Below are 137,739 nucleotides of genomic sequence, written 5' to 3'. Positions count from 1 at the left end.
TTCTTCCGTAGGTGAGAAAAACACCAACCCCTTCAAAATTATGTTTCCGAATTGTATACTGGGAAAGTACCATGGTTTCAAGAAAATTGCGAATTCTGGCACCTTAAATATATGAAGTTTTGTATAAAAAGCAATGAGTGCTTCAGTGTGCAGACAGCTAGCGTATCGCTCACAATGCACATGCTAATGGAGCGATCGCGTTCCTTTTGGGGGAACTGGTATGGCGGACAATAGAACTCGCGGGCTTCAAACAAAGGACCCTCCCCGCATATCCAGTTAGGGGAGAGATCAGTGGTTGGGGCCACATCAGTGGTTGGGGCGTGCGCCTGTGATCCAAGCTGTGGGGAAGTTACAAATTGATGCAGAGGTTCGAGGTTCGAGCCCTGGTCACGTCTTTCGGACGGTGACGTTAAAGGTCGGTCCCAGACGTAAATAATCATATCTGATTGATACACGTCTGACAAAACTCAAATACACACACACACACCAAATGAATGAAGAAGTTCACCCTAATAATAAACAAAATATTGGTGAAGATCCATTGAAGATTAAGAAATTTATTAGAAATAGAATGTCAATTTTCTGTTCTGTGACGTCATTTATGAGCAGCTGCTCCATAACTTATGTAATATGGAATTCATCATAAATTTCAGTTTGAATGGTTCATGATGACTGAAATATTTCTTCTTTCAGGAGCGAGTTTAGAAAATGAAATTTACTTCATATCGATTTTTTTTTAATTCACGACTACAAACGAAGTTGACCCACGTGACGTCACAAATAAAAAAATTAAATCTTAAATGGTTTTTCTTCGAACCTTCGCCAATATTTCTTCATCATTTTTGTTTTACTTTAAAAAAAAAATTGTCAGCGTGAAATTCCCCTTGGCGGGATGCTCTGGGCTTAAAATAATATGATTTATACAAATAAAGAAAAATCTGACAAACAAAACACTGAAAACAAAAATAAAAAATAGAACATAACATTTTAATAAACGGAACATGTTTCGCATCCGGCCTCAGCCGGTATTTATACAGTTAACATGGTTAAGATGTCAAGTAAAAATTTCAAGAATGTAGTTAGACAAGATTACAAGATGTGAATTCAATTTTTAGATGGAATGAAGTAAAAAAAAAAAATACAAGTGACTATGGATTTATCAGATAGGGGTGGGTTATATTAAGTGGATAACATTATTTGGTAATTGTACACCTGTTGGTTTAGTTGAGGTTGTTTCCATTTGATGAAAAGCCATTCCTTTATTTTTAGTTGAAAATCTGTTTGAGCAGTATCGAGAATTTTGAAACAGTGGCTATTAAAAGCATTGGGGTGATGATTGCAGGTGTTCCAGATATGGGAGTTTTTGTCCTTCCCGAGGTGCTCCTGTACTCGTGTCTTATAATGACGTTTGGTTTGACCAATATAGCGAGCTTTACATCTCGCACATGTAAATTGATATATGACACGAGCATGAAGCTCCTATGGAATGGAATCTTTTACAGAAAGTAAAGAAATGAGCTTGAACGATGAGGAAAAAAGGAGTAATATGAAGATCTTGGCAATATTGTTAACCATAATGTTGATTCTCATTTCAAGTTCCTTTGATGCTTTACCAATATATAAGGTAGCTTGAAAAATCTTGTAATCTTTTTTTCTTGACCATTGTTTGGGTTTGGGATGTTTTGAAGGCATTGGTTCAATGACCTTTCGATCAACCAACCTGGGTACATATTTTTGTTCAACACCTTTTTCAAATTCTCGATACAAGTATCAAAGAGATGAGAGTGACTGCAAATTTTGTATGCCCTATCTGTTCCGTTTATTAAAATGCCATGTTCAATTCTTTTTTTGTCTTCAATTTAATATCGTGTCGTTCTTTTGAAAAAAAAACACTGAAAATTTGATCAAAATCGGGGCTAGGATTAACAAAGTTATAGGCCTATAGTATTATTCGGGTAAAACAGTTCTAGGCGTGTCTTCATGAATATTCAATGGGCAACTTCATATCCCCACTTGTTCTTTTGCATTTTATTACATTAAATTGGGTTTATTCATTTGTTTTCTACCAAGAACTGAAAATATGGTTTTACAGCTAGTTTAGTGCATGAGGTATTCATTGCTGCAATTCATTTCATTATAAAAGGAGACACCTTATTATTCACACATGAAAGAATGAAACAATTATGATTTCATTATAACATAAAAAAGGGAAAGTGAGGATATGACATCTTCTGTCCACCCAATGAATATTCATGATGACGTGCAAATAACCATTTAAGTTCACAAAATATTGCTTAACTCCAAAATTTGATAACCTTAAAGGGGAAATTCACCATGACAAAAAATTTATTGTAAAAATCGCAGAAAAAATAATAAAAGATATTGCCGAAGGTTTGAGAAAAATTGATCAAATACTTAAAAAGTTATTAGAATTTCAATTATTTGATTTGTGACGTCATATGCGAGCAGTATTCCTACATAGCGGATGGTAAAAAAATCAATGAAATGTAATTTTCTCAGAAAATTATAAATGGTTTTCACTGGAACTTTTGTATATCAATAGCGGATGGTAAAAAATCAATGAAATGTAATTTTCTCAGAAAATTATAAATGGTTTTCACTGGAACTTTTGTATATCAATAGACAAATCATTTCACACCCGATCATGAAAAGAAAACAAAATTAAGTCATCAGGAACCATACAAAATTTGAAATTCATACATATTATATTACATAACACATGGGGCAGCTGCTCGTTTATGACGTCACAAATACAAAATTTTGAACTCTAATAACTTTCTTACTCTCTTTAACAGATTTTCCTCAAACTTTCACCAATATTTCTGACTATTTTTTCTGCTATTTTTACAACAAAGTTTTCTTCAGGGTGAACTTCCCCTTTAATTGCCATTTGTTAGCCGATTTTGATGAAATTTTCAGCATGTTGCGGCTTTGTGAATTTTACTCTATGTATTAAAAAATAGATATTTTCTGGCCGGAGTATCCCTTTAAAAAGCATGGCTATATTAAACTGTTCAACATAAAATAGACAAACGTGTCTCTGTCGGATTATATGGCATTTTAGCAAAAAAAATACTGTCACACAAAATGTACAAATATGAATATATTCCGGGATTATCTTATCTATTATTCATCAGACGCTTCAAACACATTCGCACACGTTGATGCATAATTCATTTCAGTACAGAAATGGAGAGAGACCCCATGCCGCCAGTCAAGGGCCCGTTTCATAAAAGACTTACAACTGTTGTAACTTTGCCATTATGGCAACCAACATGGTAATAGGGCTTATCAGCCAATCAGAATCAAGGTTACCATGGTCATGATGGTACTTGCCGTAATGAAAAATTTACAACAGTCGCAAATCATTTATGAAACGGGCCCCTGGTGGTCAGGGGAGAAACTGAAAGGAAAAATAATAATGGTAAAAATCATTGTAACCTGGGGCCCGTTTCATAAAGCTGTTCGTAAGTTACGAATGACTTTACGCACGACTGCTGACCCTTTCTTGTGCTAAATGATTTCCCTTTGTAACTGATTTAGCATCAAAGAACAGGTTTCAGTTGTGCGTAAAGTTGTGCGTAACTTTACGAACAGCTTTATGAAACACCACCCTGAAGGCCTTCCATCCGTAGTATACAGGCACAAACTCATATTTGACACTGTACAGGTCTAGAGTAGAGACTAGACGCCAAAATTCTCTGTCTGTGTCAAATAGAGCCATGCAGCCAAAGCACATGGCGAATCTAGTCTCACTACTTCAGGCTCCGCATTGTGTACTAGGAGTATTGCGAAAACAAAAAAGGGTCTATGTCTGCAGACTATAGTCCCTCCGCGCAACCAACGGATGCACTATGAAGACTGGTAAAAAATGAAGCATAATGGTATAAAAAAATAAATAGGAAAAATGACAAAAAGGGATCATCCTTTCATTTCTTTATTTCCATTACCAAAATATTATGATCGTTTCGTACATTTTAATTGATGTGCAAATATAACAAAGAATACATATAACAAATCTATACAAAATTACTTATGAATGGTGGAATGCTGCTAAAAAGTTGAGTCTCTAGAGAATTGTTGGAGACCGCCATCGTAAGCGATTAAGATTGATAATGATGGCGGCCTCGTAATGGCGGCCTTGTGATAGGGTACATGTCATTTCTTCATCGATCAAGTGCATGGTGCAATCTAGGTGCAGCTATAAAACAGTTGATGTTTAAACCCGAAGAGTGTATACATGTTGCACATGACTGGAATGTGTTTTTTTTTCAAGGTTAGATTTCAAGGAGTACATATTGTTGAGCATGATTTGGTATTGTTTGGAAAAATCATATATTTGGACCATACAATGTCGAACAGATTTATTGAGTAAAAGCAAGTTTAACCATACAGAGGAAAGTGAAACGAAAAATTCAATGAACTAATAAGCTATTCAGGAATTATGATTGATTCGATTGTCTAGTCCATTAAAGTTGAATAACATCGAAAGAAAACAGAGCTTCCACCAATCTTCCTGCTGGGGCTCGAATAAAAGACTGGTTCAATCATGATCATTCGTATAGCCCGAGAAATCTTTAGGAAATATTACTGGTTATAGTCTGTCTGTTTCCTTCCCGCCTTTTCTGTTTCCTCATTTCTCTCTCTTTCTCACACCTCTTGCGGTCCTCTTCACCCATCCTCGCCATCTTCTTCTTTCCGCATCCATACCCCCGCCTAGACTTTTTGGTTACAGCGCCACCAGCGGCAGTGGATGGTACAGTTGTGACGTCATTGAAGGGAGTGGATACGGTGGGATTTTTGGGGACGCATTTGCCGAAGCGGTACTCATGCATATAATAATCAGGCTCTGCAGACGGCTCGACGTAGCATGCTAGACCATCTCCGCATCGACCGGCCTCATCGAACACACCGCCACAATCCTCGCCTTCCAACTAATGAGAGAGGGAGAGAAAGGGGAGGGGTCAGATAGGGAGAGAGAGGAGAGGGAGTATGAGGGAGAGAAAGAGTGAGCGAAAGGGGACACTGGCAATTATATGAAGGAGATTTGATAAGATAATGGTTTCAGTGATTGATGAGACTAAGAATATCGACTGAAATAGGATCACAATGTTTCCTGACTACTATTCTCTCTTTCCTTCTTTCTTCTTTTCTTTCTTTATTTTTTTCGTTCTTTCTTACTTTCTTTCTTTCTTTCTTATTACTTCCTTTATTTTTTTCTTCCTTCCTTTCTCTTACCTTGGAACAATCGCTCTTACAACAGGAGCAGATATCCCATAGGACTTTCGACCCGGCCGGACACTGGACATCTACCGGACAGTTCTCATCACGCCAATCTTTGAGGGCTGGGGTATTAACGCCAAACTCGTGACAGACGCAGCTCAGGCAATTTCCCCTCGAAATTAAAGATAGAGAAAAAAGGGAAGAAATTAACTTCCTCTTATTTTCTGGTGATTATTTCATGTTTTGATCATGTTGATGGAGATGTGAATAAAACGATTTGCATTAAAGATTCGACAGCGTAAAGCAAAACGTGGCGTATCTTCCTTCAGCAAGAAACTAATCCACAATGTGCTGCACTCAACCCAGGTGAGGTAAATGGGTACCGGTAGGAAGTAATTCCTTAAAAAGCTGTGTGCGCTGTGAACGCATATAGCTTAGCCGGGTAATATAGGAGCGCCTTGAGCACCTAACAACAGATCAAGGTGGAAATGTGCGCAATAAAAATACCCTATATCATTAATAAGTGTAGACCTTAAGAAATGAACCCTCGTCAGTATTTCTTAATTATTTTTTTTGACATTTTTACAACTGTTCTTCAGGGCGGAATTAGGGGAGGACATTTTGAAAACAATTATTTGGATATATTGTCTGTCTCTATAGTATAAGACTGCAGATTAGTTTTTCGGACCATATTAGTTCTTACCTGTCAATTAAAGCGACGGTTGCTATGGCAATAAAAACCAATTTAGAAGACATCATAGTTCTTAGTGTCCAGGTATTAATCGATAACAGGCACAAGCCTATCTCCTGACAAGAAAACGATATAAGAAATAGACGCCATCATGAGATGTTTACTTCAATTTATTACAGTTTTTTTTATATCTATTGCTCCCGTTTGGTTTAACTCGTGAGTGCTGTGTTTAATTTTCAAACTAATACTCAATGATATAAACATCTATGAGACAATGAATGACTAGGCCAACACGAAGAATAATTGATGGATGAATAGATGGATGAATGAATATATTGATAGATAAAAAGAAGGTAAGAAAGCAATAATAATTTGGTGATTAATTAACTGACTATATAAGCTCACAAATAATCAAATTAATTAAAGAATTGAATTGATTATTTTTTGTTAAAAAATACACAAAATGAGTTAAGAATGTAAAGGCCATCGCAGTACCCTGCGACTGGTCTACGATCCGATTTTGAAAATAAATCAAATTTTCCTTCGTTTCTGAAAATGTAAATGCCTAGAACACTTTTATTTGAGGTCCGAATTAATTTTTACACAGCAAAAACTGTGGTGTTAGCCGGTGTACATAGAGGACCACATCAGTTATTTTACACCGATGTTAAATTGGTGCTGTTATAGTTTTACACCTATAGGTGTTATTACAACACCTATGGTCGTTACATTTACACTCTTTGGTGTTATGTCCAATCTCTAGAGTGTTTTTTAACACCTCAGGGTGTGGTCCTCTATTAACACCAATTGGTGTCAGTTTTAACACCGCAGTTTTTATAGTGAATGTTTACGTTGCTTAATTAACAACTACATAATAGAACGAAATATGGTTGAGTCTATTTCCATATTGTCTTCCATAACATTACAAGCATAAGTATTATCGACACTTTCGACATTAAGTATAATATTTAGAAAAATCAATAACAATGTTATGAAATATAGATGAAATATTTTCAAAAGAGTGATTTGGAAACAGTGGAGAGAAAAAAAAAGTTGCAATCGTGTATTTAACATGTTTGTAAATAGAATTTGTCGTAATATCTAATCTGATAAAGGTTTAATGCGTATATGATCAATGAACAGTGTTGATGATTATATACAAATTAAAGGAATTAAGATATCTTTTCATTCAATAAAAGTAACAAATATACATACATTCAATAAATTCAACAGTTTATAGAGCAAATTAACACAGTGTGAAAAATGGAAATCTTTTGTTGCACAGGTCCACATTTTAATAAAGGTCAAATTACTTGTTTTATACGGTAAAGTCACATGAATAGATACAGTCGGACCTATTTTTTTTATCTTATACAAAAGATACAAAATATGATAATACATTTTCAAGAATAAAATGGAAGTACTATAAAAATCAATATATATGATTTTCTTCTTTTCAAGAAAAGTTTGGAGCGGATATTTCAAAGATCCTTACCTTTTTAATGAATCCAAGGTTAACACGTTTGATTTCTTCGGTAGAGTTGAATGTTATGAAGCCAATCAACCTTTTACGGTACACTTGTATACCCTAGAACGTTACACGTGTTTATCGAAGGTTTTAGGCCTGTATCCAGCCTAAGTTACCACTAAATAAATATGGGTAGACAAAGGAGTAGGTGGGGGTATCCTGCGTATAATTCCCTTTTCATCTACAGGTATAACCAGGGGGGTGTTTCACAAAGATTTAAGTATGACTTATGTCGCACTTAAATGCCGACGCGTACATGATATGCAACGCGCGATCTTATTGATAGATACGCATTAGTGCGCGTCCTCATGACACGATCTGACCAATGCGGTCAAGCCTTTCATACCGTATGCAACTCGGTATTTAAGTGCGACTCTAAGTCATACTTAAATCTTTGTGAAACACTCCCTGGATTTTAAGTTGTTTCTTCGTAACCGCAACGCAGAACGCTTTCGAGATCTTAGAAAACGTATTGTCCTGAAGGGTATTTAATAAATACCCTTCATGACAAATGAAGGTTTTGTCGACTGTCGAGGATTGGTGAATTGAAAGAGTATATAGTTTCGTCCTGCACAGCAAAAACTGTGGTGATAACCGGTGTACATAGAGGACCACGCCAGTTATTTTACACCGGTGTTAAATTGGTGGTGTTAGTTTTACACCTATAGGTGTTATTACAACACCTATGGTTGTTACACTTTGGTGTTATGTTCAATCTCTAGGGTGTTATTTTAAAACCTCATGGTGTGGTCCTCTATTAACACCAATTGGTGTCAGTTTTAACACCACAGTTTTTACAGTGTGGACTCTGAATAAACGACTTATTTGCATTTTTTTGTCAGCTCCGAAGCTTAGAACGAAACTGCTGATCTGGTTCACCCCCTCCCCCCTACATTCTTATTTTTACGGGCATTTGTATATATTTTACTGTATTATTGAAGTCGCTCTGCGTCCTGGTGCGAACACCCTTTAAAGGACAAGTCCATCCCAACAAATAATTGATTTAAAGGAAAATATCATCGACTGACTCATTTTGCATGACCATGAGTTGATGAGCATATCACTGTGTTGTCTTAAAAAAAATAGGCGAAACTTTAATATGGCATAAGTTTCTTATTTTACATCCGATTTTCCCTGAAATTTTCAGCGTTATGCTAGTTAGTTCAGTAATTCTCCGTAGGCAAATAGCAACCATTGCGTCTCTCTCTCTCCCTCTCTCCTCTTTTTCTTTTCCTTGAGGGGAGTTCACATTATACAAGCTATGCTTTTGAGTGAATCTCCCATTTCCACAGATAACTTTCTTCTATCTAAACTATATATCATAATTTGTCTACAAAATGTTTTTATATGTTAATTATCATGATTATCATTAATGTATTGTAAAAAGTTGCTATAATGTATGAAGAATAATTTGTATCAATATTTATGTCATTTCTGTTGGAAATAAATCTGATCGAATCTGAATCTAGATTTTTCTCTCTTTATTGATTTCATTTATCATGAAAAAAAATTCTGGGGTGGTCTTGACCTTTAATAACAAGCTCGAACCCCGATCAGGAACACTAGCGTGCAAACAAAGAGAGGACCGGGGAAGAGATCTATCTTTGGGGTCTAAAAGAGATCAACGTCCTATTTCATAGAGGGTCAGAGCTGGTAACATTACCGTTATAGCAACTACCATGGCAACAGGGCTCAACAGCTAATCAAAAGCAATATTTTAAATCGTACACAGCAAAACTGCGGTGTCAACCGGTGTACATATAGAACCGCACCAGTCACTTTAATCCGGTGTTAAATTGACAGTATTAGTCTAACACCTGTAGATGTTATTACAACACCTATGGTTGGTACATTTACTCTCTTTGGTGTTCAATCTCTAGGGTGTAATTTTAACACCTCAGTGTGTGTGGTCCTCTATTAACGCCAACTGATGTCAGTTTTAACACCACAGTTTTTATAGTGTAGCTACACAATGACAAATTTATAACAGAGATGGGGAGGGAAAGGAGAGAACCGACATACCCAAAATATTACCTTGCTAACTCATGTAGATGATCCATATAAGACCGGAAGTGCGGGAAGAGAAAGAGGTAGAGCTATATAGGCCTTATTCAAAGACCAAGTTAAGGGGGAGACTATATTGTCTATTACTTCTAAAAATGGGCGGTAAGAATGGGGAGGAGACAGCCCCAAGATATTTTGCTCATATGGTCGCATGTCATAAGGTGGTCCAATTTCGCGAACAGGGTAAAAATGGTCAAAAATTTTGTTTTTTGATATGTTATAGCTATTACCATTCTCTAAATAATGGAAAAGTTTAAAGTCTCGAATACCTTTATTTTTTCCTTAAAATGACTAATTAACAGCTAATTATTACATAGACGTCAATGTAAATGTGAATTTTGAAATGTGTTTTTCTCAAATTGGACCTGCTGCACATAAAATGGTGTCAAAACTTAATGCAACATTGGATCACCCTAGTAAATTGCAGTAGTAATCTTGAAACATCAATAATCAAATCTGTACCAAAAATCGAATAATTATCTATTATTGTATGCATATTAATTATACTAATTAATTAAGGGTATTTAATTTCATATTTTTGCCCCCAAAATACCTGTCACTGTATTTATATGCTTGGCAAAATGACAACATCATGGGTAGAAATGTTTGTTGCAATGATACACAACATTTGTAATAAAAATTAAGATTACAAATTAGATAATTAACCAAATCTCTCCGGTTTACTAATTGATTAGGTTGCAGATCAGAGCTGACATACACATGTATTCCATTGCTGCATATTTTCAAAATTGTCAAATTTTTATGACATTTAGTTGTTCCCTGCTTTAAAACGCCCAGAAATATGAGGATAACAGTCATATTACATATTATACTAAGTTGTTAATTAGGTTTAATTAATATTTTATCATTTACCGCATCCACCGGCTCCGCCACCCCTGTTACTTCAAACTTAATGTGCTGTAGTTTTTGTTCCTGATATTGTATTGATCTAATTCAAAGTAATATATTTAGCCTATAGTTCTGGCTTCAAAATGAGATATTACTCAATAAATTTGGTCCAGATGCTGTGATGTAGCAACAATTTATCCATGGCACCGTGTGGAAAATTGTTCATACGCCACCCTTTTTTCATACCCAATTACTTATGAAATGCGACCATATTCCGATATGACCTCAAGTTTACCCACTTATGAAATTCAGTCGAGTACCAAGTTAGCGTTCCTAAGACGAGTCACAACCCCTGCTACCCTGACGAGTCACAACTGTTCCCTGGCGAGCCACAAGTGGCCCCGTCTTTTATAAACTTGAAGACCTTTTTTTACTTGTCAGTTTTTTGCTGGTACACAGCAAAAACTGTGGTGTTAACCGGTGTACATAGAGGACCACACCAGTTATCTTACACCGGTGTTAAATTGGTGGTGTTAGTTTTACACCTTTAGGTGCTATTACAACACCTATGGTTGTTACATTTACACTCTTTGGTGTTATTTTCAATCTCTAGGGTGTTATTTTAACACCTCAGGGTGTGGTCCTCTATTAACACCAAATGGTGTAAGTTTTAACACCACAGTTTTTACATTGTGTACACGAAATCCTTTATTTGTGGTTGAAGACCTTTTATTATTATTTTTTTTTGCTTGTAAATTATTTTGGCGGACAAATTGCCCCCCCCCCTTGGAAAATCCTGGGTATGCCACTTGCCGAGTAGCAAACTTGCATTCATGAATAATCCTGAGTTTTGATTGTTCTGTGTAAGGGACGAGTTGGTTGATTATTCTGTAATCCTGATAAGAAAAACATGTACTTTTCAATGGAAGTTCCTTATCTTGCAACAGTATGTTTACCAAAATCTCGTTAATTACACAATGATACGAACTTTTGTATATACAGGACGGTAAAGCTAGAAGGTCGTGTGCACATCAATAGTTTGTTCAAAGATAAGGTTTGTAAGTATTATTACGAGAATACGAAGAATCTCAAGTTAAAACTATCATACATAATTATCCTGATACGAAATGATCTGGAAACAGAGAATTGTTGATGGAATTACAAGCTCAGCCCCAAACAATGCTGATAACATATCTGTGTATAAACGATATCCTCGGACAAGTACGCACATCCCCGTAACCTCCCGTAATCCTCACGCACCCTAACACCCACACACTCACACAATACTTCCTTAAGGCCTGGTCACACCGCCCGAGCGTTGTTGAAGCGATCGTGGAGCGGTAATTCAATTCAATTTATTTTCATTCTTCAAAATAATACAAATAAGTACAAGATAGGTTGATTCAATTTAAATAAATAATAGCATGAACAAAATTCAATATTGAAAAAAAATGAAACACATATTTGAAAGTGATTTAAATATAAATTAATATACATGTCAAGTTTAAATCAATATAATCAATATCATTAAATATAATTAAATCAATGCAATTATATATTATAAGAAGAATGGAGGGGTACACTGAAAAGCAAAGCTTGTAGAATGTGGACCCTCAAAAATAGATACAAGGAATATAGAAATATACGTAAAGTAATACATGAAGATAACGAAAAGGTAGTAATAACACGAAACAACACAACACAGGAACATGAGGTGGACAATAGTACGATGACAACTGCCAAGAAAAATAGAGATAGGGAGAGGGATGCAAAGCTAATTTGCTGCATATATATTATGTCTACACATACATACACATCAATACACGCAATAACACACATTTATACATATATATATATATATATATATATATATATATATGTATATATATATATATATATATATATATACATACATATATACATACCAATATACATATACACATAACACATATACATACATATATACACACACACACATGCACATACATACATTCATACACAGACACATATATATATATATATATACATATAGGGTAGATAGATCTGGGGAACCTTGATTTAAGCTACGTCTACGATTGTTCTCTTCATCAATTTCTTTACAATATTTAAATAAAAGAGTTGCCAAAGCTGTTGTACATGTATAGCTTCACACATTTATATATATATGTACATATTTATACACATACACACCCATACACACATATACAATTACACCCTTACACATGCACACATACACACACACTCGGACATACACACATACAATATAAAAGGTACAATATAATGTATAGACAAGCTATAACTTTTATATTTCAAATTTTATGTCTAACTGGAAAAAATAAAATAAATAATAAGGCTTTATGTTCTGTATAAACATAAATAGATTAGCAAAAAATGATACAAAAATTTAGTTTAAATAGTGAATATTATTCATTAGGAATTTAGGAGCATAAATTTTAATTTGTTTTTAAAGGACAGTAAAGAACGGGCATCTTTAATCTCATCGTCAAGGGAATTCCGAATTCTTGGACCTGTGAATAAGTATTTTGTGCTAGATGCGTTCTGAGGAGGGGCAAGTGATATTCATTTGACTGCCTGGTGGGATAGTTATGGAGGAATTGGTTTTGGTGAAACATAGAATCAAATATGCGTGGCAGCGAATTATTTTTGTATTTATACATGAATTGACCTAATTGAAATAAATATAACTTTTTTATTTTCATGATTCTATGTTCCAGAAACAATTGATCTGTATAAGAACGAACTGGTGCATTACATATAATTCGGAGTGTTTTCTTTTGTAAAATTAATATTTTGTCCAATAAAGAATTATGGGTATTTCCCAATGCTAATATTCCATAATTAAGGTAGGGTAAAATCAAGGAGTAAAACATGAGTAATGTGACCGGAGGAAAATAGTGTTTTAACTTATTAATTACACCAATATTACGAGATAATATTTTGCTCACATTAAGAACGTGGGGTTTCCAAGAAAGCTTATTATCAACTATAATTCTTAAAAATTTAATTTGGGAAACACATTGTAAAGGTGTATCATCAAAGACAATGTCAGAAGGTAAAGATTCAATAGAATTACGAAATATCATATATTTGGTTTTGTTTAAATTAAGAGATAGTTTATTGGCGCGTATCCCTTGAGTCAAATTTAGCAGTTCCAAATTCATGATCTGAACTAGAGTTTGAGGGTTTTTGTGAGCAAAAAATACATTGGAATCATCTGCAAAAAGAATGAACGAAAGAATGTCAGATGATCTGTGAAAATCGTAAATGTAAATAATGAATAAAAGAGGCCCTAAAATACTACCTTGTTGGACACCACAATTAATGTCCTGTTGATCAGAGATGTGATTATTTAAATAAAGGTAGGGAGAGGGGGTCGAATTTAGCTCACAAAATTGGGGAAAAAATCAAAAACAAAAATCGAAAACAAAATAAAAACAATCGAAATCGAAAATGGTGGACGGAGCGAGCGGTGATGATTTTTTTCTCTCCACCACCGCTCCAACAACGCTCAGACGGTGTGACCAGGCCTTAAGATCACGCAGTAATCATGTTGTATAGGCCTAAATATATTTATTTAAAAAAAAACTTTGCTTGTCCAGTTAATGTCCCTGTTTTCCCGGTAGAAAAATTGTCAATCCAGATACAATTCATGTATGCATGATGCTATAATTGTTTTGGTTTTCATCTCGTTCTTCTTTCTTCCACCTCTCCCGGCCTCTCCTCCCTCCTCCTCCTCCTTCTTCTTCCTTTTCTTCTCCTTCTTCTTCTTCTTCTTCTTCTTTATATACTTCCTCTCCTTCTTCACCTCCCCTTCTTTCCTCCTCTTCTTTTCTTAGATAAAGAAGACATACTGTATATCTTCTTTAAAAGAACAGAGCTTCTCGTGTTACCGAGTTATCAGCAGTCCTGTTGCGAGATGATTATTGAAGAGGCCCCGAAGTGACGAGACGACCATACCAATTTGCGAAATACAGTGGTACTCAAAAGTTAGTAAAGCCCACAGAACATGGACATATTTAGAGTGTTAAAGTTCTGCCATGTTGTAGATGTGAAGTCAGGTGATACAATATATTTCATTAAAAAAGTTTGTTAACTCTTGGCTTGCCGAACATTGTGAGGTTGTCTACAGGCAACACTCAAAAACATCTGGGTTTTATCATGCTTATTGAAACCCTTTGAAATCAGTTTAGTTTACATTTCAAAAGGGTATCGAAAATTGACTATTACACTGTTTGTCTGGTTTTCCTTCCCCTTTCATTTTGAGGCCTCCCGGGTGAGGCCTTTATCAATTTCAAGCTGAAGGTCTCACACATTTCAAAATGTATTATGTCGATATATGTATATATATATATAATTTTTTTCTGCTATTTGTTTTAATAGTACTAAAAAAGAAATTCATCAGGTATAAATATATTTCAATTGAATTATCAGAATGTACATATGCATATGTTGTTCATTATGTCATTTGCTTATTGCTATGTTATGCTAAGAAAAAAATGATTACTAGTATAAACTTTTGTTATTGGAATGTGGAAATAAATATATCAAATCAAATGAAATCAAAAGAACATACATGACGTGCTCACTACTTTTAATACTTGTAAGGTTATTAACTTAAACATATATGTCCATGTAGGTAGGCTTGCTATGGAGTTATGAACTACATGCTTATCATGCGTCTCAGACGAAAGAAAACCGGAATGCCCATGTCTTTATTCTTCAAAAGCAAATGAATTATGATATTTTATTTACATATGATTCAAGTATTCTTCTTTATTTTATACCTAATAAGAGACAAACACCTTATGCATTACGACGACCGTGCTTATTCGACGATCGACTCATTAGCATTGCTTATGTATTCTTTAAGATTCAACCCCTGATCACTGAAATGAGAGTGGGTTCAGATTCCCAAGTGAGTTTCTGGGCAAATCGTTTCTGATTTGCCTTAATATTTATTATTTGTCATGCGTGAACGATTTGCTAAGCTGTTGGTTTCAAATTAGAGATGAGATTCCAATCTTCCCATGAGTATCAGTAAAATCATATTTAATCGTGAAATCCATCTCTGAAAACGGGTTTCCCTTTTTATGGGACGCAATGTATGTAGCGGGGGGGGGGGCTTGGGGCTTCAGCCCCCGCTTCTTTTTTTCCAAAAGCGTGTACAAAAACGTAAAAATTAACATATGATTGTAATTTATTACATGGTCAGCCCCCCACTTCGAAAACCGTTTCGCGGACCCTGGTATTTATGATATACCAAAAAAAAATGCACAGTTAAAAAGGAACAAAGTGAGGATTCCGAAGCTTTTTGAAGAAGAAATGATAATGATAATATGTGAAACATGTAGTAAAAAAAAAGCAAACTTACGAAATTTTAATAAACAACAACAGAAACGAGAGAAAGAAATCAGAATACATGCATGCTGATGAGGTCAATGACAACCTGACACGTAAGGTCAAGAACATGTGACGTCACACTGCTGTGAAATTAGAACTCGATCACCGTGAGAAAGATATCATTTCCAATCACATGAGACCCCCCAACATTTTAACAATCTTTAGGTTTTATTTTGGGGAAAGGGGTTTCTTTCGACATGTCGGAACTTCATTGTGAGATTCGTTTCAATAAGGAGACTCTTTAAAGAAGTGCGTACCTATACTAGGATTTTTCACAGGAGGGGCGATTCGTCCTCCCAACAATTTGACAAGCAAAAAAAGAAAAAGAAAAAAAAATTCTCCAACAACCAAATGACCAATATAGGATTTCGTACCAGAACAAGGTATTCAGGTTCGTCAGGGGGGGGGCAGGGATACGTCCCTCTCATGGGTTCTGACTCGTCAGGGGGGCAGACTACCCCCCCCCCGTAGGTACGCTAGTGCTTTAAAGTCTTTGGTATACAGTTTGTTGATCTTCCACTATAGCGCTGGACTGCAGCTGCAGCGCTGCTCTGTCAATTTTCGTAGCACACGTTCTGCACTTCACGGCGATGCGCGAGAAAAAGTTGCATTGTCACGTGACGCTATTCTACCAATCGCTATGCTTGAAATCATTTACCTGTTTTATAAAATGTGATATTCGCCTTTCGTGCGATATTACGAGATGTCAGACGATGTACTAAGAAGCAATGTCAAAATAGAAGTTCTGAAATAAGAGAGAGAGAGAGATGAGATTGGGGAAAAGAAAGTCTTTAGGGAACAGAACGGTCCCCCGTTGATTTAAAAAGATCGATGTCACGTGACATGAACGTCACAATTATGACAGCCAGTCAAACAGTAAAATAACATTTCGACTTGTTATTGGTGGAAAGGAAGAAGCAATGTATCTCTTTCGATTTGGGCCCCGTTTCATAGAGACTTTTTATCATATCAAATGAACGGTATTTATGACAATTTTTGTATCAGCCAATCAAATCGAATAATTTCATCAGCTTTAGGCTTGAATTCCAAATTTGTTATCATAACAGGATTTATGAAACGGACTCTTGGTCATTATCAAAGTCAGTCTGCATTTCTTCCTCTTCCCAATCCAAGCTTTACTACCTTTTATAAAAGAGCATAGGGAGTTATGCATTAGAATGCATTAGTGATATCAGAAAATATTCTCATAATACATTATTTTGCTTAGCGAACAGAAACGTGACTCACTCTAATAAGCATAAGTTGCCATTCTTTCACTAAATAATTTCGTGATATGAATAAAACGGAATTATATTAAATGTTCAATAAAGATTCACATCGATAATTCATTGCAAAAGTTATTGAAGTATTTTATGTATGTAAAGTCTGTATATAAGAATCTCACTGATATTCTGAACATTTTAAAAGCATGGACTTACTTCTCTCATTACGCCAGACAACAAGTTACGGGGTTGATAATGGTAAAATTGTGTCAGCTAATATCACCGGTGGATCCAATATTTCCTGAGGGGACAAAGAATGTTTATAGATTTTTAAAGAATTCTATGCCAGGTTGCCGGGGGGGGGGGTGGACACCCTGTATCCAAGGGTATCCAAGCCTAATTGGCTCCGATATTTCCCCCTTTTTTCGGCTATATCAACTTAGTGCCAGGAAATACCGCGACGAAACGGATACGGCTAGGAAACGCTAGACCTTCAAAAGTGATAACATTATGACGTCGTACTACGTCACAATAGTCATGATAGTTCACGATATCAGAGAGGGTGAATGGTCTGATGTCAGCCAGATGCCGGAAGGCTAACATTTGTAAACTTCCAGACGAATCGAAAGTGGCTAAAATAAAGCTTCAGGGTGTCCAAGAAAAATTGCACACAAACACTCTTAAATCATGCACATGAATCTATGGTTATTCAAAAGTTTTTGTCATATGCATTGTTATTCGTTATTATCAGTGTTATTAGAAATATCATTATTATATTTAGTAGTAGTACAGTAGAAGTAGTAGTAGAAGTAGAAGTAGAAGTAGTAGTAGTAGTAGTAATGGTAGTAGTAGTAGTAGTAGTAGTAGTAGTAGAAGTAGAAGTAGAAGTAGTAGTAGTAGTTGTTGTAAAAGTAGTAGTAGTAGTAGTAGTAGTAGTGGTAGTAGTAGTAGTAGTAGTAGTAGTAGTAGAAGTAGTAGTAGTAGTAGTAGTAGTAGTAGTAGTAGTAGTAGTAGTAGTAGTAGAAGTAGTAGTAGTAGTAGTAGTAAAAGTAGTAGTAGTAGTAATGGTAGTAGTAGTGGTAGTAGTAGTAGTAGTAGTAGTAGTAGTAGTAGTAGTAGTAGTAGTAGTAGTAGTAGTGGTAGTAGTAGTAGTAGTAGTAGTAGTAGTAGTAGTAGTAGTAGTAGTAGTAGTAGTAGTAGTAGTAGTAGTAGTAGTAGTAGTAGTAGCCTAGTAGTAGTAGTAATGGTAGTAGTAGTGGTAGTAGTAGTAGTAGTAGTAGTAGTAGTAGTAGTAGTAGTAGTAGTAGTAGTAGTAGTAGTAGTAGTAGTAGTAGTAGTAGTAGTAGTAGTAGTAGTAGTAGTAGTAGTAGTAGTAGTAGTAGTAGTAGTAGCAGTAACAGTTATGGTGGTTTTTATCATCATCATCATCATATTTGTCATCACCACCACCACCAACAGCATCATCATCCTTTATCAATTTCGTACCATTTTATTTGTCTTTATCAATAGTATCACTAGTATTATATAATTATTGTCACTGTTTATACTTTATTCATTGTTACGATCTATCGTTCTTTTATAGTACGTTATATTTCCAAACTAGAATTGGGCTTATTCTTGCTTTAATATGTTTTTATTTGGCTACTCTCTAAATGCAAAGAAGATAATTTGGTCCTTAATCATATTCCTCTCAGAGTGAGATAAGGGACCACTCCTGATGGAATGATATTTCAATCTTAATAGTGAATTTTTAACCTATTTGGAGTGAAAGTGCATTTTTTACACTTTCACTCGAAGAGGGAAAAGTTCACTCTTAACAGATTTAAATTTCATTCCATCAGGACTGGTCCCTCATCTCCTTAGGGACCAGGGGCCCGTTTCATAAAGAGTTGCAATTGTTATAACTGTGCAATAATGGCAAGTACCATGGTAACCTTGATTTTGATTGGCTGCTGAGCACTGTTGCCATTGTACTTGCCCAAATGGCAAAGTTACAACAGTTGTAACTCTTTATGAAACGCGCCCCTGATTGGCTCTTTGCATTTAAAGAGTAGACAATTTTTGCAACACCCTATATAACCATTTCAGAGAAATTTGGAAAGGTCAACAACATTGCCAAGTCTAGTTGTAAAAGAAAACTAGAAGATATTCAGACTGATGATTGGATCGGATTGAGAGAGTTTCCTCGTCTGATCCGAAGGCGGGACATCTAGTCTTTATTTGCAGACATTATTCAATCAGGTGACAATGTAAAATACTGTGTTATAGTTAAATGTGTACTGTTTGCCGTTTGATGGATAGTTTTTCTTCCTGTTTTCTAATATCAATAATCTTATAAAGGGGCGGTAGTTGCCCCCCCCCCCAAAAAAAAAAATAATAATAATAAAAATACCCAATAAAAATTGGAAGCCTTGTTTTTTCCTGATTCTTATCAAGATTCACCAAGATTAATTGTGCGTGAAATTAATAAGAAAATGCAAAATCTTAAATAGAAAATGCGAAACTGCTCCATGAGAATCTCGGACACTTTGCTCTCCTACTTTCGGGTTTCCTTTTTAAGCCCACCCTCCCCCCCCAGAAAAAAATCTGGGTACTGCCATATTCTGGATATCCATATCGTAATTGCAATTATAGTCCTACATTCTAGAGATAAATATAATAGAATTTGAATAAAGATCTAATTGTCATAGAGCACTTAAAGGTATTGTTTAACTTTGTGATCAGCCGATTTAAAAAATTCTCAAACCAAGATGAAACATGTGTACAAGTGCATGTATTAGAACTAATAAACCCTGAAAACAACCATTATTGAGAATGAAAAGCTAATACTACAAGGCAAACCCCGATTTTGTAAATAGGCGTCTTACAGACGCCTAAATAGTACACATGAGTGTATGGGATGAAATTAAGATGGTGTTTCCGGTCACTTTATATTTCAATTTTTGAAGCACTAAATAATCATTTTTGAACGCAACTTTTTCTGGGCTTCATTTTTGTAACATATCACAGACACAAGTGACAAGTGTGACCTTCTAGCTCATATTTTTTAAAAGTCAAACCAATGTTAACCAATCACTTTAAAGGATAAATATCTACCATTAAATTTTAATGAATAGTTTGTGTTTTAAGACATACAAGAATCCCGTTGTATCTTTAAGGTCAAGTCCACCCCAGGAAATGTTGATTTTAATCAATTAAGGAAAATTAAACAGGCAAAACACTGAAAATTTCTTCAAAATTTGATGTAAAATAAGAAAGTTTCGCTTATTTTTCACAAAATAATTATTCAGTGATATGCAAATGGAAAGGTTGATGATGTCCCTCACTCACTACTTGTTTTTTTTTAATTATATGATATTCCATTTCTTACACTTTTGACAATAAGGAGCAACTTTACTGAACCATTAGTGTTTAAAATATTTGGTAATTCAACATGTACAGGGAGGAATCAAACATTGTTTCGTAGGACGTTGAGGAGAAAATGGAATATTTCATATTTCAGATGATAAAATACAAATAAATATTGAGTGACGTTATGAGTCCCGTTATTTGCATACATACCAGGATTTGCATACAACTGTTTGTGAAATTCAGTTAAATTTTTAAATGCCACAATTTCCTTATTTTACATCAGATTTTGATAAGATTTTTAATGTTATGCTTGCTGTATTTTTCTCACTTTATTCAAAATCACCTTTTTGTTGGGATGACCTTGTCATTTAATATAAATTCTTGGCCTTTCCATTTAAAAATGTATCTACTCATTTCAGATTTGAGTGGCCCATTTCACAGTTATCTTCAATTGTCTTGCGGAAGTGACGAGTCACCAATAAGATAAATAAATTATGAGCCTCAAAACAGCCCGCAGGTTCGAAGTAACGGGTCTGCAAACCAAAGCCTATGTAATGTGACGTACAAAAAGTGGGCCGAACTTCCCATTCAGTGCGCATGTCACAACTTGGAGCCACCAACTTGTTTAGTAAACAACATTTCGACTATTTTTCTTTGCTATCTCTGTGTGGGCGATATTTGCTTTCCGAAGCATTATAAAAGAAGACTGAAGTAAGAACCTTTCATCACTTGACGTCCTTTCACCTATTTTCGCTGGATTATCCGACATTAATTTTACGAAAGACTTCTATCGGTTTTTTAGGAACACAATTTGAGACGTTGTTGAATTAAGAAGGTAAGATTTGATTTTCTTTTATCTTTTGATGACTATTTTTATTCTTATGTGATAAAGTTTATTTGTACACTAAAGACCGTGCTTGAGAATTTGGACTTTGCATTTAGAAAAGGTATAGCCTTGTTATACCGTAGAATAGTGATCTAATACAATGAAAATTGAATTTATCCTTTTTTCGACTTTATTCATGTACATGTACATATCTCACACATATAATGTGTATTGTGCGTTATGTTATTCTTATTCGTCTTACTACTTTTAATATTTTTCTTAAATGACATTGTCTACATTTCAAAACAAGATGATTTACTCTGCATTTGTGCTTTCAATGTAGATCGATATATACATCATTCATAGATAGGCCTTTTTTAAAGAAACCTAGTCAATGTACACGTCAATTTTACCATAATGAAATTTTGATACATGTATGTGAAATATTCTTAACAATTATTTTTAAAGTCCTTTTTGTTATCGTGCATGCCTATTCTCTTTGCTCAGTGTTCGATGCCTTTTGATTGAATAATTTTCTAAATCACAATGTTTTTAATTGTAATCTTACTACAAACAATTTTTGTTTCTCTTTCAGAAATATGACATTCCTTGAAGTGGTCCTTCTTCTTGTACTTTCCTGTATGATAGAGAGGTGAGCATTGATTCATAAATATAAAAACTAACTTAAAAAAAAGTTTTAGAAATTCCGAATATGGTACTACACAATTTGTTAAGAGTGAGCATAATTATGCTCTTAGTGAGTCCCGTGAATGTGAATCACTGTTAAAATATTTAACAGTTTTAACATACACTCTACAAAAACAAGAAATGTTAACTTAACATTTGAAAGGTTGGAGGAGTGACAACACTTTCTAAATGTTGCATTTACCACTTTAAATGGTTCTACACAACACTTAAAATGTTGGATTCAGCTTTATACAAGGTTGGATGTAACATTTGGAAAAGGTTGTCACTCCTCCAACCTTTCAAATGTTGATTTAACATCTAACTGTGGACATCTTGACAGTCCGGACTTTTCGCATTTACCTCGGGGAAACTATTTACAACGCACCAATTCCTTTGCAAAGGAAAAAAAAATGTCAAATCAAATGATGATTCGACATTGTGTTCCATACAAGGAACACACTATGATACATCCTGCGTGAGAACAGACTGCGCTCCACACTGTTGAATCCCGGTGTGGAGTATAGGACACATGACTTCTTTCGATCAGGACCGTTGTACACTTTCATAAGTCGCTACGTCGTAGCCCGGAAAGGTAGTCGAAATAGTCAATCCAATCTTTCAGAGTTATTGAAAAGGACAATCTTATGATATTAGTTTACATCCACCGAGATAATCCGCATACCTGTACCATATGGACATTGGTGTTGTGCGACCTGTAAATACCAGAATTGACAATCAATTATAGTCAAGCAGCAGGCAATATCAACTTTCAGAAATCTTGATCAAAGTTTATACCAACTCCCGATTTAGTCTGACTTTCCAGCTTCCATTTAGGTCAACCTATTAGGTGAGGTTAATGCCGGCTTTCGATAGCGTACTAATGGTTATGTAGTTTCAATTCCGGTAGACCTCAAGTTTCTTGTTTGTTCATGTTAAAACACAGATTGTCTTTTATTTGTTTGTTTGTCGGTTGGGGTAATTTCTTTTCAACGCAGACAGTAGTCTTTCTTCAAAATTATTTTTTCCATAATCATTTTATCTTACAGAATGGAAGAATTAGCAGGAGAAGGAGAAAAAGAAGAAGAAAAAGAAAAGGAAACTTCTAACAATAATAATAAAAAAAAATTGTACAATTTCGATCATTTTTTTTCTATATTGCATTTCTGATATGTCGTAGTAGAAATGTTTTTACTTTCTTGGTCTTAATTCGTATGAAATTTTTGAAATATCTTTTACCCTTCTTTTTTTATACTTTTCTTAACAACGCTTCGAAAAGCTTCATAAAGCTTGTGTATTATCATTACTGTCATTATTACTAACCAATACATAAGATAAATAAAAACGCATAGTAAACTATATTCGTTTGCCCTTTTCATGATAAACGTGATCTTATACTCATGCGTGACTCTTTTCGATCCGTTTTGTGAAAAGCCTCCGATTCATGCTGGTCTAACGATAGGGATCCAATAAATTTGTCACATTTTTCTCTCACTTTCCCAGTGTCAAGTGACAGATTTTTTTCTCCTACCTCGGTTTAATAAAAGCACCTGACCAGGAAAGAAATAGAAGGAATCGCCTTCCTTTTCCTTCTTGTTTTTCTTCTTCACCTCCTCCTCCTCATTCTTTTTCCTCCTCCTCCTCCTCTTCTACTTCTCCTCCTCCTTCTTCTTTTTCCTCCTCCTCCTCCTCTTCTTCTTCTTCTCCTTCTTTTTTCCCTCTTTTTCTTCTTCCTTGTATTCTTCTTTTTATTTTTATTTTTCTTCTTCTACTTCTTCTCCCTCTCCTTCTTCTTCCTCCTTCTCCCTCTCCTCCTTCTCTTTAATATTCCTATTGTGAAATAATGTCGTGCTTGATCTTGTTAGTATAATTCTCAGAAGAATAACACATGTTTCTATATGATAATACCAAAATAATGTAAAATAACAGTAACCATACGTCATACACATCTTATCATTATCATACGCAAATAAATGTAGGGGATGGTTAAAAACATACACTTTTAATACACTTTTTTTTTGGGGGGGGGATAAAATTTTACAGAAATCCGTCAGAATTAGTGTACACTATAATTATGTCATTCATTTTCTATTTAGAAATTACCCAAACTCCCCTGGTCTTCTCGCTCACTTCACTCGACTTACTTCAGTCTGTAATTTGTGATAAAACTCATTCCTGCTTCCATGCAAATTATTAAATTCATAATAATATCCATCTACTTGGATATAAGAATCAGAATATTACAGTGAATTATTCCACGAAGTATTTTCCTTAATTAATTCGAAAATATTCTGCGCAGAACTACAGAAAGTTGTGAATGACCTTATTGCAATGTACTTTAACTCTGATCGACACTAATGATAATGATCCTTAAATAAAAAGTAGGCCTATACTATTTCATGCGAAGAAATTTAGTCAAGAAGGAAGATGAAACACGCTTTCGCATCATATTTTTTTCATCTTCATTTTTTTCTCTTCACGCCCACCTTATTATACCCACAGGTCGATCTCGCTGTCATGCCCCTGTTGGGCCCACGACGCTGACCCATCAAATCCGCTGTCATACAGAGAGACGTACTGCAACGACCTCAACCTTCAGTGTCCTTCCGGGTCAGAGGTCATCAACGACCACTGCGGATGCTGTAAAGTATGCTCACATGTGAGTATCGTGTGCCATAAGAAACCAAAACTAATTAGCTGGAGGCCCGGGGAGCCTCCAAATGAGTCCAAGAGCAGGGGTCCGCATATCGTCTTTGATGACATTTTGTCCACGTAAAATCTGGAGAATTGGGTTGTGAGACTCAGGGTAGGCCTATTTGGCAGAATGAAGGGAGGGAGGGGCGTGAATTTTGACTATATTTATCTTTTTATCATACAGACTAATCCAGACAGGTTTAGCTTGTTCCCTTTATAGACAGGACATACTAAAAGAACACTTATGGGTATCGAATTTAATAAAGGGTTCGTGAATATTTTCATATCGCAAAGTGAATGGAGTTCTCATTGAGAATAACGAAGTGCCCCAGCCCTAATGAATCCATGGGGCTTACGTGTTTAGACATTAAAAAAAAACGAGATCCTCAGTGTATATTTTACCAATGCCGAAATTGCCGATATTACGATATTTTTCGGGCGACGCCGCTTTTTATAAGCACATGGAGATTTTGGAAAACAGGCAATATTATAATATCTAATGCCAAGGTCTAGGATTGCTCAAGATGATCATTTTTTTCGATGGCCTTTCGTCAAATCTATTGCTCAAGCACTCAGTGCTATTGCTCAAGCACTTTCTTGCTTATATAATGTGCCACTGCATTTGTTTTTTTATATTGCTTTGTCTTATCCTTATTGTATTCATGTCTAAATTTTGTTATGATACTACTATAAATCTGTCACATTACAATGTACTTTCATGTCATATTACGATTATGTTTTATGTATTGTAAAGTTTATGTTGACTTTACAATAAATGCAGAAACTCCTGAAAACAAAAATCTGGTTGTGCTTAAAACTAAAAATGCGTGCCTCCTTTAGAATCTAAACAAAGTTTTTTCAATGTTTTATTTACTGTTCAGGTTGAAGATGAGGAATGCGGGGGACCTTGGAACGTACTAGGAACCTGCGCCAAAGACTTCGAATGCGTCGACCCGAAGACGAATACTCCAATCCACATGGAGAAATATTTCGTCAATATCCCTATGGGAGTCTGTAGAAGATTCAAACGATCTGGCGCAGGTCAGGCGCCCTCTACGCCGGAGCCACGTCCATTCAAACCTGAGTTCCCTGCCGGCTTCTCATTAATGGACTTCTTCGGACCTTTCGGTCCACAGCGGCCATTGGACAACGAAATGCCAATGGGTATCAATAAGAAGACGAAGAAGGCAAAGAAGGACAAGAAACTGAAGAAGGATTTGAAGAAGAAGGGTAGAAAGGAAAAGAAGGAAAGGAAAGATAGGAAGATGAAGGAGATTAGGAAGCAGAGTAGGAGAAAAGTGAGCAACGAAGTGAGCAATGAGATTCCCAAGTTCTTTTAAAGACTGGTCAATTGAACTGATTGTTTGTTTTCCAAACAGGGTATAGTACTAGCCTGTGAAAGTATTCATCTAACATCATGTTTCCAGGCATCTGGCATTGTTTTAGTAAAGGCCCATATTAATCAAGATAAGACAGTTCCCACGTTGATGTTATTCAAGGTAATTGATCATTTTCCATCCTCAATTTAAATGTTGATAATGGCCCCTTTATCTCACGAGGGCGTTCACCATTTCCATGATAAGTGACCTTCAAATTATGTTCGTTGAAGTTCGCATCAATACCCTTCAAAGTCTGGCAAGATGCTCATTCGAATCAATTCACGAAGAAGCGAGCCTGTATAGTGGAGGGTCATAAAAAGGTATCACCTTTTCTCAAGAAACGGTTATTTTATGATATTCTTTTTTTTCTACCGTAATATGAACCTTCTTCCTGGATGAATCAAGACATACATCAAGATATGTACATTTTTGTACATTTTTGTTCTCTAAAGATTCCCTTGTTCTCTCTTATGTCACTCACTCTATCATTCTGTTTTTTTCTTCCGTTTTCATCAATATATTGTGTCTTAAAGGTGCAACTTTGCACCTAGCATAACCATGTTAAATGGTACAACTCCGCATTCTTTGTCCATCCCAAGGGTAACGGCCGTTATTTACGTGTGCTACACTGTATTAAGATATATTAAGGTGTCAACATTTTAGTTCATTTGTAACTGTACTCTAAATGGTGCCGTTTAAGGTATCAGCGAACTAGCTCGAATCATCATGATTATTATTCACATTGTGTGTGAGGTGTCAGTATTGCTTACAAAATTATATATTATCTATAACCGATTACTAGCCTCGTTACGTAATGTGTACAAACTTCATAAATTTTACGGATGCTATGTGCATTTCGGGGCATTGACTCTCTTAATCATGTTATAATAAACAAAAATAATAACGTTTTATTTACCCAGGGTAGCCACTTCTGTTAGGAAACTGCTCTACCAGCGGGCCCTGCATAACATAATATGTTATTATTACCCTTCTCCAATAAAAACGTTGAGCCTCTATAGCAAGAAGGCAGGAGGTCCCATTTGTATGTAAGTCTTTGGTATGACTCGGCCGAGGATCAAACCCACGACCTCCCGTTCATGAGGCGAACGCTCTACCTCTGAGCCTCTATGTCCGGTTAATGTTAACACAGACAAAGGAAATAAAAGGGAAAATAGGAGGAGAGAGAGAAAGAAATAGAGGGCCGAGGCCCAGGAGTTGTTTTTTATTGTCTCTTTTCCTCATCCAAACGTAGGAAGCAAAGTGTATGAGTCGTTTGATAGTACGCAAACCGGTGTGTTCGCTCAGTTGGTATAGAGCGTCCGTCTCACAACCGGAAGCTCGGGAGTTCAAAACCTGGCCGTGTCAGACGTAAAAAGATGGGAGTTAATGCTACCTTGTACAACGTAAGGGATAGAGCCTCGTCGATCAGGCGCTGCGCAGTGGCAGCCGGGACCACGATCAATTGGGCAAAATTAATTTTCGGAATATTTCTATTTCAAATAATAAATATAGAATATCTATTTCCATTATTTCGCCTAACTGATTGAAAAAAAATATCAAACCTTTTGTCTCTTGAATTATTCCAAAATGCTTTTTTGAACAGAATTGACAATTATGTACAGTCTATAAGTCGATTTTCCGCTTACAGCCCCCCCCCCCCCTCCCCTCACCATGATCATATATTGTATATATTTGTGTATCATGTTGTCTGTATCTATTATCTAGTTAATAAAATCTATCAATGTATAATGCCTTGACTTTCGCCTTATTTCTTAAACGCTGTCATTTTTTAAAAATATAAACGTTGCTTAAGCAAGTCACTCTAATAACTAATGATTAAAGTTTTCAACAGATGTTTAACAAGTTAAACTATTGTTTGAAAATTCAAAAAAAATGTATGGCTAGAGTCAGTGAGAGTCAAGAGCTTAAACAACGTGATTAATAATATTCATAGCTTTACGAGGATAGACAGAGAGATAGCTAGATAGTTGGATGAATGGATGGATGGATAGATAGATAGATAGGTAGGTAGGTAGACAGATAGATAGATAGATATATAGATAGAAAGGAGGGATAGGTTACTTTCTCATGAAAGAACCCTATAAAATGAAAAAAAAATAGAAAAGAAGAGAAAGAATTAAGAAAGAAAGAAAGATGAAATAGAAGGACAAAAGGTATTATTCTAGTTAGCTTCATCAATGCTACATAGAGTTAACGCTGTGTTTAAAATCTTTATTCCAATTGTTTAACATATGAACCTTACAGTTTTAGTTGTTTAAACAGCTTAAACAAGTGTTAAAATCCAGCAACAAAGTTCAATGCTTATCTAATTGTCATTAAATTAAGTATCATTTTTTTTAACTGTTTAAACAACTACAGTAGTTAAGATAATTTAGCTAACAACGTTGTACACAAAAATAGCATCGTTTTTACTTTTAATCCCAAAAATGAAATCGACTGCAAGCCGATTCGGTCGAGATAACATATATTTGATCAATCTCAAGTCGGTTTGTTTGCAGTGCCTACAGTATTCATATCACATATGTTATTATTATCATAATACTCGTGAATCATATCGAATCATACCGAGTTTCATTGTCTGTGTCTCCGAAGCGAATTAGGGAGTCCCTCGCTGTGACTCAGTGTCGAATATACTTCCGGCAATCTTGAAGACATCAAGACAAGAGAATCTATATGATGAGATCACTAAACATTTCCAGGTCAGTGATATTCGGGGTGAATTACTGGTGAATTTGCCATTTGGTCTCCACTCAGTTTGTATAATGATAATAGTATAGCATTTATGAGGCGCCGATCTATCTAGTTGCCTATTCAGTGGCGCACTATATATTACCCCGGCTGTAGCTCCAGCTGCTAAAGGCGCTTGGTGCCTTCAAGGAATTAATCCTGCCGGGTACCCATTTACCTCACCTGGGTCGAGTGCAGCACAGTGTCGATAAATTTCTTGCTGAAGGAAAACACGCCATGACTAGGATTCGAACCCACGACCCTCTGTTTGAAAGGCGAGAGTCAGAACCACTAGACCAGGACGCGCCCACACCGTTTGGTTCCATTTAACATGGTCTAATCATATTTTATTATTTATTTTTTTTAAGTAGACCAATTGGCGTATGGTTGGACGAATGGTACGACAACCGATTACACAAGTGTGTCCTAGAAAAAAGGAAACCGGGGTTCCCATGCCTTTTTTTATTCAAAGTCAAATAAATGATACTTCATTCACATAATCGTATAATTCATTTATTCCTCTTTATATTGATACCTAATATAAGACGAAAACTTCACACATTACTCAGCAAGACGAGTTTGAAAATTTATTTTCAAAACCAGATTGCGCAAAAAATTGGACAAGATTGGCTGATTGGTCGTGATACGACGACCGTACATATTCGACGTTTGGCTCATTTGCATTACTGTTGACGTATTCTTTGTTAAAGGTCAGGTACGCACCAGAAGAATGTTGCTTTAAATCGATAAAGAAAATTCAGACAAGCATAATGCTGAACATTTCATCAAATTTGGATGTAAAATAAGAAAGATATGACATTTTGAAGTTTCTCTTATTTTTCAAAAAATTGTTATCAGTTATGTGCACAATTTGGTCACATGCAAATGAGAGAATCAATGATGTCCGTCATTCACTATTTTTTTGTTGTTTTTTGTTGTTTGAATTATACAATATTTCAATTTTTACAGTTTTAACAATAAGGACCAACTTGACTGAACCATAAAATGTTTAACAATTGTAGTTGTACATGTTCAGGGAGAAATAAAACTTTGTTTCACAGGACAATGAGGAGAATATTAGAATACTACATATTTCATCTGATAAAATACAAAGAAATAGTGAGTGTGTGATGTCATCAGTTCCCTCATTTGCATACCGACCCAAATGTGCGTATATAACTATTTTTCGAAAATTTAAAATTTCATAACTTTATTTTTTACATCCGATTTTGATGAAATTTTCAATGTTATGCTTGTTTCATTTTTCTCTTTCTATTCAAATCAACTTTTTATTGGGGTCTCTGACTGATCCCTGAAATGAGAGTGGATTCAGATTCACAAGTAAGCCTTTGCGCAAATCGTTTCTGATATACCTCACTACAATTTATTATTTGTAATCTGACATGCGTGAACGATTTGCTAATCTCTTGGTTTAAAATGAGAGATGAGACGCTACTCTTGCAATAAGTATTAAACTTCTTTTTTTCTGTGTTTATTAGAGCAAATTAAAATAAATTACAAAATTTACAAATGATCATTAGGTGATCGCAAATCACATAAACACAAGCTAGTTACACAAAAAATACAAAATAACAACCATAATAATAATAAAAACTTTTAGTGAAACATCTTTAATCATGCTAAAAAATTGGAAAATAGCTTACATGAATTCAATTGATAATGACTCGATAATTAACTAAAGAAATGAATTAATAGATAAATGAATGAATGAATAAATTAAGTTTAACAAATAGATAACTAAATTTAACGAATACACGTGGCTTTTTCAGATTTTGAAAGAAAAACAGTTGTGGTTAGAATATTTTGAAGGAAAATGGAACAAATAGGCGTATGCACAATCAATGTTTCTTATGATCGTGGTTATTAGTTAAGCCTGTTCGCTTGCTTGTCATGGTCGAATTCCAGAATGTGTGATTTAACATCTTGATTTTTGATTAGTCAAAGATTGATATAAGAATTAAAAAGAAATATAGATTTCGTGGTTTTGCCCCAGAAAATACTTGATTTTATCGAAAGGTTGCAACACAACAATGCAATGAGATGTCATGATTGTGCTACACTTGTCGTTAAACGACAATCAGCATGACATCAATGTTAATGGGGAAGGGCAACCGGCGCCCATGAGGAAAAGACGTGGATGATTCTGAATCTTTTAATAATAATAAGACTAATAATAGGCATTTATATAGCGCCATCTATCTAGAAATATTCTATTCCGAGGCGCATTGTTATTATTATTATTCCCCCGGCTTTAGCTCGAGCTGCCATTTAGGGCTCATGCATTCAAGATATTAATCCTGCCGGGTACCCATTCACCTCACCTGGGTCGAGTGCAGCACAATGTGGATAAATTTCTTGCTGAAGGAAATTACGCCGTGGCTGGGATTCGAACCCACGACCCTCTGTTTCAAAGTCAGAAGACTTATCCACTGGGCCACAACGCTCCTTTTCTCGTCCACCCCTCTCGTTCTTTGGTCTTTGAGAAACTGCAATCATCCCCCTTCTCTCTCTCACCCATTATTTCTTTTTCGAATTCGTATTTCGCCCTATTGTTTACTGTTAATGACATCTGTTGTTTCCTATTTGTATCAAGCATGTTAAGCGCGATAATACATACTTTCATTGTCCTTGGCAGGAGTCACGTAACTCCTTGCACGTAGTTTCTGCAGACATATAGCTCTGCTGATTAGTTTGCAGTTCGATATTGAAATTATAACTTCCTTTAATCCCCCTCTCTCTACTTCGCTTGATAGTAATCTCCATCTCTCTCTCTTCTTTCTCCTCCAACACACACTCCCAACTCTGTTGTTCACCGCCCCCCCCCCCTCTTTTCCCTAATTTTCGACCATCATTTTATCTTTTCCATCTATCTCTCTCTCCCTCCCCACTTATCTTTGCCCTCTCTCTCTCTCACTCACAATTATGTATTCTTCCTACCATTCCCTCTCTCTCTTACATACACACACGCACACTTCCTCCTCTCTCTCTCACCTCCTCCCACAGACAACACACTATTCCTATCCCTCACTATCTCGCGCACACACACACTTCCTCCCCTCTCTCACACACAAACACACACATCGTTACACACAACACACTCTTCCTACGCCTCCATTTCCACTCTCTCACACACTGCACGCACACACACTTTCTCCTCTCCTTTATCACATTCACACATACAAGTCTTCTCTCCCCTCCCTCACTCACACACACTACCCACTCTCCATCACTCTTACACACAATGCTATGCCTCTCTCCTAACACACACACTCAAAACATAACACACACATTTTCTCCCCCTTCCGTCTTTCCCTCACTCGCACACACACACACACACTGACACACACTTACACCCTGTTTCTTCCTCACTCCCGCCATATATCCCCATTCCTCTCTATCTCATTTCTTTTAGTCACTTTCATCAAATATACCTAGAAAAATGGACAGTATTCTCATAAATATAATTTATTTTATAATAAAGCGATATTTACATATTGAGATAAATAGATCAAGATAATACAAACTACAGCTGACTTAATAAATAGATTGGTCTTTATATCAGATATTCCACAGCCCCTTTTACAATTTCAAGAAAGATATTATATATCTTTTTTTAACACATTATCGCACCCTGTTAACTATAATCATGAATGTCCATGTGCAGTCCAAAAGTCAAAGTACATAAATAAAAATGACCTTATTAACGGATCACTGCGTTAACCTGTCATCGTAGTCGCTCGCTGTTAGGCTCCCCGTCAGCATATCACATTGCCACCGGTCACCGCCAAAACGGCAAAAAAAAATAATTATAATGACTTCCCCCTTGTCTCTCAAGGAATCGGGGAAAAATACTTGTCAGTCCATAATTAGACATGCAAAGTGCGCGTCAGCACGAATTTCCACAAGCAGAAAAAAAAAATTCAGTAGCATTAATGAGTTGTCCATACGCCATAGAGAGTGGGTCCTTATGATATGGAAAATATTCATGTCGTATTCTTTCCAGGACGAAAGAAAACATTTTTTTTAAAGCTGCTTTAACGTGTTGTTAATTCACATGTTTTCCTTTAACTTCAAAAGGAAGCTCTTAAACAGCATCGATGCGTTCTCCAAGCGCCACATACAAAAGACGTCCTATTGACGAGGCGTGTATCAATTGACCATGTTGACAACGAAAAGCATTCAAGCAGCATTGGTGAGTTACACATGACCCGTTGAGGGGGCGCCCTTCGGAGTGCAGTATCCCTTTGAGAAAGGACTCTCGATGACCTTACCCGTCTCGTCCACGCAAGCTAGACCCTTTGAACATACTCCGAAGACCTTCCATGGTCCTCCGCACTCCTCTCCTTTCCCCTGTAGATCAAAAGAACAGGGAAAAGACAGTACGTCAATTCCAAATATGGAAGCAATTCAGTCTCAAAGAACAGTATCTGGGATCAATGACCAGTGAGCCTGTTGCTTCAGAAGATGAATTGTTGTCTTATCTTATGCAAATGAAGAGTCTCAAAGGACAGTATCTGGGATCAACAACCGGCCAGTCTGTTGCTTTAGAATGTTCAGATGATACGTAGTTGGTCTATCTGCATGCAATTGGAGAGTCCCAGAGGACAGTATCTGGGATCCACAACCATACAAGCCATGCTGTTGCAAAGGTCAAGGTCGCTGATCTGGTTTAGGCTAGGCCTATGAGTTCCTTACCATTTCAATTTTAAAACCATGGTGATGTTCAATGACTCCGGATGATAAATGCAAAAAGGAGGAAAATGAACAGTTCATTATTTTACTTGTCCGCGGTGTCTTCGTGCTTGATGGATAGACTTTCAACGGAATCTACCAAAAAGGTCGATGTGGAACGGATAAAATCCCATCTTCAAAACGCTGAAAAGAGCAAAGCCACTGCAGACAGCCTTCTTGGAGCATAATGTTGGCAAGAAAGTCTGAGTATATACTAAATTGTGTGTAAAATATTTGTAAGCAGCAGAGACCCCGTTGAGTCATGTGGCAGTTTAGTCAGTAAGTTTTGTCGCGATTGTCAACGTCCAATGGAACATTCTCAAAGTGTATGTATGTAGCTTAGGGGTCCCGAGTTAAAATTTGAAAGAACCATCTGGTCACTGGTCAGGTTCGTGGAAGCCATACAGCTGGGATGTTTAACCAAGTCAATAGAAGGTCGGTATACGTAGTCGCATTCGTTTGCAGGAGTCCGCAAGTAAGTCGTAATGCAATCTGAACCATCATAGAACAGGATGTAGAGTCATTGTATCTAAAGTCCGTCCATGCAAGTTTACCACCAGTTCCTGTGAGGTCAAGGGTCAAACAGTCAATATTAGTTGGTCCTATAATATTTTGTCGATGTTCATATAGATGTCAGCAAGTTCCTGGACCCGGTCTGGGATCCGTTCACACTAAAAAATAGCATTCATATGCATGTAGTTATTCATTCACTTTAAGATATATAATAATAGCCGGAGTTATAAGGCGCTTTTTGCCTGAGGATTCAAAGCGCTTGCTATTGTTACCCCGGCTTTAGCTCGAGCTACCATCATTTGCCAGTACCCATTTACATCACCTCGGTCATGATTCCACAAAAGCAGGTTAATCTAACTGCAAAAAAATCTACGACGATACAGTAACAATTAGGCTTGGTTTGACAGACTTTCTCATGAAATTAGCAGGCCTATTAAGTACAACTATTTCTTATTTATATAGAATTTACTTACATATTTATTCCTATTACAGTAGTGAAAAAATATAATGTAAACCGTGATATTAAACACATTATGCATTATGCTTTCTGTCGTAAGGTTATCAATTCCCTCATTATAAACTTGTCACATTTAATACACAAAAAAAGCGTAACAAACATGATAAAGCGACAAAACAGAATCAAAAGTAAGACGTCAAAGGCCATTTTAAAGTCATATTATTTAAGATATTACCTCGGGAAGAAAGAACATAAAGAATGAGGTAGTTTGTTATTAGGTTATTGCGATTGTTCTCAAAAAGCCATCGATAACACCGTTACTTCACGATTGATGATTCCTAGATACTATCTCCCATGACGATCGACCTACGAAAATGAACCCACAACAATAACTCCACCTTAATTACTTCCACAGCATTAAAGGATTGCTGAACGGACAAAAATTGTCGTCACACATTTTGCAGTTATCAGGGATAAAAGCCAATTAATGTTGAATTTATGGGTTTTAATTACAGATCAACAAACATTGAATGCAAATTAATCATATTCAGTGGCAATTGTTAGATATTTTCTATGTCAACAGGCCAATGTTGAAAACAGTGTATATATTATCTGAACATGTTTATCCTGTATAAAATATTTGAATAAATGAATAAATAATGAAAAAAATACCTCTGATGGCTTTCAGTTTATCTTATTAAGATCTTCATATCTGACAGAGAAATTTTCGATCATACACTCAGTAATTCATCATGTTTAGCCTATCCTATCACTGTTAAAAATAATTTAAACAACGCTGTTTACTATGTGAATCGCACAGTAGTTGCTCAAACAGTTTAAACAAGTTTTTAAAGTCTTAAACAACCATGCTTAAATTATTGATAATTATCCATTTGAATTTAAACTTTGTTGTTTAAGATTTAAACACTTGTTTAAATGTTTAAACAACTGCTGTGCGATTCACATAGCATTGTTCAAATTATTTTAAAAGTGTATTTACAGGAGCCCATTGGAAGCTATAAGCCTTGATGCTACAAAAAGATACGCTTAGCAATAAGAAGAGCACATTAAATCATGTTCAATAAGGAATAAAAATTCTTTTGATTTATCTTTCAGAGTATATTCTTAATTGTCCGTTGACTAACTGGATTGTGGTCTATGCTCAAGCTAGGAATCTGGTTTAAAATCTGGTCTACTATGTCCTTAGTGTAAGATAGACCTGTCAGTAAAAGGTCCAGGGTGGGTCCAATGATTCGAAGTGTAGTTTGGAAAATGGTCCTATTGTCTAGGACCCTTGTCTAAGACCTGATCTAGCAATTACCTTGAGTATAAGACCTACCAGTAATAGGCACAGGGTGGGTCTAATGATTCGAAGTGTAGGTTGGAGAGTGGTCTTATTGTCTAGGACCCTTGTCTAAGACCTGATCTAGCAATGTCCTTGGTATAAGACCTACCAGTAATAGGCCCAGGGTGGGTAGTAAGGATTCGGATGATAGTTTGGGGTCTCAGGATAGGTCGGTGTATCAGGGTAGGTTGGTTGTTCGGGATACGTTGGTCTGTGTGGATAGTTCGGAGTCTCGACGGTCCTCTTCGGACTTTTACAAGCCCCGATTTTCATTCCGAACGGGTTCATGCTGTTCGTCGAGAGCACTGTTCCGGTCTGTTTGTCCTGGCATTCGAGTCCCTCGGAGCACGTCCCCGCTGTCTTCCATGGTCCGCCGCATCTTTCATCTATTCCCTAAAGGTCAAAGGTTTAATGTTGTAGGTTAAGGATATATAGGGATAGAGGAATACCTATGATGATAAATAATAATAATAATAATAATAATACATGAGATTTGTATAGCACACTTTCCATATTGACTAGATGCTCAAGGCGCTTCAGAGCAGAACAAAAAAAATAATAAAATACATGTCTGAACAATAAATCAATGTCTATCAAAAAGCACTCTTATGCAGGTATGTTTTCAGCTTGTTGCCCTTGAAGATGGACACTGAAGTCTGCATGGGTTTTCAAACTCTGTGGGAGAGAATTCCACAGGCTATAGGCCCTGCATGAGCAAAGGCCCGTTCCCCGCATGATTTATTAGCAACTGGAATTTGTAAGAGATTAGATGATGTTCATCTACGTAGACAGAGAGAATATTGATCTCACACTGCCGAATTATAACATGTTTGCAAGTCGACGAGGAGAGATATTTTTACTTCGCCAAGTCGATTTAATATCCTTTTTATGTTGAAATGATAAGATACGTTGTCTTTCCAAGTTGACTTTAAAAAGGTTGTTTGTCGTCATGGCGAAATAGCCAACTTGATTATTTATATATTGTAATATACAATTCCCTTATTCCTCGTTAACATCGAGGTCACGTTGCTATTATTTGAAATGATCTTAACCCTTTGATATCTTATAGTTTTACACATACATTTATAACTGATTGTCGTTGTTTCACTCGATTTTCTATAATGCCATAATTATTTTCATTGATATCATTTCAGTGGTTTTTTTATCAGTGAATAAAGTATACAATTAGTAATTTTATAATTAGTAACTGTTCCCTTTTGCTAACTTAAATATTTCAGTTTGATTCATATTATCATTTAAGTAAAAATATTTGTTTATTTATGTTACCAAGCATTGTTATCTTTGACTCAGATTTTGACTTTATTTTCATGTATGATATGATGATTTATGTTATGTTTTCATCAGGTCATTGATAAAAAAGAGTTTTAAGCTGGTCTTTTGTACCTGAATAAATAAATAAATATATAAATAAATAAATAAAATGTACTTCATCATGGTGACATTATCTGTTCATAATCCTCTTTGCGGGATAACGTGTCTCACAATGTCGACATACACCTTCACATAAATCGACTTGACAAAATATCCTATCTCACCATCAGTTGTCTACATGCAACTTTCCACGATTCGACTACATAAGTGTCGACAAGAGATGCTTTATTAGCTTACTTGGACTTGGCAAGGGAAACGTATCCTACAATCATACAATGTCGACATAATAATCGCCATCATTAAGCAAAATGACACTCTAAAGCTTCCGTCAAGAAGGCCTCGGAAAGTGCTCCTTCTTTGTTATACACTGACATAATACGGTACAGGAGAACTCGCTCTGGTATGATTTACGAACACAGTAAATGTATTGTCAAAATAATGTCCATCATGACAAAGAACATCAGATAAATCTTTGTTGAAAATTGATAATTGAATAAAAACAGCAAGTTGTTTCTTGACAAACGGCATAGTTCCCTTATTTTTCCGTCAGCTCTGAAACTTGAGACGAAACTGCTCATTCGGTTCACCAATCTTATTTCCGACAAAGGTCTCCATGGCCAGGGGTTCTGGGGTGCACCCGAAAAAAATATTTAAGGGTGCAGCGTGTATTCTCCATAGTCAGCATCCCCAGGTATCCTCAAAGATGTGTACAATTTTAAAAAATGTAACCATAAAGACCTTCATTTTGTAGTGTAAACTTTTTTTTGCTTTTCCAATTTCTCCTTTCCAAATTATATTTTGTAGTGACAACATTATTTTTCAGCTTTTCAAATTTACATTAGCACTCCCACATAAAAAATCGTTCCCAGGGTCCTGAAGAACGCAAAGATCTTGACTAAAAAAAACAACTTGCATTCTCAGTATTCGCTTTTACCTACCCCAGCACAGGTTCAAATACGAACCTACCAACTATTGGATTTAAAATCAAATGAATCTCAAGTGACTATGAATGAAATTTTGGTTTGAACCATCAATTGATATATTAATAATTTAACTAATAGGTTGGCTGAAAAATATGGGACTATTGGCAACTCCATGATAGATGGCGGTATTCAATATGTTAAATACATTGAAGCAAAATAACTTGTTGAAATGCACAAGCCCTTTAGAATTATATACTATTTCTTAGCATTTTATTCTTTAATTCACCTTAATTCTCTTCCCTAAATACATAGGGTTGGTCATCCGTTACCACCCCCCCCCCCCCCCCCCGTAGTGCTCCCCATTGGAAATATTGAGAGATTTGAGGTACATTTTGCTAATCACTTATTGTTTTATGAATTGGTGAAACGCTTGTAATACATGCGGTTTTGTTTTGAAAAATTAAGATTATGATTATCAATCACTTTAATCTTACTCGCTAGAATTAGCGGATTAAGTCAGATTTGCTTTCAAAGTACATTGTTATGATCTGTTGTTCGAATAATTACAGGTTAATGAACTTGGATAGATGTTTCAACCGGTATTACTCTGATAGAGGTTTTAGCAAATTAGTGGCAGAATGAAACAAAATTTAATTGGTGGAACGACCATTTCCCCGAAAATAAGCATTTTAAAATACAACGTAAACTACAAATTTCATCCAATCGAAATGAGTCGAATATTTGTAACATCTTTTTTTTAGCCATAGAGATACACCTCTATGGTTGTCATGTGTTTTGTTAAAGTAAATTCGAATTGCCCTCTTTTAACTAGTTATCCAAATGCTGAGAGGGGGCGTTTTTGTTTTTAGAATAAAATTCCAATTTTGATGGAAAATCGACGAACGATTCAAGGGAGATTTAGTAGTAACTTTTTTGACAAATTGGAATGTTTTATATATAAACAATATAATAATTGTAATATAATTAACTCTTTTCAAAGTGTACAGTCATACTCATGACCTAATAAACCTGAACAATTGAGGGGGCTCAACATGGAGTGTATGACGAATCTCGTACAAGTCCCCAGCGAGCAAAGAGCAACATTTTTTACTTTGTTGAAATAAAAATCTGCTTTTATTTGTTTTTGTCATAGAATTAGGCATATACTAAAAAAAAACCCGTCATATTTTACCCTTTTCTCATGTTTCCCTTTGTTATGATTCTCTCTCTTTTTTGTCGTGGACTCTTTATTTTATTTTATTTTTTTTTTGGGGGGGGCATGGCACCAAAGCCCCAATCCCGTTCCCATCTGTACATCAGCTGTGGGAGATCCAGGTTGGAGGATATCTGGCCCGTGCCCCCCCCCCCCCCCACATACACACACACACAAGTCTTGAGAGCCATGAAACAAAATTATGTAGGTGGAAAATGTCGTGCATTCGCAAGTGAATACCTGTTTTTCCTTTATAAAAAATATTAACAAACTAGTCCCTCCCTGGATTCGCCCCTTGACGAAGACACAAGAGAAAGAGAGAGAGAGAGATCGGGAGGGGGGTTATTATCATTTAGTTAGAACATACTTGACCGCATGCGCAACCGCATGCATCTAGGACAGGTCGTATGTTGGGGGGTTGGGGCTTTCCTAGGGAGGGATAAGAGAGAGAAAGAAGGGGGTATTTACGTACCTGAGAACATACTTGACAGCAACCGCATGCATCTTGGACAGGTTGTTTACCCGGTGGACATGATGGGGGTTGGGGCTTCCCCGGGCATCTGGCCGGGTCACCTGCGGGTTTACTCCAACACGGACAGCTCAGTCCCTGGCAGCTGGGTTAATAAATAAATATTTTTTAAGGACAAGTTCAACCTGGCAATCGTGATTATTAGTTGGTTTTGATAAAATGAATAGAGGAAAGATTTTTATTAAGGTCGGGCCGTCATAGAATGACGTAGTTATGAATTTCTAATGGTTTTATTTTATTATATTATTTTGTGACTTCGCTGACGAGCAAGCAGCTTCTCTCTTGTGTGATATAAAGTCCCCAAATTGCAATTAAAATAATGACATGCGATGAATATAGGCCTGCATGTATATATTATCAGATACATCATCAAATAATTTAAAAGGGGAATTTATCGCACAATTGGAAAACTCCTTGCAAATGAGGTTAAAAAGTTATTTGAGATTATCAAAACTTTTAAAATTCTTTGATGAATTTTCACCAAACCTTCTCGAATATATTCCTTTAATTTTCTGCTTTTATCAAAACCACCTAATCATCACGATGAGCAGCCTCTTCAATTCATTATTGGTTGACTGATGTATTCATTAAAAAAAAATGATTAAAAAAAGTAAAAGCAAATTAAACTGAAAGATGCTATTGTGAACTTGGAGAGCACCTTGTTTACGAAGTTCCACTCTCTTTTCTTTATGACTGAATAAAAAATAATATTTATACTTCCAGGAATTATGAAATAATAATATAACAATAACAATATCTATATATAGCGCAGTTACTGTCAACTGCGCTTTGATACTTGGTACCGGTGTGTTGGCTCAGTTGGTAGAGCGTCCGTCTCACAACCGGGAGGTCGGGGTTCAAACCCCGACAGCGTCAGACCAAACGACGTTAAAAAATGGGAGTTGCTGCTACCCTGTTTGGCGTTCAACGATTAAAAGGATAGAGCCTCGTCGATCTGGCGCTGCACAGCGACTGCCGGGCCCACGATCAACTGGGCAAAGCAAATTTTCGGAGTATTTCATGTCTATTTCGAACAATAAATTATGGATTTTCATTTCATATTTGGCCCTGCTGTAGCTGCTGAGCCGCCATATTAATAGGCTCCAGGCGCGCCGGAACACTTTCAGTTTTGGGGGGGCAAAATCCCGAAGGGGGCACAGTATATTTGACAGCGTGCGATACCGAAGCGATCGAGCGGGAGAGCTAGGGGGTTGGACCCCCCCCCCCCCGTAAGGACTTTGTGTAAAAATGGAGTATAAAAGTTGCATTTCTAAGAGAATTTAAAAATAAATTTCTTGAGAATTAAACATAAAATTCACTACAAAAAACTATACTCAGACTATATGAGAACCTATGAAATCTACGCGCAAAATGTGTTTTTTGTGTCTGATCAAATAAATTACGTAATACGCTTATATTGACTCAAAATACGTACCAGAAATTACATTTTTCATGCAATATCCTTTCAGATATATTTATTTATGTACATTTACATACAAGGACGAAGCGAGAGAGCACAATTATCATAAGTTTCTGTATTAAGCAGAAGAAGCGTAACAACAGAAACAAATTCAAATTCAAAATGTCATACTGTTCTGACGTGGCAGACGTCGATAAGCACTTAAATCCCCATTTTATGCAAATCATTTCTGACTAGGTTCTGACCTCAGCATTGGAGTCCCTGATTATCCATGCATAGGCAAAACGTTTCATATTTTGTAACTGGAGGACAAAGAAATATGACCTGCTTAATTATTGTCTTACAATTTTAAACGTTTCTGAAAATTTAAACCATTACTCGATTTATGTGTTTCCTTTGGCATGTTTTTGTATGGATGGGAAGCACTTTTGGATGACCCCTTCAAAATCTTATTTTTTCTTTACATATTTTCTGGGGAAAATGTGACCATAACTAGGAAATAATGAATATCAAATTTCAGGAAATATTCATTTGTAAATAATCATGAATTAACAAACCACGGCAGTTCATAATGTACATTATGTAACATTATTTAGAAGAAAACAATTACATTCCAATAGCGGATGTGGTTGATGGTACACCATGATGAGTTTTCGAAAAAGTGGATAGAGGAAGAAGTAAAATTGATAGGAGGAAGTGGACAGTTGATAGTCGAGTAATTTTTTTGTTCAAACGAGCGTAGTCCTGATAAAGACAGTAAACCAGAAAAGGTTGAAGACTTGAAGAGGCTTGATTAGTTGATAGATGAGTACTCCTGCTCTGCACTCCATTCGCCAACTCAAGCTAGCATCTTCTCATTTATCCAATAAGCAACTACTCAAGCCTCTGTAACTCTTTAAACTTTTCGATTTTACAGCTATTTTCAGATTCCATATAGTAACTAGCGTTCACGCGCGTTGGTGATATCGGGTCCGGGGAGCGTTTCATGAAAGGACTTGTCAGACGTTTTATCCGACAAGTCCTGTTTTACCCGACAGTTACTATGGTAACAATGCTTCTCAACCAATCAGAATACAGGAAAGTTGACAGATCTGACAACTTGTCGGACGAAAATATTGATGAACCACCACCCCGGTCTGAGCGTTTCTGGGCGACCGCGCGTTTGTTAGCCGACAAAGCATTGGTGAACCACTTTTAATTTGCCATTCGGTTTTAGTCTGAAATGTATTCATTAAAAGGTTAAACGTTATCACGCTGTAATAAGATGGAAAAGGGGCTTATATGTTTCACAGAGGGACATGTTCGTCAAAAGACGAAAGGCTTACTATGATGTGTAATTGCCCCCGAATTGCCCCGTCAGGGGCGAAATTTTTTCATTTTTACAATGGAAATGACAATTCTTAGGCAGAAAAGTGCCTTCATCGTTTACTTTTGTCCTTAAATAATATCATTTTTCTACTTTTAGGGGGGCACATTGGGGGGGGCAAAATCTCGTTTTGCCCCCCCCCAAAAAAATTTTCTTTGGGGGGCAAGTGCCCCCCCTGCCCCCCCGCTTCCGGCGCCCTTGATAGGCGCTCATACTAATACTTATACTTACTTCTCAATGACCGCTATTACAACCGTCAGGGCTAGTAGTGTTAGTTTTGCAGCCATCTTTGAACTCTGTTTTGGATGATTAAAAAAATATATTAACAACAAACGTCATACCAATTATTGGTATTCACATAGATGGAGTGATGCACCGACCCTAGACATTAAACAGAAATAGGACTAGGGTGACGAAGCGTCGCTTGGGCAAAAAGATAAAAAATTAATGAAAAAAGTACATTGGAAAAGGAAAATAAAGAAAGGAGTATAAAACGGAGTTATATTGATCATGTAACATTATAATATCACCATGCATGATCATGATAATATTAGTCAAAAGGTTTTTTGTTTTAATATGTCGTCATATTTCGCCTTGCCTCTCATATATCCCATGTGGCGCCAATGATGAGTCTGCAGGAACAGACCCTGATTGAAACTTTGATCAACAAGTGGGTCTCCAAGCAAAGACTAACACACACAAAACTTGCTGTTGAGAGAGGGCCTTAGGGCCCGTTAAAGAAAGAGTTGCAATCAAACGTAACTCTAAAATCAAGCGCAACTTGATTTTCAACCAATCAACAGCGCGCATTTGGGACTTACGATTGATTTTTTTGACTTGCGTTTAAACGCAACTCTTTCTGCCAACGGACCCCAGTACACAAGGCTTTAGTACACTCTAAAAAATGGAATGTTAAATCAACATTTTGAAAGGTTGGAGGAGTGACAACATTTTCTAAATGTTGCATTTACCACTTTAAATGGTTCTACCCAACACTTAAAATGTTGGATTTAGCTTTATACAAAGTTGGATGTAACATTTGGAAAAGGTTGTCACTCCTCCAACCTTTTAAATGTTGATTTAACATTTCATTTTTTAGAGTGTAGGCTGCACATTCGGACCCTTAACTTGAGTCAAGGGTTTGCATGGCAGACTAGCCAATGAATTAAATAGTGTAGTTGAGATATTGGAAACTCACCTTCTTATTCCGATAGTCTACAGACAATACAATATAAATTGCGAGAGGTATCCCAATCTTTCAGCTGCATTCGACGAACTCAGTGCAGATACTCGTCCGATCCCACTCGCATACTGAAAGGCAGGAAAGTGCATTATGTGTTTATGTACCAGTGTCAAATCAAACGTTAATGCTGCACGTGATTAGAATTAAATCCATATGGATTAATAAATCTCCCACTTGTATTAATCGTGGTTAGACGTCTGTCAACACTTTTAGTCTCGAAGATTATCTCTGCCTTTTTTCGTGGAAATTTCAGGATTGTGTAATCAGAGGAAGGCGAATGACCTGTACTTTTCATTTTTGTGCATAATTATATAGACTATTTTTAAAGAAAGGTTAATTCCATCCCAGTAAATGTTGATTCAAATCAAAAGAGATAAAATCAAACAAGCATCAACCTGACAATTTCAAATTAGATGTAGAATATGCCATTTTAAAGTTTCGCTTATTTTTTCACAAAACAAAAATATGCAAATGTAAGAGTGGATGCTGATGCCTCTCACTCACTCACTCACTCACTCACTCACTCTTTCTTTCTTTTTTTTAGCTTGAAGTTAGGATTTTTTTTTTTTTTAACAATGATGACCAACTGGAATGAACCACAAAATAATTAAACAATGACAATTCCATGGCATAATGTTCAGGAATACCTTGTTTGAATTTATTTTGTATTATCCATTTTTTTTTCAACATACGAATAACAAAAACATTAATACAAAATTCAGTCCACTGGTGGATCGGGGGGGGGGGGCACATCCGGCCCGTGCCATACCCCTTGAGAGGCGTAACAAAAATTTTCAATGTAAATTTACCGTTCTCAAACAAGTGTGCCCCCCACTTGAAAACGAGGACCTTTTTTTTTTTGCTTGTCAAATATTTTTCGTGGACGAAAATAGCATTTGGTTGAAAACCTGTTTTTTAATTCATATTTCATACAATATGATAAAAAATAAATGGTGAGTAGGTGATGCCATCAGTCCCCCATATACCGAACACGATGTGAATATAACTGTTTGTGAATTTAAACGAAAGTAAAGCATAAAGTATATCTTTCTTATTTCACATCCGATTTTGATGAAATTTTCAGATTTATGCTTGTGTGATTTTTCACTTTTTAAAAGGTGGCATGAAAACAAAACGTACCGCGCCAGAAAAAACACAATTGATTTGAATAAATGGAGAACAATCAAACTAGCATAACGCTGTCGGAAAGTTTCATCAAAATCGGATATAAAATAAGGAAAAAAAGTTATGGCAGTTTAAAGTTTTGCTTATTTTATACAAAACAGTGATATGCACAACTCAGTGTCATGCAAATGAGTTAGTCGATGATGTCCATTACTCACTATTTTTTTATTGTTTGAATTATACAATATTTCGTGTGTTTTTTCTACAGATTTGACAATATGGAACGAACTTGACTCAACCATACACAGTAAAAAAAAGTACAACGCTGTTTACTTTATGAACCTTACAGTAATTGTTCAAACAGTTTAAACAAGTGTTTAAATCTTAAGCAACAAAGTTTAATTTTCAATATATAATCTTCAATAGATTAAACATGATTGTTTAAACAGTTAAACAAATACTGTAAGGTTCATAAATAAACAGCGTTGTATGAAATCTTAAACAGCGTTTATTAAACAATGCTAATTCCTTGTGTTCAGGGAGGGATTAATTGATGTTTCACTTGACAATGAGGAGAAATGGGAATATTTTATGAGATAAAATACAAAAGATATAGTGAGTTGGTGACGTAATCAGTCTCCTCATTTGTATACCGACCAGGATGTGCATATGGATTGAGTGTTTTGTGAAATTAAGCGAAGCTTTAAATGTCATAACTTTCTTATTTTACATCCCGGCGATTTTGATGAAATTTTCAGTGTTATGCTTGTTGGATTTTTCTCTTCTTATTGAAACTAACTTTTTGTTGGGATCGACTTGTCCTTTAATTAATACAAGCCTGCAATCATCAAGTGGAAATGCATGTGCGGTGGTTAGTAAATTTTGATTGGAAAGGATACGGATCTTGCCATTTTTCCAATCGAAGAAATTAACAAAATAAATGAAAACAAAAAATAGGGAAAGGAGGAAAAATTGGGATGAAAAAAAATGAAATGAAAATGGAATCTGTTTGGCGTGGTCGTGTAAATATCTCTATATTAAATGATACCCTTTGATAAAAGGGAAGTTTTGATAATTTTCAGGGGCAAGCCCCTCCCCCCATCCCCGATCTGGTTATAAATGGCTCGACGCCAAGCTACTAACTATCACGTGATTACGATGACCATGATAGTTACAAAGACAGAGGAAATTATCTAATTAAAATTATAATTAGCAATTAAATTTGCGGTAGAAAACTTGAGCCATTTTGATTTTAAAGTAAATCACAATTAAGAGAGCTGGCCGGTTCAAAAAAACCTCTATCTTGCACTTTTTAAGTCTCTTTGTTAAGCCCCCCCCCCCTCCCCCAACCGATCCGACATTGGGTCTGCAATATATTCGTTTCAAATAAAATGTTTTTTAAAGAAACACTTATTTCAATGTATTATATATGTCATATATTAAGGAAAAATTGTGGACGCCCCCACCTCTAAAGAAGGCGAATGAAGTAATTAAGCGGGTGTTCATGGGCGATTTACCCCCCCCCCCCGTCCCAGAAAAAAACCCACAATGATTACAACTGTATCGAATTATATCAGTATAGAATTATAAATGCATAATTTTTAAGTGTGGAATTTTCTTTCATCGCAGAATTCAGGGGCCGATTGCACGAAAGGGTCTTTCAAAGGACCGTCTTTCGTGTCGCCCATCTTTTATGATGCGCTGTATGTGGGATATTTCTGAAATGTATGATAAACAATTAAAATTTGTTAGCTAGCATTTAAATCAATTTGTAGACATTTTCATGATATATCATATCATTTTATAAACAAATATTTTGTTTACATTAACGGATGAATGAAATATGTTTGCAGGTAATTTATTTAAAATGCGTTTCACATGGCGCATCATAATAAATGGGCGACACGAAAGACGGTTCTTGCAAAGACCCTTTCGTGCAATCGGCCCCAGGTCACTTTATTAATATATATAAAATTTAATTAAGATGGTGAGGGGAAAAATAGCTTAGCATGCTCCTGATTCTCAGGGGAGCTTCTGATGAAATGAACTTTCAGACGTTTAATCCGACAGTTACCATGGTAACAGTGCTTCACAGCCAATCAAAATCAAGTAAAGTTGTCAGATGTGACAACGCGTTAAAACTGTTAAAGCAAAATATTGATGACATGATCCCCAGTCATGATAAATTTCCCAACACGATTGATTAAGTGGAATAGTTGATTAAAATAGTGGTGAAAGAATAATGGGAAATAATGATAATCGTAGGATTTCCGTTATACATTGAACGTATCTAGACAGCATGCCTATTGTTAATACCAGGGGCGGATCGAGGAATTTCCAGGGGGGGGGGCAATATACAGTGCGTATCAAAAGAAAGTTTACACTTTGAAAAAGCCCTGGGAATTAAAAAATATACAACATGTGGGTAATTTTTTCACATATAATCTTGGGTTTGGGTCTCATCTATCTAATGAAAGTAAAAGTTTTGACAGAATGTTACACTTGGGTGAGCACTGTCCATTTTTGTAAAGCTCGCAGAAATCTGTTTGCGCAGAAATGCTCGTTTTCACGCTGTGTCAAGGGGAAAGGGCGAAATCAAACTTACCCTGCGAAACATTTCTCATACATTTCCCATGCACTTTTAGTCGATTGAAATAAAACGGATACATTCCAGCATTTTGTAACAATTTTGCCACCCAAATTGAAATTTCAACACTTAGTAAGCACAACCTTTACTCGTTTGTGTGCCAGCTGGATCTGAGGACATAACTGAATCTGAACAAAAGTTTATACCAGACATCTCCAGCATTTTTCACTAAGTTTGTATCTTTAAAGTGGGTTTACATTTCATTTTTAATTTGATACTTGTTTCCTCCACACTTTTCCCAAGCTTGACAATGATTAATGAAATGAAAATGAAGCCTTAGGCATTTCATGTAAATCACAGCTTAGTGTAAAGCAAATATCGTCAAAATGGCCTCTGTGTGTGGGGGAGTGGGGTGGGGCGCAATGCACTCTTCGAAGTGTTTTGGGCAAGGAAACAAGTTAAAAAGGGTAAAAATATCATCAAATCAATTTACTAGCTAAATTCCACGTGTTCTTCATGATTAAGGTCTACTTTTATTCGCATAACTATTTTCAAGTTCTGCGCAAATCATTTTTCACTAACTTTTCAAAAGTAAGTGGTGCTCACTCAAGCGGAAATATTTTTCGACAGTTATATCGTCATTTGCTGAAATGGATCTGTACCAATGTTAAAATGTGGAAAAATCTTTAGGATATTACAAATATATAATTTTACAGGATTTTTTCTAAGTGTAAACTTTTTTTCGATACGCACTGTATACAGAAAAAAATAAGCCCCAAAGAAGGGCTTCACTCCAAATTATTGGTGATGATGAATGACAATTTTGACAAGCAACTAATTAAAAAAAAGGAGGGGGGGACTCCACTTGCGTATACACGACATATCCCCCTACAAAGATTTTCTATGGCTCTCAAGGGGGAGGGAGGTCCCGTTGTGCCCCTTCTGGATCCGCCATGGACTCGTCACCAACGACACTAACTAGAAACCGATCGATAGTAGGACATTGGGAATAGCGTTATACATGTATATTTGGTTAACTATTTTGGTTAACTACTCTGCCTCTGTGTGACTGTGAAAAAAGGGTGACGCACTTTTTATTTTTTGATTAAGGCCCGCGGGCTGTATACCTCTGGTTGTGCAATTATCCTTAAATTGATCTCATCAAGTAGATTTATTGTGCGAACTGGGGCCCGTTGCAGAAAGAGTTGCGTTTAAACGCAAGCCCAAAAATCAATCTTAAGTCCCAAATGCGCGCTGTTGATTGGTTAAAATGAAGTTGCGCATGATTTTTAGAGTTGCAATCGATTGCAACTCTTTCTGCAACGGGCACAGGTAGGTTTACAGCAAGGTTTTACCGTGGAAATACTTTATACATGTAAAATGTGGATTATACATGTATGGGGCGTCAAGGGGGATGGGGGGGGGGGGGGGGAGTGGAGTCAGTCATGGGTACCCCCTGAGAGAAGTGATAGTGCACGAAGTTGAAATAATGAATTAAGAACAAAATAAAGAAAAATAGAATAAGTCTGGGTCATGGAACTATCACCCCTCAATAATCTGAGAGAAAAAATTAGGAAATAGGCTGCGGATCGCTTAGACGGACGAGGGGGGGGGGGGCGGCGAACCTTTTTTTATCATGTTTATAAACACAAGAAGGTGATGACCATCATATTTTGTTTTGTATGCAGTTTCAGAACCCATCCCCTGTTTTGACAAAGCCGCGCAGTGGCCACTCCAATTTCACTAAGTTCGATTCGAAGTCTTAAAATATCAAAATCATCCAATTCTATGTGTCGACTAATCCTATTTGGACTAGACGTAGAGGGCGTTGTACTAAACGAGACAAACTGGTATTAATTGCACGCAGAACGATATTTTTTGGAAACTGGGTGATTTACGGAAGACTCCCAACTTGTTTTTCACTTGTCTAGACCTTCCGTGAGTATTCATAGCTTGATTATATTATAAGAAAACATTTGTGAACGTTCGTCTAATTAATTTTTTTATTAATTCAATGTGTGAGAGATGCTTGTACCCTTTGCTTTTAATGTCCCTCCTGCGCAGTGTTCCTTTCGACCGGCTTCGGTCCGACGTGTTGAAATTTATGTCATATGAAATTAACTATCTACTAGGCCTATTAGGCACTCATGGTTTCAAATCGTCTCGTGTGTGAAGGATTCATATGCACCTGGTGCACGCGAATCTTTCACACCCTTTTTACTAAAATAACTATGACTTTACATCGTAGCTAAGCATTATATTTATTCTATGACCATGATGACACTTACCGAACCATATGGATCGTTTGTTGAATTCTGTTTGGTGTTGTTTTTAATAAAATAAGAGCATTTTTTGTGATCTTCACGTAGATGCCTATTGATCAGCGTTGATATCAACTTTTGCCTAAAGAGGGCGCGCGATATTATTTCAAAGTCGGTAGGCACTTAAGAACCAAGTTTGAAAGGATACTCGTAAAATTATGTCACTCTCGCCGATGAATATTCATTAGATCGTGGTCGTGCGTGTTCAATACACACTGAGTGCATGCATGCAGAGAGTTTTTATTGAACACGCACGACCACGATCTAATTAGGCACGGCCGTAGTCACTAGATGGCGCTATCGCGGAAGTGCTCAAAATTTGTACGTAAGTTTCGTCCGCTTGTCAATGAGTGAAATCGCATAGCGATGCGATATCGTCAAAATTAAGCCCCTGTCAGCGCGGATGAATATGATATTTTCTCTTTGTGATTGTCCTCCCGTGCGATGAAAAATATGTCATCGTAATGCATAGGACTTTCGCGAGCTACCGAAGTCATTTTCGTGCCCCAAATTCCATGAAATCTTCCAAAAATAACCATGAAAGTGTCGGTAAGTCAAAAGTGTCGTGAGTTGCTCTCAATTCTTACCTTATTTAGTTGTATTTCTTGCAAAATGGGTCTCGAAGTGTTCTGGATTTTCCGTTGATTGTGAAACTTGAATTGATTTCCTTTCTGTGTCTTGCAGTTAAATTGCAGCGCGGGGAATCGCAAAGGCTGTGGAAGCCCTTCTCAGTGAGGTTTACAAGCTGAGCTGCCCTTGAATTTGGTCGAATTTCGAGCCATTTTAATCGCGCGCACGGGATGATTAATTAACATAACAATTAGCAGATTAGAGATCAAGATTACGTCACGTACGTGCGTACGTGTGATACACAGAAATGAAATAGAACTTGAATCACACGGAATCACAGTCAAGAAATGCTTTGTTTTCTTTGTTTGCTAAAGGATTTCCTGAATTTAAAATCATGAATAAACACCAGAGTAATGACATGAAGGAGATAATCATGGTCATATGAGGAATAACTAAATATTTTCTGAAAACGAGTGAATATGATGGGGCAATAATGTGCATGCACTGGAAAATGAACATTCACCTCACTGTCAGTGCCGTGGTGTCAGTCACTCAGACACAGTGCTTTACTGCCTTTTACTGGCATTTTCTTTGCACTGCCGCCGCCACTGGTTTTTCTTTTGCCAACTAGATTAAAACTCATTTATATATTAATATGTTTATTGCAATTTTTGAATAAATGGTAATACAAGTGGAAAAAAAATGAAGATAAAAATAATTTGGACTAAAATATGCCATCACCCCCCCCCCTCTAAAAATACACACTATCTTGAATGACTCGTTTATTTAATTTGCATTGAAAAAATAAATAATTGTATTTATGCACTTTTTTATTTCTCATTCTTTCTGCCAGAATATCAGATGCCATCATGAATAACCTCACCTCCAGATTGAACTCCTAAACATCTTGACAATGACTATCTACTGAGATATCTTGCCTTCTTGAGATTGGAAGTTTTAAGTTCAAGTCAGAGTGACCTAAGGCCCTACTAACAAGAAGAATCCAGATTTACATAAAAACAAATCCCACGAAAGATACAAACTGATTTTACTCTTAATGTGTAGTGTGTATGTGAGACTCTGTGTTTGTGTTTATTTTGAGGAGGACCTCCTGTCTCTGTTTTTATTATTTTATTGACTGAATGAATGATCAATACCTAAAAGTGAGAACTGATTTTTGAGGAGAGTACATTAGTGTATGGTTTTGAGTGAATTTGATTTGAGTAACTGTTTTTCTTTATTATTTTTCTCATAATTATTATTTTGCCTTTTATTTTCTATTTTCAGTTATATATTGTCAGTTACATTAAGTTGAACTTCCAAATTTGATCAAAGTGTTCAATTCTTGGGATAGAATTTTATCAGGTAATAAAACTGAGTTTGATAAATCTAAAAAAGGACACTGAAAAAAATATGAACACTTGGAGATGCTCACTAAGAAGAGGAAAAAACATGAAAGGAAATGGAACTTAAGTGGATGTTATAGCATGCCTTTCGCAGATCTCCAAGCACCAGGAATCATAGGCGGCGGAAGTGGGGGGGGGGAGTATCCCCCTAAATTTGAGGTGGGGAGGGGACGATTCCATCCCCCTCAATTTTTTGTTGATAACCTTATTTTTTAATTTTTTTTGGCTTGTCAATTTTCAATTTTGTTTCCTGTGTCCCCCCCCCAAGATATTATTTGGTCACTATCTTTTTTTTTTCGGGGGGGGGGGGGTCAAAAGATTTTGGCAGTTCCCCCCTAAAATTTTTGGCTTCCCCCACCAATGCCAGGAATGTTGATGTTCAACTGAGAGTTGCTGAAGTGGAATCTCCGTTTGTCTGTGAACTTGTTATAGAGAATGATTATTCCAGGACAAGTTAGATGATATTACCCAGCCCATAGCATACATCCCAACAATGGAATGGAGGCAATATACCCCTGTAATACATGAAGTATCATATCTTTAGGTTGGTTTGGAAAGTAAGTCCTCTAGTCAATATTAATGTCTGCCCAACAAAATGGTACTATCTGGCAATTTGGTGGTTCAATCACAAGCAGAAAAAGTTTAGTAAATTGACACTAGTAAGACAATTAAACAAATATAATACAGCCAAACTGTCTGACCCCTTACTTGACTACTGACTTAACTAATTATTGAAAAATGACAAGGGATGCTTAGGCCCTTTGTAACCATTTCATTGGGCAGACTGAAGCAGATGACTAGAATTCATACTTTCATGAAGATGAAGGAACATCAAAATGATTATTACAATTTAGCAAATATGAATTTATAACACTGTCATGGTTATAAAAAATAATGAATTTCTATCAAGTAAAATGACAATACAATGTAAGACATAACTGCAATAAAGTAATTTCATTTCCAAAAGATATCTTCCATAATTTAATAACCAAATTTCTCAAGATAATATTTCTTCTGCACAAAGTGTATGAAATGCTCAGTGTAAATCATGCTGTTTATAAATCTCTAGGAATTTTTTTTTTCAAAATGAAAATACATGTAAACTTAATCAAAACCAGGGGTGGTGGATCCAGGATTTATCCTGGGGGGGGGGGCACATTTTCAGGATGAAAATTTGTCAAGCAAAAAAGGGCCTTACGGGGGGGGGATTCTTTGATGAAAATTGCGTATTTTCATTACATCTTGACTGTAGCTCTCAAAGGGGGGGGGGGGGGTTGAGCTAGATGTGCCCTCCCCCAGATCCACCAGTGATAAAAATCAACATTTATGAAAGATTGCATACCTTATATTCTGAATTGGTAAATTCAATGCATATGTCTACAAAATGAAACTGACATGTTTGGATAAATTGCTTATTTTTGTTTCAAGAAAGAATTCATCAATAACAGCTTAGAGTTATTGAGAAAACATCAAGAAAAAATAATATTCTGATATGCAATAACTATATCTATTTATATATGCTTTTTTTTCCAAAAATTTAATCCTTGACATGGGGGGCTGGTTTAGTAGTCAAATTCACCCCCCCCCCCGTTAAGTAAAATGCTTTATCAAAATAAGATTATGCTATCATTTATAAATTACTGCATTTTGGAGCCCATTAAAATTCAAAATGAATCATAGAGGGCAGTGCCACACCTTATTCACTGAAATTAAGGAGGGGCATGCACAGCTGAAAAACTATCAGCAGGGGCAATAATTTTCACTGCAATGTTAGATATCCTAAAAAAAATCCTGAAAACACATAATTAAAATGAAATTAAACTCCCAGGAAGTGCCCCTGTATACTATTACAGCCCTTGACCTGTATATTCTCAAGGGGTTCAATAATTCCTTCTCTTCCCTTGTAGAGTCGGTTCGGGTGCGAATGTGTCTGAAAAAAAATAAGTAAAAAAGGATCATTAGTAAAAATTGTAGATAGAACAGAACATATAATTTTTAAAAAATTTAGCAAGCAAAAACAAAGATTGATCTGGCATTGGAAAATAAAAGGAAATTAATTAACACCGCCCCCCCCCCCCCCCCCCCGCTTCAACATTTTTTTGTTGTTTGCTTCTGCTTGCAACTTTATAAATTTACCCGATACACCTTTCAAAACTTTTGGCTCCATTATCATGATTATGCCACTGTTCAAGTATTATTTATTTGGAAACCAATGCTAAAACTATAAGGTGAAATGAAATTATATAAAGAAAAAAATATATATTTCACAAAGTATAAAATCATAATGATGTAGGTCATGTTGGAATTAGACCCTGGACTGGACTCAAAATTAGATCAAGTGTAGTGTAGACCAAATGTAAATTAGACAAAGTGTAGACCAAATGGCAATTAGAATTTTTTTTTAAACCAAATGGGTCAAGCCCATTTGGTATATGTATAAAGACTAAAATATATGTATATAAGTTAAAAAATATAATTAAGTAGCCTAGGTTGTGCTGAAATTAGACCAACTGGACATTTCACAAAATGAGAATTAGACCAAGTGTAGACCAAATGGGTTTAGCCCATTCGGCATTAGACTAAATGAGAAGTGGGCAAATTGCATGTGAACCAAATGAATATACATATTTACAATGTGGAACTGCATGATATAAAGCCAATTTTATGTACCAGTATTTGACAAAGTAAAAAAATATATAATTATGTAGGTTATACTTATGCTGAAATTAGACCAACTGGACATTTCACTAAATGAGAATTAGACCAAGTGTAGACCAAATGGCAATTTAGTTGACCAAATGGGTTTAGCCCATTTGGCATTAGACCAAATAACAAGTGGGCAAACTGCATGTAGACCAAATGAAAATACACCAGAAAACACATTTCACAAGTTGGGACTGATATACAGTGCGTATCAAAAAAAAGGTAATCCAAATTTAGAGAGTTGATATTCAAAGCTTACTTAATTTGATAATTTTAATTTACATGAACCTGAAAGAGGAACTTCTCAGCTTTTGATTGATACCTTACTTTCACCACTGATGCCACGAATGACCAAATAAATTGATCTGAAAGACAACAGGTACATATTCCATTTTTTGCAAGTTTTGGTAAAATGGGTGACATAAATAACTGATGGTTTGCAGACTCAAGTTCATTAAAAGTGATTTTTTTTACAATGACAAATCAAGTCATTTCTTGAAATGATGATTAGAAGGTTAAATTCTCACTCTTACCTATCATGCACCCACACCTTCAACATGTCCTCCTCCCCTTTGCACACAAAGCCTGCAGCGACGGACCATGTCCTGGAAAGCTCGTCTCACCATAGCCGGGTCATTTCGCAAAGCATCCACTTCATGTCGAATTCGGCCCTGCAAATCGTCAAGATCTTGGGGAGGAGTTGCAAACACCTTGTTTTTTAAATGTCCCCAAAGGAAATAATCACAGGGCGTGAGATCGGGCGATCTTGGAGGCCATTCTACCTCATGGTTTAGGGCAACGACTCGATCTCCAAAGAGTTCTCTGAGTCGATCTCGGACAGCGATGAGACGATGTGCAGGGGCACCGTCTTGGATCCACCAGAGCTGTCTGAAAACTCCTCGAACTTGTCTCTCAAAATGTTCCTCTAACCGTGGCAAGACGTCCTCATTGATCATCTGCAAGTACATATGACCAGTAACATTTCTTCGAAAGAAAAAAGGTCCAATCACTTGCCCACTGCCACACAGTCCAACCCAGACTGTCCATTTTTGACGACTCATGTTAACCTCATAATTGATTTCTGGAGGATGTCGTGCCAGTGCATATTCCAAAACATTGTGTGTATTGACCTTGCCATCCATGGAAAACGCAGCTTCGTCACCTACAATGATATTCCGAATAAAATTGACATCTCTGTCATAGTGGCCTATTAACCATCTAGCAAATGCCAGCCTCCTGGGAAGATCACCCTGCAAAAGCTGATGGCGCATGTGTATATGATATGGATGCATGTGAAGGTCCAGTCTTGTTATTCTGTTAAATGTTGCCGAAGGCAATCCAATTCCATTTCGTCTTGCGCTAGTGTCCCTGGGATGTTCCAAAAGCTGTTGCCTTACTGCTTCAATGTTCTCCTGTGACCGCCCTGTACGCCTCCTTCCAGAATTGCCCTTATTGCGATTAAGGCTGGTCCCGTGCTCCTGGTATTTCCTAACGTTCGCCCAGATTGTTTTGTTTGCTGGAGGCACTCTTTCTGGGAAACGTTCCCTGAAAGCTTCTCGAGTCCTCTGCAAACTATGTGTTTGGTGAAATGTGGTCACCAGGAAGATTCGCTCTTCAACTGTAAGTTGAACCATTTTTCCAAGGATAGTTGTGTAGTACAAGACCAGAAGTAACCCACATAAGCTACTACAGACTATCAGTCTGAAACATGAGGAAAGCAACCCTTTCATTTGTGTATTCATTACTATCAAATCCTACAAAATGCTATTCAAAGTAGCCATGTTCAAAGACAAAGAATTCAGCCAGTCCAGGCCTCCGTAAAAGTATTTAACTCAGCCCTTGCCCTTTCATCTAGCTTACAAAAACTTGCAAAAAGTGGAATGTGTACCTATTGTCTTCAGCATTGATTCATTCGGTCAAGCATAATATCAGTGGTACAAATAGGGTATCAATGAAAAGCTGGGAAGTCCCTCTTTCATATTTAGGTGAATTAAAATAGTGAAATTACATAAGCTTTGAATTTAAACCCTCTAAAGTTGGATTACCTTTTTTTTGATACGCACTGTAGAGAGCCGTAGCAGACGACGGAGATGGGTACATGATCTGCGTCCGCAAAAAACGCGCACGCATCTATGTACTAACATGAAAAACAGCATATGGGACGATCTGACTAAAAATCGCACATGCGGGGCTATTTGAGAGTCACAGCAGAGGACGGCTAGCAGACGCCGACGGGCGCGCGCATTTAGCGAGCACATCGTGATCGTTTAAACTATCGATAGTAAGGACAGTGCATTAACAGGGACCCGCGATGTCTATGACTTTTTCGACCCATGTTGGTGCTATGAAATTGCTCTTTTTTGCAGTTTAAATGAATTTTACGTAAGTTTTAAGTGGTTTCACATGACAAATTAGATATTAAGAAATTTTTTGATATCATTCTTGGGGACAACAAACACATTTTGAAATTCTTGTTGTCCTGCCTAATCTAATGATTATTCATCGCGAGAGTGACGTAATTTTACGAGTGTCCTTTCAAACTTGGTTCTTAAGTGCCTACCGTACCTTTGTTTACGGTGTTGCAAGCTAGCTGCATTCTAGGCGATCAGCATTATTTTCTTGCTCGTTCAATCCACTTTTATCATCATCTTGTCAAAAGATGGCGTACTTTACCAATAAGTATATACATGAGATGCAACCTGTTGATTTTTGGTACAATTTCCTATTATGCGCTGACGACTTGAATTGAGAATGTTCGATACGAAAAATTGCTTTTCGATTGTTGTTTGCGTACTTTCCACCGCAGTATTAAGGATGGATCGAACGGAGTATCCTGGTTGAGACTTGGAGGTAAGCGATAAAAACACTTTTATAAATAATTTCCAATTCATTAAAAAAAAAAGTTAAATCATAAAAACAAATTTCCATTAGTGGAGAAATACTCAAATGTTTGGCGTTTTTTATTCCCTCACATTCGTGTGATGAATGAAAACGTCAAAGTCCACTATGAAACCACATGCGTTGTGTGAGGTTAGTATTACTAACCTCGCATGTTGTGTGAGTGCCTACTTGGTAGTTATACCATTGTAGTTGTAATCTAGGACAGGCGTCAGACTCAAGTCAAGCTAATCAGTTTTATTGTTAGATGTCATTATTGATTTAAGCTTGTTGCCTTGCCCTTCGTTGTGATGCAGGCAAAGCACTCAGTCTCTGTCACACAACATGCGAGGTTAGTATAATAATACTTACTAATACTCACTCTAGGCGACACCGCAATACTTACCCGTGTTAAGAAACTGGGACTCCACTCACGCGCATTTGGGCCGCCCTAGCTTAGAACTAAGCTTTCTTTCCGTAAAAAAAAATTATTCTTATGATTAAATAAATATTACTTAATACATGAATACTGTTAAATCGGTACTCACCGGTTCTCTTCTTGAATTTTCTGCCAATTTCCCACGCTGCTGGCTACAATTCCGCGTTAAATTTTGTCGCCATAGACAGCTGTTCATGCAACTTTATTTATAAATGGAGCGCCCTTTACGAGAGTTGTTAATGCCGCGGAGAAATCGTTAGGCATTTTGGCCTGTGTTCAAGGCGTAGCTGTTCTATTTTTTTATAAAATTATGTGTGAGATCGAAATCTCAGCGAGTAAACACTCTTCCATATGGAAGAGTGTATACTCGCTGTGATATGATCCCGATAGGGAGGCGCAACACCCCCACCCACATGGGCGCAAACCCCAGGGCCGGGGGACATGTCCCCTCACCCAAAATAGTAGGGGGCACATTATGAAATGTCCCCCTACTATTTTTGGTCATTTCGTTCAAAATCGAAATGTATTTTGGAAGAGACGATCTTACTTTTGGCATGCCCCCTTTTTTTTGCTTGTTTGCTTGTCAAATTTCTTTTGGTCAAGATGACCTTCTTTAGAGGGTGATAAACCTTCTTTTTTTGTTTGTTTTTTGCTTGTCAAATTTTCCAGCCCCTGGTCCCCCTACCTTTGGGGAGAGATTTCCGCCCTTGCAAGTAGACATACTCTTGATATTGTTTGCGAATCTGCACGGGCGTCGATCGAGGGCTGGGGATGAGGAAAAGCGGTAGAACTTAAAAGGGAAAAGGCGACAGAAAAAAAGTGAACGAAAGAAAAATTAATGGAAAATAAAAGGGAAGAGAAAATAGGGAGAAATGTGATGGGTAAAATAAATTATGGGAAAAGAGGACAGAAAAAAAGTGAACGAAAGAAAAATTAATGGAAAATAAAAGGGAGGAGAAAATAGGAGAAATGTGATGGGTAAACAAAATTATGGGGAAAAATTCTGGACGCACTATTCATGTTTTATCATGAAAAGGATAAGTTATTTATCCGCGAGCAGACACTTTTTGATATTGTGATCTGAAACTGGATAATGATTTAAATAGAGAACAATCTGCGTATCTGAATTAACGTGTGTTTTAGATTTCGACCTAGAATTTGGGTATTCTAAGTAACTTTCTTATCATGAAAATCAATAAAGAGAGCGCAAAGCGCGAGCTAAAAATATATGATATAACAAAGGGTGAATTTAAGCTCTGTAATGCAAACACTTTGTGGGAAAATTGTGAATTGTGATGGATCACAGTTAAAAAAGAGCTGATGTATTTTATTTTTATTACTTTGAGTTTTTACATAGGACCGGAACATGCTATGAGGGCATTATGTCATCATATGAAAATGATGACCATCTTCCTATTTCTCTCGCATGGGAGCGCGAAATGTGTTAATATTATGGCCTGAAAACTGGACATTTAAAGCACTTTGTAATTATGCATAAGAGGCATTATATATCTATCAATGCGAGCAGAAATCGCGAGTCGAATTTTTTGATAAACTGTCATCAAATTAGTTTGATTTAGAATTAATATTGGGATATACATAACCGACTAATCAAAATGCTAGCGTGCGGCGCTAGCTGATACGTTTTAACAATCTGACCTGAATAGGGAACTTTTTGAGAACTTTATGGAATACAGGAAAATAATACGTACCTGAAAATTCAAATTTTGCGAGCGCGCAGCGCAAGCAGAAAATGATAATGTTCAGACGATAACACAGACATTTTTACAGAGCACTTTTTAAAAATCAATTTGTAAATGAAACAAAATAATGAAAGTTCAATTTCCCAGCTGAAATATGTTTTGTATAATGACTTCAAAGTTTGATTTTTCAAGCTCCATATTGAGCAAGATATGCAAATACCCTAAAAGACAATAAGGCGCGAAGCGCGAGCGAAAATTTTGTATCCTAACAAATAGATTTTTAAAAAAATTATTTTCAGAGTCTTCCCCTAATGTTATTTCATTTAATCATGTTCCTCCTCTTATGTTTGCCTTTCTTCTTTTTTCCTCTCTTTTTCCTTCCTTTTCTTTTTTCCTTTCTTTTTTTTTCTTTTTTTGCTCCGCCAATAGGGGGGCCCGGGCCCCTCGGCCCCCCTGGATCCGCCTATGTTAGCGGTTGTAGGTATAAATCGCGCTCTAACGCTCTAAAACTGTGTTCTTTATCAAAAAGCTGTCTTTCATATTCATTTTGTTCGCAAAAGAATATAAAGTTAATTTCAATCATTGTATATAGTTATCCTGTTTATGATAAAAATACTTAGAAATTGGGTTAGGTTAGGGTTATCAAATTATCAGGGCAGAAAATATATATTTTTTTCTCATTTTGCGCGTCGAGCTGGCACTATTTGATCTGTGAGATTATGTTTTTGATGACATTCATTGTATTCACAGCAATAATTATTAAACATTGCGCACGCGCCGTGCGCCGCATGAATTATGTAGATCAGGTGAATAACTTACCGCTACACACGAGCAGTTGCTCTATATATTCTATGTAATATAATATATAGAGCAACTGCCCATTTTTAATTTTTAATGGTCCATAATATACCCACTTTCTTCTTTTTTGGAACGAGTATGAATTTATCTACTGATATACTGAATGTACAATAAAAGTCATTATCATGTATTTCTTGGCATTTCATTTACTTTTTTTACCATATCACACAGCTGCTCGCATAGGCCTACGCCGTCACAAATAACAAAACAAAATCTCACTTTTTTTCTTTTTTGGTGGGGGATGGATTTACCATACGCATACGTACAATTTTTCAAATTATTTTTTTCTGCTATTTTCATAATAAACTTTAAATGATTTCGTTCTGCACTATTATTTTTTTAAAGACAAAATTACATCATCATCATATCATCGTCACCAACTTCATTCTCATCTTTATCACCACTACCACCATCATTATTATCATCATCATCATCATCATCACCGCCACCATCACCACCACTATCATCTTCACCAAGATAATTTTCATCATCATTATCATCATTGCCATCATCGACTTTTTTTCTTATTTTTTCTCCTTCCTGCTTTTTTTCCTTCCTATTTTCCTCTTTTTAGAGGGCACACCACCACGCCCCCTTACTGGATATCCGCCTCTAACGTTTGTTGTTGTATATAAGTTGGCGGATGCCTCATGAAATGAAATAATATAAAATAAGGAAAGGGAAACTAATTAGAAAAAGGACTGAGGAGAAGAAAAAAGAAAGCCAAACAAACAAGAAAAAACAATATCAAAATTTTGTTGTAAAGTCTTCTACGTCAGTTTAATAATTATGTTTTCAATGAAATGAGAACATAAAAAAATGAAACAAGTAAGATGGGCTATACATCGTAGCAAAGAAATAGAGGGAAGCTCCGAGACAATAAAAAGGGTGAGAAAAAGAAAAGACTTTGAAATACAACACGAGCATAATAAAAAAATATGGAATAAGCAAGGACAAGTAGCTGAGGGACACCCCCCCCCCCTCTCTCTCTCTCTAGTTATTTATGTATCAAACTCGCATACACAAGAATTTCTTACTAATCAAAATATTGCGAGCAAAAAGCACGAGCTGACATTTTTTTAAATATTCAAAACTGATAGAGAGACACATTTTAAACAATTCATGAATCATAATAATTATACAACTAGCTTACCAATCGAATCATTCGATTGCGACAAATGATCTGAGAATTAATGCTTTTAGGAATTCATTAAATTAAAGCAAAGTATCTCAACATTAAAATAATTAAGGCGGGCGCAAGGTATCAGCTAATACACCGATAATATTTTGTTGGACATTTGAAGTATTTTCGGTAATCATGAAAAAGATTGATATTTCATGAAAGCTCAAATCCCGAAGAGCGGAATATTTTTATTAATTGACTTTTAAAAAAAATGTTCTAAGCCCAATTTAATATTTGATTATAAGTCGATGCATTAAAAGCTGAAAAAATAAAGTATTTTGTGTTCCTCTATCATAATTGTCTTTCTCTTTAACCCTGGTTCTTTTTTTTCTGGGGGGAAGCATTTTGGTTAAAAAAAGAGAGAAAAAAGATAATTGCTGGCTTGTGGACGCCCGGTGTGGACGGTGGTAGGGACACCCCCGCCCCCTCCCCCCCGTAGTTACGCCAATATGGGACCAAATGATCCTAAATGTCCGAGGCGAAACTTGTGCAATCAAACGTTATTTCTGAATAAATTAAAGCTTGCGCTGTTCAACTTCAATCTCTTTCAGCTAAATTTGCGATGAACGCTGCGTTATGAAATATATAATTATCAACATCTGGCGAAAAGAATAACCGACCGATCACCTGACGAGAACGCGTATTACGTGATCTGCATATCAGGTCCGATCGCGAGTCAGAAGTGAAGGACAACTGCCAAGAAAATCAGGAAAAAGTCGTCAAAATGTAAGTTCCCCTTCATTTCTTTCAATTTTTTGTTACTTATTCAAGAATAAATGTCTCATTAAAGCAAAATTTCAACAAAAGCCTCAAATTTAGCTAGTACTTTTGTTGAAATTACAATAAATTTAGATCCACATAAATCTCTAACCCAATTTTAGCACTGATGTCGCCTATGAGGTCCATACATGTAATGTTTGGACCTCATTGGTACTAGGAGTGACTAATACTAACCTCGCACAACGCATGTGGTTTTATAGTGGACTTTGACGTTTTCATTCATCACACGAATGTGAGGGAATGAAAAACGCCAAACGTTTCAGTATTTCTCCACTAATGTATGATTTTTTTAATGATTTAAGTTTTAATAATGAATTGGAAATTATTTATAAAAGTGTTTTTATCGCTTACCTCCAAGTCTCAACCAGGATACTCCGTTCGATCCGTCCTTAATACTGCGGTGGAAAGTACGCAAACAACAATCGAAAAGCAATTTTTCGTATCGAACATTCTCAATTCAAGTCGTCAGCACATAATAGGAAATTGTACCAAAAATCAACAGGTTGCATCTCATGTATATACTTATTGGTAAAGTACGCCATCTTTTGACAAGATGATGATGAAAGTGGATTGAACGAGCAAGAAAATAATGCTGAGCACCTAGAATGCAACTAGCTTGCAACACCGTAAACAAAGGTACGGTAGGCACTTAAGAACCAAGTTTGAAAGGACACTCGTAAAATTACGTCACTCTCGCGATGAATATTCATTAGATCGTGGTCGTGCGTGTTCAATACAAACTCTCTGCATGCATGCACTCAGTGTGTATTGAACACGCACGACCACGATCTAATGAATATTCATCGGCGAGAGTGACAATTTTACGAGTATCCTTTCAAACTTGGTTCTTAAGTGCCTACCGGCTTGGTGAATAATATCGCGCGCCCTCTTTAGGCAAAAGTTGATATCAACGCTGATCAAGAGGCATCTACGTGAAGATCACGAAAAATGCTCTTATTTTATTAAAAAAAACAGCAAAGAGAATTCAACAAACGATCCATATGGTTCGGTAAGTGTTATAGAAAAAGTAGAATTCTTAGCTATGATGTAAAGTCATAGTTATTTTAGTAAAAAGGGTGTGAAAGATTCGCGTGCACCAGGTGCATATGAATCCTTCACACACGAGACAATTTGAAACCTTGAGTGAGTCTCTGTCAGTGTCTGAAGTGAAGGTGAAGCCACTCTGAAAAATTTCTGCCATTAAAATGAGCTGATCATTTTAGGCCTACGTTTATTCAGAAAAAGATGGCACTCTTTTTTTTTCTGGGAAATATTTCATTTTAATTTCAGCCCGAGTCGAGGTTAGCATAGCCTGGAGGCTTCTGAATATTTTGTCAAGTTGTTTTATATTTATCACTTTATTTGCATATCTGCACATTAAAGGAATACACCCAGGACACTACCCTTTTAGTTCAATGAGAAAATGTAGGGCAACTCCAAAATGCATATTGGCTGGGATTTTGAGCGCTATTTTTAACAGGTAGGACAACAAAAAAACGAAACACCATATCTACTAAAAAACTTAAACTGAATATATTCTTTATTAGCATTATTTTCAAAGACTATAGTGAAAAACAAGGCTTAAAAATACTCCATTAAAAGTGCCTGGAATTCTGGAAATGCATGTAGCATTTTGGCCCATCTTCATAGCAGCATAGGCAATACTATGTGAGCTAGTGGTTGAAAATAAGCATTTTAAAGTCTTTATGCTGACTAAGACTGTTTGAGCCTCTGTGGGGAGCCGCGGAAACGTGTAACATTGATAGAAAATCAATCAATCCATCTTTTCATAACAGAATCGTGTGAAATAAGTTTATTTTATTAATTTCTACACCTTCCTACGCCTAATTATCCTGCATATACTGTAGAGCGCTTAGAGACGTCTGACAAAGTAAGCATTAAGTGCTATATAAGCAAGTATAATTATTAATACGTAGGAAGGTTTAAAAAAATCTTCAGTAAAAACGATACAAAATGAAGGTTTCTTACCAGATTGATGTCTCGTAGACCCCTCGATCCTCATGTAATTTGTAAAAACGCAAATACAGTGGTGTCGACCCTTGAACCACTTACATGTATGTATTAAGTACTTCCGATAAGCAATGCCGTTTTGAAGAACAATTTATAGATAAAAAATATTATTTCACAAATATCAAAATTTTTACGTGATTATAAATAATTAGTATAATATTGCTAATTATTTATAATCACGTAATAAATTTTAGTATTTGTAAAATAATATTTTTTATTTTGTTACCAAGTACCATATTGTTACCTTGCTTTGACAGATTGAGACATAGTAGATTGTTGATTAAGGGCCACGCAAATCGTTCACCTAGCTTTGTTCGTCGTGGGAGGTGTTTCACAAAGATTTCAGAATGACTTAGAGCCACACTTTGACCGCATTGGTCAGATCATGTCATGAGGACTCGCACTACTGTGTTTTGATCAATTAGATTGCGCGTTGCATTTCAGATACGCGTCTGCATTTAAGTGTGATTTTTTAAGTCATTCTTAAATCTTTGTGAAACACCCCAAGGTGCCTGTTGCAAAAAGAGTTGCATTTAAACACAAGTCAAAAAATCAATCGCAAGTCCCAAAATCTGCGCTTGATTTTTAGAGTTGCAATCGATTGCAACTCTTTCTGCAATGAGCCCCTGATCTTGTTTTCCTCAAGCAAATTCTCATCACCAATTCTACCATCATTCATACCATTATTATTTTGTGAGTGATTATCATTGTATTTTTTTTTCAGAGAGACACGCACGAGCACAAGAATTCGGTCTTTTCAATAATCATCGTTTGGAGGAATTCTGGGTGTTGTGACCTAAGGTCAACGGTCAACGATGCCTGAGTTGATTCCCAATGTGGTGACGACCTCTGAGGCCGATGAGCCGGCCGAGAAGACGGACACGCCGGCCTCCAAGCCGATGGTCGGGATCATCTACCCTCCACCTGAAGTTAGAAGTATCCTTGAAAATAGATTCTCTTTGTTTTAAAATAGAAAGAATGGATTCTAACAGACCCCAACAAAAGCTTAGGAAATGATACCCACATTTTCTCAAGCTATACTGTTATAAACTTCTGTACATGTAGCCATGATGACAGATTCAAACTGCTGACACACGTACTAATTATTTTCCATTTTAACTTTTGTGAAAAGTACCTGTACCGGTACTATATTGCACAGGAAATTAAGAATGTTCTTATTTCTTGATATTTTCTAGTTATTTGTTCCCGTTTCTGAGCTTTGAGTTGACAGGTACATGTGCTGGGTTTATGTTTGTTGATCTGTATAAAAAGTGCTTTGCAGTGACACAACAAGATGGGGGGGGGGGGGGGGGGAGGGCATGGGCAATACACTTGCAAAACTGCCTCAAGCTTTGTGGTAGATACATATTTTGAAATTTGTATCCTGTGTAACCAGGGGCCTGATTCGTAAAGAGTCACAACTGTTGTAACGTTGCCATTATGGCAACTACCATGGAAATTATGATTTTGATTGGCTGCTGAGCCCTGTTAACATGTAAAAAGCCATAATATAGCAAAGTTACAATAGTTTTACAACTCTTTATGAAGCATGCCCAAGAACTAAACGTCATGCAGTTTTCAAGCATTCAAATTTTTGTCAAATTTGTATTCAGAATGTAGAAGGGGCCAGGTAAGTTTTCTTCTAATGTGATGAAAATTTCATAGTGCCTCTGACTGTTTGAAAGGAAAATCCAACCCAAATAGAAGGTTTTTGTCAAGAAAACATGAAGAATTATATGTAAGCAGGGGCCGATTGCACGAAAGGGTCTTTCCAAGGACCGTCTTTCGTGTCGCCCATATTTTATGATACGCTATAAGCGGTGTGTTTCTGAAATGTATGATAAAGAATAAGATTCGTTAGCTTGCTTTAAATCAAATTTTATACAATTTCATGATATATCACATCATTTTATAAACAAATAATTTGTCTATTTTAACGGACGAATGAAATATGTTTGCAGATGATTTATTTAAAATGCGTATTACATGGCGCATCATAAAAGATGGGCGACACGAAAGATGGTCCTTGCAAAGACCCTTTCGTGCAATCGGCCCCAGATGTTTAAATGAATGCAGAGTAAAATGTATCCATTATAATTAATACAGTACCATGGCATTTGCTCCGGCGACAATTGCTCCGTAGTAAAATCAACACAATAATGGATTGACCCACTTCGACCCTGGATTTAACAATTTTCCCTATCCTAAACCTAACCCTAACATAAAACCCTATGGTAATCCTAACCTTATTCACTGGCGTAAATCCTTGCGTCACTCCTACTGTTCAGGGGGAGATGATTTATTGTTCCATCCCCCCCATTTGAATAGCATGACGTCACAGATTTACGCCCGTGACCTTATTTATATCTTAGACGAAACGAAGCCTGAAGCAATTGTCACCGGAGCAAATGTTGTGCCTCAATGTAGTTGTGGAATATTAATTAAACATTCAGTTCATATTGATATAAAGTTTCATTGTCTTATGTGTATTTATACACATTGTAATATTACCAATGTTCACACTTTCAGCGTACCATGTTTTATGAGAGTCTTAGTTGTCCTTCCTGAACGCGCTGCTCAGATATTGTGGATAAAACTGCCAGTTTTGTTGCTAGGAATGGTAAGTTAGTAATTTGCATTCATCAAATTACAATGAACATAAGGGAAGTTTGGTATTGAAAATTCAAATGTCTAACTTGTAACAAGTAAATAAGATCGTGTACATGTACACCATAATTTTTTTGTGTTAGTGATTTTCAAAGTTGTCATTTTTTTCGTTAATGTATCAGATCTAGATCTATAATAATATGGTGACATTTAACCATGGTGTTAAAGACTTTCTCACAAAATGCTTGTTTGCTGCAACTACATTTTTTACTGTTGAACCAGAATTCTTATGCAGGCCTATTGATACATGTTTAATTGTTCTCCTTCCACCCTGACTGCAGGGCCTGAGTTTGAGTCAAGGATTCGTCAGAACGAGATCTCCAACGCCAAGTTTAATTTCTTGAATCCTGGTGATCCCTACCATGCCTACTACAGACATAAAGTCAAAGAGTTCCAGGAAGGGAAGGCTGTCGAGCCATCCGGGGCTATGCCTCTCAAGGTAAATGGAGGCACCGTGTGGAGGAGAGTCACTATCTTTGCACGTTAAGAACCCACTGCACTATTCGTACAAGAGTAGGGGGAAACCCCGGTGTAGTGGTCCACCTGCAATTTAGTCCATATACCATTTGGTCTAATTAGACTAAGTGCTAATTGGGCAAGATGAATAAATATAAAATGAATATTAGACCACATGGTTATGAGACGAAATGGACATGAACGGACTGGTGATTAGACGAAGTGATGATTGGACCAAATGGATGTTAGACAAAATGTTGATGAATGGAATGGCATTAGACTAAATGAAAGTAGACCATTCAATGGTGACTAATGCCCAGCGCTCACTATGCTACGTTTATAAATTTTGGCTGAAAACACTTTGCATTGGATTTGTACACAAATTCACGTTTTTGAGTAATATTGGGTCTGCATGCACTTACAAAATGTCGCGTAGTTTTGGAACCACGTACCAGGTGCCATGGTTGCAATTTCGCTCACAAAAGTTGTGCTATACTTGAAAGCAAAAAATCAGTGAGCAAAGCAGTAAAAAAAATTTGCGCGGCGAATTTATCATGAAAAATATCTTAATAGGGTTAAGCAGGGGTAATAACCAAGATCTCTTTGGACCCCCCTGGAGGCGGTAGATGCAAGGTTTACGTCGATGTGAACTAACAGCTGATTGGCCGCTATCAATGTCAAAGGTCATTATAGATACTCAATAGCATGGTCAAAGGTTTGTTGCAAAGTAAAGGTAACTTAGTTTTGAATTTTGTTTCCAGTAAAACTTTTGATTTTTTTTTGGTTTTGTTTTGTTTCTTGTTGTCTGCAGCTCCAGCTACAGTTGACGGCGAGCCAACCTAAGCCCACCCTCTTAGCGGAACCAGTTGTACCTAAAGAACCTCCTCCAGAATTTGAATTTGTGGCCGATCCGCCCTCCATCAACGCTTTTGACCTGTAAGCATAAAACTTTACTTCTTGACTGATATAAAATACATGTTCCCAAGAATTTGAATTTATGCTAGATGTGCCTTATATCAATGCATTAGACCTCTAAACATGCAATGCCTTTATATTTACGATTCCAAGAATTTTAATCTGTGGCCGATCCTCCTTCCATTAATGCATTTGACCTGTAAGCATACAATACTATGCCTGTACTTATATATATGTTCCCAAGAATTTGAATTTGTGGTAGATCCACCATCCATTAATGCATTTTACTTATAAGAATGATTTACCTGGTTTATAGAAATACTGTCAGTAATGTTCCTTTAGGGATGTTGTGAAACTGAACACACAGTTTGTAATTTGAGGATTACTGAGAATCTTAGTTTATTCCATTTTTTCTTTGACCAGGGATGTTGTGAAGCTGACCGCTCAGTTTGTTGCCCGGAATGGTGGTCAGTTCTTGACCAACCTTATGAACAGAGAACAGAGGAATTACATTTTTGACTTCCTCAGACCTCAGCACAGCATGTTTAATTATTTCACTAAACTTGTTGAACAGTACATCAAGGTGAGCAAAAATTATTTGTACAGTTTTTTGTATATCCACATTTTTATGTTTTATTTTGTGCGGGGGGGGGGGCTCTTTTTGAAAATTTTATGCATAGTATGTACAGCATGCTCAAAAGTTAGTGATACTCGCCTGAAAACGAACATAATAATAATGATAATTATAGTACATAATGTCATATTTTACCTAGGGTAGCCACTTCAGTTCCGAAAACTGTTCTACCAGCAGGCCCTGCTTAACATGATAAATGTTATTATTACCCCGGCTTTAGCATGGGTACCTTGATCGGGCACTCGAGCAATCCAGGAATTTCTTTCTACCAGGTACCCATTCACCTCACCTGGTTGAGTGTAGCACGATGTGCATATACCGGTGTTGTTGAAGTTCTGCCATGTTTTAGATATTCACTTGTGACATCAGGTGATGTAATATTACATTCAACAAAGTTTGTTTCTCTGGGCTCGTCAAACATTGTAGTGTTGTTTTCTACATTCAACAATCAGCATTAAGAAGTGCACATTCTGTGGTGGGGTTCACAAACTTCTGAGCACAACTGTATATACTGATTTGTTCATAGGGCGATATCTTGATATCAAACCTAGTTGATTTGAAAATCTATTGAATATTCGATAATTGTTTTAGATTTCAACATTTGTAATCAATGGCCAATTTACATGCTATAGATCAATTCTAATTAAAGCAAATCAATTCATATTTGTTGATACAATAAGCAGACCATAAATCAATTGAAAATCGGTAATGAAATACATAACTTTCAATTGATTTTGGGGCCTGATAGACGCTGGTGATCCATTGTAAGTTCCGTGCAACAGCCCCTAAGTCATGCTTGACTCTCTGTGAATACCTCCAAGTATTCACCTCCAGGTATTCACCCAAAGACCTGGGCCCCGTCTTACAAAGAGTTACGATGGATCCAATCAGTCGTAACTCACGGAAATCCATCAGTGTCATAATTGTTTCTACAGAAAATGTGCACAATGTCCTTTGTAAACAAAGAGAAGCATAGTGAATTTTCAAGAAAGCAATGAATGCATGAATGTACATCATATTTAGAAAATATTTTGAACCAACATGCATAATACATGTTGACGTTGCTGGCTGTCAATAGTTGTGATTGATTGGATCAATCGCAACTCTTTGTAAGATGGGGCCCTGTTAGGGAAACTGACTGCAAATTTGCAATGAAAAGCATTACTTCGCACTGCGGTTTTATGTAGTTTTACTTATTGTTTTTCATTTTAATTATGTATGTATTATTTTATGTGTTACTGTAATATTTTTAAATATTTTTGTATTGTCTCACTTTTACATGTTTTTTAATGTTCATGGACTTGCTGAAAAGCAGTCTGTTACGACTTAATGTAAGTTGTACCGTGATTGAATAAATACAAATTTACAATACAATACAATGCTTTTAATTGATTTTTTTCACCATAAAATTGACTTGCGATCAATTTGAATTTTCTTGCGACACCCCATAAGTAACATTTAACTCTTTGTGAAACTCCCCCCAGGTATTAATACCACCCAAAGACCTGTTGGAGAAGCTGACAGAAGAGGGCGCTACACGCAAGATCGTCATGGAGCAGGTTACACACAGGGTAGAGTGGGAGAAACACCAAGAAAGGCTGAGGAAAAAAGACGAAGAGGAGAGGGAGAAAGAAAGAGGTACGCTCTTATGACTGTTGCAAGGGTTCCACAACATTTGCTCTGGCGACAATTGCTCTTCTCTAAATTCCAGACACTAGTGAAAACTTCAACCTTGGTTTTAACACTACCCTACCCTAAACCTAACATAAAACCCTATTTACGACCCTATTGTGCTTGAATTATCAAGTAGTAATGTTATAATAATAATATAGGGTATTTATATTGCGCACATATCCACCTTGTTTGATGCGCAAGGCGCTCCTATATTACCCGGCTAAGATAGGCATTCAGAGCGCACACAGCTTTTTAAGGAATTACTTCCTACCGGTACCCATTTACCTCACCTGGGTCGAGTGCAGCATAGTGTGGATCAGTTTCTTGCTGAAGGAAATTACGCCATGGCCAGGAGGGCGTTTCATAAAGCTGTTCGTAAGTTAAGAGCGAATTTAAAAACGACTGGTGATCCTTTCTTGTGGTAAATAATATTCACCATTAATGATCATCGGTGATTATTTAGCGCATAAGAAAATTCACCAGTCGTTCTTAAAGTCACTCTTAACCTATGAACAGCCTTATGAAACGCCCCCCTGGTTCATGAGCGTAATCATGTTGCTTTGTTTGTTTGCATCTCTTGGGTACTCCACAGCTGAATTGCTGTTAAGTAAAATTTGCTAACAGAATAAACTAGCTTGTTTCATGGAATATATTTTGCTGTAGGAATCGATGAAGGAAATTAGGGAGGGAGGGATGGATGGATAAAATTACTGAATGAAATTAAGAAAAATTGAATAAAGGAAAAAAGCAAAACAAAAATTCCCAAGCTTGGCAATCACATTACCATAATTGATCTGCTGATTGAATTTGACTTGTGTTGTCACTAAGCATCTGGTTAATAATAATAATAATAGTAATGTCATATTTACCCAGGGTAGCCACTTCAGTTCCGAATCATTCTCTCAGCGGGCCCTGCTTAACATGATTAGGTTATCATTACCCTGGTTTAAAGGTATTATTTAACTTTGTGAGCAGCCGATTTGAAAAATTCTCAAACCAAGATGAAACATGTGTACAAGTGCATGTATTAGAACTAATAAACCCTGAAAACCACCATTATTGAGAATGAAAAGCTAAAACTAAGGGGCAAACCCCGATTTTGTAAATAGGCATCTTATAGACACCTAAATAGTACACATAAGTGTATATGATGAAATTAAGATGGTGTTTCCGGTCACTTTATAATTCAATTTTTTAAGCACTAAATAATCATTTTCGAACGCAATTTTTTCTGGGCTTCATTTTTGGAACATATCACAGACACAGGTGACAAGTGTGACCTTCTAGCTCAGATTTTTAAAAGTCAAACCAATGTTAACCAATCACTTTAACCCTAAATAGACTGGGCTATTTCGACGCCTAAGAAGACTGGGGGGGCTGATTCAGCCCCCCTTATGATCTCGGCCGTCGATTGCGCGATCGCAACGAAAATTGGCACACGCGTTACCCATGGCATTATCTACAAACTGTAACATCAAATTCGGCAAAAAATCTCATGTCTCATTAATTATGCTAATTTATGCGTAAAATCATAAGTTTGCTCTAATTAATAAAATAATGCCCCTGAAATGCTAATTTTTGTTTCACATACTCTAGATAGGCATCTGATCAAATTTATTTTTAAAAAATTTCAACATCACATTTATTTTCTTATGTATTCTATTGTTCTAAATTTCTTATGTATTTCATTGTTTTTCGACTTTTTTTTCATTGTTTTTTCAATGGAAATTGTCGGGGACTTTATTTTGACCATGAAAAAGATAAAATAAATTGATTTTTAGCATTAAAAGGAAAAATAATAATTCATTTGTGAATTTGGGCTAAAAACACGATTTGTATTGGATTTGTACACAAATTCACGTTTTTTAGTAATTTTGGGTCTGCATGCACTAACGAAATGTTGCGTAATTTCGGAAGTGTGTACCCGGGGGTCACAATTTTGGTCTCAAAAGTTACGCGAGACTTGAAAGTAAAAAGTCAGCGAGCAACGCAGTCAAAAAGATTTGCGCGGCGGATTTATCGTGAAAAATGTTGAGGGGGGGGGCTGAATCGGCCCCCCCCAGTCTTTTTAGGGTTAAGCATGGCTACCTTGATCGGGCGCTCGAGCATTCAAGGAAATTCTTACTACCGGGTAACCATCCACCTCACCTGGGTTGAGTGCAGCAGAATGTGGGTTGATTTTCTCGCTGAAGGAAAACACACCATGGCTGTGAATCGAACCCACTACCCTCATGTTGAAGGACAAGAATCTTAACCACTAGACCACGTCCCCTAGTTAAAGAGAAATTCCAGTAGTTGCAGTAAACACTGATTTCATGAGAAAGTTTGTAAAACAAGGCTTAATTGTCAGTATATCATCGAGGATCTAGATCTGGTACAGTTACATTAACCAAACTTTGTGAAATCTTGAAATCTACGATGAAAAATGTTCACACCTAAGATCCCCAACACAGATAAGCGCACGTGGGACAATGTATAATTATTGCTTAGAGCGTCGGGCCGGACGCTCTACCCGAATCCTGTGCTTATTTGCTGATTTCTCAGCAATTACACAATTTCTTCCAGAATCCTTTGGCACATGCGTTTTATTTATACAAACAGACACTTTGGTGGTCATTTCATTGGATTTTGTACGAACTCATTTTGATATTGTTACCAAAACTAGTATTTACCTTTAATTGATTCATATGCTGGTTTTTTTTTTTTTTTTTTAGTTGCATATTCACAGATTGATTGGCATGACTTTGTAGTGGTGGAGACGGTAGACTATCAACCAGACGAAGAAGGTCAGTTCCCTCCTCCACTCAAACCAAGTGAGATCGGATCAAGAATCCTAGCCGAGGAGAGATACGAACAATTTGGGGTAAGACTACCTTGACATTTGAAATTATGATCAATTTAACCTTTACTAGGCCTGGACCCCTTCTAACGAATAGTTACGATTGATCTGATCATCTTGAACTATATGGAAATGCATCAATGTCATATTTTTCCTCCAGGAAATTTGCATGATGTTCTTTGTAAACAAAGAGAAGCACACTGAATTTTCAAGAAAATAATGAATGTATGATCATACATCACATCTAGGAAGTATTTTGAACAAACCTATTTCAGATGTTGATGTTGCTGGCTTTCCATAGTTGTGGTTGATTGGACCAATCGTAACTCTTTTTTAAGATAGGGCCCGGGTTATTTCACAGCCATGCCTGCTCAGGACCTTGGCCATCAGCCGCACGATCGCGGACTGATTTTTGTTGATGCATGGGAGTTGTGATGTCACCAATGGCATTATCTAAACAATTTCATAGCTCATATTTCTAAAAATCCTGTGATTTTTGCATCTTGCTACTTCATCTAGTTGGTTTAGACACTCTCTGAGGCGTTAGCTAATCTGCTGTCAAAAAAAATTTCAATAATTTTAACACAGAACACTAGAACAAACTGATATATAAAAGAACCAAAAGAGATGATGAAGGCTGAATGACGAGCTGTGATTGGCTGTCAAGGTAAACAACGGCTTTATAGTAACAGACGTTAATTGAAACAAAGCTATTAAAATAATTTATTCATCAAAAAGAGTTACTCCTTGAATGTTTCAGTGCCCATATGATGGCTCAGCTTCAGCCAGGGTAAAAATATACCAATTACCAAGAGCAGTAGAGTATCTGCATTATTTAAATGGACCCACTATGATGATCGTTTTTGTGTTTTGTTGTAAACAAACGCATGTCTTTTTATGCTATTCTATTTTGTATGTTAGACATGTTTCTTTATATGCCAACGTCATTTTAATCTTATAATGTGATCCGTTATATTACAGATATTTTGTTGTGGTTACTATGAATGAAAAGGATCAATAAAACATGAATTACAAAAAAAAAAAATTATTATTCATTTTTTTTTTCTCTCTCTCTCCCGAAGGAGGAGCTTGCTGAAGATGAGGACGTCGAGATGGAGGTCGAGGACGATGACGAAGAAGGAGATGATGAGGAGGAAGAAGGCGACGAAGATGAAGAGGAAGAGGAGGAGGAGGGTGTGAAGGAGAAAGAGAAGGAAGAAGGAAAGAAGGAGGAAGGAGGAGAAAGGGTCAAAACCACGGATCTTAATACAGAGGTTCAAGACATGGAAGAGGGGGTGAGAATTCATTGGGTGATTTTAAGTCTGGTGTTGGCCTTGGTGTTGGTGTTGAAAGCAGGGTTGGGATCAATTACAAGGTAATTGATCAATTATTTAATTACATTTATTTGAGTAATTTTAATTGTATTTGAAATTTTGAAAGGGAAAGTAATTGTAATTGACTTCAATTACTGTCAATTACTTTTGATTACATTCAATTACTTTCAATTTCTGTGGAGCGTGGTGGCCCAGTGGAGTAGTCTTTGGACTTTGAAACAGAGGGTCGTGGGTTCGAATCCCAGCCATGGCGTAATTTCTTTCAGCAAGACACTGTTCCACATTGTACTGCACTCAACCCAGGTGAGGAAAGTGGGTACCGGTAGGAAGTAATTCCTTAAAAAGCTGTGTGCGCTATGAACGCCTAGCTTAGCCGGGTAATATAGTAGCACCTAAGAAGATGGATATGTGCACAATATAAATACCCTATATTATTATTATTATTATCAAAATAAACTTAATTTATTCATGATTTCAAATGACCTTTTTCATGTCAATTGCATCAACATCAAAGCATGAAATAGGCAGAATCTGTGCTATTTAACAGAAACCTTCATCTTGTTATTTTCTCTGTATAAATAGAATTATGTTGAAATAGGTGGTGCTATGAACAGAATGCAAATTAACTTCATTGATGACTTTCATAAAAAGTAATTGAAATTGTAATTGACAAAAGTAATTGGTAGTTGTCATTGAAAAAAATTGTAATTTAATTGAAAAGTAATTGTAATTGAACATTTCTTCAATTCCGTAATTGTAAGATTGTAATTGAAGAAAGTCATTGAGCCCAACCCTAATGCTAGGTGATAGGGTCAATTTCCTCCTTAACCAGTTTTTCAGATGAAGCCATTTTGTTTGCATCCATTAGAAAGCTAGGCAATAGTGTCAATTTCTTAAAAAAGAAGCATTTTTCACATGTATAACAAATAGAGAGATACTAGTCTTGCATAAATTCCTAAATATGACAACGAATGCTACATCTTAAAGCGACCTTCCATCGACAAATCATGGGGAAGTCAAGGCCAATCTCAGAACAGAGAAGGGATTAAGTCTTTCACTCGGCTGCAATGCCTGGGGGTTTTATGTAATAGACACCGGCATGTCTGGGAGGTCTATAGAAGAGCATTAGGTAGTAGACTAACCAACCAGAAGTAAACTGTGTGTTTTCACTTTGAAACATGTGACTTCACAGAGGTTATTTATTTTGGATTTGCAACCAAGAGACCTGCTAAGAGTCTAGGACTTGGGATTGTTTGGAAACTAGAACTGCGATGACCCGATGTAAATAACGATGAGTTCGGTCAAATTCGTGCTGTCCGAGGTCTCATCGCATTAGTTCGACGGGCTGTCATGACGGACGGATTACATGTATATTATGCAAGTCAACCGGCCTTCTGCAAATTTTCGTATCGATTCATTTTTCCCATGATTTGTCAATGGCAGGCCGCCTTAATTTTAGAAAGAAAAGTTTTCCAGAAAAAGGTACATTAAATTTTCTTTGTTATTGATGATACTTGTCTTGTTTTCATTGAAGATATTGTTAACCTTTGACCTCTCTTGACCTTTAGTCTGACTCTGACATGGAGGAGAGTGATGAGGAGAAGGAGGAGGAGTCTGCTCCTGCGCCCCCTGCTCCGCCCAAGGAGGTCGCCCCCATGCTGCCGCCCCTCCCCCCACAGCTGGGAGAGGCGATCATCAAGAAAGATTACAATCCAAAAAGTGAGTTTCAACAAATCTTTTCAAAATTCTCGCAGGATATTGTTCTACAAAGTGAAAATTACTGACAAATATACTCTGACAAAAGTTTGATGAACATCAATCATAGTGCTGCAAGTCAGGCGGCATGTTCGGGTTCGGTTCGGCGGGGTTCGGCAATTTTTTTCCGAACTTTGGTTTGGTTCGGGGTTCGGCAATAAATGCCAAATTAATTTTAACATATAAAAAATAAAGATCGCCGACCCACTAACAAGTAATATACCGGATGATCTGTCATATATTTATAATAAATTTTGTTTCTAAAAAGAATAGTTATGAAAATTGTTGAACTTTCTTTTGTTTTAATCTTTAAACAAAAAATAAAAACAGTCATTTCTACTTTCATTTTTAAAATGAAAATTAAAAAAAAATAAAAGAAAAAAGTATTGATAACGAGAGAATCAGGACAGAAACAGAATTACAAAGATCAGAATATTTTTTTTCATGATTATTTCATGTAGCTATGATCATGATCAATTACGATGTCATTGCCACCTATAATTTAACCTTGTCATTGCAGTGGCGAAGCAAGCCCAACCGTTGGATACCACCAAGTATCTCATCTCACCCATCACTGGAGAGAAGATTGCTGCAGACAAGATGCAAGAACACATGCGAATCGGTAAGCCTGACCTAAGTCTTAAAGATAAATGCAAGTAGTGGCAGTAAACACCGATTTCACGAGAAAGTCTGTAAAACCAGGCTTAATTGTCGCTTTATCATTGAGAATCTAGATCTGGTACAGTTACATAAACTGAACTTTGTGAAATCTTGAAATCTACGCTGAAAAATGTTCACACTGAAGATCACCAACACAGACAAGCGCACATGGGACAGTGTGTAATTATTGCTTTGAATGTCGGGCCCGATGCTGTACTCGAATCCTGTGCTTATTTGCTGATTTCTCAGCAATTACACAATTTCTTCCAGAATCCTTTGGCACATACGTTTTATTTATACAAACAGACACTTAGGTGGTCATTTCATTGGATTCTGTATGAACATCATGCATCTGGTAATATCATGCATCCTGTAAATTATTAATTTTTGTGCTAGATTCAATGAAATTTCTCCATTCTATAAAACAAATAATACATGGGGTTCTTTCGTGGGTCAGTGGAACTGTTGCACGCGGTCAGTTTGGCACTACGTTCTAATCCCACTCTGCGCGTCTTTGGTTAAACTTTGCCAGAGTAACCTTTTGCACAGTTCATACCGACCCACTCTAACCCATGCATCATTTGTATACTGACACACTCACTCCTGTGCATCATTTGTTTTATGTTTCGTCTATATCTAGGTTTGCTGGATCCCAGATGGGTGGAGGAGAGGAGTCGTCAGATGTCTTCGAAGGCCCAGGAGGAAGTCTATGCTGCCGGGTCGTCTATCGAAGAGAGTCTGAAAAACCTCGCCGAAAGAAGAACAGATATCTTTGGAGAGGGTGATATTGAAACACAGATCGGAAAGAAGGTAAAGCAGGGGTGTCAGAGTTCAATGTGGTTGTAGCCAATTTCTGCTAGTTTTGTTTTTTCAGTTTATTTTCAGCTTTTTGTGTACTTTGTCTGTGCAAAAGTAAAGGAGGTTTCGCAATTTCTGCCATTTTCATATGTGGCTACTCACATCCCTAGTAAAGTAAATCCAAACTTAGTTTTCATGCATGCATATTGAAGGGACAATGATCTGATTAGATTTGGGGTCACTGCCAAAGGTCAAAGGTCAAATACTTCATATACCTGAAAATATCACATTTTCATGGCAACTTAAGGATTGCTTTAGGGTTCAGCTTCTGTTGTTTGTGAGTTGGTTTTTGTAATAATAAAGAGATAAGGCTCTTATGATTTGTTTTTAAATCATAGTACTTGGTAAGTGTGGTCTCATTTGGCCAAGGATTTACCTCATCATTGGTATTAGAAAACAGCCCAATATCATGAAAGGGCTTGTTGGATATTTTATCCGACAAGTCCTGTTTTATCTGACAGTTAGCATTGTAACAGTGCTTCACAGCCAATCAAAATGAAGGACATTTTTCAGATATGACAACTTGTCGAACAAAAAATGTTTATGAAATTCTCCCCAGGTTGTGAGTGACGTTTCGCAATTTCAGCCATTTCCATTTTTGCTACTCACATCCCCAGTAAAGTAAATCCTATGCATGCACGTTGAAGGGACAGTGATATTTCTATCATTTTCATAAGCAGAATTTTAAGCCCTTCTGAAAATGTTTTTGCTCTAGAATAAATATGGTTTTATTACGGTGATGTTCTTGATTCCTGTTCATAGATTGGTGAAGAAGAAGAGGAAGATAAGAATAAACAGAAGGTCATCTGGGATGGACACAGCGCCAGGTGAGAAAGAGTAATCATAATATTAATGATGATATGCAACTTTTATGTGACGCTTAGACCCGTATCCTGAACTCGGGTTTAAAGTAAACCCTGGTTTAAAGTTATGGTTTAACTATGGAGAGCCAATTGGGGTACAAATCCATAAGAATGCACATCCAATTTATTAACTCATGTGTTACCCAAATTGTCTGGGAATGATAACTGAAGTATTTTGAAGTATTTTTCTACATTATGAAAGCAAAAGGAAACAAAATAGTAAACGTAAGAAATATACAATACAAACAGAATTTTTGATTTTTTGGCTTCCCATAATTTTAGCACAGAGTTAGACTGAGGTCTAAGTTAAACCCGACTTCAGAATACGGGCCTTAGAGTTTAAAGAAGAAAGTTGCAGCAAGCGATTGGTTCATGAGAAATTCTTGAAATTCAAGGTTAATTGCCATGATATTGTTGTAGATCTAAATCTGGTACATTGAAATAAACTTATCTTTTGTGAAATCGTGAAATCTTAGCTGAAACAGATAATTCTGATGATCTCTAACATTAAAAGGCATATGTGGGACAGTGTATTGATATTGCTTGGAGAACTAACCAACATTTTATAGAATTCTATGCTTATTTTGCTAATTTCTCAGCAATTGCACATTTTTTCACCATAGCCATTTGGCACATATTTTCATCCATACATACAAAAACTTGTATGTATGGATGACCATTTTATTGGACCCTGTTCAAACTCATTTTGACATTGTTACTACAACTGGCATTTATATTTACTGTAAACGCTGTTATTTTTGCGGGACTAATTTTTCGCGCTCGGGCGGCTTTAAACTTATTCGCGGGTTTTTAAATTCGCGCTGCACACTTTATAATCACAAAGTCACTTCCTTCTTGCCATCTGTGAATGGTTTTAATTAAAATTTCAGCAACAAAATCGTATTTTCTCTTCATAATTTTAGCTCTAGGGCGGCATAATTCAGCATTGTTTTGATCTAATCATGAGCTTTGTGACATTTAGCGCAACTTTTCTTTGCGGGGCGGACATCGGAAAAGGCAAAACGGAGGCGCTGCTAGCTGCTGTCCTGGTATAGACGGCCGAGCACCGAGTAAGGATCGGGGGGACTACGGCTATTCGAAGTGCATGGGATCAATCAACAAACACGGGCGATCGACCCAACGTCTTCTCAAAAACTAAACAGATCTAAACACTCACCAATCAAACAGCAAAAGCAATTTATATTTTAACCAAAATCATAATTTAAATACCGATCTGCGACTGTTAAAAAAAATGACGCATTGCTTTTAGAACAATTCTCGTGATGCACATGATATTCGAGCTCAAGCTTGCTTGCTTAAATGCCGCCCTCTTTAGATCAAATTATGCAATCTCTTTGCCAAAACGATACACGCAATCGAACCGCGGTTCAAAACTTGCATTATGCTCATAAATTCGTGTTTTTAAATTCGCGCTCGCCGATCTTGCTGCGAAATGCGCGAAAATTTCCACACCGCGAATATTTCCACTTTTACAGTAGTACATTGTTTCTAAAGCATCTTGTACTATCACCCCAGCTTTATCATGGCTACCCCTATCGTACACCAGAGCATTCAAGGAATTTATTCCTACCAGGTACTCATTTCCTACACCTGGGTTGAGAGTGGCAAATGTACATGTGCCTTGCCAAAAACGTTAAGTCATATAGATATGTATGATATTACTTTTATTTGGAAAGGCATATCTACAATTGCCACTCTCCACCCAGGTGTAGTTTTTCAGCACATTGATTATTTCTGTGATAGAGTTACTATCATAATTTTTTATTTGATTTGATTTGAATTCACATTTTCCACTCTTGTTTCTTTAACATCATGAAACATACGTGATAAACAAAGAAAAGTTGAATTACACAAGAAGTTGAAAAAGTGAACAAGTCTAGAAAAATAAACTATTCAGTGACTAAGTATAATAAGTCTGAAAAGCAGTTTTATTATTTTTTATTTGATTTGATTTGAATTCATATTTTCCACTCTTGTTTCTTTAACATTATAAAACATACGTGATAAACAAAGAAAAGTTGAATTACACAAGAAGTTGAAAAAGTGAACAAGTCTAGAAAAATAATTTATTCAATGACTAAGTATAATAAGTCTGAAAAGCAGTTTCATTTTTTTTTATTTGATTTGATTTGAATTCATATTTTCCACTCTTGTTTCTTTAACATCATAAAACATACGTGATAAACAAAGAAAAGTTGAATTACACAAGAAGTTGAAAAAGTGAACAAGTCTAGAAAAATAAACTATTCAGTGACTAAGTATTATAAGTCTGATAAGCAGTTTCTGAGAAAAACAAAAGAGAGGTTTTTGCGAAAAACCCCAATCATCAGAAGTCTTGGTATTTTTTATGAGTGTTATTTTTGCTTGTCTTGTTTTGCATTGTTAATATTTGTATTGTGATATTTGATTTGCAGCATGGAATCTACTACCAGGAAGGCTCAAGCAGGAATCACACTGGAAGATCAGATTAATGCTTTCCATAAATCAAAAGGACTTCTGTAAGTTGATCCTCTTATTCATTCATTTATTCATCTATTCACCCACCCATCCATCCATCTCTTCATCAATCCATTCTTCCCTCCATCCTTCACAATTAACAGTTAATGAACAACTCAGAGAGAGACACTCGTTGAGTTGAAACTGAGTCAGCAGAAACGTTTCACTCCTAAGACATATTTGTATGCAGTCCAAGTAATTTCTATATTGAATGCCCGTCAATCCTAAAAATAAGAATATTTTGGAAAAAAAACAATCTGTAATCGTAACAGTGAATTTGTATCACAGTGGATCTGATCTGATGTTAAAAAAATTCCTGGACCATTTTTGCAGTTTGCATTAGGGTGTTAGAATATGTTATCATGTCTTTGTCATCATTTTGTTGTTCATGCTTTTATTTAAATTGAATCAATCTATCTTGTACTTATTTGTTTATGTTGAAGAATGAAAAATAAATTGAATTGAATTGAATTTTGGATGTTTTATTTTCTAAACAGACCAGACAAGGAGAAGGAGCGAATTGGTCCCCAGAAAACAAAAGCAGCAGCACCTCAGCCCCCGAAACCACCCCCACAGCCCCCCAAGCCCAGCACCGCTGCACCGGTGGTCCCCGCACAGCCTCGCCAGGCCCCCCCTGCACAACCGCCCCCGATGCCCCCTCGCATGCCTCTGGTACAGCAGGTCCCGATGGTGAGGGCGCCGGCTGCGCCCCTGATGCAGATACCGTCAAGACCGATCATGAACCCCTTCCCGGGTCCGCCACGGATGCCCATGCAGCCCCAGCCTAGAATGCAGGGTAGGTAGAGGAGGACAATGGATTTGATGAAGAGGAGGAGGAGGATGGTGATGATGATGATGATGATGATGCAGGGAATAATTTTGCCTTGAAAATGTGAATAGCATATTTGGTCATAAGAGAAAAGCTCTCAACTGAGCAATGTACAGTCCTATGTAAAAATATACTGTACAAAAGACTTTATACGGAAGCAGTCTTTAAAAAATGTGGAGAGAATTGCGATGCGATACCAGGAAACTTACTCCCTGTGATGATGATGATGATGATGATAATGATGATGATCATGATAGTGATGATGAAGATGATGATGATGACAATGATGATGATCATGATAGTGATGATGAGGACGATGATGATGATGATGACAATGATGATGATGATGATCATGATAGTGATGATGAGGACAATGATTAGGATGAGGATGATGATGATGATGATAATGGTGATTATGATGATAATGGTGATGATGATGATGATATGATAATGATGATAATGCCAATGATGATGACAATGAGGGTGATGAAGTCATGAAGATGACACTGATGATGAAGAGGAGGATGATGATGACGACAGTGATTTAGATAGTAACAGTTTGATAGTAACACATACTTTACAGTCTTGAGAAACACATTAATGATAATAATATTCCGTTTTTATATAGCACTTCATATATCAAAACGTCTCTTAACACTTATATAATGATAATAACCTCTTCTCCCTCAACTTTCTGTAGGTGGTCCTATGGGTAACCGACTTCCTATGCCTCCCCCTGGCCCCCCTCAGATGATGAGAGGTGTTCTACCAGAACCTCCCAGGGGAGGACCGCCCAGACAGGACATGGGTATGGACGAACCACCAGCAAAGAGACAGAAAACAGAGGACGATCTCATCCCAGAGGAACAGTTCCTTGCTACACACAAGGTACACATAGTTATCACAGCTTGTTATTCTGTAGGTTTCTGCATCTGACATAGAAAGATATGGCTCTTGATTCTGAAGGTTGGGTAGTCCAAAATAGAATTATGTAAGGTTCTTCATAACTGTGCAGGTATGGGAAGCTTCTGATAGATGAACTGTATTTAATATACTCCACTGTTGGTAAATCCCTCTCTAAGAATATGCCCCTTCCAGATCTGGGCCCCGTCTTAAAGCCTATGTATAGCTTTGGTAAAGGGTCAATAATGTGATTGATAATCGAATATCATCTAATATGACAGTCTTACTGAAGCGTAGAGACCGTTAGATATTTTTCCAACTGCACTTCTCTGAGAAAATTTCAAATATTCAAATCTTGGATATATAGCGCCCTCTCTCGGCGATGCTTGTTTTAAATTTAAAAAAATGGGCATTCAAGCACTTATCAAATAAATTTAGTGATTAGATATCCAAAAGTTACAGACAAAGAACATATCTTGAAAGTTTCAGCCCATTCCATGATTTGGAATAGGATTTAATTGAAAGACAAAAACACACAGATATTTTAATTTGATCGGGTGACCCGATCAAGTTAAATTTCCATGTAAAATCGCAAAATTTATCCTGTAAAACACATTTTCATTTCATATCCTCCACATCATAACTGTTATAGGGCATATCCATTCATATTAGCTAGCAATGAATTGGAATAGTGATTGGTGCATTTTGGTGGATTTACCAAAACTATACACAAGTTTTAAAGCCACCGCACACCAACTGTTCGTGATCCGATTTTGGAACAAATTGCAATTTGCTCATTTTCTGAAAGTGTGAATGGAATATGTCATTTTATTTGAGGTTGAAATTCATTGAAAGAATACTAATATAACCATTTGTAAGATTGTAAGCCTTTATGTTGGAGTAAAGGCCAAATTAATTTCAAATCGTAGCCAATCGTACGACTGCTATGACATCATTACGGCTACATATCAAACTTGCTTTTATTCTAAGAAGGATGATAGCATAGTCACAGATTTGAACATGGTATTCGTACGATGATTTCGAACATTACACAGTAAGATATTCCAAGTCTCAAATTAGCATCAAATTCTTAAATTGAGTCGCAGACCAATCGCAAGGTGTGAGGTCACCCTTACAAAAAGTTGCAATTGATCCGAGCAACCACAACTATCGAAAACCAGCAATGTCAACATCTAAAAGGCATGTTTGTTCAAAATATTTTCTAGATGCGATGTATAAAAATACATTCATTGTTTTCTTAAAAAATCAGTGTGCTTCTTTGTTACCAAAGACATCATGCAAATTTTCTGGAGAAAAGTTTATGACATTGTTAGATTTCCAGACAATCGGATCAACTGTAACTCTATGGAAGACGGGACCCTGATCAACCTCGACCATATGGATATCCATCAAATGATTTTCCTGCAGGAAATTTGCACATGTCAGTTATAAACAAAGAAGCCTACTGAATTATTAAAGGGGAAGTTCACCCTGATAAAAACTTTGTTGTAAAAATAGCAGAAAAAATAGTAAAAATCATTGGTGAAGGTTTGAGGAAAATCCGTTAAAGAATAAGAAAGTTATTAGAGTTCAAAGTTTTGGATATGTGACGTCATAAACGAGCAGCTGCCCCATGTGTTATGTAATATAAAATGCATGAATTTAATTTTTTTTATGGTTCCTGATGACTTAATTATGTTTTCTATTCATGATCGGGTGTGAAATGATTTGTCTATTGATATACAAAAGGTACAGTGAAAACCATTTTGAATTTTCTGAGAAAATGACATTTCATTTATTTTTTTACCATTCGCTATGTAGGAATGCTGCTCGCATATGACGTCACAAATCATTGAAATCAAATAATTGAAATTCTAATAACTTTTTAATTATTTGATGAATTTTTCTCAAACCTTCGTCAATATTTTTTATTATTTTTTCTGTTATTTTTACAATAAACTTTTTGTCAGGGTGAACTTCCCCTTTAAGAATACAATAACTATGTAAGGATACATCATGATCTGAAAATTGTTGAACTAACCTGCAATGTAGATGTTGGCGTTACTGGCTTTCCAGAGTTGTAGTTGATCGTATCAGTTGCAACTTTTTGTAATAGAGGGCGCTGGTTTCAATGTTTGCTCATTCTTTGTCTGTCCATCGCAGGGTACTGTTATGTTCAACGTGGTATGTCCTCTGGTCCAAGATAAGCCAGAATGGAAGCTGCACGGCCAGAGGATCACCCTTATTATGCCCCTTACTTTGTTTCAATATTCTCTCATTGTTTCACTGTCCATCGCAGGGTACTGTTATGTTCAACGTGGTATGTCCTCTGGTCCAAGATAAGCCAGAATGGAAGCTGCACGGCCAGAGGATCACCCTTATTATGCCCCTTACTTTGTTTCAATATTCTCTCATTGTTTCACTGTCCATCGCAGGGTACTGTTATGTTCAACGTGGTATGTCCTCTGGTCCAAGATAAGCCAGAATGGAAGCTGCACGGCCAGAGGATCACCGTTATTATGCCCCTTACTATGTTTCAATATTCTCTCATTGTTTCACTGTCCATCGCAGGGTACTGTTATGTTCAACGTGGTATGTCCTCTGGTCCAAGATAAGCCAGAATGGAAGCTGCACGGCCAGAGGATCACACTTATTATGCCCCTTACTATGTTTCAATATTCTCTCATTGTTTCACTGTCCATCGCAGGGTACTGTTATGTTCAACGTGGTATGTCCTCTGGTCCAAGATAAGCCAGAATGGAAGCTGCACGGTCAGCGGATTACCCTCAACATGCCTCTCACTGACCAGGTGTCTGTCATCAAAGCCAAGCTCTTTGAACAACTTGGGATTCCGGCGGGTAAACAGAAGCTACAGCACGAGGTAAGTCACGATGATTTCTTCTTTTTACTTGACCAGTGGAGGATGTGTATATGTGTTTTATGTGCGGGAACAACTGATTGAATCCGATGACCGGGGTAACAATAAATCTGAAGATATGTACAATTTATTCTTAAGAGCGTTATAAATAACCAGGTGGGTGTTTCATAAAGCTGTTCTTAAGTTAAGAACGACTGGTGATACGTCTGCGGTAAATATGCACCATTCAATGTTCATTGGTGATAGCTTAGCGCGTAAGAAAGGTTCCCCAGTCATTCTTAAAGTTGCTTAAACTTACAAAAAGCTTTCTTAAACTTACAAACTTACGAAAAGTTTCTTACTTACAAACAGTTTCTTAAACTTACGAACAGCTTTATGAATCACCCTCCAGGTTGTTATTATTTTTCTTAGTTCAGTGGAACGTTTATAGCAACCATCTGAATTTAATACAGCACACTCAAATTCATAAAGGTGGATTTGAATTCAGCACCTACAATTAAAGAATGTGGAAAAAAATGTAACTAGCGACGGAGTTACTGATTCAAAATGGCGGTCTCACTAACGCTGTTGCCTTAGTAAAAAATATCAAGTTTAGCACGCCGTGATTGAAGCGTGCAGTCATTGGATGCATTTTCAAAATATACGCAGAATTAATTGTAATTAATGAATGAAATGTCCATAACCTATGGTTTCATGCCACTTATCAAAAACCATCTTCGTGAAATCACCCTTTTGTTGAGATATTTCATGAAACTGTAGAAAGGGGGGGGGGGTGTCAAAGGCATGGCCACTAAGAAAAATAAACTAGTTCCCCATGGCTGCATACCCATTAATTTATATATTTTTTTAATATTTCTTTTTCAATAGGGTCTATTCATCAAGGATTCAAACTCGCTTGGCTTCTACAATTTCATGCATGGCACTGTGGTTCAACTTCAGCTCAAGGAACGTGGAGGAAGGAGACGTTGAGGATACCATACAATGTACTTTTTATCATCATGTGATATATCTCTCATGTACTATTGGACTGTTTAAAGATACCATACATTCTTGTAAGGAGACTGTTTTTAAGATGAGGTCGCCAGGGATGGTGATTTTACCTTTCTAAAATGGTCTTTTCCATCCCTCAAACCTGATCTAAAATTAAAATCATGGTTTGTCATATATTATAATGTACACAGCAGAAACAAGAAATAACTTTTGCAAAGGTAAATTCAATGAATTTTCACAAGCAAAATATAGAACCAAGATGTCTATTTGAATGGAAAGTCATTGTCCCTTCTTTTACATTGTTTATCATTTTACATTCCCTTTGCACTGGAAACCTAGGGTGGTATTCTGAGGTCAGTTTATCTTTGAAATATTTTATTTTATCATTTAAAATGAAATTGGTATTCTGAAATGACATTTTATCTCTGAGATAAAACAGAGCTACCAAGTCTCACGCATTGTGCGTGAGACTCAAGCATTTTGGACTCTTGTTCATCCCCTCAAATCTCTGTCTCACGCAACTATCACAGCCAATCCCCATATACATTGTACACAATGTCTGTGATCTCACTCAGATTCACAGAAAATCTCACGCATAGCTGGTCTTTGAACTTGGCATCTCCGGATAAAACTGAAAGTGTTTTTGAATTCAGTTAATTGATGCAATCTCGCTCCTTTGCCACACCTGGCGGAATGGATTTTCTCTGGTTGAGTGAGAAGAGAGAACTATAAAACCGCGTTTCTCATCGGATATGGATTAAAAAATAGGTGTGTCTCATAGAGATTAAATGAAGATAAAATGGTTCCCAGAATACCAATTTGGAGAGATTTTAACGGTATTTTATCTCATTGATTTTAACATAGATAAAATATTTTGTTTTAACTGAGATAAAATGGATCTCATAATATCACCCCTGCACTTTAGAATTCCGGTTTTGGGGGACACCATAATTCCTACTTTCTCATTTCATTGATTTATAGAATGTTTCAAAATATTATTCGTAGGTTACAACAATTCACCAATGTCTTTGCATTTCGAGGATACCGTACTATCTACATTTCAGCAAATTGGATTAAGAGATTGGGTAGACACCTTTTCCTAGTTTCTTTTACACAGGACCCTTGGTGACCCTTTCTTGTGAAAAAACTATACCCTTTGTCGTTGACTTACCACCTTTAGAATGGTTCGTTTTCAATAGTTCTAATGCCAATTTGTCCAATTACCGACTCGTCTACTATCATTTTGGTCTACCATCGGTTCGTCCACTATCCGCATGGTCTACTTGCCATTTTCTCCACTCAACATTTCGTCTAAATAACCAGTTGGTCCAATAGCCATTTAGTCCTTATACCATTTGGTCTAATTAGACTAAGTGTTAATTGGGCGAAGTCAACGAAAATGAAATGGATATTAGACCAACTGGTTATGAGAGGAAATAGTCATAGACGAACTGATGATTGGACCAAATGGTTATTGGATCAATTGGTTGTTAGACGCAATGTTGATGGACAGAATGGCATTAGACTAAATGAAGGAAGACCATGTGGCAGTGGATGAAATGGCAACCTAACATAATTTTCCTGGTATCGCATCGCAATTTGCTAAATATTTTTAAAGACTGCTACATAAAGAGTCTTTTGTGTTGCAGATGGTTCACACAGAATTGTATGGAACAAAATACACATCAGGGGGGTGTTTCACAAAGATTTAAGTATGACTTAAGAGTCACACTTAAATGCCGAGTTGCGTACGGTATGAAAGGCTTGACCGCATTGGTCAGTTCGTGCCATGAGGACGCGCACTACTGCGTATTGATCAATAAGATTGCGTGTTGCATATCATGTACGCGTCGACATCTAAGTGCGACTTAAGTCATACTTAAATCTTTGTGAAACACCCCCCCCCCTGTTCTCTTGTGACCAAAAATGCTTACCAAATTTGGGAAGCAAAACTATTATTCCCTGGAGCAGGTTTTAAAGAAAAATACCAGTTGTGGTAGTGATCTCAAAATGAGTTCTAACAGAATCCAATAAAATTATCACCAAAGTGTTTGTAAGTATAAATAAAATATATGTGCCATAATGGTTCTGGAAGAATATGTGTAATTGCTGAGAAAATAAGCAAAACAAGCATGGAATTACATCAAATGTCACACATTTTTCAAAGAATATTGATACACTGTCCCACATGTGTTTTTCCGTGTTAGTACCAGATTATTGATTTTGGGCCAAGGTTTTATTATTTTATAAAGAAAAGTTTGCATAACTGTACCAGATCTAGCTGTATGATAACATTTGACAATTAACCTTGATTTAAAAGACTCTCATGAAATATTTTTTTTGCTGCAACTAATGTCTTTTACCTGTAATCAAACACACACCTAGGGCCCCTATACTAATCTCAGATGATGTAGGCAAATAAGCTTAATGCTATTTGCATTACCTTGCATTGTTTAGCCTGGGATTTAAGTGTGAGGAGGGTTGTATGATAACAGTCAACATTTTGGAAGTTTCAATAATGTATTTTGCTTCTTTCAACCTTGAAATCTTGGGCCTGGGTGGTGTTTTCATAAAGCTATTTGTAAAGTTACAACTGGAACCTCTTCTTAGGCACTAAATAAGTTACATAGGGATATTACATAGCACAAGAAATGGTCACCAGTCAAGCGTAAAGTCATTTGTAACTTACAAACTTTATGAAACGGGGCCCCTGCGCTCTGAAGTCCAGTTTAATTTAGGCCATGGTGTAACTCTGTGTGCCAGTTATGGAAAGCCGAATGTGTCAAAAATATTAACATTGAATCTGTTTTACATTAATTGTACTCTTCCAATATGTTACTGTGTTGAAGGAACTAATTCAGTTATTATTCTCTGACATACATTAGTGTAGTAGGTTTCACGGTACACCATGTATCTTTCTTGGGCAAGTGTCGGTCCTGAGAAGGACCACCCAATCTCAACGTTTCGACAAGTGTGTTCTTGTCGTCATCATTTCTCTGACAGTTATGCAAGATGTGAGTAACATTATGAGCCAAGTATTCAAACCTGTGCTGTTAGAGATTTGTGTCACAACTGGCTTTCCATAGTTAAACCACAAGTTTAGACTCATGCTATTTTCCTGGGAACCCTCTGTTTATGACAATTTTTCCTTTTGTTGTATAAAGAAGAAATTTATCTCTGAAATCCATTGATCAATAGAACTGAGGACCATTTCATCGACATTTTTGACTGACAAATAAAATTGTCATTGTCAGATCCGACAATCATTCTTTGATTTCGATTGGTTGAGCCTGAGAGGCACTGTCGGATAAATGGAACTTGTCAGATAAAGTATCGGACATGTCCTTTCATGAAACGCTCCCCAGTTTTACCTCTAAAAAGTCCTCAAAATGTATCGCTAACTGCTCTTTTTTTAGAAGTCCAAATAGTTTCATCTAATTGGAGATTGATGTAATTCCGAACGTCGTACTGAAAATCTTATGCGTTCGGTGTATGTTGCTATGTACATTCTAGCTATGTAAATGTGTATCTTGTTTTTGAATCGTGAAATAAATGCCTTTTTTTCTCTTGAATAAAATCTGGTATTTTCTGGAAATTTCTTCTTTAATTCATCCTCTGTTCATCCTTGTCTGCTGCATTTTTTTGTTTCATTTTTAAATTTCATTCTAGTTATCGTTTCGACAAGATTTACTTACCGTATGGGCACTAGTATTCAACCCAGCATAATTCAAAGATTTTGACATATTTCCCAAAATAGTTAGAAATAGGGTAATTATCTTAATTTTATACCTTTGTTATTTCCAGGGTAATCTGTTGTCGGTATTTTCTTTATCAATCTGTCAACTGTATCCGCGGAGGATCGAATTATGCGGCGATGGCCTTTTGCACTGAATTGCACTAGTATTCAACCTAGTGAGGATAGATAGCAAATCTCATAAGGGTTTAGATTGCTAAATTAGATCTATATAAGTCTCTGGCTTTGATTAATTCTCTGTTTGATCTCATCTCAAATGGTCTAGTCCATAGTCGGATGGGACAAGGGCAGGTTGAGAGACAGGGCCATCTTTCATTGCTAGGTTGAATACTAGTGCCAAAAACCGTCGCCGTATAATTCGATCGCCGCGCACACAGTCGACTGATTGACGAAAAAAATAATGGAAAAAGAATAACCAGCATTTGCTCTTGGAAATAAGATGGGTCTGAAATTCAGGTTAATTCTATATTTCTATATATTTGAGGAAACTCTCCAAACGGGTTGAATACTAGTGCCCTTACGGTACTCAACTTTTGTTTACCACAGTACAGTAATACAATGAACCAATTATTATCAATTCAAATATATCTATTTTATTTACAAATTTACCCTACAATTTTAAATAATCAACAGAAGTACGAAATAAACACTATAGTCATGAAGTTAGGCAATAAATTAAATAATTTTCCCTGCCAGCATAATTAAAACACACAACATATCTTATATTCTGGACAATATTGATGGTATAATCTGATAAAAATTTTCAAATCCAGAGTCCTTATAAATCAATCCGATATAATGTATAAAATAAAAGCAATCTTAAGTACAGTCTAGTTACATGTCCAATTCATTTTGGTAAGAATGTTATACATCAGCATGACAGATGATTTCGCCATTATAAGATTCATTGAGTAACTGATATTTTCATTATTAGCTATTTGACGTGATCCTTTTTAAAGGTCAAGTCCAACTCAGAAAAATGTTGATTTGAATAGAGAAAAATCTGACAAGCATAATGTTGAAAATTTGGTCAAAATTAAATGTAAAACAAGAAAGTTATGACATTTTAAAGTATTGCTTATTTTCACAAAATAGTTATGATAATCGATGTCCCTCATTTCTTTTGTTTTTTATTGTTTGAATTATACAATATTTCAATTTTTACAGATTTGACAGTAAGGTCCAACTTGACTGAACCATAAAATGTTAAACAATGGTAATCCACATAGTTCCAATTTTTTCTCAGGACAATGAGGAGAAAATTTGAATATTTCAAATTTCATATAATAAAATACAAAAAAAATAGTGATGTTATTGCTGGTTTTGCGATGCAGGTCACATATGTATATCTTTGCTTTTTCATTTAACATTTTATAAACATTATGTCTGATGCGGAAGACTACAAGAAATGGCTGCGAGGTGAAAGCTTCGCAGCCACTTTTCTTAGTCTCCTGCATAAGACGTATAATAGGATGGAAACTAAGAGACAATCAAACTGCAGCTTCCACCAAGATTATACTGGGCTACTCAGTTTGACCCGTTCAGCTTAGGAGGCCCGAATCTGGAGCAGATGTGGCGATGAGCTTCTGGATCTCTTTGAAGTTTGGATGAGCAGCGTCCTTGACCATTTCGAGGATGATGGACTCGCTGGTAGTGATGAAAGCTCCACAGTTCCGCAGCCTTTCAATGGCATACATCCTAATGAAAAGGATGAATGATAAAATAGGAACGGTATTAATTGAATTTCCACAGTCTCACAATAGCATACTGTTACATCTTGACAACATGACAAAAATTTTGCGATTAAGAGCAGTATACCCCAAGTTTCCCTTATCATCAAATCTCTTCTCAAAACAAGCATGAAATTTAAGTATAGAAACACCTGTTTCTTGACCTCGGTCCGAAGATAATACACCCCAGCATCAACGGTCACAGCAGGGGGCCACACACGATGGATTGCATTCTGTTGAGTGCATGGAGTTCCATGTATACACGCGTTGATAGAAACTTTTTTCTTCCTTTCTTTCTTTCTTTTTTCTTTCTTTCTTTCTCTCTCTCTTCCTTCCTTCCTTTCGTTAAGACTGTATCGTTGCGCGAGTGAACGGCATGCATCCCATATTTTCTTGCTGTACGGACAGAAACTAGATGGGATGCATCGCGGTCCTTGCATGCTAAGCATACCGTAATTTTTATTCTGCATACTTTCCTTATTTCGAGGTCGATTTTCTTCGTTCGAAATTGAAAATGGACTAGTATTGGATGTCTGAATGTAATATGCCTTTGAAAACGTGATTAATATCGAATACAATAATTTCATTCCGAAGATCCTTCTACAGGCAGACAAGTCTTACATAATAGCACAGCTGTTGTTTATCATTTCGTCCTTGGCTCAACGCTCGTTTAGCTGGCCCGTGGTGGTGAAATCGAGACAAGGGGATTACCTGGCCAAGATGGGTTTATCAGGGTTGGAAAAGTTGTTTGAGATTTGCAAACGCAAAACGGGGTATGCGACCGCAGTTTGCAGTCCGAAGTGAGGTCGAGAATCAAACGGGAAATTTTCGTAATGAATAGTGATTGGATGACATCAATGTTCCCCTCATCTGCATATTCATAAATAAACTAAGGGGGTGTTTCACAAAGATTTAAGAATGACTTGGGTCGCACTTGAATGCCGATGCATACATGATATGCAACACGCAACCTTATGGATAGATACGCAGTAGAGCTCGTCCTCATGACACGATCTAACCAATGCGGTCAAACCTTTTATACTGTACGCAACTCAGTTTTTCGACTCTAAGTCATACTTAAATCTTTGTGGAACACCCCCTGTTTTGTGAAATTAAGAAAAGCTGGAAAAACCTCATTCTGCCAATAGTATCAGATTTTGATGAAATTTTCAGTGTTAAACTAGTTTTCTCTTTCCATTAAATTCAACATTCTACTGGGGTGAACTTGACCTTTATTAGAATGACTGATTGATACTTACAGACATTTTTCCTCATTTGTGATGTGTCTTTTCTTGTACTTCTCTTTAATTTTTTGTTTTTGCTCTTTTCTAAGCACCTTGGGCATTCAATCCAAATGGAAAAGATGGTATATAAATCCTACGTATTATCATTATTACTTACCTATCCACCAGAGACCTTGAAGAGCAAGCATCGGCAATGACATGAACTTCATAACCTTTGGCTAAAAGGTCAAGGGTCGTTTGCTGGACACAGACCTGTGTCTCGATTCCACAGAGAACTACAGACTTGGTTTCATTTTTCTGTCAGAATAAAATAAAACCAGGGGGGTGTTTCACAAAGAATATTAAGCCTGTGTATAGCTTTGGTAAAAGGTCAATAATGTGATTGATAATCGAATATCATCTGACAGTCTAACTAAAGCGTAGAGACCGTTAGATATTTTTCCAACTGCACTTCTCTGAGAAAATTTCAAATATTCAAATCTTGGATATATAGCGCCCTCTCTCGGCGATGCTTGTTTTAAATTAAAAAAATGGGCATTCAAGCACTTATCTTATAAATTTAGTGATTAGATATCCAAAAGTTACAAAGAACATATCTTGAAAGTTTCAGCCCATTTCATGATTTGGAATAGGATTTAAATGAAAGACAAAAACACACAGATATTTTAATTTGATCGGGTGACCCGATCAAGTTAAATTTCCATGTAAAATCGCAAAATTTATCCTGTAAAACACATTTTCATTTCATATCCTCCACATCATAACTGTTATAGGGCATATCCATTCATATTAGCTAGCAATGAATTGGAATAGTGATAGGTGCATTTTGGTGGATTTACCAAAACTATACACAAGCTTTAAGAGTCGCAATTAAATGTCTACAGTGTAGTTGCGTGCGGTATAAAAGGCATGGCCGCATTGGTCGGATTATGCCAAGAGGACACACACTACTGCGGAATTATTGATCAATAAGATTGCACGTTGAATATCATGTACGCGTTGGTATTTAATAAGAACGACTTAAATCATACTTAAATTTTTGTGAAACACCCCTCAGGATCAGTTTGGCCAATGCTGACTAAATTAAAGGGGAATGAAACCTTTGGAACAAATAGGCTTGTGTAGAAACAGAAAAATCAAAGAATAAGAATAAAAAAAGTTTGAGAAAAATCGGACAAATAATGAGAAAGTTATGAGCATTTGAATATTGCAATCACTAATGCTATGGAGATCCTCCCATTGGCAATGCGACGAGGATGTGTGATGTCACTGATGAACAACTTTCCCTTTGGTGGACTATAAAATACCCTCAAAATGTCTCTTTTTGCTTTTTCTTATGATGATACAAACTCTTTATCCATGATGTATTCTTAAAAAATATGTATTACATGCCCTCATGAAGAAAGAACACATGATCTATGGATAGATGTAATAAAAGAGGCAATTCAAGTGAAATATATACTAAAGTAATGGGGAGAGTTATTCATAAGTGACATCACACATCTTTGTCGCATTGCCAATTTGCTATCTCCAATTCTCCATAGCATTAGTGATCGCAATATTCAAATGCTCATAACTTTCTCATTATTTGTCCGATTTTTCTCAAACTTTTGTTGATCTGTTTCTTTGATTTTTCTGTTTTCACACAAGCTATCTTGTTCCAATGGTTTCATTCTCCTTTAACTATTCCCAGAGGCAGAGGAGTAACATGACATGTACATGTACACCTTGTGCAATCTCAGTGAAACTTTCAAGCTGTCCAGAAAAAAAAATGGTGTTTCTTGTTTCAGGTGGCTGGTCACAAATAATAGCTGAATAAACATTTCTTTTATCTATATTACTGATGCACATTTTAATTTGATATATATTTTTGTACTGTGAATCTGAATAATTTGTAATTTCACTGGCATTGTGTAAAAATGTACAATTCAGTCTGCCACTGCCAATCATGTTTTGCTTGCGATAAAATTGAATTGAAATAAAATTGATCCCATTGGCCCTACAGCCATTCACATAGTAAAAACTATAACCCCATGTATATAAGCCAGTTCGTAGTTGCTTTCTGCGCATGATCAAAAGATTCTACGCATGATCAGAGGAAGATCATTTGTACTGAAGTGACATGGTGGTTTAAAATCTAATGAGATAAGCACCAACTTTGATGTCTTGATTATGCTTATATTCTTTTGAATTGTGGTTTTCATTTACATCCACAAAAAACAACAATGCGTCCTTGAACGACTGGTATTCACAGTTTGCTAAGTATACATTGTACAACATGCTATGATTTGCATTCAAAGTGGGAATGCAACAGATACCTTCATAAAGTGTTCATTGGTGTGCTATATTCTAGTCACCTGGTCTATTCAATTTCTTCATCCTGCTATGTAAGGCAAGCTTATGTAATATCTTGCTTTGAAATCTGCCTATCATAATGAACGAAATGAAAGGTCATTTGACCAAAATTGTCCCTGAAGTAACTACCAACTGGTCTATTACCTTGAGTTTTTCTTCTACTTCAGGTAGAACCATCGTGAAGCATGTCTTGGGATAAATATCAACCTCATCACGGTCGATACCAAGCTCCTTAACAGTTGGTCCAAGACCTACAAGAAAAAATAGACAATTAGTGCTCGCTCATTTCGGGGGGGGGGGGGGTAAGCAGAGAAGCTTCAGTCTCTGTACATTAGTTGTTCAGCTGAACTTCCTTGGCTACACTCACCAGTACATATGTCTCTGGGGATGTCAGGTAGTAACATGCCTGAAATTGCCTAATTTCCCCAGAGAGGACTTATTCCTGTCTACCAAAATACTAGACGGGAATAACCATCTTTTCTGGGGATTTATTGAACAATTTCTGACATTTTACTATTTATCACCAGACTCATTCCATATGCCAATTCACCCGATGAAAGTGCAATTTTGCACCCGACCCTCTCGGAATTCGTTGTAAATTGGTACACATAAAATTCACCATGGCCCAAGCACAAAACAAAAAAAAATTAGTCAAATCGGTCTGTCGGTTCTCGCGCTACAGCCCGCCCTTTTCTCCTTGTTTTGACAAAAATGGGCGTGACCTTCAACTTTCAATGGCCATTGCATCGTAACATGTTGACCAATTTTCACGAAACTGGTACCATTTAATAGGAAATTCGGAGAGGAATCCAAAACATGCATCAAATATTGTATTGGAGCGATTTATAAGGTCGTGACCCTTGACCTTTACTTTGACCTTGAATTTGACCCCCGGACAAATAATTTTTTTACTTGATTTTCGTGTATGTTAATCATTTGTATGATATTGACAAAATATGTTAAAACCAATGATGATATTTTATTTCTTCACCTTTTAAAACTCTTCCAAAGATACCATTAAATTTCACTCTAGTCCCACATACTGATATTCGTGTTAGTAAAGTGTTCACCAGTTACATGATTTCTTCCAATCTTTAAGTCACAGTATGTAAACACATGATAAGAAATTAAGCTCATCAGTTCACAAATGAAACATTAAACATTTATGCTCATGAATAGGTACTATCTGTTTAAAGGCATTTTGATGTTCAGCAATATATATCATATATATATATTAGGGGAGTCCTAAATAAGCATATACTCATAATTTGATGATAAAAGTAAACACTTTACTAACAAGAATATATATATATATATATATATATATATATACATATATGATACATGTATATATTGATGAACATCAAAATGCCTAAAAAGATACCTATTCACGAGCATAAATGTTTAATGTTTCATTTGTGAACTGATGAGCTTAATTTCTTTTCATGTGTTTGCATACTGTGACTTAAGATTGGAAGAAATCATGTAACTTGTGAACACTTTACTAACATGAATATCAGTATGTGGGACTAGAGTGAAATTTCATGGTATCTTTGGAAGAGTTTTAAAAGGTGAAGAAATAAAATATCATCATTGGTTTTAACATATTTTGTCAATATCATACAAATAATTAACATACACGAAAATCAAGTAAAAAAATTATTTGTCCGGGGGTCAAATTCAAGGTCAAAGTAAAGGTCAAGGGTCACGACCTTATAAATTGCTCCAATACATTATTTGATGCATGTTTTGGATTCCTCTCTGAATTTCCTATTAAATGGTACCAGTTTCGTGAAAATTGGTCAACACGTTACGACGCAATGGCCATTGAAAGTTGAAGGTCACGCCCATTTTTGTCAAAACAAGGAGAAAAGGGCGGGCCATAGCACGAGAACCGACGGACCGATTTGACTAATTTTTTTTGTTTTGTGCGTGGGCCATGGTGAATTTTATGTGTACCAATTTACAACGAATTCTGAGACGGTCGGGTGCAACCACTGGGTGAATCCAGATGGAATGACCCATAATCCCCATTCACTGACGGTAGTGGGTTAGTGCCAGCCTGCATGTGTAATCAGGTCAGCAATTCGGAGGACGGGTTTTGTCCAGATTTTATTTTTTTGAACTCTAAATGACATTAAATTATCTTGAACGAAGGCCCACTATTTTTTGTAAGACTTTAATCTTTCTTTTGATACTTATATGTATGGGTGACTGGAGCCAACGCAGTTCAGCGGATCAACCAAAATACAGAGACTGAAGCTTTTGGTCTATCAAAATACCAGCTCACATTTCAACCAAACCCAGTGAAATCCATATTAAATCTAATTAATTTTATAAGACCTTGAGGAATGCAGGCAGAAAAGAATTGTACTGGTATATATCCTTTCTATGGGAAACCACATCAATTAAAGTGAGCTCCATTCTGACTCAAGCTCTTTAGCTGTCAATAGAAATGATCAGTGGCGTAACTACATGTAGGGGGCACGTGCCCCCCCAATCGGCTGGCCCCCCCCCAAAAAAAAAAAAAACGGGGAAAAGGAGAAAAAGAGGGAAAAAGGAAGAGAAACGTAGTGGGGGAAAGAAGAAATTGTTGTTTATCATAATGTTATATTATATTATGTTATATAACATCATAAGAAGCATTTTTTCACAACTTTATGAAACATTACATGTTTTTGCTTAATTGTGTCTTCATTGTTCCTGGTGCTCGCATATACTTTTTAACGAGATATATAGACCTGCTGTACTAAAGCCTCCCGTTTTCAAATCAATATACAACAAAATAATATATTTCCTCGCAATTAGAGTTATTATTGTTTTAAGTAGTGATATATTCTTCTTTTTCATGACTACTGAAAGTTATTGCCCTATTTTAAGGTCTTAATATAAAACATTTCCTGTCCGTGCTAACGTTCGCATTAGTGGATTGGTGAGATTTCTGCTCTTCATGAACTCCTAAAATCAGTCCTTAAAATGTCAATTTTTCTGATCTGAATATCAAAAAAATTTAGCTCGCGCTTCGCGCTCGCATCATTTGGTTAGTGAAATACGTGGGGTCTTAGTGAATTCCTACAAACAAGCCTTGGAATGCCCCTCTTCATGTCTGAATTTCCTAGATTTTCAGCTCGCGCTTTGCGCTCGCAGTATTTCATTAGTGAGATGCGTATAATAATCATGATTACAATGACTTCAAAAAGTGCTCCATGTGTTTAGATGTAATTCTAACAAAATCAGCAAGCGCTTGGCACTCGCATTAGATGGTGAGATATGTATACTCTGACTTAATGGATTCGTAACTCTAGTCCTTAAAATATCCATGTTTGTGGTAAATATATACAAAAATTTCAGCTCGCGCTTCGCGCTCGCATCAATTGGTTAGTCAAATACGTAGGGTCTTAGAGAATTCCAACAAACAACCCTTAGAATGCCCCTCTTCAGGTCTATATTTTCTCCATTTTCAGCTCGCGCATTTGCACTTGCAGTATTTGATTAGTAAGATGCGTATGATAATCATGATTACATGACTACAAAAGGTGCTTCATGACTTTGTTTAGATGTAATTCTAACAAAATCAGCAAAGGATGGCAATAGCATTAGATGACTATGGTGAGATATTTATACTCTTAATGGATTCTAAAATATAATCCTTAAAATTTCCTTGTTTAGGGTCAGTATGGTAGTGGATTGTATTACCGAACACTTTCAATGAATTTGATCATATCAAACACATTATTCCAATAAAATTCACCAAACTTTCACCATAAATACACAAATACCTACAAAATATAAATATGCAGAAATTTTGCCGAAATTGTTTTTCATTTTAACGACATCAGCTTCCAATCAGACCCCTCTTCGCAAGTGAAATATTTTGGTCACTTGAAAAAGGTATCGTATTACCGAACGTGTGTTTTCTATGGGAAAAGTTGGGAAAACAACAAAGTCACTCATAAGCTATTTTGACCATATTTTATTGTTTTGAGGATATAAAGACTTCGAAATTGTGTTTTTGATAATTTTTCATCATTTTTCTATTCAAGTTCCCTTTGGAAGGAAGTTGCAAAGGTTTGAGCGTATTTGATTATTTTCTGATGCATATGATGCGCACGTTCGGTAATACAAGGCCGGTCGGTAATACAATCACTCACTATATATACAAAAATTTTAGCTTGCGCTTCGCGCTTGCATTGTTTGTTTAGCGAGACAGTTAAATATCATGATTACAAAACAATTCGCTTATAATGTCAATTTTTAGCCCTCAATATCAACAATTTTCAGCTCGCGCTTCGCGCTCGCATTATTTAATCAGCGAGATACATATCCGTTTGATGGCACTGCATGTCCTTAAAATATCTATATTAGGTCAGTATACCTGACAACTGAGCGCGCTCCCTAAGTGACCCGAAATTTTTGCAGGTGCCCCCCCAATGCCGTGACCCACTGTACGCCACTGGAAATGATGGTGGCAGGTCTGCGCACCTAAAATTTTAATTCAATGTTGTCTTGAACCTCAATTTCTCTTTTCAGAGATGATCTGTCCTACATAATATTCAGTTGAAACTGTTAATTCCTCTTTGAATATTTCTATTATAAGCTTGTCAAAAATCTCAGAAAAAATTGATAGAAATATGTGATTTTCTTTGGAATAACCTGGGTCATATCAACCATATTTAACAAAATAAAATGTCTTGTCTGCTTACCCATCATCAGCCCATTCCATAGGCGGCGGAAGCAGGGCCAGGGGGATTGATAACTTTTTTTTGCTTGTCAATGTCTTTACCTGTGTCCATCACAAAATTTCAGGTGGACCCCCCTTAATTTTTTGGCTTCCGCCACCAATGGTCCATTCGCTCACTTTAGTCAGGGATTATTATTAGAAAGGCTGCATTTTGAGGCTATTAAAGCCTAAAATAAATTGGTGAAATTCAATATTTTTTCCAACAAGTTGAGTAATACCTTATGAATATTAACTGAGCAGTAGGACAAGGCCAAGCAAGGGCAAATGCAATATGCTGATGTCGAAAGTGCCACGCCCACGCCCCTAGGCTCATCCAACTTGTCAACTCAGTGAACGCTTTAATTTTTGGCAGTGTATACAGCCACACGCGTGTGTCTTTACCATCCAGCCACACGCGTGTGGTTATATCCAGAACACCTATCTGTGGATACCGCCACACGCCGCCAGTAATAACAGTAAGACGCGTATGTAGGTCTGACCGTCTATATCACGATCAAAATAACCTCATTTCTTCATTTAATTCTTACATTCTAAACCACTCTGATTTCTTTAAATCGTTTCAATTTCATTCTCACCGTCTTCTTTCCTTGCTTTTCTTGTCTTGTTACAAAAGGCCGCCTGTTAAATAGCAAATTTCCACACTTTTTCTACTTGTGTCGATTCTCTACTGACTCTAGGCTATGTGCGTGTACGTGCGTACGTACGAAACTCAGGATTCGTGCATGCTTAACGCTTGGTATGAAAATTATTCGTACCAAACGTAAACGTAACCCAAACTGTGTATGTCTACTGCGCTGCGCTAACCCTGTATGGGTCTGCCACCGTACCGCGAAGGAAGCCAGAATCGACACAAGTAGAAAAAGAGAATTTGCTGTTAAACAGACGACCGTTTGTAACAAGACAAGAAAAGCAAGGAGAGAAGACGGTGAGAATGAAATGATCTAAGGATATCAAAGGGGTTTAGAATGTAAGAATTTAATGAAGAAATGAGGTTATTTTGATCGTGATATAGACGGTCAGACCTACATACGTGTTTTACTGTTATTACTTGCGGCGTGTGGCGGTATCCACAGATAGGTGTTCTGGATATAACCACACGCGTGTGGCTGGATGGTAAAGACACACGCGTGTGGCTGTATACACTGCCTTAATGGTTTATGACTCAGTTTTGTCACGGACAATTATTTAATTGGACTAAATCATTCATAATATGTGTATAATTCTTCCTTCCTTTTCTAAAATATCAAAATGCAATAGGAATGTTTTAAAAATCAAAACGTCTCATCGACATCGTCACATCGAAAATGATCAAGCCTGGCTTCATAATAGGCCTATAAATTTGTTAATTTTTATTTCTGACTCCGACGATGAAAATGTACTCACCTTTCGGATATTGTTCTGTCACAATCACGGGAATATCAAGTATTCTAGCCGCTCGAAACAGTCTTGATGAGACCTCCACGATCTCTGGAAAATACTTAATCGTAGGTCGAAATTTTTCCTGCATGTCACACAGGAAAAGCGACGAATTTCGTAGGACAAGTTTGCCTAGATTTCTGCCCGCCATGACCACCAGCTCAGTCAAAAGTATGCGAATAGCAAGCTGGACTCCGGACCGATCGAACCTAGTTAAGTTCTACGCGAGACTTTCGGGGGGTAATGCTCCTGAGTTTACGCTTGCTTTGATAGGCAATCAATGATGGATTCCTCATCAAGGGATCTTGGATGATTTCATTCTACTTGGAGGGGTGCATAGATAAATAATGTATAAATTTTACTGTATATTAAAAAAATCGATCCCTTTTCACTAAAAAATATATTTTAATACAAATTTGATGTCAATCAAAAAAAGAAAAATAACTATTATTCCGAATTTATAATGATTAAATTTTCCTTCCGAATGAAAACACCCAATCATGTAATCGAAGAGGTTTAAGATGAAGATTGCGTAACATTAAACTCATATGTTGACAATGTGGTCCAGTGCAGTGTCGTTGGCTTCGACGAAACAAACAACCTTAATATTTTGTAAATCTCAAAATGTATTTGCTGTTTTGACTTGTTCATCTTCAGCGTGTTCAGCCAGAATTAAAATGCCATTGTCTCTACGTTATCGGGTGAAAAAGGAATCGAACAAGCCCAGATTAGCAGGGTTTTGTTTCGTGACGCTTGTTTGGATCTTCATCTTTTTTAGTCACCTTCCAGCCACAGCTGCATCCAGCTCCAGCCCCGATGCTCCGGGTGAAAGCTCACCTTCGGTTCCGCTTGACGAGCCAAGAATTCACGGAGATGGAGTTGTTAACGTGATCATAATCGGAGCAACAGGGGATCTTTCGAGGAGATATTTGTGGCAGGGATTTTTCAATCTGGTTAATGGTGGGTACTGGGTAGTAATTCTCCCATGGATCTGTTGTTGATGTAGGGACCGGGCCTAGCCACCCGGGGGGGGGGGGGGGGGGCACGCAACCAAAAAAGTGGTATGGCCTATATGGGTGTGCCGCGGGCGAGACAAAAAACGGGGGCCTTGGTCTTGGAGCGGGCTTATTGTAAAAAGGAGGGTCCTCGGAACGGGCTTCGGAACTACAAATGTTTGTGAAAATGGGGTCCTTGGAACAGATTGCCAGCGTGTGAGTGCGTATGCATCCCTATGGAACGGGCATGCATGATGATATGCAGCTAGCGCGGCCACCGGCGGGTGCGCTCGAGCAGAAGTGATGGTCGGACAGCGCTCTACGGCCGCTTTTCACCAAAATTGCAGCTCATTTTAGCAGATCAATGCGACCGGAACGGCGTAACAAAAAATATGCAAAGCTTTGGAGCAGATTTAATTCTTTCTTCTTTTTTCTCGATAAGAAGAAAATGCTATGCTATGGAGCGGATTTCTTTTTCTCAATAAGACAAAAATGCTATGCCTTGAAACAGAAATTTGAGTGTAAAAATGGGGGTCCCCTCTGCGGCACATACCCACTAGGCCACTATGCATTATGCACTGAGTGTTCCCCCCGGGGGGCCCAGTTCAGATTCAGCACATGCCCCAAATTACAGTCACTGCACTCTGCAGTAGTCTAGATCTAACGTTAGATGGTGACAGTGTCTGAAACTGATTTTGTTGAGGTGTGACTCATAAGGGTGATCTGAGAGTGAGACTGATAATAGGTCACATTTTGAAATAGTATTCATGTTGTATACTTTACTCTCAATTTATTTTATTTTAAGAATTCTTGTTGACGATCATTAATATGATTTTTTTTCAGATCCAAAATTCTAAATGAAGCATAACAAAAAAATTTTACCTGTAACTTGTTACTTTCACTCTTTATCGAAGTGGAAATGTGAACATGCTAATTTTGCTCTATATTGGAATGGCTATATGTGTCACTCTTCATAAACCATGATCAATTTCATGGAAATGAATTAATCAATATTTCTCTTTGTTTATGTGGCATCTTCAGAAGAGAAAGACCAGAAATTCCACTTTTACGCTGGATCACGGATTGGAACAGATGAAGGGGAACGGGAGATGAAACGTATCTTAGAACAGAATGTATCATGTAGCAGAGTCCCTGCCTCGGTTGCCATGACAGCAGAAGAATGTGAGGTAAATGATGTGATCATGAATTCATGATCTTGATTTTTAAAATGAAATATACATATCTGTCATCTCAATCAACAAGCTAAGTTCATCCTAGACAGCTGGCAGCCGTCTGTTTCTAGGAGTTTTTTAATTTTAATTTTTTTTGATATCTCCTCATACACAGATGGTTCGCTATCATGCAGCCACTATTAGGGGACTTACAATGAGAAATCCCCCCATCGGGGCTCTTCAATTTTTGTCTTTAATGAACCAAATTTTGAAAATTAACGCGACCAAAATGCAAATTAATATTCCCTCTTGGCATTAATTGCCAAAAACGGGGGGAAAAAATCAGGTTGAATAGAAGAAAAACAGTGACTTACCTCAGTCAGCTGTTGTGCAACTTACCTCCCTGTTTTATCTGAACTTAGTACATAGTCATAAACATATGACCATTGAGTCCCCTGTACAGATTGCGCTAGAACTTCGGTCTCTGTATTTGGTGAGTGAAGCCAACGCAGTTCAACGGAACAACCAACAAAACAGAGACCGAAGCTTTTGGTCTAAGTTCATCCTAGAAGTTTCTTTTCTCAAATCTGTCATGATGCCAAATTTAAGTTGAATGAATTTATTATTTGTATCATCAATTTCATTATTTTATATAACCCATCTAATGGAACAGGATGAACTTTGGACAGCTTTGATGATGTTTTAGTTTTCAGACATAAATTTTTCTCATATGTCAGCCACAAGATTGTAATGCATATTTTCCTCCAATTATTGAATATTGATTACGATAGAGAGCGAGAGCGGTCTACAGAGATTCTGTCACTTATCATATGCTGAAAAAGACTGATGACTATGAGAAGCTATGCAACAATATCCATCGCAAGATGCAATCTGTGAGACTAGAGGAGGTCGGTAGGATGTTCTACTTTGCTGTCCCTGCGTTTGCCTATGCTGGAATAGCAGAAAACATTAATAAAGGTATTCTTTAATTGCTGGGATTTTTTTTTTGGGGGGGGGTCATACTTGTTTTTTTGGTCAGTCATCCAGGTTTTAAATCCAACCTAGTCCCCAATTACATTTGAGTTGACTATATAAATTTTACTAATATTTTTTTATCACTGATCAAGTTAGAACTGAACCAAACAGCAAATAGAGTCAAAGGTGTTATTAGTCATGGATATAGAATTGATGGCAATTTTTTCTACTACCGGTAGTTAGGATGATGAACTGTAGATTGAATTGTGTTTTTGAATCTTGATGTTCATGAAGTGCTGAATAACGAGTTTAAGACATTTTTGGAACAAAATCTGGTTTGATGTGAGATCAAATAGCAAAAACATTGCTTTTTAGATTTAATAAATCTTGTCACATTGTTTTATGTTTTTTCTTTTGTTCTAATAGTGTGCCGTCCAACAGGCAAGGCCTGGCTTAGAGCCGTCTTGGAGAAACCATTTGGCCATGACACAGCGTCGGCTAAAAAACTGTCTAGCGCCCTCAAGGAACATTTAGCAGAGAATGAAATCTACAGGATAGATCATTATCTTGGAAAGACAGGTTTGTTTAGTTGTTTTTGTGCTTTGTTGTAGTTAAGAAACAACAATCAAAAATTATCTGTAAAGTTTAAAAACTACCTGAATGTCATGTTTTCTTTGGGGGACGAGGAGTTGATGGGGTAGGGAGAGGGGGGGGGGTCATTACAGCTTTTATGATTTTAAGTGAGATTAAATTGATTTCTATGACATTTGATTGGGTGATTATACTGATATTCTCTATAATATTTATTCAAGGAACTTTTTCCAATTCAATTCTATTAGGAACAATAGATTCAAATCTGTTTTCCTCAGGAGAAATTTGACATAAAGAGGTGTACAGCATTGGAAAACTACATGGGGGCTTGGGGTGATTTTGGCTCTGAAATGCTCAAGAGAGCCCTAGAAAAATTTCCATTTTACTGCAATGTTGTGGCTTGGTCAGTAGGTTCAGGAAAGGTTCCCTTGAAAGAAGAAAAAAAAAGATTTTGCCTGATACCATGGGCATCAGCACAGAGGATAATCCTTTGTTAGTGGGGAACATCTATTGTTGCGACCCCCCCCCAAAACAAAAAACAAAATGTAATCCTCTGCGCTTAAAATGCTCATGCCTGATACTGCACATATTTTGCAGAATCTTCTTTAAAAATAAATAACTTCATTTTGGCTGAACGCTCTACTAATGGAAGGTGCAAGAGGGGAATTAATCTGTATCTAATTTAAATGTATTTTGTTGTTGTAACACAGGTGTGCAGAGTATCCTACCATTCAGATCTCTCAACCAGAAAACATTTGGAGAAATATGGAACAGTGAAAACGTTGAGAGGGTGGAAATAGTGATGAAGGAATCACTTGATTCTAAAGGTAAGATGGAATATGGATTATAGATTGGATGGTGGATAGTTAGCAAGGGAGAATTGTTTGAATGTCTGATAATACAAGGGAATTTAATGATAATCATGATAATAATAATGATGACAATAATGATTATATTAATGATTATAATACATGTTTTATTAGTAAAATAATGATGATTATATTGATAGTGATGTTGTTTTTTTGTGGTATTGAATATTAACACTTGTATCATGTTTTCTTCTCTCTAAATTATGTTTATGTAGGACGTATTTACTTCTACGACAAATACGGTGTAATGAGAGATGTGATGCAAAATCACCTGACCGAGATCATGGCCTTGGTTGCCATGGAAATTCCAACTAATCTCAGCAGTATCCATGACTACCAGCGAGAGAAGCTTGCCCTACTCAGCCAGGTCGATCATATGACCACGGACCAAGCCGTGATTGGTCAGTATGAGAGCTATGCTGATGAGTGGAGGGAAGAGACAGAGAACGGAGAGGATGAGACGTCAACCGTGCCAACATTCGCGGGCGTTCTGTTCTTTATTTCGAGTCCACGTTGGAAAGGTGTCCCTTTCCTAATGCTGTCTGGTAAAAAGTTGGATAAGAAAGAAACTTATCTTAGAATTGTTTTCAAAAGCTCTCACTTCTGCACCATCACGCCTGATTACACTGAAGGGGACCACGCATGCAGGCCGAAGCAAATCATATTCTTCATTGGGTCTAGAGGTCTTCCAACGGTTGCTGTCAGCAGGTCGCTACCAAAACCACAAGTCCCCAATTCCTGGAGAGTTCTGGAACTTGATCCAGGAGCGGACATCCTTGGGTTGCCAGCTAAAGATTTCAATGCTTATTCGGCTGGGGCAGAGTCCGATGCTTACTCTGTGCTTATCAAGGAATGTTACTATGGAAACAGGGATAAATTCATTGGATCATCAGAGCTTGTGGCTTCCTGGGATATATGGACTCCATTGCTTGCAGTGTTGGAAGATATCCCTCCCCGACGCTACCCTGGTGGTAGAGACTCTGGCCGATGGCTCGACATGGAGATCAAGGGACGAAAGCTCAGGTTTAGCCATGATGTTGATGGGACGTGGAACGTTGAGGACTCCAACCGATACGGAATGCCTTCCACTTCAGGGATTTCCAAGACTTTCCGATCTGGCGCCCTCCACACAGGAAGCAAAGAGGAAACAGTGTCTTTGTTAGCGAAACATCTGCTAATAGCGGCTCGTTCTGCTATCGCCACTCGCGGGGCCTTTCACGTCGCCTTCCCCGGTGGGAGTACTCCAGAGTCGCTCTTCCTGCATCTCTTCCTACGCATGAGGCATAGGTTCCCATGGCGCGAGACACACGTCTGGTTCACGGACGAACGATGCGTCCCGCTCACATCTGAGCATTCCAATTTTAATCAGATCTACTCCAAACTTCTTCAGTACATTCCTATTCCGTACACCAGTCTTCATCCCATGCCTGTTCAGCTCACAAATGGCTTATGCAGCACAGAGGATGGCGGACCTGACCTGTACGCGTCTGAAATAAAGCGACTTGTTCCCGACCAGCGATTCGATTTCGTCGTGTTGGGGGTCGGCGAGGACGGCCATGTCGCTTCCCTTTTCCCTTACAACGATGCCATGTTTGGTAAAACAAATAATGTACTGCTTTCAGAAGGTGCCGTGCAGTCGAGCATACCCCGAAGAATGACGCTTGGCTTTTCCGCAATCAACAATTCCAGGAATATAGGTGTCCTGATCATTGGTGATAGAAAACACAAAATAGTCGATAGATTAAAACAAACTCATTTCACAGATGCTAGTGAATTACCAGTGCTTGCGGTCATCCCTAATAATGGGACCCTTTCTTGGTTCATAGATCATGATGCATTGCTTTAACGACAACTTCTTGTAATTAGTTGATAATCGTTTTTCTTGTTTGCTCTGTTCTTCATAAGAGCATTTAGGTAACTCCGTCCCTCTTTCTCTTTCTCCTCGTGTTTTTCCTATTATTTTTTTGTGGCTCTCAAAGTAATATTTCTACTTTATTTTTTGGTTCCCTCTTACTTGATTATTGTGCATAGTTACCAGGGAAAAAAATATGCGGGGGCTCCGGCGAGTTCTCACCCTAAATGGTCAAAACACTTAAAGGGAAAGTTCACCCTAAAGAAAACTTTGTTGTAAAAATAGCAGAAAAAATAGTAAAAAATATTCGTGAAGGTTTGAGGAAAATCCGTTAATGAGTAAGACAGTTATTAGAGTTCAAAGTTTTGGATTTGTGATGTCATAAACGAGCAGCTGCCCCATGTGTTATGTAATATAAAATGCATGAATTTTAAATTTTGTATGGTTCCTGATGACTTAATTTTGTTTTCTATTCATGATCGGGTGTGAAATGATTTGTCTATTGATATACAAAAGGTACAGTGAAAACCATTTTCAATTTTCTGAGAAAATGACATTTCGTTGATTTTTTACCATTCGCTATGTAGGAATGCTGCTCGCATATGACGTCACAAATCAAATAATTGAAATTGTAACTTTTTGATTAATTGATGTATTTTTCTCAAACCTTCGGCAATATTTTTTATTATTTTTTCTGCTATTTTTACAATAAACTTTTTGTCAGGGTGAACTTCCCCTTTAAAAAGGGAGCCTTGGAAATTCCCATTCCTTGCAATGTTAGGCCTTGGACCTACTGCAGTAGTAGCTCCATGGTTAACCTTATCCTATGTTGCAGATTTAGGCAGTCATGAAAAGTATTCCTCAAAAATATAAAATTAATGTTTCGCCTGGTATAGCCACATGTGTGTATAAGATGATTGATTACACCATACCCTACCAACAAACAAAATTGATAAATAATAGTAATAGATGAATTAATGATAAAATAATTTTCATTTTGATATTGAATACTGCCTGTAACATTTAATAAGTCACTTTTCTGATATTTTTTGCCAGTAGAATTATTACATCTTTCAGTACTTCATATATATGAATAATTCTATTGTGATGTTGGTACCATGGTGGGTAGCTATTATGATAATGATGCAATGATGGTGCTGTTCGTAAACTCATGGGCCCGTATTCTCAAGTTGTGTTTAACTTAAACTCAGGTTTAAAGTTGTGGTTTAAGTATGGATAGCCAATTGTTACATAATCACTAACAGTAGAGACATCAAACTTCAGCTCATTCGGCTCTCAAATCATTTATAATTGTGTAGGAAGTATATATAAATGATTGTCTTCACCATCGTGAATCCGGAGAGTGCACAGTAAACATAAAACATACAGCTTAATAAAAATTTTGATACTTTTGGCTTTCCATACTTAAACCACAACTTTAAACCTGAGTTTAAATTAAACTCGACTTCAGAATACGGGCCATGGTTTACTATTAGTCTGCAGGTGCAGACCCTGATTGAAACTTTGATTAAGAATTGGGTCTTCACACAAGACTACCACATATAAAACATGCAATTTTAATGAGGTCCTTCTGTATACAAGTTACTGTTTGTAGGCTACTCATTCAGACCGCTTAGGTCGAGTGAAGGGTTTGCACAGCAGACTAGTCTACTCTTGTATGCAATAAGTTGGACCTCTAAAATAAGGATAGTAAATGCCCCTCCCCCCCAAAAAAAGAAGAAAGGTTAACAGAAATAAGACACATTAAATGTGTATAAAAATACCAACAAAAAAAGGGAAAATTATTTAAAAACAAGGTGTTAAAAGGGTCAAATTCAAATTCTTTCTCCTAAATTCAGAATGATAGGTGGTAGGTAATAAGACTGATACTTTAACTTGTGGTCATATCTCTCTCCCATTACCTAGTGGATCAAAAGCCATGTGTCATTCCAAACTGATTTTTTATATATATATATATATGAACATGAACTTACGATTTGAGGAGCATTTGAGAAAAAGAAAAAAACAAAAAAAATAACACATGATCAACAAGTAAGAAGGATAATTGGGCCACATGATATTCAATCTCTGATTTCTTTATAGAATATCAACATTTTGGGATGTCCGACTCTTATTGCTCCCCAATACGGCAGTCGTGTGTGGAGGGGGGGGGGGGGCTAAGAGGGGTTATTTGAACACCTCAATTACAGATAAATCACCCAGGCATATCTTTGAATACCTTATGAAATGTGATTGAGGTGTTCAAAGAACCCCTTCTAAGTCCCCCCCCCCTCCACACACACCACTCTGCCGTATTGGGAAGCAATAAGAGTTGGACATCCCAAAATGTTGATATTCTATAAAGAAATCAGAGTTTGAATAATTATGGAAAACAAAGACACCTATATTTAAAAAAATCAATTTCGTAACTTAACCCTATCTAGGCCGGGGGGGGCCTCGGAGGCCCCCCCTCAACAAATCGCGCGATATTTTCGCCATGCGAAATTTTTTGACCGCGCCGCTCGCTGACTTTTTACTTTCAAGTCTTGCGCAACTTTTGAGACCAATTTTGCGTCACCCGGGTATGTGGTTCCGAAATTACGCAACATTATGTAAGTGCATGTCAGACCGAAAATTGCTCAAAAACGTGATTTTGTGTACAAAGTCAATGCAAATCGTGTTTTCAACCAAAATTCCTAAATGTATGATTATTTTTAGTTTTGCTTGTCTAAATGTATTCATTTTATGCTTTTTATGATCACAGAAGAGTCCCCAACAAATTTCATTGAAAAAAACAATGAAAAACAAAAGGTCAAAAAACAAAGAAATACATAAGAAATTGCAAAAAACAATATAATACATAAGAAAATGATTTGATATCACAATTTTTTTCATGTACACTTGCTAAAGACACAACAAAGAGTTTCTATACCAAAAATAAGTACATTTGGAGCTTTATTTTGGGAGTTAGAGGAAAAAGTATGATTTCGCATACTAATTACGCATAAATTAGCATAATCACTTAATAACAATTCGCATGAAATAAATTACTATACGATCTTGTAGATTATGTCCCAGGCGACCCACGTGCCAATTTTCGGCGCAATCGCGCGGTCGACGGCCGAGATCTTAGGGGGGGGGCCTGGGAGGCCCCCCCCCCGGCCATAGGAACTCCCAAAATACCCCGGCCTAGATAGGGTTAAAGGGGGGGCAGTCCTATTTCCCCAAAGATGTTCAGGCCTCGGCTTAATAGAGGGCATTATTACAGGCATCGGCAACATTCCAAGTGTATTTTCATGTTTAAAAGGGTTAAAATGTTAACCCTTTGTGCGCTGATGTTGTAATTTTGCACATTCGTACAATTGAATTCAAGAATTGTAATAATTTAAAGGTAGTAGTTCTTGGATAACATCTATATAATAATAATAAGTATAATTGGTGTAATATGGATATCTTGAATTTAAGAAAATAACATGGAAACAATTGTCATTACTATCCCCCCCAAAAAAAAAATTAATTCAGTGTGCAAAGAGTGAACAGATGTGAATGACAATGTTTGTTTATTGAATTAAATCATGATGAAGTATCATGATTGAATATTTCTTTAACACAATGCTTTAAAGGATTGCACTGAGAATAGATATAAAGGGTAGTGAGGGGGGGGGGGAGAAAGAGGGAAGTGAGCTATCATTGTTGATAGAGAAAATTATCATGGGGTGTTGCAAGAAACTTATGATCAAATTACAAGTCTGTTGAAGGCCCCTAAATCATTCATATATCTTGCGATTGATTGCAAATCTGTGATTGATTGATATTCTGCTCCTTGAAACGGAGTGTAATCTGATTTTTTACAGCTAACGTCTATCTATCTATCTATCTGTCTGTCTGTCAATCTATCTGTCTGTCTGTCAATCTATCTGTCAATCTATCTATCTCCATCTATCTATCTATCCATCTATAGTGGAACATTGCAACAGAATATTTGCAATTGATTGCAAATATTTTCTTGCAACATCCCCACAGAGAAAGATTGGGATCGGTCGGGGGCGGATGAAGAGCGATGGGGGTGCAGAGAATGAACAACGGAAGACACACTCTGGATGAGAGAGGGTGGAAGGAGAGGGGGTACGTGGTAATATGAGAGCGGGGAGGTGGGGAGACAGAGTTGATGTAGGATAGAATGCTCGAGAAATTTGGGGATGACAGAGAGAGAGTGGGGGGGGGGTGTCAGGAAAAAAAAGATCGATGGGAGTGAAAGTGCAGAGAAGAGGGGTGGAGAATGCGCTGATGCTGGAGAAAAAGGGTCTGGAGTAATTTTCTTTAGGAATGTTTTTTTTTCTTGAAAATAATATACTACACAAAAACAATCACATCCATGAATCGTAAAGATTCATTACACATGCCTATAGAGAAATTGACAACGACCCGAGCAATGTCTGGCCAGTGTTGCGCAATAATTAATGGGATAATCTCTGAGCTTACATTTGCAAGGTTACAGGATCCAACCAAAATCATCATGATTTATTAATACATTGTGTTCATTCATTTTTTTTACTGATCTTTTAACATTTAGTCGGGATGTCCATCTTGAGTTCTAGAGAGCCAAAATCCGACAGAAGTGAATAGAATGAAATTTGACCCGGCATGATTATTTTGAAATAGTTCCCCCGGGTAAAGTAATCCTAACGAAAACAGAGAAGGGATTTAACTAATCTGATTTCCTCCCTCATCAGCGGAAGAGATTTTCCCCAATTTTCATTTTCAAATTAAAAAAAAAACTATGGCGAGGAAAAGGGGAACTTTTCATCAACATCACATTCCTCCCCCACCCCGGGTAACTCCATAGAGATCTCTGTATGGGTAACTCACATGGAGTGATTGTTTTTAACTGTTAGAATATAATGTATATTGAGTTAGAGGGCGCACTCTTGCTTTCCTCAAGGCCCTATATAAACAAGGTTGCGACACCGGAAGTTGCCGTCATTTGCTCATGGAGCTTTTCAATAGTTCCAAACTCACCGAAGTTTGTGTACAAAGTCTATGAGGGAGATTTTTCGACAGCAAATTTCAGGTAATTGAAATTGTTCTTAATAAAAAGAAAATGATAGTTTTTAAAGAGAATTTTATGCGCTTCATTTTGATATGATCGGTTTGCAATAATTTTGACTTTTAACATGCTTTTTTACTAATTTTTAATAGTTCCAAGGCGTAAACATGACAGTAAAGATACGGTATGGGACTGGCAACCGTAGCCGGCAGTGCGGCTGGCTCAGTAGCCCGATATACGCTGTGGTTGTGTTTCCTGACGGGTTGGGTGTCCGGACTCCTGACATCTCCTTTCAATTTTGAAAAGTTTACAAGCAATGTCTTTGATTTTTTTAGCATAGAATGTAAGAAAATGTTATAAAGAACAAATAATGATGATGATAAGCATTATTCAATCTATATTTTTTGCTTTATTTTCCTGAGAAGTGAGATAAAAAAAAAGTGAGATAAACAACAAGTTCACAGCAAGCCTAGACTTCTACAAATACAAGGCTTCATTTTTCAGTGCCCGGACACCAAACCCCTCATTGATGTTCCACAGATCCAAAACAAATTTTCCTGAAAATGAATCCCAAATTTTCTGAAATGCATAGACAATTCCTGGAATTTTCCATTTTGATTTTTAATTAAAATCTGGCAATAATAATTAATACAGTGAGCCTAAATTTAGTCCAAGAAGTGACCAAATCAAGAAATTAAACATTTTTTGTTCATCATGTCCTCTTGAAAAATAGAAAAAAGATTACAAAATGACGAGCGCAGAATTCCTGGATTTTTTTTCATTCTGGAAACTTTCCTGGAAAAAGTAAAAATTTCTTGAATTTCGGGAAGAGTGGAAGCACCCCATCCACTTGCACCCTCCAACCACTCTTTCTGTCTTGAGTCTATGCAACATTCATGTACAATGCACACTCAAAAATTCAGATCCATTCAGTTATTTGTTTTCATTCTAGACTTAGAAATCTTTTTTTTATTCACAAGAGTGCTCAAAAAACTTTTAATTTTGAGCATATTTTTGTGAGGCCCTCTGTGACTGATGCAGATCTTCATCTCCACAGACTCTCTTTTTAATCTGTTTTTAATTAGAAAAATTTATAAATTTCAAGAATTCAATTTAGTTTTGTGCCAAGGCATTTTTTTTGATGATGAATTCACTGTATAGTCAAAATTGACTGTTCCAAAATATCAAGTATTCATCCAGTCTAGATCAAGAGAAAATTGACACAGGTTACTAACTGCAGACAAGGTTATCACAACCTTGTGATAAAAGTGGTGTTAGCTTAGCACTGCATTTTTTAAAAGTGGTGTTAGACCACATGGATGTTTTTATATCACAACCTTGTAGTATTAGACAAGTGCCCCCATCATACCACTAGTTGCATGTCCGGACAGGTTGGGTATCTAGACCAAAAATTTCTTTGACTAGGCCAAGTAATTTGAAATGGTTTGGAATTAAAATCAATTCTTTGTAGTTTTTCAAAGAAACTTTAAAGGCCTAATTTAGCATACATGCACAGGTAGACCTCTACTCTGTTGATATGTATGGTGTGATAAGTAATTACAAAAGCCAATGATAATACATGCTTAGTTGATGCACCAAACTTATCTAAGTTAGATCTAAATGTAGATTTTTTTTCAATTTGATTGTGGACAATAAAATAGGCCCTAATTGCTGCTGATTGATCTGTTTTGGATGAGAGGAACTAGTGGATAAGCTGTGTTAGTATGATTGTTTGATTTCCATCATGATAGTAATAAGATGTGATTATATTACATACATGTAGGGCTACATTGTGCAATCAATCTTTCTTGTTTCCTTGAAATCTTCTCCTTTAAATCTTGCATCATGTATCATTCCGCCTGTCTTCTGACCGCATTTTGTGCAATGTTGGATGAGTTCGACTCTCATGAAGTTCCAAATTTAAATTCAGAACTTTCATTGGTGGCAACAGCATAAAATGAGGGTCAATCTCTCACTCTCTACCTCTTGTTTCTTTTATTTCATATTTAGTATACATGTAACAATAATATAGTTGGATCATGTGTTAATTTATATAGTTGTAAAGATGTTGTTTTATTAAGCAAATACATTTTAATGCCAATATGAACTTTATATGGCATTGGATGGGTGAGGAAGTGTCATGGCCGCAGGCACAGACCGAATGAAACTTGTTCTAAGTGTGGCTCCACGTAAAGACTAGCACATACAAAACTTGCTGTCTGAGCGAGGGCTTTCAGTACACAAGGCATGAGTAGGACGACAAGAACACACTTGTCGAAACGTCAAGATTGGGTGGTCCTTTTCAGGATCAACATTTGCCCAAGAAATTTATATGATGACCGTGAAATCTACTACACTATCTCAGATGTTTTTTGCTACACTATTCTTCTTCGCCATGGAAACTTCCAGAAGTTACAACATCCGAGATGGTGAAGAGATTGAAGATGTTACGATACTGCAACAAATAACAATAGAAATTTTATTTAAATTTCCTTTTTTTTATTACAGGAAATAATTATACATAAATAAAACAAATAATGATCTTACATAAATCTCTTGAAGTGTCCGATGTAAAATCCCGAAGTGATGATGCTATATCCAAGTAATAATCCAAATGATAAAAATCCCAGTTGACTGGCGAAAATTCACAATGATGGCGATGATGAAACTGATGTTGAAGTCCGATGAATAATAAGAGTCACTGCAACGAGTTGAAATGTCCGTGAAGACGATGTTGATGATGATTAACAGTCAATTTCAGCAATCCATGGGTTGAAGCGTGTTCATTGAACAGGTTGATGATGTTGATGATCTCGATGAGAACTGATAATTTCTCTCTCAAAATAACTGCAAACAGTTCATTGATGCATAAACTGCTCTGATCTGATCTGGTGAAGTGATCTCATATGATGTGATGTGATCTCCTGCTCTCATATGATGTGATGGTGTGATGATGTGATGATCATCTTGAAGAATCCGCCAGCTTTATATAGTTTGCAGCTATTCTTCTAGAACTCACTATTAAGGAAGGTTCTAGCATTTTCTTTAAAAAAACTTTCTCCTTTCAGGAGCAGTCAAAATCCAGAACACTCTTGAATGACCTCATTGAAATCAAGAGTGTCAATAGCATAGCTAAGCCTATTGTTCCTAATCTCTATTCAGAAATAACAATACAACTCCTTGGCCTTTTAAATAGGCAAGGCCTGCATAATAAAAAGACATTCTTGAATGTTCTTTACAATTCTTGGCTAACCTTAAAGGGAAATAACTAATAGATGAATGTAATTGCTTTTAAAATTCTTTTACAATTATTCTTATATGTAACAAAGATTTTTCGTCTAGAAGATGTGCAAAGTATTGGCAGTGCAGAAATGAAATTAATATAAAAAAAAGGAAGCTACATGCAAACCAACTGGATTACTAAACTCATTTGTCCATGTACTGACACCATGAAAGCATTTAGGGTTATCACTGGTCAGTGATGTTCGAACATGCCTCGTGAGAATTGAACTCACCCAGTACACAACAAAGAGTTTATAGCCAAGTTGGTACTAGGCTAGACAGGAACAACTATTTCTGGGGAATTATTTAACAATTTCTGACACTTTACTAAGTGAGAGAAGCCAACACAGTTCAGCAAAACAACCAAATACAGATACTAATGCTTTTGGTCTAGTACTGTACTAGGCCTACTTGGGTATTTCACTTTCCTTTGGAATAGTTTTACATCACGGTGGCAACTACAAGGATAACCCTGGCCTGTATCATATATGAAAATAGAATAAAGCATGTTGATCTCGAGAGCAGCGAGGTACATGTATGTAAGGCATTGAAGTGGTATAAAATCCAAAGAACACCATGGTATGTTTTTACAGGGCATAAATGAAAGGGTAGAAATATTAAGAACGCTATGAAAAATTCTGTAGCAATAAGAATATAAGGGGAAACTAGCACTAGCCTTATTCTGGTGACAACTGACAAGACCATTTATCCAATGTAAAATTTTATGATATAAGTAACCTAACGTTATCCTCATTTAGTAAACCTTGTAAGTTGTGCTGTGTGGTGATTGAAATGAATAAGTATTTATTTACTTTCTTTTTTATGTTCTTTTGATCTAAACTGGATAAAGCACTTCATTATTTGGTACAGTCCTGGGTGCAAATTCATTTTATGCATTGGCCCCAAAATAAATTGAATTCTTGAAATTATTTTGTTCTTATTAAAAATAAGGTTAGTGGAATTGAATATCTGCATTCTGCACAGCACTTATCTCACTTTCCATCAATTAATAGGCAATATACGTTTCATCTTCAAAATCTTCAAAATTCACAAGTTTGATTCAAATTGTCAAAGTTGATTTTAATATTAAATGAACATAATTCCCAATTAAGGTACCAATGATCTTTCTCATAACATGTTTGCATACATTTTTTGCCTGTACATTTTGCGATGTTTATTTTAACTCACTGCATACCAAATAGATCTGTTAGATGATCTATTTTGTATTATTAATAGATCTAGTAACATTTTTTGCTGTTCTTTTTTGTTAATAGGGCCACATTGAAACCACCAATTTGATGATATGGGCCGCCCTGTGGCCTATTTAAATATCAGAAATAAAAAAATAAATAAGGTTAAGGTCCCACTCAGTCAAACTCGAACAGTCAAACTAAAGACAAGCACAAAGATATGCTCAAATCATTCATGTTTTTGAGTGCTCTGGTAACAAAATCAAATTCAGCTAAATTAACAACGGCACAAAATCTACAATAAGAATTTAGGATATGAAACTAATATTTATGGCAACACATGACATACCGGTACATCTCACCTCTCGCTCTCCAAACGACCCGTGGGGGACCAGCAAAGCCTTACATCCAGCCCGACAGTTCCGGGGAAAATTAGTGCACCGTCCCGCTCGCTACAGGAGCAGTGAGCATTTACGGCGTGCGACGAACTCGGTTGCCATTTTTCAATTCAACGATATTCACGTATTTTGTTATGAGATCGTACAAATTTGATAAATTTAGGTGGTCGCTAATATATTGATATGAACATGCAGCGTTAAAATAAATTTCTAACGTCAATTTTCGATATAATTATAAAAAATGATCCAAAATTTTGCACGCATTTCCAATGGTAGCAGTCGACAAAAAGGCCCGGTTGGAACTATTCGAGATCCTTCAAATTTGACCTTTGACCCCTGTTGTCGCAACCTTGTTTATATAGGGCCTTGGCTTTCCTCAAAAGCGGTCCAGACAACTCTTCGAATAGTTGTGTTTAGGCCTATTATCATAAAGCTCCAATTGATTTTCAGCCTCAAGTAAAATGAAGCAAAAAAGTTGATTTGAATAAAAAGATTGAATTAAACAAGCATTAACGCTGAAATTTCATTAAAATCGATGAAAAATACAGTTTTAATTTCACAACTTATAAACAGGAGGAGCCTCCTATATCCTGCCTGGTCGGGATATGCAAATATTGAGCTAGTGGGTTGTGACATCACCCACTTAAGTCATTTCCTTTGTATTTGTTATATGAAAAAAAGGAGAAATACCTTATTTTTTCTTCCGTACCAATGTAAAACAGTTTGATTCGCCCATGAGATAATATTCCTTATATCTGAATAAGATGAAATTATCAAGATGCAAAAGAAGGATAACATCGCATAATGTGTAGGCCTATATGCATCTTTATGATCAACTCTCTGATGAATGTTGCATAATATGACTGTCATGCAGTGGCGGACCCCCCCCCCCCCACCCACCCAATTGTGCGGATAATTGGAGGTTATAATGAGAGCCCATTATCAACCCAATCAACATTTTTAATGTAAATATGCAGTTCTTTAACGTCCCCCAAGGCCGTTTTGCTTGCATGCATGGTGGCGCTTCCATCAATTTCAAGTCTCCCACATTTTAATTTACGCGATTAGGCACTATAGACCTATTTATTGTATATAAGTTCATATACATCCGGGCAGGGGCGGATCCAGGAACTTCCAGGGGTGGGGGCACATTTCCCCCGAGGAAGTTTAACAAGCAAATTTATAAGAAAAAAACAAAGAAGGTTTTTCACCAAAAATTAAAAATATTTCGTCCACGAACAAGTTTGACAGGCAAAAACAAATGTTCCAAGGGGGGGGGGTGGGGCATGGGCCGGCTTTGTCCCCCTTTGGATCATCCAGGGGCTGGAATATACATACTTCAACTTGTTTTTCTTTATAAGAAGGAGGTTTTTTTCAAGCATAACGTTATGTTAAAAGGATACTGTTTTATATGCATATGCTTGGAAAATGACACAAGTTATATACTTGTATATACATTTGTTATTGAAATATCAGGGTGGGAATAAATCAAATAAAAAAAATGTGAAATCAATTAAACGAATTAATATAGGCCCTACGATTCTGATATAGATTTCAGCATGCTTGTGTGATTTTTTAGGCATTTCATTTTTTTGTTGAGTTGAACTTTCCGTTTTAATCTATCATTTAATCTTTCCTCTCTTTCTTTCTTTATTCTTTTTCTTTCAATCTTTCTTTCTTTCTTTCTTCTTTCTCTTATTTTCTATTTTTTCATTTTATAGGGTTCTTTCATGGGGAAATGAAATGGGAAATTGTAATCAACCTGATATATTTCAAAGAAAAATAAGAAACCTTGCAATTATTCCGCAAATGCCCGATTAGGTGAGGGGGGGGGGGGGGTGCTTGGGTTGACGTGCTCTCGATCTTTCTTTCTCATGCATTCTGAAGGGAAGTTCGGTCACGTGATCCTCCGCCCTGTCTTTTCATCAAAGAAACCCGGAGGTCCATCATGAACGGGATTTCTGCTGATTCCAAACAGGGGTTTGATACCGATGTTTTGGGCTTTACGGGGACGGGGGAATCACCTACTCTTGCTGGAAAGTCTGGAGGCAAAAACCGTGGAAGAAGAGGGAAGAAAAGTAAAGAACAACCAAGAATATCAACGATTTCCACCATCTCGACTGGATCTATCGTCAAAATTCAAGATGGCGCGTCGTGTATTGGAAGTAGTTCAATATCCAATTTGGTTCCTGTGCAACTGGGAAATGTCCCCGATCCACCCGTCCTGTCGATCCCCGACACAGCCGCTGATAACGAGACTATATCAAGACTTTTGGGCGGCCAGGGAGCTGCGCTTTTGGAATTGGGAAGCTCGGATTGCGTGAATATTGACTTTATCCAAGATAATGTGGATTACTCGGAAGAAACCGGCGTTGAAGCCATGCAATCGCAGAGTTCGACTTCCCCTACGACCGAGGGGGTGAGCGGTACCCGCAATGAAACGCAGCCGGAACCCTCGGCACCGTCAGCGTCCGTTCCGATAGCGATAGACATCGCCAGTGGGAATGGATGGAGTCTTCCTGCCACCGACACCCCCGTCTCCGAGTCCACGGTCGCTAAGCAATCCAAGGGCAGGGCGAAGAAGAAGAAGTCCACTCAGTCAAAACTACCAACCTCTGCTCTCGATTTAAGCATGAAGCATCAGAAACTCTCAAATACTTCAGTGCATGGCAACTTAGGTCAAGAAATTAGAATGGCAAATTCAATTTCAAAGAAAAAAGCCGTCCAACTCGCTCAAGATCCTCGACCAGCCAAGACATCAGGCTCAGTTTCCAGTTCTCTAAAACAAGGGAAGTCATCAAGTTCAGTTGAATATCCACCGATCATTCCACCCGATGCTGAATTCACTGACCCAACTGGAGACAGTCTGCTGTTGAACATTGCACAAGTTAACAAAGCTGTGTCGGGATCTGAAGAAGGAGAGAGTGATGAGCAAAGCCGGGATGCAGGAGATGACGCAACTGCGCCTCAGCCTCCCAACCCCCTCATGTACATCATAACTAGTCGCGACAAGACAACAGGGATGACCCAGCGATTCCGCGTGACGGTTGATCCCGAATCAGTTATGTACATTCCCGTTATGGACATAAGCGACGAAGCAACAACAGGCGAACAAACCACAAGTGACGATGTCCCACTCGACTTCATGTCAGTTGATCGAGCCAAATCGGATTCAGCAGAAGGGGCAATAGTGGATACGGTCCCTGTGGACGTGGACAATGCGATTCGAGATGCGCTCCTCTGTAATCATAATGTGACGTCCATTCCGACGGTGATTGCCAAGGAGGATTTGGGTGCGATCACAGGAGACATGATCACTTCAGCACTGATGCTACAGGGAAAACCTGATGTGAATGCAGATGCTGAACCTCCAAAAGGTGATGAAGACAAGATGGAGCTGGAGAATGAAGGTAATAATATCCAGGGATTTAATTATGGACATTAGAGGCACTGTTTCAAAAAGTAGGATTATCCCAGAGAACAAGGATATGCTCATTAAAAACTACTTAAGACAAATTGTGGCTTGATATTGAGATTGTCCTTATTTATGGGGACAGTTTTATTTCACTTACTGCAACTCCAACTTCCAAGGATATAGTGTGCTGATAAGATTCAGTGACCCCAATCTGCAGTTCACTGTCTCTTCTTCATGACTTGCCCTATTCAAATTTATGAAGCATGATTATGTTCACATTGACTAGCGTACTTTACTGGTGAATGAACTTTCCTAGATTTCTTGTGTGGAGAAATCTTTGAAAACTGAGACAGTCCCTGTAAACTGGGACAATTCCAAATTCTGACATAAGTATATTTTGTGCCTGCATGCTGCAAAATTTATGAATTTCAGACATGCAAGTACCAATGAATTTATTAAAAGGCAAATTGAAAATTCTCTGAATGAGTACAGCTTAATCTTGATAGGCACAAATTCAATTAATTTCATTCATTAAAATTACAATTAGAATGAGAAAATTTACAAATTTTGATTGGAAATGCAAACTACGTACTTGTCTTGGGAACAGTATTGATCATAAACTGGTACTGTACATTTCCAGTTTAAAGGACATGATCACCCCAACAAAAAGTTGATTTGAATAAAAAGAGAAAAATCCAACAAGCATGACACTTAAAATTTCATCCAAATCGGATGTAAAATAAAGTTATAACATTTTTAAAGTTATGCTTGATTTCACAAAACAGTTACAAGCACATCATCCTGGTGGTTTGCAAATGAGGAGACTGATGATGTCATCCACTGACTTTCTTTTGTATATAATTATATTGAATAGGGAATATTCTATTTTTCTCTACTTTGTCAAGTGAAACAACAATTAATTCCTCCCTGAACATGTGGAATGGGCATGTTTAGTACTATATGATTCAGTCAAGTTGGTCCTTATTGTCAAATCTATAAAAAAAGAAATAATTAAAACAATGAAAAGCAAAAGAAATAGTGAGTGAGAGACATCAACTTTCTCATTTGAGTTGTGCATATCACTGTTTTGTGATAAATAGGCAGAACTTTAAAGTGTCACAACTTACTTTACTTCTGATTTTGATGAAATTTTGAGTGTTATACTTAATTGGATTTTTCTCTTTTTATTCAAATAAACTTTTTGTAAGGGTGTCCTTGGACATTCCATAGATCACAGTGTACATTGATAGTATCATAAAAGTGCACATTTTGGCCTAATTTGATTTTTCTCTATTCAAATCAACAATTTTCTGGGGATGACTTGACCTTTTAAGTATCTTTTAAATTTTGAAATGAGTAGTATTGAACAGTAATATTGTTTTATTGTTTTAGATGCTGTAAATGAGCAAACTGCTGAAAAAACTTGGACCAAGAAAACACCACAGAGGAAGAAAGAAGTGAGTATGCTTTGTCATTCCTGGACACGTACTACAAATGTTTGTCATTAATTGCTAAATGAAATGGCCTCTCAAGCTCATCGTTGCATGCGCATTTTGTGTAGATTGATTGGGAGCCAATCAGATTTCTTCTTTCATATTAGTGATTAATCACTATTATTTATTGTGTTACAGGGCCCAGATCTTTCTACAGCCTTTGTAAAAAAAAAAAAACTTGTTCATTTACTTTGCTCTCTCAATATTCTTCTACTCTTTCAGTTCATACATGTGCATATATGTATATTCCCCATTGTTTTTAGTTGTCTCTTTTCAGTGGGTGTTAAAGCATATGAAAGTTTATTCACTGATTCAATATTTCAATCAAAATCTTGTTTGTATCAATTTGTATCAATTCATACAAATTTAATAAAATGTATAAATTGATTCTCAAATACGGGGGAAAGAACAACCAAGAAGAAAAAATTATTATTTTGTCTCATGTTCCAACAATACAATTTAGTTTCTTTTATTTATTGTTTGTTTGGAGATGGGGGTGGGATGGGAGTGTCACCTTTGTTATTTCTGATTTATTCTCAAAATTTTATTTTGATGTTCAATACATGTCCTTAAATTAAAAACCATGCTGAATGTGAAATTAATCAGACAGTACATCGCATACATGGTGTAAATACAGTCCACAGAAGTTTTCCTCTTTACTGTAAGCTCAATTTTTTTCATGCAGTGTAAGGAATGCGTGAAATGCCACGTTTCCGACAACAGTAAGAATTCTTTTCACCAAATTCTTTGTCACAGAAAACACTGTACTAAGATGTAAAAAGGCCCCATTCAAAACTATTTAAAAAATCAAATTAATTGGCATGAATTCCTCCAATTTTCAATTGTGACATAGATATGTTGCATGAGTATTTAAAAAAAATGTAAAATATAATATATATTTTTTTTAGTTATTGGGGGCCTACTGTTAAAATCTAAATTGAAAAAGTTACAGTAGGGGAGACCGGGGTTAGTTGGAACATGGGGTAAGTTGAAACATTGTAATTTCTGTAACGCCTGTAAAATAAATTTATAAATGCGATACTGCCCTCAATTTATTGCTATTGATAATATAACATTGTTGAATTATTGCAATAAATTGAGGGCAGTATTGCATAAATTTATTTTACAGGCGTTAAAAGAAAATTACGATGTTTCAACTTTCCCCATGTTCCAACCAACCCGGTCTCCCCTATTTTATTGCAATTAATGGAAAGTTTATAGGGCTCTTTAAAATTTTTTTCCAAGGCTCTTTTGAACATTTCGGGGTGAAATTGCGACAAGCCCCCATAAAAACATAGGCCATGGTATATTTCCTCAGCTCAGATTGATTAAGCATATCGGTATACAATTTATTTTTCAGGCACAGGAGACGATAAAGTGTGATCACCCTGGATGTGGAGAGACTATTGTTGGCAAGTCTAAGTATAGGATTCATAAACTGGGTCATAACGATGACAGACCCCATAAGGTACTTATTTTTATTTCCAATTTGTTTAATGCCAATTTGTTCAATTGCCAACTTGTCTATCATTTGGTCTACCATCGGTTCATCCACTATCCATATGGTCTAATTACTATTTCATCCAATCACCATTTCGTCTAATAATTTAGTCCACATACCATTTAAATTGGACTAAGTTTTGATTGTGCAAAATGAATGAAATGGATATTAGACCAACTGGTTATGAGACGAAGTGGTCATAGACGAAATGATGACTAGACGAAGTGGTGATTGGACCAAATGGTTGTTACACGAAGTGTTGATCAACGGAATGGCATTAGACCATTTTGAAAGTAGACCATTTGGTGAGTTGGCAGTAGTCAAATTGGCAATTTACCCTTATGGCCCTGTCACAGGTCGCTCGCACAGATCTCACATGCAGTTGCCAGTAGAAACATTGTTGCGGGCAATCCCACACAATCCACCACTAGTCACCAGCAAGGCTTGCACGGAACAATGAGACAAGGCCTTTACATTCAAAGATCAAAAACAGTTTTAAAAAGAAAAGCAAAAAAAAAATAATTTGAATATTTTCACGACAAGCTTATTTTTCCCCTCAATAGATGACACTGCATCAAATAAGCCGGTGCCCTAAGGAATTTGAATCATCACCTTTTTTTTTACTCAATGTATACATGTAGCCCATCACTATTCTAATTACAATTCTTCACTAGCAAATAATTTGTTTTTCTACGTGGGCTCCCCCTCACGACCTACTGCCTAAATCTGCAACATTTAATGAGCTTTAACATTACAATGAATGGGGACTGCTGGGGCTCTTAATTTATTTTCCATTGCACTATTATGTCCCCCATGGTCAAATATGTTTGCTGGTGAATGCTGATCTTGCCTGTATCTTTTTTCATTTGATTTTCTACATGTATTTTATCTTGCTTTACTGGGAGCGACAAGTCAAAGTTCTTATGAACTTTTCAGTAGACTCCGCTTTTCTCTAATACATTTCATTTTCATTCTTGTACACATTGTATATTGTTTTTATATTGGTGAGAAAACAGATAACTTGAATTGAACATCATCATTTTTGGGGAGAAATAATCCCATGCACCAATATGATATCCCCTAATTCATCATGTCTCTGGCCCGTTTTTTTTTTTTTTGCAGTGTCCACATGAGAACTGTGGCTGGACATTCCCTTCACCATACAAGTTGAGGAGGCATCTGTCAGGTCATAGCGGTGCTAAACCGTTCGTGGTAAGCAAAATCAAAATTTTGGCCTTTAACACTACTTTCCTACCTGCACTTTCTATTTTCTTGTTATTTCTTTGTTTCTGAGTTTGAAATCTTACATTCATTACTGGGTCGAAGCTCTCAATATTTTCACCGCAAGACCACTTTTCTATTGGGCAGATAGGCTTGCAGCACAAATGGGGAAAAACAAAAGTATAAAATATATCAAAGGCCAATGAAGTAGGCAGTGGCCGCTCAGTGCAGTATCCATGTTTGGCTTGGGATCATAAACAAGCCCGGAGTCACACTTTTGCATTGCCTTAATTTCCAGGGTTTCTATCTGCGATTAAAGAAATTACATCCAAGTAATTACCTCAACAACCTCCGTGATAGTGCATTTTGTATTTGTGCAGATGAATGAAAGTCTATGTGTAAATGGGATAATGCATTATTGTAGTCCCACGTGTACACTTTCATGTTGGTTGTTCGAGTGTGATATCAACTGGAAACAGTCTTTCAGAGTGGAGAAAGAAGGCACTATTCCTCATTTTATCAGGAGTGTGAGAGTTCAAATTTGTATCTGATTTCAGATTTTTTTTTTTTAATTTTCAGCTTATATTTGTCTTTCCTCTGTACAAAAAGTATGGGAGCTCTTTCTATTTCAGACTTTTTCAATACTCTTCAGCTTTTTTCAGATCTTTTTATTTGTGACCACTCACACCCATTTTATTGATAGTTTCCAACTAAGAAATAGAGTGTACCGTACATGTAGATGGTCATTTCAAGGATATAAATATGGGAAATATAAAATGTTAGCATTTTTTTTATGAATTGATTTTCTTTAGCACTTAAACATTTTGACTTGGGCCCACTCTGTTTAATGGAAAACTCCTCTTATTTTTCTCTATTACAGTGTGGCATGGAAAATTGCGGGAGGCAATTCTCAACCATCTACAACTTGAAGATGCACCTGAACTCTCACTTCCGTCAGACCGTGGAGGTCTGTGATTACGAGGGCTGCGGGAAGGTCTTCAACTCGGCACCACTCCTCAAGATTCACAAACGAAAACACTTTGAAGAACAAAGACTCAAGTAAGTGGGCTGGCTGTTCATGGTTCCATTCCTTGAATGTTGCTATGTTGGCAAAAGCACCTTTCACAAAGGGAACTTGTTTGTATTACGACACAATTGTGAGAACAATAAAAGGGCGCATCAAAATGGCACTGCTACTCAAGATTCAAACGAAAACACTTTGAAGAACAAAGACTCAAGTAAGTGGGCTGTTCAGGATTCCATTCCTTGAATGTTGCTATGCTGGGCAAAACACCTTTCACCTTTCATCTTGCTCCATACAGATGTGAGTGTCCCTGCTGCACAAAGACTTTCATCCATTTTGTGCTTCTTATTCTACTCTGTATAGATTTAAGTATCTTGGCTGTACAAGGTCTTCACCCTTTAATGTTTTTCTCTGTACAGGTGTGAGTATCCCGGCTGCACCAAGACTTTCACCACTTCCAGTGCGTTGGGTTCACACCAGAGGGTTCATGTCAAAGACGCTACTGACTACCCCTGCCCGTTTGAAGGGTGTACCAAGGTCTATGACAAGGCGTGCAGACTCAAGCTTCACATGCGTTCACACACGGGGGAAAGACCGTTCAAGTGCACGTTTGAGGTATGTTCAGACAAGATTACATGGTGTATTCACAGGTGCCATTACAACAGAGCTCCCAACTGGTACTGATTTTTCCGTAATTAGTACTGAAAAAATGTGATTGTTTCATGCAAAATGCTGATTTCTTAATTTTTCATTTTTATGTGTTGTCTTATGATATTTCTTTGAAAATAGTTTTTTCCTCACCGAAAGTTCAGATTCTCAGCTTTTAAAATACTGATATGTTCTTGTTCAGGATGTGAAAGACATCTTAGCTCGTCAGTTATTGTATGAGCCTTAGTGGTAACTGGCTTGGATACTTTCTAAGCGTGGAGGATGTATATATATTGTGTGCAGGGATGATTGAATCAAATAAACAGGGCCAGGGATAATTGTTATGGAGACATCAATAATCTGGGGAGCGTTTCATCAACATTTTTGTCCGACAAGTTGTCAGATCTGACAACTTTCCTCAATTTTGATTGGCTATGAACCACCATTACTAAGGTAACTGTCAAATAAACTAGACACGTCGGTCATTCTATCCGACAAGTCCTCTCATGAAAAGTTCCCCAGATGATTCTTATTAAGTCACTGTTAAACTGATTTGTCATTGAAATCAGAAATCACTGATGTGGAGCGTTGTGGCCCAGTGGATAAGTCCTTCGACTTTGAAACAGAGGGTTCGAATCCCAGCCATGGTGTAATTTCCTTCAGCAAGAAATTTATCCACTTTGTGCTGCACTCGACCAGGTGAGGTAAATGTGTACCCGGCAGGATTAATTCCTTGAATGCATGAGAGCTGAAAGGCCGCTCGAGCTAAAGCCGGGGTAATAATGATGATAACAACGCGCCTCCGAATAGAATATTTCTAGATAGATGGCGCTATATAAATGCCTATTATTATTATTATAAACAAGTATTTTTACTTCTGGTTGTAGGGTTGTGATTGGGCGTTCACGTGCATTCAGAAGCTGACCCGTCATATAGTACGCCACACTGGGGAGAGGAAATACCGGTGTAAGTTTGAAGGATGTCAGAAACTCTTCACCAGGCTAGAACATCTCAAATCACATGAGGTCTTCCACAGCGGACAGAAACCATTCGCTTGCAAGGAAGAAGGTAAGATTCTGCACATTTAATCCCAGGGAAAAAGTGAACTCTGTTTCTGTTTGTGGTGACTCCCTTAGGAACTCAGCAGGACAGCATTTTTGCTGATAAACGCCAAGCTGGTATATAACCAATTACCTTGGAAACATTTTACGTCTAGGTTAATCAGTCATAGTGGCTGACGTAATAGACGACAGATATCACTCGCCTTTTTCTCAAAGTGGAGACAATGGCAGAGTTGGGATTCGAACTCACAACCTTGCGATTATGAGTCCAGTGCTCTAACCACTGGACCACACTGGAAAACATTGATTGTCTCTGTGAGTCTCCTACAATGAATAACTTTATTCAAATACAACAAATTCAATTTGTCATAACAAGGGTCAAGAGAATGATGAAAAGAATACGAATGGGTTCTAGGTTTTTTGTTATGTACAACATGTTTGTGAAAAATTAATACAATCACATGAAAAAGTATTATTCTGATAAACAATTTTTTTAGATTCAGAAAGTGCATAAAAGAATAAATCAATCAACATTTGAACCCATTCAATCAGTGTTGTGGATCCACACAGGGCCGCATGTTTAAAGAATCGCCCATTGAACATACATATTGATAATTTGGCATTAGCTCAGTCTAAGAAAATTGTCATCTTCGACCCCTCTATATTCCAAATTCGCTATTGTGACCCCCCTCCCCCCATATCAAAAGTCTGGATCCTCTTCTGCGTTCAATTCACTATTCTTTAATTCACAATGGGCTCCTACAGTGACTTGCCGGTTTTAGGAAGCAGCAGGGAATTCAAGCTTCTCCTTAGCTGTCCCCCCCCCCACCTTGTCAAATCCCCATTTCAGTAGCTTGTAACAGCAGGTTGCCTTCTCTGTACAGGTTGTAATGCGAGGTTTGCCGCCTGTAGCTCACTATACATGTATCAGAAGAGACACCAGCAAGCCAAACCTATGAGGGAGAGACATCCCTTTAGTTGCCCCACCTTGTCATATCCGCATTTCAGTAGTTTATAACAGCAGCTTGCCTTCTCTGTACAGGTTGTAATGCGAGGTTTGCTGCCCGTAGCTCACTATACATGTATCAGAAAAGACACCAGCAAGCCAAACCAATGAGGGAGAAACATCCCTTTAGCTGCCCCACCTTGTCATATCCGCATTTCAGTAGTTTATAATAGCAGCTTGCCTTCTCTGTACAGGTTGTAATGCGAGGTTTGCTGCCCGTAGCTCACTATACATGCATCAGAAAAGACACCAGCAAGCCAAACCAATGAGGGAGAAGCTTCTCTTTAGCTGCCCACTGGATGGGTGTGACATGAGCTTCGCAAGCAAGCTTGGACTAAAAAATCACATAGTCAAGGGACATGGTGTCCCTCTACCGTTTACAGGTAAGGAAATAAAAAGTTACGATGACAATCAAGATGATATTCTGCAATAAGCCAGTTCGTAGTTCCTTTCTGCGCATGGTCAAAAGATTCTGCGTATGATCAGAGGAAGGTCATTTGTACTAAAATGACATGGTGGTTTAAAATCTAATGAGATAAGCACCAACTTTGATGTCTTGATTATTCATATATTCTTTTGAATTGTGTTTTTCATTTACATAAAAAAAACAATCCACGAACGAGTTGTATTTCACAGTTTGCCAAGTACATTGTGCAACGTGCTATGGTATGCATTCAAAGTAGGAATGCAACAAATACCTTCATAAAGTGTTCATTGGTGTGCTTTTCTAGTCACCGGGTCTATTCAATTTCTTCATCCTGCTATGTAAGTCATGCTTATGTAATATCTTGCTTTGAATTCTGCCTATCATAATGAAAGAAATGAAAGGTCATTTGACCAAAATTGTCCATGAAGTAACTATGAACTGATCTTTTGATTGTTCTTCAACACACGGTGCTCCCTACCATTAACTGATAAGGAAATAGAAAGTTGCTGTGACCAAAAAAATGATATTGGGCAATCAGTATTCATGACATGGTTTCCCCCTTTCATTTTCTGGTAAGGAAATAAGAGGCTGCTGTGACGAACAAAGTGATTTTGGGCAATAAATAGTTCTTTGTGTTTTACTAAAATGAACTAAAATTGGTTAATCCTGTGTATCCGGGGAAAGAGGGAGGGAGAGGGGGGGGGGGGGGGTGCTTATTTTTTCCCCCTCAACCTTTTTTGTGATTATATTATATGACCTGTTCATTTTATGTCTCTTGCAACTTATGAGACCCAACATACTGCAATGCAATGTGCATCTCTAATATGGTATTAAAGCCTGTGTATAGCTTTGGTAAAGGGTCAATAATGTGATTGATAATCGAATATCATCTAATATGACAGTCTTACTGAAGCGTAGAGACCGTTACATATTTTTCCAACTGCACTTCTCTGAGAAAATTTCGAATATTCAAATCTTGGATATATAGCGCCCTCTCTCGGCGATGCTTGTTTTAAATTAAAAAATGGGCATTCAAGCATTTATCTTATAAATTTAGTGATTAGATATCCAAAAGTTACAGACAAAGAACATATCTTGAAAGTTTCAGCCCATTCCCTGATTTGGAATAGGATTTAATTGAAAGACAAAAACACACAGATATTTTAATTTGATCGGGTGACCCGATCAAGTTAAATTTCCATGTAAAATCGCAAAATTTATCCTGTAAAACACATTTTCATTTCATATCCTCCACATCATAACTGTTATAGGGCATATCCATTCATATTATCTAGCAATGAATTGGAATAGTGATAGGTGCATTTTGGTGGATTTACCAAAACTATACACAAGCTTTAACATGAACATGGTGAAGGACTTGAGTTTTAGCAGTGTTTAGTGATGGCGTATTAGACATTACAGTGACATACAGGTTTCAAAGTGACATTAGTAGACTATCCATTAATCGGATGTTCGCCAAAGATTGATTGATCTTTGCATGTTTTTTTGTTTGTTTAGGAGGTGCAGGTGACTTTGAACTGATAGGATTAGGCAACGATCAACTCCATGCTTCTACAACGGCACCCAGCTCTACAGGTAAGCAAAATTGTCAAGATTTCTGTTTTTTTAAAATAATAATGAAAATATGATATGGGATTTGTATTGCGCAGGTATCCTAGTTATGTGCTCAAGGCGCTCACGATACGCATGATACATAGGTACTTAAAATAGAGAGTTACAAGGAAAATGAAGAGACTAGGTGTCTCTTCAATAAGACCTTAAATGATGACAAAGTAGTGCATGACATAAAATTATTAGGTAAATTGTTCCAAATACTGGGACCGTTGTGCCTAAAAGAACTGAATCGTTTTGAGAGGAAAAGTACTTGTTTACCCACTTGGTTACCGGTACTTCATTATTACAGTATGAATTCGTTGGGTTTGGAATTATTGTGATATCATTCAAATGGGTCTAAATTACAAGACTAAACTGATCAGAATGTTGCGTAATGGGTTAGCCACCTGGCCAGATTTGGGTAGTTGAGGACTCGAGATGTTGGCTGGTTTGTAACTGCTTTAATGGTGACAATATCATTTATAGGGCGCTTTATACAGGTGTTTCAAAGTGCACAGGTGGGCTGACTAATGTAGGAATACTATGAAAATGAAAACCATGCTAGTGTTGAAAAGAGATGAGTTGATATGTTTTCTTTGGTCATCATGTTATCACAAAATTTACACACACAAGACATTGAAATAATTACAACAGAATTGAATATTTCAAAAAGCAAGAGAGAGAAAAGAAAAAGATAAAAAACTATTTAGAATGAAATCAAACCATACAGATACAATAATGTAATTACATAGGTGAAGAAGTAACGGGGGTATCCATGGCACAGCACCAGAAACCAAAAGAGTTGATCAAAAGAACATCCGAGTGGCATATTCAAATGTAATGTTTACAATTGAATTAATGTACGTAGCAGAAGTACAATTTGTTATTCTAACATTCCTGTGTAGTATGAGTTGACATTCTTGTTTATTGCACTTGACTGTTAGATGTGAAGTTTTGATTCTCTCTGTTGATTAACATCTATTTAGCTGCTGCAGCTACCCCAGAGAGCACAGAGCCGGCCATAGCCTCTATGTCCCTTCCTACCATCCCAACATCGCTCATGAACACGTCTCTTCTACAGTCAACGATGATCCCTCCTTCATCAGCCAGTATACCGGTAAGATGGTGATGGTGATGATGATGATGACGATGATTGTGGTTGTGGTGATTTGGATGGGGGATGGAGATGATGGTGTTGATATGAGATGATTATGGTGATGGTTGTGCTGGTGAAGATGATGATTATGAATAATGATGAGAGTGATGGTTATGATGAAAAATGATTGTGGTCAGGTGGTGAAGATGATGATGATGATGGTGACAACGATGGGGATGATGATGTTGGTAGTGATGGTGATGACTATGTTGATGACCACAGCAATGCTTATGGTGATGACCATTGATGGTGATGATAGCAGTGAAAACAATAATCACTATTGTAGTGGTAATGATGTTCATGATAATAACATTTTTGATGGTGGGGTTGGCAATGATGCTGATAGCATAGGCATGTGCTCTCTCTAGTTTTTACTTGTGAAACTGAAGTTGATGGTGTACTCAATTGCAATACTGTTCGCCCTGATGCAGTTACAACAATCAGAACTCTTTCAGGTGTTTCTGCGAAATTGTTTCATGATTGATCATCGTGCATAATTTTATTTTAACAAATTTAACGTTTGGTATTTATTTTAGTTGAGTTCACTGACAAGTAGCCGAGACGAAGCAGCTTCCATCCTAGCTTCCGGTCTCCTCAACAACCAAGTTTTCTTGCCCAAGAACACTGCCCTCAACCTCTCGACACCCTCATCCGCCAACGTTACCAAAGACGCAGAAATAGATAGCATCCCAGCCTCCTCCGCTCCATTCCTTCTCTCATCCTTCCCTGTACTTAGCGCCCAGTCAGGGGTGCACTTATTACCCTCTTCGATGACCACGCCCATCCACTCACTCATCCCGACGACTCTATCTTCCCAACCATCTCCTATCATTCTTACATCATCGTCACTGACGTCGGCAACATCTCAGGCAAAGTCGGTTGGGGTGTCTGCTCCGCCTACCACAACCACCAGCACGACGCCCAAGGTTTATCTTGAGAACCGGAGCGGGTCTGCTAGGACAGACTATCGAGCAGTCACTGCCAAACACCCCTTACCGGCGGATGCATTCGAACGTTTGAAGAAAACAGGTAGGTTCCCTTAACACATAGGCCCGTATTCTGATAGCAGGTTTAACTTAAACTCGGGTTTAAAGTTGTGGATTAAGTATGGATAGCCCATTGTTACATAAATCACTAACAGTAGAGATATCATACTTCAGCTCATTTGGCTCTCAAATCATTCATAATTTTCTAGGAAGTATAAATAGATGATTGTCTTCACCATCGATGAATCAGGAAAGAGCACAGTAAACATAAGAAACACACAACTTAATAAAAATTTTTGGTACTTTTGGCTTCCCATAAAACCACAGCTTTAAACCTGAGTTTAAGTTAAACCTGCTATCAGAATACGGGCCATATTGTTCATATTCACTTGGTCTACCCTCAATATGGTCCAACTCCAACCATCATCAGGGCCCCTTAACCCTATTTAGGCCGCGCGAAATTTTTTGACTGCGCCGCTCGCTGACTATTTACTTTCAAGTCTTGCGCAACTTTTGAGACCAACTTTGCGTCACCCGGGTACGTGGTTCCGAAATTACGCAACATTATGTAAGTGCATGTCAGACCAAAAATTGCTCAAAAACGTGATTTCGTGTACAAAGTCAATGCAAATTGTGTTTTCAACCAAAATTCATAAATGTATGATTATTTTTAGTTTTGCTGGTCTAAATGTATTTATTTTATGCTTTTTATGATCACAGAAGAGTCACCGACAAATTTTATTGAAAAAAACAATAAAAAACAAAAGATAAAAAACAAAGAAATACATAAGAAATTACAAAAAACAATAAAATACATAAGAAAATTATTTGATATCGCAATTTTTTTTCATTTACACTTGCTAAGAACATCACAAACAGATTGTATACAAAAATTAGTACATTTGGAGCTTTATTTAGGGAGTTAGAGGAAAAAGTATGATTTCGAATACTAATTACGCATAAATTAGCATAATCACTTAATAGTGATTTGCATGAAATAAATTACTATACAATCTTGTAGATTATGTCCCAGGCAACCTGCGTGCCAATTTTCGGCGCAATCGCGCTGTCGACGGCCGAGATCTTAGGGGGGGGCCTGGGAGGCCCCCTCCTCGGCCATATGAAATCCAAAAATACCCTGGCCTAGATAGGGTTAACACAAAGGTTAGCAATTAGTCGCCAAGTGAAATGGCCTATGAAATTAAATTCCATTCAACCCGACAACGGTTCTCTACAAGCTGTTGTCATCCCTCTTAACATGGTATGGATTTATAATTTCACGAAAATTATAATCTTTGTATCGTTATGTATAGCTGAAGATCTTGAAGCTGAGTTGCTATCCCAGAGTAATTCCAGCCAATCTAATGACAGCCCTCTTGCTAGAGGTTTCTCTCATCCCTCTCACATTGTAGTTACCCTAATCTTTGTATCTCTATGTATAGCTGAAGATTTAGAAGCAGAGATGCTATCCCAGAGTGATTCCAGTCAATCTAGCGACGGTTCTGTACAAGCTACTTTCATCCCTCTCAACATGATAACAATCGATAATTTCACATTAGTTACCATAACTTTTTTTTATCTTTATGTATAGCTGAAGATCTTGAAGCAGAGTTGCTATCCCAGAGTGATTCCAGTCAATCTAGCGACGGTTCTGTACAAGCTACTTTCATCCCTCTCAACATGATAACAATTGATAATTTCACATTAGTTACCATAACTTTTTTTTATCTTTATGTATAGCTGAAGATCTTGAAGCTGAGTTGCTATCCCAGAGTGATTCCAGTCAGTCTAGCGACGGGTCTGTACAAGCTACTTTCATCCCTCTCAACATGATGACCAGTGCATCCCTGACTCTCCGTGATCCTACGACTGGTACAAGATACATACAAACACAACTCCTACAGGTAAGGTTGCTATATTAGACCAGGGGGTATTTTGCGAAGTTATATGTTTGCTCAGATGCTGATGCATACATTCTATTCAACACACCATTTTATTCATGGATACACAATAGTTATCAGGGAATAAGTTTGCTTTACAAATTTGAATAGCATTTTCGGTCATAATAGAGAAAAGCTCTCTACTATGTAATGTACAGTCCTATGGAAAAAATATGCTATACAAAAGACTTCATGCATAGCAATCTGTTTTTGTAAAGATTGGCGTAATAAACAATAGACATCCACTTTTTTGCATGTTTGAAATAATTCATTTTCCATCTCCATTCCCTCCCCAGGATGACCCCCCGGACATGCCTGACATGGGCTTCCCGCTGTCGTCACATGACTCGGCCGACCAATCACCTCTCGACGCTGCCCTCTCGGTGTCGGACATGCTCGTGGAGGGCGCGAGTGATCCTGCCTCCGACACGGACTTCATAACGAGCGACGGCGTTATACCAGGGGTAATGGTCTCCGGTTTTAGGGAGAGCACTATCAATTTACAAGATTTAGAATGAAGATGTGTTTAGTCAGTGTCAGTTGGGTGTCATGCAGAAATTTAACAGCAACTGGATATGAATTATACATGGTCCAACCATGCTAGATCAATGACTTGCTTACGTGGTAAAGCTATTATTTCACTTTCTCTTGTAGCCTGACAGTTGCCAGAGGCAAATGAGGCTTGGTCAAAGATTTCTCGCTGGCACAATGAGTTTGCTTTCCCCAAAATTCCATCTCTCTTACAGTCGTTTCCAACGCTTTTCACAAAATCTGGTGTCAGCAAATGAAATATATTCCTTGTAACAGCTGATTTCCCGCTGACTTTATAGAACAAATATCTTGAACAAATATTTTGCAATTTTATTGGTATTATTCCAAGGCCATGTCAGTCTATTGTGACCAGCCCCACCCCCAGAACTAACAAGTCTCCAGGGAAGATTCTCTGTAAGAAGCTGAAATAGCAAATTGTTCGAAAAGTTAACATTTAAAAAAGCTTGCCTGAAAAGAACAATTCCTCCTATTCATGCAGTAAAAATTAGAACTTGTGAAGTTGAATAAACAGGAATTACAGGATTTTCTTTGCCACCATTATTTGTCGGACTGATAGGAAGTTTCACCGAGAATTGCAGAGTCTACATCTCATGCTTGAGTGGACCTCGAATTTCAAACCTTGTTTTCTCCTTATTTGGAGCTCTTAATTAATTTCTCCTACATTCAATAAGTACTTGAGTGGACTATGGATGATCAATTTGGAGAATTTTTTGCATCATTTCAAAGCTTAGTATATGCCGTTCCACACTCAATTAAACACTTCAAATTTCATCTCTGGCAGCTTTTGGGTTTTGTGGTAGTAGGTCAAAAATTTATATCTTTATTTTGTTGGTCAAACGGTGTTGAGGAAACTTCCTCTATGACTGCCAAGCAC

General features: G+C 37.0%; 7 protein-coding genes across 11 annotated transcripts; 4 read left to right on the top strand and 3 right to left on the bottom strand.

Moving 5' to 3' along the window:
* Nucleotides 1-4,105: 4,105 nt before the first annotated feature.
* LOC121416525 lies at nt 4,106-7,703 on the bottom strand. Its single transcript, XM_041610019.1, has 4 exons — nt 7,431-7,703; nt 5,948-6,051; nt 5,260-5,416; nt 4,106-4,955 (listed from the first exon to the last, which is right to left on the bottom strand). The coding sequence occupies exons 2-4, from the start codon at nt 6,001-6,003 to the stop codon at nt 4,599-4,601; spliced, it is 570 nt and encodes a 189-aa protein (XP_041465953.1). The 5' UTR covers nt 6,004-6,051; nt 7,431-7,703; the 3' UTR covers nt 4,106-4,598.
* A 13,326-nt stretch (nt 7,704-21,029) lies between these two features.
* LOC121417061 lies at nt 21,030-26,238 on the top strand. Its single transcript, XM_041610625.1, has 4 exons — nt 21,030-21,206; nt 21,793-21,849; nt 24,384-24,540; nt 25,457-26,238. Exons 2-4 carry the CDS (start codon nt 21,797-21,799, stop codon nt 25,913-25,915), a joined length of 669 nt encoding a protein of 222 aa, XP_041466559.1. The 5' UTR covers nt 21,030-21,206; nt 21,793-21,796; the 3' UTR covers nt 25,916-26,238.
* Nucleotides 26,239-32,753: 6,515 nt separating this feature from the next.
* On the bottom strand, nt 32,754-43,920 carry LOC121417060 (single insulin-like growth factor-binding domain protein-2). Of its 2 annotated transcripts, none has more exons than XM_041610624.1 (5): nt 43,811-43,920; nt 42,844-42,908; nt 39,770-39,911; nt 35,879-36,162; nt 32,754-34,017 (listed from the first exon to the last, which is right to left on the bottom strand). In XM_041610624.1, exons 2-5 carry the CDS (start codon nt 42,897-42,899, stop codon nt 34,005-34,007), a joined length of 495 nt encoding a protein of 164 aa, XP_041466558.1. In that variant the 5' UTR covers nt 42,900-42,908; nt 43,811-43,920; the 3' UTR covers nt 32,754-34,004. The 2 variants fall into 2 exon arrangements, with proteins under 2 accessions (XP_041466558.1, XP_041466557.1); XM_041610623.1 differs by having other exon boundaries at nt 32,754-33,073.
* Nucleotides 43,921-49,396: 5,476 nt separating this feature from the next.
* On the top strand, nt 49,397-87,446 carry LOC121417059 (splicing factor 3A subunit 1-like). 2 transcript variants are annotated; one of them, XM_041610620.1, is made up of 18 exons: nt 49,397-49,505; nt 65,163-65,374; nt 67,020-67,058; nt 67,387-67,544; nt 68,373-68,497; nt 68,900-69,059; nt 70,595-70,748; nt 73,499-73,647; nt 74,706-74,918; nt 76,526-76,676; nt 77,233-77,334; nt 78,013-78,182; nt 78,993-79,057; nt 81,529-81,612; nt 82,108-82,406; nt 83,140-83,327; nt 86,050-86,223; nt 87,088-87,446. In XM_041610620.1, exons 2-18 carry the CDS (start codon nt 65,254-65,256, stop codon nt 87,187-87,189), a joined length of 2,454 nt encoding a protein of 817 aa, XP_041466554.1. In that variant the 5' UTR covers nt 49,397-49,505; nt 65,163-65,253; the 3' UTR covers nt 87,190-87,446. The 2 variants fall into 2 exon arrangements, with proteins under 2 accessions (XP_041466554.1, XP_041466555.1); XM_041610621.1 differs by lacking the exons at nt 86,050-86,223; nt 87,088-87,446 and adding an exon at nt 85,506-85,700.
* A 4,887-nt stretch (nt 87,447-92,333) lies between these two features.
* On the bottom strand, nt 92,334-102,789 carry LOC121417058 (isochorismatase domain-containing protein 2-like). The gene is made up of 4 exons (XM_041610619.1): nt 102,418-102,789; nt 96,438-96,544; nt 94,096-94,235; nt 92,334-92,662 (listed from the first exon to the last, which is right to left on the bottom strand). Exons 1-4 carry the CDS (start codon nt 102,599-102,601, stop codon nt 92,506-92,508), a joined length of 588 nt encoding a protein of 195 aa, XP_041466553.1. The 5' UTR covers nt 102,602-102,789; the 3' UTR covers nt 92,334-92,505.
* A 123-nt stretch (nt 102,790-102,912) lies between these two features.
* On the top strand, nt 102,913-109,203 carry LOC121417057 (GDH/6PGL endoplasmic bifunctional protein-like). The gene is made up of 6 exons (XM_041610618.1): nt 102,913-103,410; nt 104,487-104,632; nt 105,409-105,595; nt 106,019-106,171; nt 106,894-107,010; nt 107,268-109,203. The coding sequence occupies exons 1-6, from the start codon at nt 102,999-103,001 to the stop codon at nt 108,896-108,898; spliced, it is 2,646 nt and encodes an 881-aa protein (XP_041466552.1). The 5' UTR covers nt 102,913-102,998; the 3' UTR covers nt 108,899-109,203.
* An 11,521-nt stretch (nt 109,204-120,724) lies between these two features.
* On the top strand, nt 120,725-136,905 carry LOC121417055 (zinc finger protein ZXDC-like). 3 transcript variants are annotated; one of them, XM_041610616.1, is made up of 14 exons: nt 120,725-122,231; nt 123,629-123,693; nt 125,090-125,197; nt 126,353-126,442; nt 127,332-127,510; nt 127,895-128,090; nt 129,011-129,191; nt 130,385-130,573; nt 132,136-132,213; nt 133,218-133,348; nt 133,924-134,416; nt 135,965-136,053; nt 136,203-136,277; nt 136,610-136,905. In XM_041610616.1, the coding sequence occupies exons 1-14, from the start codon at nt 120,770-120,772 to the stop codon at nt 136,829-136,831; spliced, it is 3,558 nt and encodes a 1,185-aa protein (XP_041466550.1). In that variant the 5' UTR covers nt 120,725-120,769; the 3' UTR covers nt 136,832-136,905. The 3 variants fall into 3 exon arrangements, with proteins under 3 accessions (XP_041466550.1, XP_041466551.1, XP_041466549.1); XM_041610617.1 differs by lacking the exon at nt 135,965-136,053 and having other exon boundaries at nt 136,120-136,277; XM_041610615.1 differs by lacking the exon at nt 135,965-136,053 and having other exon boundaries at nt 136,114-136,277.
* The last annotated feature ends 834 nt before the right edge of the window (nt 136,906-137,739 follow it).

Source organism: Lytechinus variegatus, chromosome 6 (assembly GCF_018143015.1).
Source record: "Lytechinus variegatus isolate NC3 chromosome 6, Lvar_3.0, whole genome shotgun sequence".
NCBI classification, from domain to species: domain Eukaryota; kingdom Metazoa; phylum Echinodermata; class Echinoidea; order Temnopleuroida; family Toxopneustidae; genus Lytechinus; species Lytechinus variegatus.
The sequence above is the reverse complement of the archived record's forward strand: the minus strand, read 5'-3'. Positions and strand labels throughout refer to the sequence as shown.

Bases quoted from the DNA above. Each gene is read 5' to 3' on its own strand.
- LOC121417059 (XM_041610620.1), top strand. From the start codon at position 65,254: ATGCCTGAGTTGATTCCCAATGTGGTGACGACCTCTGAGGCCGATGAG. The intron at 79,058-81,528 runs GTGAGAAAGAGT...TTTGATTTGCAG, and splicing joins TGGGATGGACACAGCGCCAG to CATGGAATCTACTACCAGGA. The intron at 82,407-83,139 runs GTAGGTAGAGGA...AACTTTCTGTAG, and splicing joins GCCCCAGCCTAGAATGCAGG to GTGGTCCTATGGGTAACCGA.
- LOC121417057 (XM_041610618.1), top strand. From the start codon at position 102,999: ATGTTGACAATGTGGTCCAGTGCAGTGTCGTTGGCTTCGACGAAACAA. The intron at 105,596-106,018 runs GTATTCTTTAAT...TTGTTCTAATAG, and splicing joins AGCAGAAAACATTAATAAAG to TGTGCCGTCCAACAGGCAAG. The intron at 107,011-107,267 runs GTAAGATGGAAT...ATGTTTATGTAG, and splicing joins GGAATCACTTGATTCTAAAG to GACGTATTTACTTCTACGAC.
- LOC121416525 (XM_041610019.1), bottom strand. From the start codon at position 6,003: ATGATGTCTTCTAAATTGGTTTTTATTGCCATAGCAACCGTCGCTTTA. The intron at 5,417-5,947 runs GTAAGAACTAAT...TTTAATTTCGAG, and splicing joins ACCGTCGCTTTAATTGACAG to GGGAAATTGCCTGAGCTGCG. The intron at 4,956-5,259 runs GTAAGAGAAAGG...CTCTCTCATTAG, and splicing joins GTAAGAGCGATTGTTCCAAG to TTGGAAGGCGAGGATTGTGG.
- LOC121417060 (XM_041610623.1), bottom strand. From the start codon at position 42,899: ATGGCTGCAAAACTAACACTACTAGCCCTGACGGTTGTAATAGCGGTC. The intron at 36,163-39,769 runs GTACGTAAATAC...TTTGACCTTTAG, and splicing joins GCTGTCAAGTATGTTCTCAG to GGAATAGATGAAAGATGCGG. The intron at 33,074-35,878 runs GTAGGTCTTATA...TTTGATCTACAG, and splicing joins CCACCCTGGGCCTATTACTG to GGGAAAGGAGAGGAGTGCGG.
- LOC121417061 (XM_041610625.1), top strand. From the start codon at position 21,797: ATGACATTCCTTGAAGTGGTCCTTCTTCTTGTACTTTCCTGTATGATA. The intron at 21,850-24,383 runs GTGAGCATTGAT...TTATACCCACAG, and splicing joins CTTTCCTGTATGATAGAGAG to GTCGATCTCGCTGTCATGCC. The intron at 24,541-25,456 runs GTGAGTATCGTG...TTTACTGTTCAG, and splicing joins GCTGTAAAGTATGCTCACAT to GTTGAAGATGAGGAATGCGG.
- LOC121417055 (XM_041610615.1), top strand. From the start codon at position 120,770: ATGAACGGGATTTCTGCTGATTCCAAACAGGGGTTTGATACCGATGTT. The intron at 128,091-129,010 runs GTATGTTCAGAC...TTCTGGTTGTAG, and splicing joins CGTTCAAGTGCACGTTTGAG to GGTTGTGATTGGGCGTTCAC. The intron at 134,417-136,113 runs GTAGGTTCCCTT...CTTTATGTATAG, and splicing joins CGAACGTTTGAAGAAAACAG to CTGAAGATCTTGAAGCTGAG.
- LOC121417058 (XM_041610619.1), bottom strand. From the start codon at position 102,601: ATGGCGGGCAGAAATCTAGGCAAACTTGTCCTACGAAATTCGTCGCTT. The intron at 96,545-102,417 runs GTGAGTACATTT...TTTTTCTTGTAG, and splicing joins GACAGAACAATATCCGAAAG to GTCTTGGACCAACTGTTAAG. The intron at 94,236-96,437 runs GTAATAGACCAG...TTATTCTGACAG, and splicing joins AAGTAGAAGAAAAACTCAAG to AAAAATGAAACCAAGTCTGT.